This window comes from Phyllobates terribilis, unplaced genomic scaffold (assembly GCF_046119375.1).
Source record: "Phyllobates terribilis strain yellow unplaced genomic scaffold, ASM4611937v1 Scaffold_5__5_contigs__length_657084704, whole genome shotgun sequence".
Taxonomy (NCBI): domain Eukaryota; kingdom Metazoa; phylum Chordata; class Amphibia; order Anura; family Dendrobatidae; genus Phyllobates; species Phyllobates terribilis.
Window position 1 is genome coordinate 50,708,363 of NW_027362765.1, and position 112,075 is coordinate 50,820,437.

The 112,075-nt window shown below is 45.6% G+C and overlaps 1 protein-coding gene across 3 annotated transcripts; it reads left to right on the forward strand.

The window, feature by feature from the left end:
- Positions 1–4,431: 4,431 nt before the first annotated feature.
- LOC141271918 (uncharacterized) lies at positions 4,432–63,223 on the forward strand. Of its 3 annotated transcripts, none has more exons than XM_073682158.1 (7): positions 4,432–4,537; positions 35,092–35,261; positions 35,391–35,570; positions 35,653–35,776; positions 35,860–35,957; positions 36,156–36,246; positions 61,602–63,223. In XM_073682158.1, the coding sequence occupies exons 2-7, from the start codon at positions 35,184–35,186 to the stop codon at positions 62,771–62,773; spliced, it is 1,743 nt and encodes a 580-aa protein (XP_073538259.1). In that variant the 5' UTR covers positions 4,432–4,537; positions 35,092–35,183; the 3' UTR covers positions 62,774–63,223. The 3 variants fall into 3 exon arrangements, with proteins under 3 accessions (XP_073538259.1, XP_073538258.1, XP_073538260.1); XM_073682157.1 differs by having other exon boundaries at positions 4,440–4,537; positions 35,108–35,261; XM_073682159.1 differs by lacking the exon at positions 4,432–4,537 and adding an exon at positions 34,827–35,022 and having other exon boundaries at positions 35,108–35,261.
- The last annotated feature ends 48,852 nt before the right edge of the window (positions 63,224–112,075 follow it).

Here is a 112,075-nt window from a genome sequence, read left to right on the forward strand (position 1 = left end):
GTGCACATGTGGGGGGGGGGATAAGAGATGCACATGGGGGGAGATAAGAGATGCACATGGGGGGGATAAGAGATGCACATGGGGGGAGATAAGAGATGCACATGGGGGAGGGGGATAAGAGATGCACATGGGGGGATGAGAGAGGTGCACATGTGGGGGAGGGGGATGAGAGATGTGCACATGTGGGGGGATGAGAGATGCACATGGGGGGGATGAGAGATGCACATGGGGGGATGAGAGATGCACATGGGGGGGATGAGAGATGCACATGGGGGGATGAGAGATGCACATGGGGGGATGAGAGATGCACATGGGGGGGATGAGAGAGGGGCACATGGGGGGGAGGGGGATGAGAGAGGGGCACATGTGGGGGAGGGGGATGAGAGAGGGGCACATGGGGGGGTGGTGAGAGCTGCACATGGGGGGGATGAGAGAGGGGCACATGTGGGGGAGGGGGATGAGAGAGGGGCACATGTGGGGGAGGGGGATGAGAGAGGGGCACATGTGGGGGAGGGGGATGAGAGAGGGGCACATGGGGGGTGGTGAGAGCTGCTCATGGGGGGATGAGAGCTGCACATGGGGGAATTGGGAGAAAATGAGCTGCACATGGGGGAATTGGGAGTAGGGGGATAATGAGCTGCACATAATGAATGTGGGGTGGGGGAGAGTAAATGATAAATGACGATGGGGTGGGGAGAGCACGGACATGATATAATGAATTGGGGCAGGGGGTGCATGTAAATAATGAATGCAGGGAGCAGGAAGTATAGAGTAGAGGTTCTAATTAAATTATATATTAAGTGCCTATTTACAGTTAATGGGGGCACCGTGGTGGATTACAATTTATATTTGGAATGGTAGGTTGCATAATAACTAACCATATATTGATGGTGGATACACGTCTGTATTCAGCTGCGTAATGTAGAAGTTGAGGAATGTGCTCTAGATAACTGTGTTATTTTATGCAGAGACGAGTCCTGGCTGGAAGACGTGATGGCGGTCTGTGCTGGATGAAGGAGAAAAGCGTAACTGAAGGACTTCACCTAGAGACGTCACCAGTGAGTCAGTGCATTACATGTACACTTACACTATATACTATGTACCGGGCTCCTGTGTATAATGTCACTGGTGATCACTGTATTACCTGTACACTATATACAGAGCTCCTGTGTATAATGTCACTGGTGATCACTGTATTACCTGTACACTGACACTATATACAGAGCTCCTGTGTATAATGTCACTGATGATCACTGTATTACCTGTACACTGACAATATATACAGAGCTCCTGTGTATAATGTCACTGGTGATCCCTGTATTACCTGTACACTATATACAGAGCTCCTGTGTATAATGTCACTGGTGATCCCTGTATTACCTGTACACTATATACAGAGCTCCTGTGTATAATGTCACTGGTGATCCCTGTATTACCTGTACACTATATACAGAGCTCCTGTGTATAATGTCACTGGTGATCCCTGTATTACCTGTACACTATATACAGAGCTCCTGTGTATAATGTCACTGGTGATCACTGTATTACCTGTACACTGACAATATATACGGAGCTCCTGTGTATAATGTCACTGGTGATCCCTGTATTACCTGTACACTATATACAGAGCTCCTGTGTATAATGTCACTGGTGATCACTGTATTACCTGTACACTGACACTATATACAGAGCTCCTGTGTATAATGTCACTGGTGATCACTAGATTACCTGGACACTTACATTATACATACCATGTATAGAGCTCCCGTGTATAATGACACTTATGGTAATATTAGTAATGTGGTGGTAATATTAGTAATGTGGTGGTAATATGTGGTCTGGTCATGGTGTGGCAGTTTTTCTCCCTTCTGTGTGGTATTATTCGGTCACTATGTTGTGGTAATATGTGGTCTGGTGATGGTGTGGCGGTATTCCCTGTATGTGGTATTATTGGTCATTTTAAAAAAAAATGTATATGACACATTCCCTTAAAGAAAACTAAATAAAAATATATCTAAAAAGAGTATTGGATATTTTAAGAAAATTTTAATAGGTTAGAGTAGGGCCCAGCCAGAAGAGTCTACCTTATCGTGGTGGCGGCTTTAAAAATCTTTTGGCCAAAACAAAAGCTGTTGGCTATGTATGTGGCACCGTCACATGGCCGAACGTCAGGAGAGCCTGGTGGCAGCGACGTGGACGAGCGCCAGGATTCTGCAGGGATCGCATGGGGGTAAGTATAACAAGTTTTATTTTTCTTAAATACAATTAATTAACTAGGAGTGGGGGGGATGAGAGATGCACATGGGGGGGGTGAGAGATGCACATGGGGGGGGTGAGAGATGCACATGGGGGGGTGAGAGATGCACATGGGGGGGGTGAGAGATGCACATGGGGGGGATGAGAGATGCACATGGGGGGATGAGAGATGCACATGGGGGGGGTGAGAGATGCACATGGGGGGGGTGAGAGATGCACATGGGGGGGATGAGAGATGCACATGGGGGGGATGAGAGATGCACATGGGGGGGTGAGAGATGCACATGGGGGGGTGAGAGATGCACATGGGGGGGTGAGAGATGCACGGGGGGGGGGATGAGAGATGCACGGGGGGGGGATGAGAGATGCATCCGGGGGGTGAGCTGCACATGGGGGGGTGAGAGCTGCATATGGGGGGGTTATGTTTACATAACTTTGTTGCCTTATGAAGCGCAGGGGGGGGCCCCCAAAAATTTCTTGCACAGGGGCCCACTACAGTCTGTGTCCGCCCCTGCAGGAGCCCATACATTCTGCTGCGTTCAATAATACACTGCTCAAAAAAATAAAGGGAACACTTAAACAACAGAATATAACTCCAAGTAAATCAAACTTCTGTGAAATCAAACTGTCCACTTAGGAAGCAACACTGATTGACAATCAATTTCACATGCTGTTGTGCAAATGGAATAGACAATAGATGGAAATTATTGGCAATTATCAAGACACCCTAAATAAAGGAGTGGTTCTGCAGGTGGGTACCACAGACCACATCTCAGTACCAATGCTTTCTGGCTGATGTCTTGGTCACTTTTGAATGTTGGTTATGCTTTCACACTCGTGGTAGCATGAGACGGACTGATCATCCAGGATGGCATATCAATGCGAGCTGTGGCAAGAAGGTTTGCTGTGTTTGTCAGCGTAGTGTCCAGAGGCTGGAGGTGATACCAGGAGACAGGCCAGTACCCCAGGAGACGTGGAGGGGGCCGTAGGAGGGCAATAACCCAGTAGCAGGACCGCTACCTCCGCCTTTGTGCAAGGAGGAACAGGAGGAGCACTGCCAGAGCCCTGCAAAATGACCTCCAGCAGGCCACAAATGTGCATGTGTATGCACAAACGGTTAGAAACCGACTCTATGAGGGTGGTATGAGTGCCCGACGTCTACAGATGGGGGTTTTGCTCATAGCCCAACACCGTGCAGGATGCTTGGCATTTGCCACAGAACACCAGGATTGGCAAAGTTGCCACTGGCGCCCTGTGCTCTTCACAGATGAAAGTAGGTTCACACTGAGCACATGTGACAGACGTGACAGAGTCTGGAGACGCTGTGGAGAGCGACCTGCTGCCTGCAACATCCTTCAGCATGACCGGTTTGGCAGTTGGTCAGTAATGGTGTGGGGTTGCATTTCTTTGGAGGGCCGCACAGCCCTCCATGTGCTCGCCAGAGGTAGCCTGACTGCCATTAGGTACCGAGATGAGATCCTCAGACCCCTTGTGAGACCATATGCTGGTGCGGTTGGCCCTGGGTTCCTCCTAATGCAGGACAATGCCAGACCTCATGTGGCTGGAGTGTGTCAGCAGTTCCTGCAAGATGAAGGCATTGAAGCTATGGACTGGCCTGCCCGTTCCCCAGACCTGAATCTGATTAAGCACATCTGGGACATCATGTCTTGCTCCATCCACCAACATCACTTTGCACCACACACTGTCCAGGAGTTGGCGGATGCTTTAGTCCAGGTCTGGGAGGAGATCCCACAGGAGACCATCCGCAACCTCATCAGGAGCATGCCCAGGCATTGTAGGGAGGTCATACAGGCACGTGGAGGCCACACAAATACTGAGCCTCATTTTGACTTGTTTTAAGGACATTACATCAATGTTGGATCAGCCTGTAGTGTGTTTTTCCACTTTAATTTTTGGGTGACTCCAAATCCAGGCCTCCATTGGTTAATAAATTTGATTTCCATTGATGATTTTTGTGTGATTTTGTTGTCAGCACATTCAACTTTGTACAGAACAAAGTATTCAATGAGAATATTTCATTCATTCAGATCTAGGATGTGTTATTTCAGTGTTCCCTATATTTTTTGAGCAGTGTATATACCTGACATAAGCCCATACATTCTAAGCTCAACCTATCAGGTTTGCTAAGGAGAATGAGACACCGCCCCTTTCTGTGACATCATAAATTGCATGGTCACATGGGCATGACATCAGCATAGGTCCTTTAGTCGATTTGGATTTAGTCTCTACCTTCTATGTGGTGGCGGCTCTGCAGGTGGAGGTATGTGGAGATTCCCCATTACTGGGCGCAGGGGGCATTATCCCCTCCATTCCCGGAGATAGTGCCCCCTCCCCCAGTTCTGCCATGTGTATATGTACAGTAATATAACGCTGGATGTGATCATGTATACAGGGGGCATTAACCCCTCCATTCCCGGAGATAGTGGCCCCCTTCCCCCAGTTCTGCCATGTGTATATGTACAGTAATATAACGCTGGATGTGATCATGTATACAGGGGGCATTAACCCCTCCATTCCCGGAGATAGTGCCCCCTCCCCCCAGTTCTGCCATGTGTATATGTACAGTAATATAACACTGGATGTGCTCATGTATACAGGGGGCATTAACCCCTCCATTCCTGGAGATAGTGCCCCCTTCCCCCAGTTCTGCCATGTGTATATGTACAGTAATATAACGCTGGATGTGCTCATGTATACAGGGAACATTAACCCCTCCATTCCCGGAGATAGTGCCCCCTTCCCCCAGTTCTGCCATGTGTATATGTACAGTAATATAACGCTGGATGTGCTCATGTATACAGAGGACATTAACCCCTCCATTCCTGGAGATAGTGCCCCCCTCCCCCCAGTTCTGCCATGTGTATATGTACAGTAATATAACGCTGGATGTGCTCATGTATACAGGGGGCATTAACCCCTCCATTCCCGGAGATAGTGCCCCCTTCCCCCAGTTCTGCCATGTGTATATGTACAGTAATATAACGCTGGATGTGCTCATGTATACAGGGGGCATTAACCCCTCCATTCCCGGAGATAGTGCCCCCTTCCCCCAGTTCTGCCATGTGTATATGTACAGTAATATAACGCTGGATGTGCTCATGTATACAGGGGACATTAACCCCTCCATTCCCGGAGATAGTGCCCCCTTCCCCCAGTTCTGCCATGTGTATATGTACAGTAATATAACGCTGGATGTGCTCATGTATACAGGGGACATTAACCCCTCCATTCCCAGAGATAGTGCCCCCTTCCCCCAGTTCTGCCATGTGTATATGTACAGTAATATAACGCTGGATGTGCTCATGTATACAGGGGGCATTAACCCCTCCATTCCCTGAGATAGTGCCCCCTCCCCCAGTTCTGCCATGTGTATATGTACAGTAATATAACACTGGATGTGATCATGTATACAGGGGGCTGTAACCCCTCCATTCCCAGAGATAGTGCCCCCTTCCCCCAGTTCTGCCATGTGTATATGTACAGTAATGTAACGCTGGATGTGCTCATGTATACAGGGGACATTAACCCCTCCATTCCCGGAGATAGTGCCCCCTTCCCCTGTTCTGCCATGTGTATATGTACAGTAATATAACGCTGGATGTGCTCATGTATACACGGGGCATTAACCCCTCCATTCCCAGAGATAGTGCCCCCTCCCCCCAGTTCTGCCATGTGTATATGTACAGTAATATAACGCTGGATATGCTCATGTATACAGGGGGCATTAACCCCTCCATTCCAGGAGATAGTGCCCCCTTCCCCCAGTTCTGCCATGTGTATATGTACAGTAATATAACGCTGGATGTGCTCATGTATGCAGGGGACATTAACCCCTCCATTCCCGGAGATAGTGCCCCCTCCCCCAGTTCTGCCATGTGTATATGTACAGTAATATAACGCTGGATGTGCTCATGTATACAGGGGGCATTAACCCCTCCATTCCCGGAGATAGTGCCCCCTTCCCCCAGTTCTACCATGTGTATATGTACAGTAATATAACGCTGGATGTGCTCATGTATACAGGGGGCATTAACCCCTCCATTCCTGGAGATAGTGCCCCCTTCCCCCAGTTCTGCCATGTGTATATGTACAGTAATATAACACTGGATGTGCTCATGTATACAGGGGACATTAACCCCTCCATTCCCGGAGATAGTACCCCCTTCCCCCAGTTCTGCCATGTGTATATGTACAGTAATATAACGCTGGATGTGCTCATGTATACAGGGGGCATTAACCCCTCCATTCCCGGGGATAGTGCCCCCTTCCCCCAGTTCTGCCATGAGTATATGTACAGTAATATAACGCTGGATGTGCTCATGTATACAGGGGGCATTAACCCCTCCATTCCCGGAGATAGTGCCCCCTCCCCCAGTTCTGCCATGTGTATATGTACAGTAATATAACGCTGGATGTGCTCATGTATACAGGGGGCATTAACCCCTCCATTCCCAGAGATAGTGCCCCCTTCCCCCAGTTCTGCCATGTGTATATGTACAGTAATATAACGCTGCATGTGCTCATGTATACAGGGGGCATTAACCCCTCCATTCCTGGAGATAGTGCCCCCATCCCCCAGTTCTGTCATGTGTATATGTACAGTAATATAACGCTGGATGTGCTCATGTATACAGGGGACATTAACCCCTCCATTCCTGGAGATAGTGCCCCCCTCCCCCAGTTCTGTCATGTGTATATGTACAGTAATATAACGCTGGATGTGCTCATGTATACAGGGGACATTAACCCCTCCATTCCCGGAGATAGTGCCCCCTTCCCCCAGTTCTGCCATGTGTATATGTACAGTAATATAACGCTGGATGTGCTCATGTATACAGGGGGCATTAACCCCTCCATTCCTGGAGATAGTGCCCCCTCCCCCAGTTCTGCCATGTGTATATGTACAGTAATATAACGCTGGATGTGCTCATGTATACAGGGGACATTAACCCCTCCATTCCCGGAGATAGTGCCCCTCCCCCAGTTCTGCCATGTGTATATGTACAGTAATATAACGCTGGATGTGCTCATGTATACAGGGGGCATTAACCCCTCCATTCCCGGAGATAGTGCCCCCTTCCCCCAGTTCTACCATGTGTATATGTACAGTAATATAACGCTGGATGTGCTCATGTATACAGGGGGCATTAACCCCTCCATTCCTGGAGATAGTGCCCCCTTCCCCCAGTTCTGCCATGTGTATATGTACAGTAATATAACACTGGATGTGCTCATGTATACAGGGGACATTAACCCCTCCATTCCCGGAGATAGTACCCCCTTCCCCCAGTTCTGCCATGTGTATATGTACAGTAATATAACGCTGGATGTGCTCATGTATACAGGGGGCATTAACCCCTCCATTCCCGGGGATAGTGCCCCCTTCCCCCAGTTCTGCCATGAGTATATGTACAGTAATATAACGCTGGATGTGCTCATGTATACAGGGGGCATTAACCCCTCCATTCCCGGAGATAGTGCCCCCTCCCCCAGTTCTGCCATGTGTATATGTACAGTAATATAACGCTGGATGTGCTCATGTATACAGGGGGCATTAACCCCTCCATTCCCAGAGATAGTGCCCCCTTCCCCCAGTTCTGCCATGTGTATATGTACAGTAATATAACGCTGCATGTGCTCATGTATACAGGGGGCATTAACCCCTCCATTCCTGGAGATAGTGCCCCCATCCCCCAGTTCTGTCATGTGTATATGTACAGTAATATAACGCTGGATGTGCTCATGTATACAGGGGACATTAACCCCTCCATTCCTGGAGATAGTGCCCCCCTCCCCCAGTTCTGTCATGTGTATATGTACAGTAATATAACGCTGGATGTGCTCATGTATACAGGGGACATTAACCCCTCCATTCCCGGAGATAGTGCCCCCTTCCCCCAGTTCTGCCATGTGTATATGTACAGTAATATAACGCTGGATGTGCTCATGTATACAGGGGGCATTAACCCCTCCATTCCTGGAGATAGTGCCCCCTCCCCCAGTTCTGCCATGTGTATATGTACAGTAATATAACGCTGGATGTGCTCATGTATACAGGGGGCATTAACCCCTCCATTCCTGGAGATAGTGCCCCCATCCCCCAGTTCTGTCATGTGTATATGTACAGTAATATAACGCTGGATGTGCTCATGTATACAGGGGACATTAACCCCTCCATTCCTGGAGATAGTGCCCCCCTCCCCCAGTTCTGTCATGTGTATATGTACAGTAATATAACGCTGGATGTGCTCATGTATACAGGGGACATTAACCCCTCCATTCCCGGAGATAGTGCCCCCTTCCCCCAGTTCTGCCATGTGTATATGTACAGTAATATAACGCTGGATGTGCTCATGTATACAGAGGGCATTAACCCCTCCATTCCTGGAGATAGTGGCCCCTTCACCCAGTTCTGCCATGTGTATATGTACAGTAATATAACGCTGGATGTGCTCATGTATACAGGGGTCATTAACCCCTCCATTCCCGGAGATAGTGCCCCCTCCCCCAGTTCTGCCATGTGTATATGTACAGTAATATAACGCTGGATGTGCTCATGTATACAGGGGACATTAACCCCTCCATTCCCGGAGATAGTGCCCCCTTCCCCTGTTCTGCCATGTGTATATGTACAGTAATATAACGCTGGATGTGCTCATGTATGCAGGGGACATTAACCCCTCCATTCCCGGAGATAGTGCCCCCTCCCCCAGTTCTGCCATGTGTATATGTACAGTAATATAACGCTGGATGTGCTCATGTATACAGGGGGCATTAACCCCTCCATTCCAGGAGATAGTGCCCCCTTCCCCCAGTTCTGCCATGTGTATATGTACAGTAATATAACGCTGGATGTGCTCATGTATGCAGGGGACATTAACCCCTCCATTCCCGGAGATAGTGCCCCCTCCCCCAGTTCTGCCATGTGTATATGTACAGTAATATAACGCTGGATGTGCTCATGTATACAGGGGGCATTAACCCCTCCATTCCAGGAGATAGTGCCCCCTTCCCCCAGTTCTGCCATGTGTATATGTACAGTAATATAACGCTGGATGTGCTCATGTATGCAGGGGACATTAACCCCTCCATTCCCGGAGATAGTCCCCCTCCCCCAGTTCTGCCATGTGTATATGTACAGTAATATAACGCTGGATGTGCTCATGTATACAGGGGGCATTAACCCCTCCATTCCCGGAGATAGTGCCCTCTTCCCCCAGTTCTGCCATGTGTATATGTACAGTAATATAACGCTGGATGTGCTCATGTATACAGGGGGCATTAACCCCTCCATTCCCGGAGATAGTGCCCCCTCTCCCCAGTTCTACCATGTGTATATGTACAGTAATATAACGCTGGATGTGCTCATGTATACAGGGGGCATTAACCCCTCCATTCCCGGAGATAGTGCCCCCTCCCCCAGTTCTGCCATGTGTATATGTACAGTAATATAACGCTGGATGTGCTCATGTATACAGGGGGCATTAACCCCTCCATTCCCGGAGATAGTGCCCCTTCCCCCAGTTCTACCATGTGTATATGTACAGTAATATAACGCTGGATGTGCTCATGTATACAGGGGACATTAACCCCTCCATTCCCGGAGATAGTGCCCCCTTCCCCTGTTCTGCCATGTGTATATGTACAGTAATATAACGCTGGATGTGCTCATGTATGCAGGGGACATTAACCCCTCCATTCCCGGAGATAGTGCCCCCTCCCCCAGTTCTGCCATGTGTATATGTACAGTAATATAACGCTGGATGTGCTCATGTATACAGGGGACATTAACCCCTCCATTCCCGGAGATAGTGCCCCCTTCCCCTGTTCTGCCATGTGTATATGTACAGTAATATAACGCTGGATGTGCTCATGTATGCAGGGGACATTAACCCCTCCATTCCCGGAGATAGTGCCCCCTCCCCCAGTTCTGCCATGTGTATATGTACAGTAATATAACGCTGGATGTGCTCATGTATACAGGGGGCATTAACCCCTCCATTCCAGGAGATAGTGCCCCCTTCCCCCAGTTCTGCCATGTGTATATGTACAGTAATATAACGCTGGATGTGCTCATGTATGCAGGGGACATTAACCCCTCCATTCCCGGAGATAGTGCCCCCTCCCCCAGTTCTGCCATGTGTATATGTACAGTAATATAACGCTGGATGTGCTCATGTATACAGGGGGCATTAACCCCTCCATTCCAGGAGATAGTGCCCCCTTCCCCCAGTTCTGCCATGTGTATATGTACAGTAATATAACGCTGGATGTGCTCATGTATGCAGGGGACATTAACCCCTCCATTCCCGGAGATAGTCCCCCTCCCCCAGTTCTGCCATGTGTATATGTACAGTAATATAACGCTGGATGTGCTCATGTATACAGGGGGCATTAACCCCTCCATTCCCGGAGATAGTGCCCTCTTCCCCCAGTTCTGCCATGTGTATATGTACAGTAATATAACGCTGGATGTGCTCATGTATGCAGGGGACATTAACCCCTCCATTCCCGGAGATAGTGCCCCCTCCCCCAGTTCTGCCATGTGTATATGTACAGTAATATAACGCTGGATGTGCTCATGTATACAGGGGGCATTAACCCCTCCATTCCCGGAGATAGTGCCCCCTCTCCCCAGTTCTACCATGTGTATATGTACAGTAATATAACGCTGGATGTGCTCATGTATACAGGGGGCATTAACCCCTCCATTCCCGGAGATAGTGCCCCCTCCCCCAGTTCTGCCATGTGTATATGTACAGTAATATAACGCTGGATGTGCTCATGTATACAGGGGGCATTAACCCCTCCATTCCCGGAGATAGTGCCCCTTCCCCCAGTTCTACCATGTGTATATGTACAGTAATATAACACTGGATGTGCTCATGTATACAGGGGACATTAACCCCTCCATTCCCGGAGATAGTACCCCCTTCCCCCAGTTCTGCCATGTGTATATGTACAGTAATATAACGCTGGATGTGCTCATGTATACAGGGGGCATTAACCCCTCCATTCCCGGGGATAGTGCCCCCTTCCCCCAGTTCTGCCATGAGTATATGTACAGTAATATAACGCTGGATGTGCTCATGTATACAGGGGGCATTAACCCCTCCATTCCCGGAGATAGTGCCCCCTCCCCCAGTTCTGCCATGTGTATATGTACAGTAATATAACGCTGGATGTGCTCATGTATACAGGGGGCATTAACCCCTCCATTCCCGGAGATAGTGCCCCCCTCCCCCAGTTCTGTCATGTGTATATGTACAGTAATATAACGCTGGATGTGCTCATGTATACAGGGGACATTAACCCCTCCATTCCTGGAGATAGTGCCCCCCTCCCCCAGTTCTGTCATGTGTATATGTACAGTAATATAACGCTGAATGTGCTCATGTATACAGGGGACATTAACCCCTCCATTCCCGGAGATAGTGCCCCCTTCCCCCAGTTCTGCCATGTGTATATGTACAGTAATATAACGCTGGATGTGCTCATATATACAGGGGGCATTAACCCCTCCATTCCTGGAGATAGTGGCCCCTTCACCCAGTTCTGCCATGTGTATATGTACAGTAATATAACGCTGGATGTGCTCATGTATACAGGGGACATTAACCCCTCCATTCCTGGAGAAAGTGCCCCCTTCCCCCAGTTCTGCCATGTGTATATGTGCAGTAATATAACCCTGGATGTGCTCATGTATACAGGGGGCATTAACCCCTCCATTCCTGGAGATAGTGCCCCCTTCCTCCAGTTCTGCCATGTGTATATGTACAGTAATATAACACTGGATATGCTCATGTATACAGGGGACATTAACCCCTCCATTCCTGGAGATAGTGCCCCCTCCCCCTAGTTCTGCCATGTGTATATGTACAGTAATATAACGCTGGATGTGCTCATGTATACAGGGGACATTAACCCCTCCATTCCTGGAGATAGTGCCCCCCTCCCCCAGTTCTGTCATGTGTATATGTACAGTAATATAACGCTGGATGTGCTCATGTATACAGGGGTCATTAACCCCTCCATTCCCGGAGATAGTGGCCCCCTCCCCCTAGTTCTGCCATGTGTATATGTACAGTAATATAACGCTGGATGTGCTCATGTATACAGGGGTCATTAACCCCTCCATTCCCGGAGATAGTGCCCCCCTTCCCCCAGTTCTGCCATGTGTATATGTACAGTAATATAACGCTGGATGTGCTCATGTATACAGGGGGCATTAACCCCTCCATTCCCGGAGATAGTGCCCCCTTCCCCCAGTTCTGTCATGTGTATATGTACAGTAATATAACGCTGGATGTGCTCATGTATACAGGGGGCATTAACCCCTCCATTCCCGGAGATAGTGCCCCCTTCCCCCAGTTCTGACATGTGTATATGTACAGTAATATAACGCTGGATGTGCTCATGTATACAGGGGACATTAACCCCTCCATTCCCAGAGATAGTGCCCCCCTCCCCCCAGTTCTGCCATGTGTATATGTACAGTAATATAACGCTGGATGTGCTCATGTATACAGGGGACATTAACCCCTCCATTCCCGGAGATAGTGCCCCCTTCCCCCAGTTCTGCCTTGTGTATATGTACAGTAATATAATGCTGGATGTGCTCATGTATACAGGGGGCATTAACCCCTCCATTCCCGGAGATAGTGCCCCCTTCCCCCAGTTCTGCCATGTGTATATGTACAGTAATATAACGCTGGATGTGCTCATGTATACAGGGGATATTAACTCCTCCATTCCCGGAGATAGTGCCCCCTTCCCCCAGTTCTGCCATGTGTATATGTACAGTAATATAACGCTGGATGTGTTCATGTATACAGGGGACATTAACCCCTCCATTCCTGGAGATAGTGCCCCCTTCCTCCAGTTCTGCCATGTGTATATGTACAGTAATATAACGCTGGATGTGCTCATGTATGCAGGGGGCATTAACCCCTCCATTCCCGGAGATAGTGCCCCCCTTCCCCCAGTTCTGCCATGTGTATATGTACAGTAATATAACGCTGGATGTGCTCATGTATACAGGGGATATTAACCCCTCCATTCCTGGAGATAGTGCCCCCCTTCCCCCAGTTCTGCCATGTGTATATGTACAGTAATATAACGCTGGATGTGCTCATGTATGCAGGGGACATTAACCCCTCCATTCCCAGAGATAGTGCCCCCCTCCCCCAGTTCTGCCATGTGTATATGTACAGTAATATCAGGCTGGATGTGCTCATGTATGCAGGGGACATTAACCCCTCCATTCCCGGAGATAGTGCCCCCTTCCCCCAGTTCTGCCATGTGTATATGTACAGTAATATAACGCTGGATGTGCTCATGTATACAGGGGACATTAACCCCTCCATTCCTGGAGATAGTGCCCCCTCCCCCTAGTTCTGCCATGTGTATATGTACAGTAATATAACGCTGGATGTGCTCATGTATACAGGGGGCATTAACCCCTCCATTCCCGGAGCTAGTGCCCCCTTCCCCCAGTTCTGCCATGTGTATATGTACAGTAATATAACGCTGGATGTGCTCATGTATACAGGGGTCATTAAGCCCTCCATTCCCGGAGATAGTGCCCCCCTCCCCCCAGTTCTGCCATGTGTATATGTACAGTAATATAACGCTGGATGTGCTCATGTATACAGGGGGCATTAACCCCTCCATTCCCGGAGATAGTGCCCCCTTCCCCCAGTTCTGTCATGTGTATATGTACAGTAATATAACGCTGAATGTGCTCATGTATACAGGGGGCATTAACCCCTCCATTCCCGGAGATAGTGCCCCCTTCCCCCAGTTCTGCCATGTGTATATGTACAGTAATATAACGCTGGATGTGCTCATGTATACAGGGGACATTAACCCCTCCATTCCTGGAGATAGTGCCCCTCCCCCCAGTTCTGCCATGTGTATATGTACAGTAATATAACGCTGGATGTGCTCATGTATACAGGGTACATTAACCCCTCCATTCCCGGAGATAGTGCCCCCTTCCCCCAGTTCTGCCATGTGTATATGTACAGTAATATAATGCTGGATGTACTCATGTATACAGGGGGCATTAACCCCTCCATTCCCGGAGATAGTGCCCCCTTCCCCCAGTTCTGCCATGTGTATATGTACAGTAATATAACGCTGGATGTGCTCATGTATACAGGGGACATTAACCCCTCCATTCCCGGAGATAGTGCCCCCCTTCCCCCAGTTCTGCCATGTGTATATGTACAGTAATATAACGCTGGATGTGCTCATGTATACAGGGGGCATTAACCCCTCCATTCCCGGAGATAGTGCCCCCTTCCCCCAGTTCTGTCATGTGTATATGTACAGTAATATAACGCTGGATGTGCTCATGTATACAGGGGGCATTAACCCCTCCATTCCCGGAGATAGTGCCCCCTTCCCCCAGTTCTGCCATGTGTATATGTACAGTAATATAACGCTGGATGTGCTCATGTATACAGGGGACATTAACCCCTCCATTCCCAGAGATAGTGCCCCCCTCCCCCCAGTTCTGCCATGTGTATATGTACAGTAATATAACGCTGGATGTGCTCATGTATACAGGGGACATTAACCCCTCCATTCCCGGAGATAGTGCCCCCTTCCCCCAGTTCTGCCATGTGTATATGTACAGTAATATAATGCTGGATGTGCCCATGTATACAGGGGGCATTAACCCCTCCATTCCCGGAGATAGTCCCCCCTTCCCCCAGTTCTGCCATGTGTATATGTACAGTAATATAACGCTGGATGTGCTCATGTATACAGGGGGCATTAACCCCTCCATTCCCGGAGATAGTGCCCCCCTCCCCCCAGTTCTGCCATGTGTATATGTACAGTAATATAACGCTGGATGTGCTCATGTATACAGGGGATATTAACCCCTCCATTCCTGGAGATAGTGCCCCCCTTCCTGCAGTTCTGCCATGTGTATATGTACAGTAATATAACGCTGGATGTGCTCATGTATGCAGGGGACATTAACCCCTCCATTCCCGGAGATAGTGCCCCCCTCCCCCAGTTCTGCCATGGGTATATGTACAGTATTATAACGCTGGATGTGCTCATGTATACAGGGGGCATTAACCCCTCCATTCCCGGCGATAGCGCCCCCTTCCCCCAGTTCTGTCATGTGTATATGTACAGTAATATAACGCTGGATGTGATCATGTATACAGGGGTCATTAACCCCTCCATTCCCGGAGATAGTGGCCCCCTCCCCCTAGTTCTGCCATGTGTATATGTACAGTAATATAACGCTGGATGTGCTCATGTATACAGGGGGCATTAACCCCTTCATTCCCGGAGATAGTGCCCCCTTCTCCTAGTTCTGCCATGTGTATATGTACAGTAATATAACGCTGGATGTGCTCATGTATACAGGGGACATTAACCCCTCCATTCCCGGAGATAGTGCCCCCCTCCCCCCAGTTCTGCCATGTGTATATGTACAGTAATATAACGCTGGATGTGCTCATGTATACAGGGGACATTAACCCCTCCATTCCCGGAGATAGTGCCCCCTTCCCCCAGTTCTGCCATGTGTATATGTACAGTAATATAATGCTGGATGTGCTCATGTATACAGGGGGCATTAACCCCTCCATTCCCGGAGATAGTGCCCCCTTCCCCCAGTTCTGCCATGTGTATATGTACAGTAATATAACGCTGGATGTGTTCATGTATACAGGGGACATTAACCCCTCCATTCCTGGAGATAGTGCCCCCTTCCTCCAGTTCTGCCATGTGTATATGTACAGTAATATAACGCTGGATGTGCTCATGTATACAGGGGGCATTAACCCCTCCATTCCCGGAGATAGTGCCCCCCTTCCCCCAGTTCTGCCATGTGTATATGTACAGTAATATAACGCTGGATGTGCTCATGTATACAGGGGACATTAACCCCTCCATTCCCGGAGATAGTGCCCCCCTCCACCAGTTCTGCCATGTGTATATGTACAGTAATATAACGCTGGATGTGCTCATGTATGCAGGGGACATTAACCCCTCCATTCCCAGAGATAGTGCCCCCCTCCCCCAGTTCTGCCATGTGTATATGTACAGTAATATCAGGCTGGATGTGCTCATGTATGCAGGGGACATTAACCCCTCCATTCCCGGAGATAGTGCCCCCTTCCCCCAGTTCTGCCATGTGTATATGTACATTAATATAACGCTGGATGTGCTCATGTATACAGGGGACATTAACACCTCCATTCCTGGAGATAGTGCCCCCTCCCCCTAGTTCTGCCATGTGTATATGTACAGTAATATAACGGTGGATGTGCTCATGTATACAGGGGGCATTAACCCCTCCATTCCCGGCGATAGTGCCCCCTCCCCCTAGTTCTGCCATGTGTATATGTACAGTAATATAACGCTGGATGTGCTCATGTATACAGGGGTCATTAACCCCTCCATTCCCGGAGATAGTGCCCCCTTCCCCCAGTTCTGCCATGTGTATATGTACAGTAATATAACTCTGGATGTGCTCATGTATACAGGGGTCATTAAGCCCTCCATTCCCGGAGATAGTGCCCCCTCCCCCCAGTTCTGCCATGTGTATATGTACAGTAATATAACGCTGGATGTGCTCATGTATACAGGGGGCATTAACCCCTCCATTCCCGGAGATAGTGCCCCCTTCCCCCAGTTCTGCCATGTGTATATGTACAGTAATATAACGCTGGATGTGCTCATGTATACAGGGGACATTAACCCCTCCATTCCTGGAGATAGTGCCCCTCCCCCCAGTTCTGCCATGTGTATATGTACAGTAATATAACGCTGGATGTGCTCATGTATACAGGGGACATTAACCCCTCCATTCCCGGAGATAGTGCCCCCTTCCCCCAGTTCTGCCATGTGTATATGTACAGTAATATAATGCTGGATGTGCTCATGTATACAGGGGGCATTAACCCCTCCATTCCCGGAGATAGTGCCCCCTTCCCCCAGTTCTGCCATGTGTATATGTACAGTAATATAACGCTGGATGTGCTCATGTATACAGGGGACATTAACCCCTCCATTTCCGGAGATAGTGCCCCCCTTCCCCCAGTTCTGCCATGTGTATATGTACAGTAATATAACGCTGGATGTGCTCATGTATACAGGGGGCATTAACCCCTCCATTCCCGGAGATAGTGCCCCCTTCCCCCAGTTCTGTCATGTGTACATGTACAGTAATATAACGCTGGATGTGCTCATGTATACAGGGGGCATTAACCCCTCCATTCCCGGAGATAGTGCCCCCTTCCCCCAGTTCTGCCATGTGTATATGTACAGTAATATAACGCTGGATGTGCTCATGTATACAGGGGACATTAACCCCTCCATTCCCGGAGATAGTGCCCCCCTCCCCCCAGTTCTGCCATGTGTATATGTACAGTAATATAACGCTGGATGTGCTCATGTATACAGGGGACATTAACCCCTCCATTCCCGGAGATAGTGCCCCCTTCCCCTAGTTCTGCCATGTGTATATGTACAGTAATATAATGCTGGATGTGCTCATGTATACAGGGGGCATTAACCCCTCCATTCCCGGAGATAGTGCCCCCTTCCCCCAGTTCTGCCATGTGTATATGTACAGTAATATAACGCTGGATGTGCTCATGTATACAGGGGACATTAACCCCTCCATTCCTGGAGATAGTGCCCCTCCCCCCAGTTCTGCCATGTGTATATGTACAGTAATATAACGCTGGATGTGCTCACGTATACAAGGGACATTAACTCCTCCATTCCCGGAGATAGTGCCCCCTTCCCCCAGTTCTGCCATGTGTATATGTACAGTAATATAATGCTGGATGTGCTCATGTATACAGGGGGCATTAACCCCTCCATTCCCGGAGATAGTGCCCCCTTCCCCCAGTTCTGCCATGTGTATATGTACAGTAATATAACGCTGGATGTGCTCATGTATACAGGGGACATTAACCCCTCCATTCCCGGAGATAGTGCCCCCTTCCCCCAGTTCTGCCATGTGTATATGTACAGTAATATAACGCTGGATGTGATCATGTATACAGGGGACATTAACCCCTCCATTCCCGGAGATAGTGCCCCCTTCCCCCAGTTCTGCCATGTGTATATGTACAGTAATATAACGCTGGATGTGATCATGTATACAGGGGACATTAACCCCTCCATTCCCGGAGATAGTGCCCCCTTCCCCCAGTTCTGCCATGTGTATATGTACAGTAATATAACGCTGGATGTGCTCATGTATACAGGGGACATTAACCCTTCCATTCCCAGAGATAGTGCCCCCTTCCCCCAGTTCTGCCATGTGTATATGTACAGTAATATAACGCTGGATGTGCTCATGGTAACAGGGGATATTAACCCCTCCATTCCCGGAGATAGTGCCCCCCTTCCCCCAGTTCTGCCATGTGTATATGTACAGTAATATAACGCTGGATGTGCTCATGGTAACAGGGGATATTAACCCCTCCATTCCCGGAGATAGTGGCACCTTCCCCCAGTTCTGCCATGTGTATATGTACAGTAATATATCGCTGGATGTGCTCATGTATACAGGGGGCATTATCCCCTCCATTCCCGGAGATTTTGCCCCCTTCCCCAGTACTGCCATGTGTATATGTACAGTAATATAACGCTGGATGTGCTCATGTATACAGGGGACATTATCCCCTCCATTCCCGGAGATAGTGCCCCCTCCCTCCAGTTCTGCCATGTGTATATGTACAGTAATATAACGCTGGATGTGCTCATGTATACAGGGGACATTAACCCCTCCATTCCCGGAGATAGTGCCCCCTTCCCCCAGTTCTGCCATGTGTATATGTACAGTAATATAACGCTGGATGTGCTCATGTATACAGGGGACATTAACCCCTCCATTCCTGGAGATAGTGCCCCTCCCCCCAGTTCTGCCATGTGTATATGTACAGTAATATAACGCTGGATGTGCTCATGTATACAGGGGACATTAACCCCTCCATTCCCGGAGATAGTGCCCCCTTCCCCCAGTTCTGCCATGTGTATATGTACAGTAATATAACGCTGGATGTGCTCATGTATACAGGGGGCATTAACCCCTCCATTCCCGGAGATAGTGCCCCCTTCCCCCAGTTCTGCCATGTGTATATGTACAGTAATATAACGCTGGATGTGCTCATGTATACAGGGGACATTAACCCCTCCATTCCCGGAGATAGTGCCCCCCTTCCCCCAGTTCTGCCATGTGTATATGTACAGTAATATAATGCTGGATGTGCTCATGTATACAGGGGGCATTAACCCCTCCATTCCCGGAGATAGTGCCCCCTTCCCCCAGTTCTGTCATGTGTATATGTACAGTAATATAACGCTGGATGTGCTCATGTATACAGGGGGCATTAACCCCTCCATTCCCGGAGATAGTGCCCCCTTCCCCCAGTTCTGCCATGTGTATATGTACAGTAATATAACGCTGGATGTGCTCATGTATACACGGGACATTAACCCCTCCATTCCCGGAGATAGTGCCCCCCTCCCCCCAGTTCTGCCATGTGTATATGTACAGTAATATAACGCTGGATGTGCTCATGTATACAGGGGACATTAACCCCTCCATTCCCGGAGATAGTGCCCCCTTCCCCCAGTTCTGCCATGTGTATATGTACAGTAATATAATGCTGGATGTGCCCATGTATACAGGGGGCATTAACCCCTCCATTCCCGGAGATAGTCCCCCCTTCCCCCAGTTCTGCCATGTGTATATGTACAGTAATATAACGCTGGATGTGCTCATGTATACAGGGGGCATTAACCCCTCCATTCCCGGAGATAGTGCCCCCCTCCCCCCAGTTCTGCCATGTGTATATGTACAGTAATATAACGCTGGATGTGCTCATGTATACAGGGAATATTAACCCCTCCATTCCTGGAGATAGTGCCCCCCTTCCTGCAGTTCTGCCATGTGTATATGTACAGTAATATAACGCTGGATGTGCTCATGTATGCAGGGGACATTAACCCCTCCATTCCCGGAGATAGTGCCCCCCTCCCCCAGTTCTGCCATGGGTATATGTACAGTATTATAACGCTGGATGTGCTCATGTATACAGGGGGCATTAACCCCTCCATTCCCGGCGATAGTGCCCCCTTCCCCCAGTTCTGTCATGTGTATATGTACAGTAATATAACGCTGGATGTGATCATGTATACAGGGGTCATTAACCCCTCCATTCCCGGAGATAGTGGCCCCCTCCCCCTAGTTCTGCCATGTGTATATGTACAGTAATATAACGCTGGATGTGCTCATGTATACAGGGGGCATTAACCCCTCCATTCCCGGAGATAGTGCCCCCCTCCCCCCAGTTCTGCCATGTGTATATGTACAGTAATATAACGCTGGATGTGCTCATGTATACAGGGGACATTAACCCCTCCATTCCCGGAGATAGTGCCCCCTTTCTCCAGTTCTGCCATGTGTATATGTACCGTAATATAACGCTGGATGTGCTCATGTATACAGGGGGCATTAACCCCTCCATTCCCGGAGATAGTGCCCCCCTTCCCCCAGTTCTGCCATGTGTATATGTACAGTAATATAACGCTGGATGTGCTCATGTATGCAGGGGACATTAACCCCTCCATTCCCAGAGATAGTGCCCCCCTCCCCCAGTTCTGCCATGTGTATATGTACAGTAATATCAGGCTGGATGTGCTCATGTATGCAGGGGACATTAACCCCTCCATTCCCGGAGATAGTGCCCCCTTCCCCCAGTTCTGCCATGTGTATATGTACATTAATATAACGCTGGATGTGCTCATGTATACAGGGGACATTAACACCTCCATTCCTGGAGATAGTGCCCCCTCCCCCTAGTTCTGCCATGTGTATATGTACAGTAATATAACGCTGGATGTGCTCATGTATACAGGGGTCATTAACCCCTCCATTCCCGGAGATAGTGCCCCCTTCCCCCAGTTCTGCCATGTGTATATGTACAGTAATATAACGCTGGATGTGCTCATGTATACAGGGGTCATTAAGCCCTCCATTCCCGGAGATAGTGCCCCCTCCCCCCAGTTCTGCCATGTGTATATGTACAGTAATATAACGCTGGATGTGCTCATGTATACAGGGGGCATTAACCCCTCCATTCCCGGAGATAGTGCCCCCTTCCCCCAGTTCTGCCATGTGTATATGTACAGTAATATAACGCTGGATGTGCTCATGTATACAGGGGACATTAACCCCTCCATTCCTGGAGATAGTGCCCCTCCCCCCAGTTCTGCCATGTGTATATGTACAGTAATATAACGCTGGATGTGCTCATGTATACAGGGGACATTAACCCCTCCATTCCCGGAGATAGTGCCCCCTTCCCCCAGTTCTGCCATGTGTATATGTACAGTAATATAATGCTGGATGTGCTCATGTATACAGGGGGCATTAACCCCTCCATTCCCGGAGATAGTGCCCCCTTCCCCCAGTTCTGCCATGTGTATATGTACAGTAATATAACGCTGGATGTGCTCATGTATACAGGGGACATTAACCCCTCCATTTCCGGAGATAGTGCCCCCCTTCCCCCAGTTCTGCCATGTGTATATGTACAGTAATATAACGCTGGATGTGCTCATGTATACAGGGGACATTAACCCCTCCATTCCCGGAGATAGTGCCCCCTTCCCCCAGTTCTGCCATGTGTATATGTACAGTAATATAACGCTGGATGTGCTCATGTATACAGGGGATATTAACTCCTCCATTCCCGGAGATAGTGCCCCCTTCCCCCAGTTCTGCCATGTGTATATGTACAGTAATATAACGCTGGATGTGCTCATGTATACAGGGGACATTAACCGTTCCATTCCCGGAGATAGTGCCCCCTTCCCCCAGTTCTGCCATGTGTATATGTACAGTAATATAACGCTGGATGTGCTCATGGTAACAGGGGATATTAACCCCTCCATTCCCGGAGATAGTGCCCCCCTTCCCCCAGTTCTGCCATGTGTATATGTACAGTAATATAACGCTGGATGTGCTCATGGTAACAGGGGATATTAACCCCTCCATTCCCGGAGATAGTGGCACCTTCCCCCAGTTCTGCCATGTGTATATGTACAGTAATATATCGCTGGATGTGCTCATGTATACAGGGGGCATTATCCCCTCCATTCCCGGAGATTTTGCCCCCTTCCCCAGTTCTGCCATGTGTATATGTACAGTAATATAACGCTGGATGTGCTCATGTATACAGGGGACATTATCCCCTCCATTCCCGGAGATAGTGCCCCCTCCCTCCAGTTCTGCCATGTGTATATGTACAGTAATATAACGCTGGATGTGCTCATGTATACAGGGGACATTAACCCCTCCATTCCCGGAGATAGTGCCCCCTCCCCCCAGTTCTGCCATGTGTATATGTACAGTAATATAACGCTGGATGTGCTCATGTATACAGGGGACATTAACCCCTCCATTCCTGGAGATAGTGCCCCCTTCCCCCAGTTCTGCCATGTGTATATGTACAGTAATATAATGCTGGATGTGCTCATGTATACAGGGGGCATTAACCCCTCCATTCCCGGAGATAGTGCCCCCTTCCCCCAGTTCTGCTATGTGTATATGTACAGTAATATAACGCTGGATGTGCTCATGTATACAGGGGACATTAACCCCTCCATTCCCGGAGATAGTGCCCCCCTTCCCCCAGTTCTGCCATGTGTATATGTACAGTAATATAACGCTGGATGTGCTCATGTATACAGGGGGCATTAACCCCTCCATTCCCGGAGATAGTGCCCCCTTCCCCCAGTTCTGTCATGTGTATATGTACAGTAATATAACGCTGGATGTGCTCATGTATACAGGGGGCATTAACCCCTCCATTCCCGGAGATAGTGCCCCCTTCCCCCAGTTCTGCCATGTGTATATGTACAGTAATATAACGCTGGATGTGCTCATGTATACACGGGACATTAACCCCTCCATTCCCGGAGATAGTGCCCCCCTCCCCCCAGTTCTGCCATGTGTATATGTACAGTAATATAACGCTGGATGTGCTCATGTATACAGGGGACATTAACCCCTCCATTCCCGGAGATAGTGCCCCCTTCCCCCAGTTCTGCCATGTGTATATGTACAGTAATATAATGCTGGATGTGCCCATGTATACAGGGGGCATTAACCCCTCCATTCCCGGAGATAGTCCCCCCTTCCCCCAGTTCTGCCATGTGTATATGTACAGTAATATAACGCTGGATGTGCTCATGTATACAGGGGGCATTAACCCCTCCATTCCCGGAGATAGTGCCCCCCTCCCCCCAGTTCTGCCATGTGTATATGTACAGTAATATAACGCTGGATGTGCTCATGTATACAGGGAATATTAACCCCTCCATTCCTGGAGATAGTGCCCCCCTTCCTGCAGTTCTGCCATGTGTATATGTACAGTAATATAACGCTGGATGTGCTCATGTATGCAGGGGACATTAACCCCTCCATTCCCGGAGATAGTGCCCCCCTCCCCCAGTTCTGCCATGGGTATATGTACAGTATTATAACGCTGGATGTGCTCATGTATACAGGGGGCATTAACCCCTCCATTCCCGGCGATAGTGCCCCCTTCCCCCAGTTCTGTCATGTGTATATGTACAGTAATATAACGCTGGATGTGATCATGTATACAGGGGTCATTAACCCCTCCATTCCCGGAGATAGTGGCCCCCTCCCCCTAGTTCTGCCATGTGTATATGTACAGTAATATAACGCTGGATGTGCTCATGTATACAGGGGGCATTAACCCCTCCATTCCCGGAGATAGTGCCCCCTTCCCCTAGTTCTGCCATGTGTATATGTACAGTAATATAACGCTGGATGTGCTCATGTATACAGGGGACATTAACCCCTCCATTCCCGGAGATAGTGCCCCCCTCCCCCCAGTTCTGCCATGTGTATATGTACAGTAATATAACGCTGGATGTGCTCATGTATACAGGGGACATTAACCCCTCCATTCCCGGAGATAGTGCCCCCTTCCTCCAGTTCTGCCATGTGTATATGTACCGTAATATAACGCTGGATGTGCTCATGTATACAGGGGGCATTAACCCCTCCATTCCCGGAGATAGTGCCCCCCTTCCCCCAGTTCTGCCATGTGTATATGTACAGTAATATAACGCTGGATGTGCTCATGTATGCAGGGGACATTAACCCCTCCATTCCCAGAGATAGTGCCCCCCTCCCCCAGTTCTGCCATGTGTATATGTACAGTAATATCAGGCTGGATGTGCTCATGTATGCAGGGGACATTAACCCCTCCATTCCCGGAGATAGTGCCCCCTTCCCCCAGTTCTGCCATGTGTATATGTACATTAATATAACGCTGGATGTGCTCATGTATACAGGGGACATTAACACCTCCATTCCTGGAGATAGTGCCCCCTCCCCCTAGTTCTGCCATGTGTATATGTACAGTAATATAACGCTGGATGTGCTCATGTATACAGGGGGCATTAACCCCTCCATTCCCGGCGATAGTGCCCCCTCCCCCTAGTTCTGCCATGTGTATATGTACAGTAATATAACGCTGGATGTGCTCATGTATACAGGGGTCATTAACCCCTCCATTCCCGGAGATAGTGCCCCCTTCCCCCAGTTCTGCCATGTGTATATGTACAGTAATATAACGCTGGATGTGCTCATGTATACAGGGGTCATTAAGCCCTCCATTCCCGGAGATAGTGCCCCCTCCCCCCAGTTCTGCCATGTGTATATGTACAGTAATATAACGCTGGATGTGCTCATGTATACAGGGGGCATTAACCCCTCCATTCCCAGAGATAGTGCCCCCCTCCCCCAGTTCTGCCATGTGTATATGTACAGTAATATCAGGCTGGATGTGCTCATGTATGCAGGGGACATTAACCCCTCCATTCCCGGAGATAGTGCCCCCTTCCCCCAGTTCTGCCATGTGTATATGTACATTAATATAACGCTGGATGTGCTCATGTATACAGGGGACATTAACACCTCCATTCCTGGAGATAGTGCCCCCTCCCCCTAGTTCTGCCATGTGTATATGTACAGTAATATAACGCTGGATGTGCTCATGTATACAGGGGGCATTAACCCCTCCATTCCCGGCGATAGTGCCCCCTCCCCCTAGTTCTGCCATGTGTATATGTACAGTAATATAACGCTGGATGTGCTCATGTATACAGGGGTCATTAACCCCTCCATTCCCGGAGATAGTGCCCCCTTCCCCCAGTTCTGCCATGTGTATATGTACAGTAATATAACGCTGGATGTGCTCATGTATACAGGGGTCATTAAGCCCTCCATTCCCGGAGATAGTGCCCCCTCCCCCCAGTTCTGCCATGTGTATATGTACAGTAATATAACGCTGGATGTGCTCATGTATACAGGGGGCATTAACCCCTCCATTCCCGGAGATAGTGCCCCCTTCCCCCAGTTCTGCCATGTGTATATGTACAGTAATATAACGCTGGATGTGCTCATGTATACAGGGGACATTAACCCCTCCATTCCTGGATATAGTGCCCCTCCCCCCAGTTCTGCCATGTGTATATGTACAGTAATATAACGCTGGATGTGCTCATGTATACAGGGGACATTAACCCCTCCATTCCCGGAGATAGTGCCCCCTTCCCCCAGTTCTGCCATGTGTATATGTACAGTAATATAATGCTGGATGTGCTCATGTATACAGGGGGCATTAACCCCTCCATTCCCGGAGATAGTGCCCCCTTCCCCCAGTTCTGCCATGTGTATATGTACAGTAATATAACGCTGGATGTGCTCATGTATACAGGGGACATTAACCCCTCCATTTCCGGAGATAGTGCCCCCCTTCCCCCAGTTCTGCCATGTGTATATGTACAGTAATATAACGCTGGATGTGCTCATGTATACAGGGGACATTAACCCCTCCATTTCCGGAGATAGTGCCCCCTTCCCCCAGTTCTGCCATGTGTATATGTACAGTAATATAACGCTGGATGTGCTCATGTATACAGGGGATATTAACTCCTCCATTCCCGGAGATAGTGCCCCCTTCCCCCAGTTCTGCCATGTGTATATGTACAGTAATATAACGCTGGATGTGCTCATGTATACAGGGGACATTAACCGTTCCATTCCCGGAGATAGTGCCCCCTTCCCCCAGTTCTGCCATGTGTATATGTACAGTAATATAACGCTGGATGTGCTCATGGTAACAGGGGATATTAACCCCTCCATTCCCGGAGATAGTGGCACCTTCCCCCAGTTCTGCCATGTGTATATGTACAGTAATATATCGCTGGATGTGCTCATGTATACAGGGGGCATTATCCCCTCCATTCCCGGAGATATTGCCCCCTTCCCCAGTTCTGCCATGTGTATATGTACAGTAATATAACGCTGGATGTGCTCATGTATACAGGGGACATTATCCCCTCCATTCCCGGAGATAGTGCCCCCTCCCCCCAGTTCTGCCATGTGTATATGTACAGTAATATAACGCTGGATGTGCTCATGTATACAGGGGATATTAACCCCTCCATTCCCGGAGATAGTGCCCCCTTCCCCCAGTTGTGCCATGTGTATATGTACAGTAATATAACGCTGGGTGTGCTCATGTATACAGGGGACATTAACCCCTCCATTCCCGGAGATAGTGCCCCCTCCCCCAGTTCTGCCTTGTGTATACGTACAGTAATATAACGCTGGATGTGCTCATGTTTACAGGGGGCATTAACCCCTCCATTCCTGAAGATAGTGCCCCCCTCCCCCCAGTTCTGCCATGTGTATATGTACAGTAATATAACGCTGGATGTGCTCATGTATACAGGGGTCATTAAGCCCTCCATTCCCGGAGATAGTGCCCCCTCCCCCCAGTTCTGCCATGTGTATATGTACAGTAATATAACGCTGGATGTGCTCATGTATACAGGGGGCATTAACCCCTCCATTCCCAGAGATAGTGCCCCCTTCCCCCAGTTCTGTCATGTGTATATGTACAGTAATATAACGCTGGATGTGCTCATGTATACAGGGGGCATTAACCCCTCCATTCCCGGAGATAGTGCCCCCTTCCCCCAGTTCTGCCATGTGTATATGTACAGTAATATAACGCTGGATGTGCTCATGTATACAGGGGACATTAACCCCTCCATTCCTGGAGATAGTGCCCCTCCCCCTAGTTCTGCCATGTGTATATGTACAGTAATATAACGCTGGATGTGCTCATGTATACAGGGGACATTAACCCCTCCATTCCCGGAGATAGTGCCCCCTTCCCCCAGTTCTGCCATGTGTATATGTACAGTAATATAACGCTGGATGTGCTCATGTATACAGGGGACATTAACCCCTCCATTCCCGGAGATAGTGCCCCCTTCCCCCAGTTCTGCCATGTGTATATGTACAGTAATATAACGCTGGATGTGATCATGTATACAGGGGACATTAACCCCTCCATTCCCGGAGATATTGCCCCCTTCCCCAGTTCTGCCATGTGTATATGTACAGTAATATAACGCTGGATGTGCTCATTTTTACAGGGGGCATTAACCCCTCCATTCCTGGAGATAGTGCCCCCCTCCCCCCAGTTCTGCCATGTGTATATGTACAGTAATAGAACGCTGGATGTGTTCATGTATACAGGGGACATTAACCCCTCCATTCCCGGAGATAGTTCCCCCTCCCCCCAGTTCTGCCATGTGTATATGTACAGTAATATAGCGCTGGATGTGCTCATGTATACAGGGGTCATTAACCCCTCCATTCCCAGAGATAGTGCCCCTTCCCCCAGTTCTGCCATGTGTATATGTACAGTAATATAACGCTGGATGTGCTCATGTATACAGGGGGCATTAACCCCTCCATTCCCAGAGATAGTGCCCCCTTCCCCCAGTTCTGCCATGTGTTTATGTACAGTAATATAACGCTGGATGTGCTCATGTATACAGGGAGCATTAACCCCTCCATTCCCGGAGATAGTGCACCCTTCCCCCAGTTCTGCCATGTGTATATTTACAGTAATATAACTCTGGATGTGCTCATGTATACAGGGGACATTAACCCCTCCATTCCCGGAGATAGTGCCCCCTCCCCCCAGTTCTGCCATGTGTATATGTACAGTAATATAACGCTGGATGTGCTCATGTATACAGGGAACATTAACCCCTCCATTCCCAGAGATAGTGCCCCCTCCCCCCAGTTCTGCCATGTGTATCTGTACAGTAATATAACGCTGGATGTGCTCATGTTTACAGGGGGCATTAACCCCTTCATTCCCAGAGATAGTGCCCCCCTTCCCTAGTTCTGCTATGTGTATCTGTACAGTAATATAACGCTGGATGTGCTCATGTATACAGGGGACATTAACCCCTTCATTCCCGGAGATAGTGTCCCCCTCCCCCAGTTCTGCCATGTGTATCTGTACAGTAATATAACGCTGGATGTGCTCATGTTTACAGGGGGCATTAACCCCTTCATTCCCAGAGATAGTGCCCCCCTTCCCCCAGTTCTGCCATGTGTATATGTACAGTAATATAACGCTGGATGTGCTCATGTATACAGGGGGCATTAACCCCTCCATTCCCAGAGATAGTGCCCCAGTTCTGCCATGTGTATATGTACAGTAATATAACGCTGGATGTGCTCATGTATACAGGGGACATTAACCCCTCCATTCCCGGAGATAGTGCCCCCTTCCCCCAGTTCTGCTATGTGTATATGTACAGTAATATAACGCTGGATGTGATCATGTATACAGGGGGCATTAACCCCTCCATTCCCGGAGATAGTGCCCCCCTCCCCCAGTTCTGCCATGTGTATATGTGCAGTAATATAACCCTGGATGTGCTCATGTATACAGGGGACATTAACCCCTCCATTCCCTGAGATAGTGCCCCCCTCCCCCAGTTCTGCCATGTGTATATGTACAGTAATATAACGCTGGATGTGCTCATGTATACAGGAGGCATTAACCCCTCCATTCCTGGAGATAGTGCCCCCTCCCCCCAGTGCTGCCATGTGTATATGTACAGTAATATAACGCTGGATGTGCTCATGTATACAGGGGGCATTAACCCCTCCATTCCCGGAGATAGTGCCCCTCTTCCCCCAGTTCTGCCATGTGTGTATGTACAGTAATATAACACTGGATGTGCTCATGTATACAGGAGAGGTCACTCTGGTTTGGGGACAGATGACGCTTTCTCTCTGGGGTGGAGATTTTGAGGAAATGGAAATGTCGGGTTTTTATATTCATAGAAATCTGGAGAAATGTAAAACCTGTAATTCCCCTAATTTTGGCTGTAATAGTTTAGAATAAAGGGATTTCCCATGAGATGTCTGTTGTGTCGGTCCTGGAATGAGGACACTTATCTTGTAGAAGGAGATTGTGGAGCAGAATATGGGAGAAAACAAGAACTCGTTACATTGTAGGATCTGATTGTGGATTTTATACCGTGATGGAAATTTATGAAGAAAAAGTTGGGGCCTCATTTATCAGAATTTCTAACATAAAAACTCTTCCTACAGCAACCAATCAGAGCTCAGCTTTCATTTCTTGAACTTGAAACCTGCTTCACCTTCATGACCAGGCCGATTTTTTTAAATCTGACGATTGTCAGTTTATGAGGTAATAACTCTGGAATGATTCAACCGATCCCCCTGATTCCGAGATTGTTTTTTTTTTTTTTCATAACATACTGTACTTCATGATAGTTGTTAATTTGTTTGATATGACTTGTGTTTCTTTGTGAAAATATTGGAAATTTGGCAAAAATGTTGAAAATTTCGCAATTTTCAAACTTTTAATTTTTATGCCCTTAAACCACAAAATAGGTAATAAATAACATTTCCCACATGTCAACTTTACATCAGCATAATTTTTTATGTTAGGAAGTTAGAATGGTTAAAAGTTGATCAGCAGTTTCCAACAAAATTTACAAAACAATGTTTTTAGAGACTTCATTACATTTGGGAAGAGAAGGACCACCATATGACTTTTTGAATGCAAAATTGGCTGAAAACGAGAGCCTACGCCATGTCGCGCTTGGAGAGCCCCTGATGTGCCTAAACAATGGAAACCTAGGGACACCATTTTGAAAACTAGACCCCTCAAGGATTTTATCTAGATTTCTGGTGAACACCTTGACTCCCAAGTGCTTCACACTATTTTATAATGTTAAGCCGTGAAAATAAAAAAATAAAAAACTAATTTTTCCCACAAAAAATTTGTTTTAGCGCCTAATTTTTTATTTTTACAAGGGTAACAGGAGAAAATAGACCCCAAAATTTGTTTTGCAAGTTCTCTTGAGTACACCGATACCCCATATGTGATGGAAAACTACTGTTTGGGTACACGGCAGGGTTCGGAAGGGAAGGAGCAACGTTTGATGTTTTGAATGCAAATTTTTTCTGGAATCGAGAGCGGATGCCATGTTGCGATTGTAGAGATGCTGATGTGCCTAAACAGTGGAAACTCCCACAAGTGACTTCATTTTTTAAACTAGACCCCCTCAAGGAATGTATCTAGTTGTGTGGTGACCACCTTGAACTCACATGTGCTTCACAGAATTTTAAATCTTTGAATCGTGAAAAAGAATAAATTTTATTTTTACCTAAAAAATATTTGCTTTAGCCTCAAATTTTTTCAGTTTTCACAAAGGTACCAAGAGAAAATGGACCCCAACATCTTTTTGTGCATTTTTTTCTGAGTACACCCATTCCCCATATGTCAAACTACAGTTTGAACACACTGCCGAGCTTCAAAAGGAAGGAGTGACGTTTTGGAACGAAGACTTTGATGGAATGGTTTGCAGGCACCATGCTGTGCTTGGAGAGCCCTTGATGTGTCTGAATAGTGGAAACCCCCCATAAGTGACCCCGTTTTTGGAAACTACACCCATTAAAGAATTATGTAGATGCATAGTTATAGTAATGATTATAATGCTTTTGGTTTTACTGGTGTTTGAATTTATAATGTGGTGGTATGTGTAAGTTGGTTGGAGTACATTATATTATAAAAGAGTGTTGTGTTAAGAGGGTAAAGCAAAATGTTATTAATTTATGAACATGTGATACGCTTTGAAGCAATCCTTAATGTAAAGGCCAGGTTTCACAATGGTAAATTGTGTCCTTTCTAATTCCACTCTTGGAGCATACTCTGCACTTTTTCTGTGTTTCTCCCTTCTTCGTAGTTTGGGGAACCTCAGTGGGAAAATTCGTCATGGTACAATATGGCCAGTATCAGTTTCAGAAGTTCTGGGACCTTCACCTTCCTGAGGGCCAAACATTAGGGCCTGGATGTACACCTCCTGAAACTGAAGGAAGGTCTCCGTATTGCCTGATCATCAAAACAGCACAAAAGCATTGTACAGTGCCAGCTGTACAATGTGCACAGCCAATTTTTTTACCATACTTTATCTTTTCGCATGTATTGTTTGAGGACCTGATCTGAGAGATTTATACCCCCCCCTCATGAACTTATTATAATCTAGGATACTATCTGGCATTGGGACTTCTGTTGTTGTACCTCGGACAGTGACAAGAGAGGTGTTGTCACAGTGTATAGTGGTCAAGATTAGGACATCCCTCTTGTCCTTATACTTGACCACCACCATGTTGTCGCTACATTAGGTTCTGTTGTCGCCCTTTCTCAGCAGTTGTCCAATAAGAGGCTTAGAAAGGCTTCTCTGATTTCTTTGCACGGTGCCGCATGCAACTATACCTCTGACAGAGAGGATCATGAGGAGTGGGATGCTGTTATTGAAGTTATCTTCGTAGAGGTGATAACCCTTATTCAGCAGTGGGTGCGGTAATTCCCACACCCAATTTTCCCACTCTCCCCAAGGACAGGGGAGCATTCAGGGGGGTCAAGCTGGGTGTCCCTCCATTTTTAGACCCTAAATCTGTGGGTGTATCCTGATGTACTCTCGTACAACTTGTACAGTTTAATTCCGTACTTTGCCCTCTTTCTGGGCAAGTATTGTCGGAATTTTAGCCTCCCTTTGAAAGGAACCAGAGATTCATCTATACAGAGGTTTCTTTAAGGGTCGTACGCCTCAGCAGATTTTCTGCTGAAGTGTTCAACTACTGGCTGAATTTTGTATAGACTATCAAAGCCAGGATCATCTCAGGGAGGACACTGCACATTATCACTATAACGCAAAAATTTTTGAACTGCTTCAAATTGTTTTCTTGTCATAGCCATACAAAATACCGGTTTGCTGTGTAGCACATCAGTACTCCAGCATTGCTGAAGCTCTGTTTTTTTTACAATGACCATAGGCAGCACAATACCCCAAAATATCATAATTTCTGCTGCATTTTACAGGGGTCCATCTGGTGTGGGATTCTGGGTGAAAAATTGATGGGCATACAAATTTGTCTGGGCCAACATAAGATGTATTATATCCTTACTGAATAAGAAGCGCATAATTTTCGGGGCGTGGAGTCCATATGGGATCGATTGCTGAAGGGGTTGCGTCGGTCCTAGGGCACTTAGCTGGGGGTCCTATCTCACTAGATGAGGAGGAGGAAGAGAAATAGATGAATGTGGGATCTTCCTCGCTGCCTGAATCCGTGTCGGAGGCAAGGAAAGCGTATGCATCCTATGGTGTATAGCGTCTTGACGAATGGGCCATTTTTATTTTGTTCTGCAAAACACTAGGGATGTGTGTGTAAGTTGTGCTTTTACACATGTATTCTATGGGACGTGTGTAAAGGGTACTATTCATTATTACATTTACTATAAAAAGTAGAGAAAAAAGGTAAAAATGAAAAATATAGAAGAAACACTTAAAAGAAAAAATAATGAAAAGAAAAATCAATAGAAGTAAAAAAAAAGTTTGTATAAAAAAATTTCCTTGACATTCTCTACACTATTACCATACCTATAAAGCTACTCGGCGATAACTATTCTTTTATTTTGTGCAAAAACCCCGGATGTCACAAACACTGCGACGTGCGCTTCATTAATGCGTTAGCCAAGTTACCTGGCGCGAACCATTATTATTGTTCTGCAATACGACATCACTAACGCTCAGGTCTGTGGAGTCGGTAAGCCAAACCTCCGACTCCAACTCCCGACTCCTCAATTTCTATTGGCTCATGTTTAAGTGATAAATTTACTGTAGCACAGATTCATCTCAGCTAAAAGTCTAGACCCTTAGATCAGGAATAGGGCAGACATTTATAGGACATTTCATAACTTTCCCAAATTCTTATGAAAAAATATTCCCCACAAACTGCATTGAACTACTGTACCCAATTTATTATATATTTTCGGAGTCGGTCCATTTTATACCGACTCCGATTCAGACTCCACCAAAATGGACACCGACTCCACGACTCCGACTCCACAGCCCTGCTAACACTGTGACGTCTGCTACTATACTTATGGCTTAAAAAAGAAAAAGTCCCTTGGTGCAGACTCTGATCAGCAGTGATACTGATCAAACCGCTGCGGCCATGAGAAGCGCACAAAAATAGAGCATGAATTCTCAGCACAGTATGCCCAGCAAAAAAAAGTGCGCCAAAAGTATAATTGGGGAGTGGGGGACGGAGAAGAGCTGGAACAGGGATTTGGGAACTGCTGCTGCTGTGATCACAGATCGGTTACACAGACAGCACAGGATCGCAGGAGACAGGTCGCAGGAGGATCGCACTGGCCACCAATGCCAATTCTTTTTCTCAGGTAACAGAGGAACTACACAACCACTCTGCACGTCAGAACTGAGGAAAAGATGGCATGCAGAATGGTGTTTGCTATTTTATATTCACCATTTTGGCTCCAATTAGCTGAACAATAGTTACTGACCAATCAGCTCCAAAAGAATTAATCAGCTCAGGTGACATCGCGATCACCCTATCAAATGATTTTTTATTTAAATTTATTGTCACATCACTGTGATTGGCTGGTGAGAATTGATCGGCCAATCACAGCGATCGCTGGCAGGGCCGTACAGCTCCCCCGGGGTGACATGCAGGGATGGTTTGATGTCAGAGACAGCAGCCATCTTAACTCGGTCACCACACAATGCAATGCAGTGACAAGAAATACAAACGCTGTACATGTACAGGGGTTTGCGTAACGCATTTCTCGAAGCGCCATATATCTATGTCGGATGTTGTGAAGATTTTAATAGGAAGGTGAAGCTACAAATCTGTTTTTTCTTCATATCAAAAAAAAAGATTTCACAACGATTATAAAAATCTGACATAGACCAAAAATGGGTCCAGCACCCTGAAAAAAACCTGTATTTCTTGTAAAGGAAATAAAATGTGTGAATCCAGCCTAAAAATGACAGAACTTGCCGTGGAGCCTTCTCCTAGCTTAAGACTCTGTTCACATCTTTGCAGAAAGGAGCAGAACAAGGGAATTTGAAGCCCTGTTGTGTACAGAGCATTAACATTACTTTAGTATTACTTACTTATCATACATATATGGGAGATATGTTTTGGGCTCTGTTCATATTATTTTTATATTTCTGTTCTGTTGTAGGGACAGACATAAGAAAATAGCCAGATCCAGAACCCTTTGCATACCAGAAACCTGTGGCACCAGACAGACTCTAATCACTGTTTTATCTACTGCAGATCAACCAATTCTCTGAACGCTTAGCTCTGTATAACCCCGCCTTCACCATTGATTGACAGCTTTCTGTGTGCACTGTGCATAGGCTGAAAGCTACCAATCAGTAATGGGGTTATACAGAGTCATATGAATATGGAGGACCACACAGCAGCAGGTTAACTAGTTCTCTAATTGTAATCTCCTGCTGATAGAACTTCATCAAAACTTTATGATTTCACATTAGGTCATGTCCTTCTCAGTTAGATCACAACAATATCGCATCCTCTCAGTGGAGATCTTCTATATAAGAGAATTTTCCTGATTGACTCGTCAAGGATGGATAGGGACAAGGACAAGATGGCGGAGAAGATATTACACCTCACCCTAGAGATCCTCTTCCGGCTTACTGGAGAGGTGAGAGATTCTGATGACGTCACATTACATCATTCTTATCTATGGGAATAACAGATGGACAGAACTGGAGAGGTGAGGACTCTGGAAATGTCTGTAGTGAGATTTATTAATGTGTCTCTCCATAACCAGGATTACACAGTAGTGAAGAAGACCTCTAGGGAGCGCTGTCAGGTCCCTGTGTCTGAGGGATGGGGAAGACCCCTGAGCCCAATCACGGGGCCTCTACCTCACCCCCTGATACACGAGGACATCAATGACCAGAAGATCCTAGAACTCACCTACATGATGATTGAGCTGCTGACCGGAGAGGTGACACTGCTGGGAATGCTGGGACATTATAAAGTAACACTATGTAGGGATCGGGGGATGACTTTATCATTGTATCTGTCAGGTTTCTATAAGGTGTCAGGATGTCACCGTCTATTTCACCATGGAGGAGTGGGAGTATTTAGAAGGGCACAAAGATCTGTACAAGGACGTCATGATGGAGGTTCCCCAGCCCCTCACACCACCAGGTAATAGACAGGACTAAATACACATGGTCTATAATTATCTGTATGTAAGGAATGAATTCAGTTCCTGTATGTGTTTCTTCCAGTTCTGTCCTGTAAGATGACAACACCAGAGAGATGTCCCCGTCCTCTTCTCCCACAGGACTGTAAACAAGAAGATCCCAATGTTCCTCAGGATCATCAGGTAGATGGAGAGAAGGTGTCATGAGATCTCCCCTATGATGTGTAGATGGCTGTGAAGGTCTTGTGCTCAGTCTTGTTTTATCCACCAGTATTATATGGTTTATACTTGTGTAATGAGAACGGTGGAGATGGTAGGATTAGAGCTGATCATAGATGGGACTTCTCCATCTGTCTGTGACTTTTACAATATTTGTTTCAGGGTAAAGATCTGACCCATATTAATACTACAGAGACATATGTGAGGGGTGATGATTGGTGTAAAGAGGAGATTCCTACAGATAACCGCACAGGTGAGTAATAACCAATAAATGCAGTGAATAGTCACATTTTTTTAAACACTGGTATTCTATAACCGATGTGACTTACACAAATGATAGATGTCAGCTGAATACTTGTTTGGTCAACTTCTGACCTCCTATTACACATTAATGTTTGGCGAGGCCGAAACCTCGGGCAGTGTCTTTTCTCTTGGAGAAAAAAAGGATCAGTTAATGAAAGGGAATGAATCATCAAATAGTTTTTTTCAACAATTGAAAAAATGTAAAGTACTAATTTTTTTTTTTTAAATATAATCTAAAAGGATTTGATATTTGGTCACTGACTGGCTGCATCTTTCCCGGCGCCATCATCTGCCTGTAACAGCTGTGTGTGGAGCGGAGAGGAGCAGGACGTCAATAGGTTACCATGACAGCTGGGGGTCTGCTGAAGACCTCCATGCTCATCATGACGGTTCTGCTGTGAAAGGCAGCGTTTAGCTGGCGTTCATAGGAGACCATGATTTTTACTAATATCTCTCTCTCTCTCTATATATGTATATATATATTGTACTGCTGTAGTTCTGCTGTACATACAGTAAAAAGTGAAAAAAATGTTTTTAAAATATTAAAAAAAATAAGTTGTCCCATTAAAAAAATAAACCAATTAAAAAAAAATACACATATTTGTAAATGTCAAAATTGAAAAATTAATCCGATCAGTAAACGGCGTAATGAGAAAAAAAATCAACAGCCAGAATTAAATTTTTTGGCCACCACAATATTACAATAAAATGCAATAAGAGGCGATCAAAATATCATACCTACCCCAAAATAGTACCAATCAAATCATCATCTCAGGGTGCAAAAAATAAGTCCTCACACAGCTCCAGATCCCAAAAATTTAAAATGTTACAGGTCTCGGAAATGGCAGCGCAAGAAATGTATTATTATTTTTTTTTTTTTACAAATGTCAGTTTTACTTCATAGTTGGTATACATGGTGAATACAAATACAATTGTGGAATTGCACTTATTTTTGCAATTTCAACGCATGTTGAATTTTTTCCCGGTGTCATTCAAAACTATAATTCACTTCATTTTTGTAAACTGTGGGGATATAATTCTGTGTAAGAAGACTGTGTGTTGACATACTACTGAGCAAGGGAACTGCGTGGGGACATAATACTGTGCCACCAGGGGGCGTGTGAAGGACATCACACTGTGAAGGGAGTCTTTGTGGTGACTTCATACAGTTTATGGGGGCTGTGTGGGGACATTAAACTATGTAGGTGGGCTGTTTGGAGACATCATACTGTGTAAAAGGGCTGCGTGGTGACATTATGCCGAGTGACGGCATCATACTGCATGGGGGGCTGTTTGGAGACATCACACTGTGCAGAGAGGCTTTGTGGGGACATTATAATGTGTAGGTGGGCTGTGTGGGCACATTATACTGTGTAGGTGGGCTGTTTAGGGACATTATACTGTGTAGGTGGGGTGTGTGGGGACATTATACTATGGACATAGGCTGTGTGGGGACATTATACTGTGTAGTCGACTGTGTAGGGACATTATACTGTGTAGGTGCACTGTGTGGGGACATTATACTATGAACATGGGCTGTATTGAGACATACTTTGTTCGGGGACTGTGTGGAGACATTATACTATATAGGTGGGCTGTATGGGGACATCGTACTGTGTTAGGGGGCTATTTCGTGACATCATACAACAGGGGGGCTCTGTAGTGACATACTGTGCGAGGGAACATCATAATGTGTGAGGGGTATCATATTGTGTTGAAAGTTATTGACAAATGCACAAAGGCTAAATAACAGAATCAGTATAAATTTATTGTTTTATATAAACTTTATAAAAAGCTAAAATTATATGGTTTTGTTTAGCTACTACAGTTAAGAATACAAGTTACAATACGCCCTATCGTCACATGTATTAACAGTAGCAGCGAGTCAGTAGACTTAATTCTGCTTAATACTAAGTGAAAAAAATTAACATAAAACAATAATAATGAACAGAATTAAGTGTGACTGAGTGGTTCAGCCCTTCACAACAGTCAGTCTGTCATGTGAAAATTAATTGCCCACACCCTCTGTCAGAAACATCCCACCGTTGCCATCTAATTGTCATGAACCTCACTCGCTCGTGACACAAGTTCTTTGGAAGCTATTGTAAAGGGGAACTCCGCTTCCCACTCACTCATACATCGCCTATCGCAGTAGGCTGACAATGAGCTAAGCACAGCTCACAGACTGTGCCAGTCACTGTGCCTACAGTGAGCTTGTGAACTCAAGGGCCAAAATTTTCCGCCACTGGGTGAGGCCGAAAAACCTCTTTGACCCTCCGACCACACCCACCCAACAAAGCCAAAGCATTTTCAATTCCTTTCTGTAAACCAATTAACAAAATATCATTGCCAATCGTGTTCAAATGGACGCCGTCAACCAGCAAAAGATCTTTATTGTCGCCTTCTAGCATGCAATGACGAATCGCCACACCTCCTGTTAAACGCACAAAATGGGACACTCATATTAAGCAGTCTCCGAGCCCTCTCTAGGGCCGCTAAATCCCCAGCTCCTCTCCACACCTGCCGAGGAACCACCTCCAACCACATTAAAACGCACTTCTGTGTAACAACTTTCTAAACCTAGTGCAATCTGCTTTTATTAAACCAATGAGTTCTGCTAATTTAATGTTGCCCAAATCGTTGCCACCCGCATGTAGAACCAAGACGTCCGGATTCATGTATACCTTACTTATTGCTTCAGTCCGACTCAACATTTGAAATCACCGCAAACCTCTATGACCTTCCCAATGAAAGATGACGTCTGTTTTGACCTAAATTCTGTACTGCAGGACGCACCCTCGCCCGCCTCTCTGTCCTACATATATATATATATATATAATATATAATGTGTGTGTTCGATGATCCAGATATGGAGAGTTGTTTGGTTTTATCGTTTCAGACACAACAACACATAACGTATTTTGAAACATAACCAACCACTTTACAACAAATCTGGTCTTACATATGTGTGAAAACATGAAGATTTCCACCTACCCAGCTTCTTTATATCCTCGTCACCCATACCTAAAACACTAGCTTCCGTAGCCGCCCCTATCCAGAAAGTACGTCCTAAACTGCATCGCGTCCACACCCACATACCACAAGCATGCCTTGAAAATAGCTTTAAACTAATATAATGTCAATGAAGAACCAGATTCATTAACCAAGAACTGCTTGCACTCAGTGCGCCTGGATATGTATGCGCCAACGGCTTGTACCGGGCAAAATACTCCATCTAAAACCTTAATTGTGAGCCAAGACCCCTTCCCTTCTTCATCTGTCCTTGACCTTCGGACACAGACTTTTAGACTCCCTTGCTGTATAATAACATAACCCGACGCCAATCCACCGAAACTCCTTGCATTCGGGGCTACCAATTCACCCACTCGTAATGCCATGAAAATAGCCAAAGAAAAGGCTGCTGAAAAAAGACACACGACTCGAACGAACTATGGCTAACAGCCAATACGCTATTGATGATCCATTTTAACAAACAAAACGACACCGGACGCCTCATATCCCGCGACTTCTTCTCCTTCCAAAATCTCAATAAACTCCTTCGTCACCTCTCTTAAACCCCCAAATTTTAACATAAAAGCTACTCCCGTCAATCTTTTTTGCATGCTAGCGCCGGACAAACCGCTTATTCTCCAAACATTCAACATTGATGACGTAACTTCTAGATGAACCTGGTCGCTTGCAGGAAAGCTGACCCCAGCCGAGGTCAACCAATCGTCCCATGCTGCTATATGACTCTGCCACGTCAATCTAGTTACTGAAGACTCAACTAAGTGCGGTGGCTCGACTCTACGACGGTCCACAAGTGGCCGGGGCAGCTCAGACCTGTTTTTGTCTGCCCTTGGATGTAGCTCCCTAAAACGATCCATCTGCGAACAAGACAAAGCATCTGCCACTTTATTGTCTACACCCAAAACGTGATGAGCTCTAAACCATATACAGGTGCTTCTCACAAAATTAGAATATCATCAGAAAGTTAATTTATTTCAGTACTTCAATTCAAAAAGTGAAACTCATATTATAAAGAGTCATTACAAGCAGACAAACAGAGTGATCTATTTCAAGTGTTTATTTCTGTTAATGTTGATGATTATGGCTTACAGCCAATGAAAACACACAAGTCATTATCTCAGTAAATTAGAACACTTTATAACCATAGCTTGAAAAATGATTTTAAAATCCGAAATGTTGGCCTACTGAAATGTATGTTCAGTAAATGCACTCAATACTTGGTCAGGGCTCCGTTTGCATCAATGTGCCGTGGCATGGAGGCGATCAGTCTGCGGCACTGCTGAGGTGTTATGGAAGCCCAGGTTGCTTTGATAGCAGCCTTCAGCTCGTCTGCATTGTTGGGTCTGGTGTCTCATCTTCCTCTTGACAATAACCCATAGATTCTCTATGGGTTAAGGTCAGGCGAGTTTGCTGGCCAATCAAGCACATTGAAACTGTTGTTTTTACACCCGCTATTAGTACTTTTGCCAGTGCGCACAGATGCCAAGTCCTGTTGGAAAATGAAATTTCCATCTCCAAAAAGCTTTTCGGCATAGGGAAGCATAAAGTGCTCTAAAATTTCCTGGTATATGGCTTCGCTGACAAGGGTTTTGATAAAACACAGTGGACCTACACCAGCAGATGACATGGCTCCCGAAGCCATCATTGATTGTGAAAACTTCACACTAGACCTCAAGCAGCTTAGATTGTGTGCCTCTCTACTCTTCCTCCAGACTCTGGGACCTTGATTTCCAAATGAAATGCAAAATTTACTTTAATTTGAAAACAACACATTGTACTCCTGAGCAACAGTCCAGGTCTTTTTTTCCTTGGCCCAGGTATGACACTTCTGGCGTTGTCTGTTTGTCATGAGTGGCTTGACACAATACGACACTTGTAGCCCATGTCCTGGATAGGTCTATGTGTGGAGGCTCATGAAACAATTACTCCAGCAGCAGTCCACTCCTTGTGAATCTCCCCTAAATTTTTGAATGGCCTTTTCTTAACAATCCTTTCAAGGCTGCGGTTATCACAGTTGTTTGTGTACCTTTTTTTACCACACTTTTTCCTTCCACTCAACTCTCCATTAATATGCTTTGATACAGCACTCTGAACAGCCAGCTTCTTTAGCAATGACCTTTTGTGGTTTACCCTCCTTGTGGAGTGTGTCAATTACTGCCTTCTGGACATCTGTCAAGTCAGCAGTCTTCCCCATGATTGTGGAGCCTACTGAAACAGACTAAGGGACCTTTTTAAATGCTTAGGAAGCCTTTGCAAATGTTTTTTGTTAATTATTCTAATTTACTGACATAATGACTTTTGTGTTTTCATTAGCTGTAAGCAATAATCATCAACATTAACAGAAATAAACACTTGAAATAAATCACTCTGTTTGTAATGACTCTATATAATGTATGAGTTTCATTTTTTGCATTGAAGAACTGAAATGAATTAACTTTTTGATGATATTCTAATTTTGTGAGAAGCACCTGTATTCAGATGGAGGCACCGAAGCACTAAATGTCTAAGTAAAGCCGACACTGGTAGCGAAGAGGATGATAAAGAATTAACTGTGTTGACATCAATAAATTATTCGACCAAAAGCGAATTCGTCTGTTCACCAAGATGTTACCCCAAATCTCAATTGCCACAATAATGGGAAACAACTCTAACAAAGTCAAGTTATTAGTAAAAGATAAGTCATGCCACGCAAGTGGCCAGTCCGACCTACACCACTGCAAACCAAAAACAGCACCAAAAGTGCAACAAACAGGCGCATCTATAACTAATTGCAACTCGACATTCGAAACTTCTGCTTCTTGACATATCCACTTTCCGTCAAATGATGTCAAAAAATGTTGCCATACTAACAGATCCTCCCTGATTGCGCTGGAAATTCTCACAAAATGATCGGGCCTCTCAACACCTCGTGTTGCCAGTGACAGACGTCTGGAAAAAACACCCTCTACAAGAATCATACTACTAGCACAAACCAGCAGTCACAAAATGGACTGCACTTGTTTCAACTTGACTTTTCTTGCCCTACAAACTGATCAATGAGAGATGATATCTTCGTAAATTTTTCCTCTGGCAAACGAAAAACCATTGATTCTGTATCTAATTCGATTCCTAAAAAGGAAAGCTTTGTAACTGGACCCTCTGTCTTATCTTCAGCAATCGGTACCATCAAACAACGGAAAACGAGCAACATATAAGCACATGTATTGTCGCCTTCCGGCCCTATGAAGAGGAAAACGTCCAGATAATGTATGACCGATGGGATACCCGACTTGAGACATACCATCCATTCCAGAAAGGACGAAAAAACTTCAAAATCGTAGCAAGAAATCGAGCATCCCATGGACAGACTCATAAAAAAAATAACGATCATCCAAAGTACAAATCAAAAGATGGTAACATGGGTTGGCAACAAGCGAAAGGCCGATTCTATGTCTGACTTGGCTAACAAAGCCCTTTTTCCGTAACGCCGTACCCACTGTACTGCAACATCGAAAGAAGTATACGATACCGCTGCATCCTCCTTTGATATCACATCATTAACTGATTCTCCCGGCGGATACGACAAATGCTGTATGAGGCGGAACTTTCCTGCTTCTTTTTTGGGCACCATACCTAAGGAGACAGTCTCAGGTTAGGATAGAGAGGCAAAGAAATGGGGCCTGCCATGCCCCATTTCTTTGCCTCTCTATCCTAACCTGAGACTGTCTCCTCCAACTTCTTTCAATAACTTTTCTCTTGTTATGTCTGGGTTTTCCAAAACTGATTTCAAGTTTTTAGAAAACATCCCGCTATCTGAAAGTTGAAAAGGGATCCAGAAACCGACTGAAAAACCTTCACAGAGAAGGTTTGCCTCCTCTTTCCAGGGCTACTGTTCTAGCCAATGCCGCATCACGGTGATGCGCACTGGCGTTTTGTACTGATAACTGCAGCTTTTTCAGGCTGTCTGACTCTCCTAAGGCAGCGTAGTGCCCAATGGGCTCCTCCTTATATGGTGCACTCGTGTCTGAATTTGCATGTAGCAAAGAGCCTACAGTGCCCCTTGTTGAAAAGCCAGCAGACTCCTGTAGGGCGCTGAGCCACTGACTATGCTCCCACAGCAACTCCTCCATGAAAGGACGGGCGTGACTGCGGACGCTGCGCCAACATCAGCTGTATCCACAAGTTGACTGCCTTTGATTCCCAACCTATAGCAGGGGACAAAACCAGCCGACGCCTAAACTCTTGATCATAGCGTCATCAAGCCTCGCCACAGCTTATAGGTGTTGAATCGTATTTAAATGCATGAAAAGCTCAGCTCCTTTCTCAGGAAAGTGCTGAGCAAGAATATATACCATGGTGGAAAAACCTTGCATCCAGTTCACTGAATAACTGAATTTGGGTGTTCTATATAGAATTCATGGTCTCGACTTCAGAAGTGAAATCAGAATATTTATATCACGTAAGGTTTTTGAGAAATGACGTGAAACGTCCTATTTATTGCTAATATGTTAAAGCAAATACTTGAAAATTTTTCTCTCACAGCAAATTTTTAATTTTTCCACCTAACTCGTTTGAAAAATGTTATTGCAGTGTAAATATATAATATACAGTGGGTACAGAAAGTATTCAGACCCATTTAAATTTGTCATTGCAGCCATTTGATAAATTCTAAAAAGTTCATCTTTTTTCTCATTAAAGTAAACTCTGCACCCCATCTTGACTGAAAAAAACAGAAATGTAAAAATGTTTGCAAATTTATTAAAAAAGAAAAATGGAAATATCACATGGTCATAAGTATTCAGACCCTTTACTCAAACACTCATATTTAAGTCACATGCTGTCCATATCCTTGTGATCCTCCTTGAAGATGGTTCTACTCCTTCATTGGAGTCCAGCTTTGTTTAATTAAACTGATAGGACTTGATTTGGAAAGGCACACACCTGTCTATATAAGACATCACAGCTTGCAGTGCATGTCAGACTAAATGAGAATCATGAGCTCAAAGGAACTGCCTAAGGAGCTCAGAGACAGAATTGAGGCAAGGCACAGATCTGGCCAAGGTTACAAAAGTATTACTCAAGGTTCCTAAGAGCACAGTGGCCTCCATAATCCTTAAATGGAAGAAGTTTGGGACCACCAGAAGTCTTCCTAGACCTGTCCATCCTGCCAAACTTGAGCAATCGTGGAAGAAGAGCCTTGGTGAGAGCGGTAAAGAAGAATCCTAAGATCACTGTGGCTGAGCTCCAGAGATGCAGTAGAGAGATGGGAGAAAGTTCCACAAAGTCAACTATCACTGCAGCCCTCCACCAGTCAGGCCTTTATGGCAGAGTGGCCCGACGGTAGCCTCTCCTCAGTGCAAGACATATGAAAGCCCGCATAGAGATTGCTCAAAAACACATGAAGGACTCCCAGGCTATGAGAAATAAGATTCTCTGGTCTGATGAGACAAAGATAGAGCTTGAAGGAAACATGAATGCAGCCAAGTGCAGAGATATCCTGGCTGAAAACCTCTTCCAGAGTGCTCTGGACCTCAGACTTGGCCGAAGGTTCACCTTCCAGCAAGACAATTACCCTAAGCACACAGCTAAAATAACAGAGGAGTGGCTTCAGAACAACTCTGTGACCATTCTTGACTGGCCCAGCCAGAGCCCTGACCTAAACCCAATTGAGCATCTCTGGCGAGACCTGAAAATGGCTGTCCACCAACGTTCACCATCCACCCTGACGGAACTGGAGAGGATCTGCAAGGAAGAATGGCAGAGGATCCCCAAATCCAGGTGTGAAAAACTTGTTGCATCATTCACAAGAAGACTCATGGCTGTAATAGCTCAAAAGGGTGCTTCTACTCAATACTGAGCAAAGGGTCTAAATACTTATGACCATGTGATATTTCAGTTGTTTTTTTTAATAAATTTGCAAACATTTCTACATTTCTGTTTTTTTCAGTCAAGATCGGGTGCAGAGTGTACTTTAATGAGAATTTACCAAATAGCTGCAATGAAACAAAGAGTGAAAAATTTAAAGGGGTCTGAATACTTTCCGTACCCACTGTACATATATATAGTACAAATTCAATAAAGAAATCTTGTCCGGACATGTAACAGACATTCCCAGACCTGTCTATAATCGTGGCATGTTGCCATAGATACAACATCAGCTGTAGCCAGTCAAATTTCAAGTTTGTGAACATTACCGTTTCCGCGATCAATCCTCATTGCAATTGCTTGATATGTATCTCTAGTATTTTGTAATAAATCGACTCTGAAATGTCTCGTCTGTGTCGTAATAGACGTGACACTTTCCATTACATTTGCGGTGAGTGCACTCTGAAAATTCAGAGAAGAAACATAAGTCCATTCATCAAGAAAGCATAGGAACTACAGTACAGACCAAAAGTTTGGACACACCTTCTCATTTAAAGATTTTTCTGTATTTTCATGACTATGAAAATTGTACATTCACACTGAAGGCATCAAAACTATGAATTAACACATGTGGAATTATATACTTTACAAAAAAGTGTGAAACAACTGAAAATATGTCTTATATTCTAGGTTCTTCAAAGTAGCCACCTTTTTCTTTGATGACTGCTTTGCACACTCTTGGCATTCTCTTGATGAGCTTCAAGAGGTAGTCACCGGAAATGGTCTTCCAACAATCTTGAAGGAGTTCCCAGAGATGCTTAGCACTTGTTGGTCCTTTTGCCTTCACTCTGCGGTCCAGCTCACCCCAAACCATCTCGATTGGGTTCAGGTCTGGTGACTGTGGAGGCCAGGTCATCTGCCATAGCACCCCATCACTCTTCATCTTGGTCAAATAGCCCTTACACAGCCTGGAGGTGTGTTTGGGGTCATTGTCCTGTTGAAAAATAAATGATGGTCCAACTAAACGCAAACCGGATGGAATAGCATGCCGCTGCAAGATGCTGTGGTAGCCATGCTTGTTCAGTATGCCTTCAATTTTGAATAAATCCCCAACAGTGTCACCAGCAAAGCACCCCCACACCATCACACCTCCTCCTCCATGCTTCACGGTCGGAACCAGGCATGTAGAGTCCATCCGTTCTCCTTTTCTGCGTCACACAAAGACACGGTGGTTGGAACCAAAGATCTCAAATTTGGACTCATCAGACCAAAGCACAGATTTCCACTGGTCTAATGTCCTTTCCTTGTGTTCTTTAGCCCAAACAAGTCTCTTCTGCTTGTTGCCTGTCCTTAGCAGTGGTTTCCTAGCAGCTATTTTACCATGAAGGCCTGCTGCACAAAGTTTCCTCTTAACAGTTGTTGAAGAGATGTGTCTGCTGCTAGAACTCTGTGTGGCTTTGACCTGGTCTCTAATCGGAGCTGCTATTAACCGGCGATTTCTGAGGCTGGTGACTCGGATAAACTTATCCTCAGAAGCAGAGGTGATTCTTGGTCTTCCTTTCCTGGGGCGGTCCTCATGCGAGCCAGTTTCTTTGTAGCGCTTGCTGGTTTTTGCAACTGCACTTGGGGACACTTTCAAAGTTTGCCCAATTTTTCGGACTGACTGACCTTCATTTCTTAAAGTAATGATGGCCACTCGTTTTTCTTTACTTAGAATTTGTATTATGGCAAGAAAAAAAGCAGCTAACAGTCTATTCAGTAGGACTATCAGCTTTGTATCCACCTGACTTCTGCACAACACAACTGATGGTCCCAATCCCATTTATTGTTAGAACCCTCCTGTTTGTTTTTGTTTCTATCTTGTGTTTTGCGGTCACGTGACCATCTTCCTATATATTCCAGCTCCGCCCTTCTGGCCTTGGTGGACTTCAGTGTTGTTTAGACTGTCTTTCTAGCCAGGTGCTTTTGTGCCTAGCTATCTCTATTTTGCTTGGTCCTCTGGACCTCTAGTCCTTTTGTCAGTTTATCTTTTGCTCTGCAACAACTTCTGTTAGGAGGTGTCCCATTTTTTGTCCCAGTCCTTAGTTCTTTTAGAGACCTCTTCCTTTCTCTATAGGTCTCCGTTCAGACTAGCCGAGGACGAAGGCGGGTCTGTTCTCAAGGAACAGGTCGCCCGCTACAACGTAGGGACTCAGCTTAGTCTTACTGTAGGGACAGCTCTCCCCTTCTTTCCCTAGTTTATGTTGCAGATCATAACATTTATAAGGCAAGAAATCCCACTTATTAAACCTGACAGGGCACACCTGTGAAGTGAAAACCATTTCCGGTGACTACCTCTTGAAGCTCATCAAGAGAATGCCAAGAGTGTGCTAAGCAGTTAAAGAATAAGGTGGCTACTTTGAAGAACCTAGAATATAAGACATATTTTCAATTGTTTCACACTTTTTTGTTAAGTATATAATTTCACATGTGTTAATTCATAGTTTTGATGCCTTCAGTGTGAATGTACAATTTTCATAGTCCTGAAAATACAGAAAAATCTTTAAATGAGAAGGTGTGTCCAAACTTTTTGTCTGTACTGTATATTTTGGTTGTGCAATTGGGGACCAAGTCCTGGGCACCTCATATATGTTGAACTTCTTGCTCTGCCAATCTAAGACTCTAGATAACAGGATCGCGATCTTCAATGCTGTTTGCTGGCCCAATGATATGGGGGGAGCAAAGGGATCACGTTAGTGATTGTTACTTCTGTATTCCAAATGTGTCTGGGTTTTCAGCAAAGACTAAGAAATTCATAGACTATCGTAACATTCCATCAGCCATGTGACCAGTACCTCATGATGATAGTCTCTCAGTTCCAAAGCCACCCGAAGTATGGACGCTCGAAGAAGATGACAACGAAGCAACAATAAAGGTGTCGGCAGAAAAGGAGACATCTGCTGATCCCGACTTCGAACCATCAACATCCAGTGAGCCACATCTTCTATGTCAAGCTGATCTGAATGACCTGGTGAAGGATTTGAACTTATCAATGAGCCAGGCAGAATTACTGGGATCAAGGATGCAAGGATGGAATTTGTTGTCACCAGGGATGAAAATTTCTGTATTTCGTAGTTGTGAAGAAGATCTTACAAAATTCTTCAGTCAGGTTGATGATTTAGCTTTTTGCCATGACATCACAGGTTTGTTTAGTGTGCTCGGATTTGAACATGAACCAACAGAATGATGACTGTTTATTGACTCTTCCATCGGACGTCTATACCAGGGCAAGTGGAGTTCTTCGATGCTGTCTGACTAATGTTGGCATCTGATTCGTGATTCGCCAATGGCTGATTATTTTATCTTTATATTTACTGCTGATAAGGTTTACAGCTCAATATGCTGTCTTTATCATTATGACTTTAATTAAAGGGGTATTCTCATCTCCAAGATCCTATCACAATATGTAGTTGGTGTAATAATAATAATATTAGCAAATACCTCCAATTAGAAATGTAGTATGGTATTTTTGATTCGCTGTCTCTTTCCTCATGTCAACGCATTGCAGGACCTTAGGTATCCATGGTTACATCCAATGATAAAATGACAGTTAGTTAGCTAGCTGCTAGTGGTTTTAACCATGGATACCTAAAGTACTGTATTGCCTGCACATGAGGTAATAGCGAATCAAAAATACTATACTACATTTCTAATTGGAGGTATTTGCTAATATTATTATTATTACACCTACTACTTAATGGGATAGGATCTTGGAGATGAGACTACCCCTTTAAGTCATACTGTTATATATATAATATGTATGTCGATTGAGGGGTAGTGATGTGCACAATTTTTAATTTGCTTTACTTTAAAAACCCTATGTGATAGATATTGTTGGCTTACATATTCTTGTTCAACATTGTGAAAGCTATATGAATCACCCAAAACTATCAGAGACAAAAAAATTATAAACATTTATGGTTCAGTGATTACCAAAAGTCTTTGCCACCCTGGCCTTCCTGTCTGAATCCCGCTCAAAAAATCTCTCCTTATCCACTGTAACGTGGTCCACGGGAACGAGGGACCAAACCTCCACGAATTTATGTTTTAATATTTTGTCCCTTACCTCGACGGATACGTACGTCCTTAAGGGGGCTACCCCGCAAAACATCATATTCTTGAATGCAAAATTCGCGCTAACATCTGGCTGCCCAGGTGGAGCCAATTGCTCTCCTGTTGGAACCGTACTGGACTGCCAGCCATCCCTTTGCTCCAATTGTGTTAAAAACTTTTTAACATATCAACAAAATTGTCATGCCCCATTGCAGGTAGACTCGCCCTCAGCGAGCATGTCTGACAGTCCAGCTACTGTTAGAACCTTGCTGTTAGGTTTTTTTTCCTTTGCTGGTCACATGACCTTGTTGGCCTATTTAGTCCTGCTCCGCCCTTCTGGCTTTGCTGGACTTCATTGTATATCTACTTTCTAGCTAGCCTGTGCTCTGTATCTAACTCTGTTAGTTTGCTTGGTCTACGGACCTCTATGTTCTATCTATTTTGTTTGTTCGTCTGTCTGCTACTATTTCTGTTAGGAGGTGTCCCATATTCCTCCCAGTCCTTAGTACTTGTAGGGATTCCCTCCCCACATCTATAGGTCTTCGTACAGACTAGATTAGGACTTTAGCAGGTCTGATCGCAGGATCAGGTTCCCTGTTACATCGTAGGGATTCAGCTGAGTCTCATAGTAGGGACAGATCTCCTCTCTTTCCTTAGCTTTGGTAGCAGAACATAACAGTAAGTCCAGCCAGCAAATTCTCTAAGGAAAGATTTTTCTGTTCCATCATGGTGTCGGTTCAGGATTTGGCTCATCGCCTGCAGGGACTCTCTCTGGAGGTGGCCGAGCTCCGTCAGCACGTGAGTAACTGTCCTGGAGCACATTTCTTGGAGCCTAAGGTATGTTTGCCGGATTTGTTTTTTGGTGAACACCGAGAATTTTTTTCATTTAAAAATGCTTGCTTATTGTATTTTCGTTTGAGACCTAAGTCCTCTGGGGATGAATCCCAGCGCGTAGGGTTCATAATGTCACTTTTGCGCAAAGAGCCTCAGGAGTGGGCCTTTTCTTTGCAACCTAGTGATTCATGCTTCAGATCGGTGGATAGTTTTTTTTCTGCTTTGGGACTATTATATGATGATCCTGACCGTGTCGCATCAGCTGAGACTGAGTTGAGACGTCTAAAACAAGGATCGGGTAATGTGGAAAAATATTGTACACATTTTCGTCGTTGGTCCACTCAAACAGGGTGGAACGATTCTGCTCTGAAAAGTCTATTTCTTGCTGGGCTCAGTGAAAGGGTTAAAGACCTGCTAATTGCTTATCCTACACCTGAAGATTTGCAACAGGCTATGCAATTAGCTATACGGGTGGATAGAAGACTGCGTGCTAGGGTTAATGAGAGCAAATCCTCTGCTATGTCAGTTTCTGGTTATGATAATGTGTGTACTAACAGTGGTGAACCGATGGAGATTGGATCGGTGGCACCTCGCTCTCAAGAAAAAGACCGTCGTTTTTCGCAAGGCTTGTGTTTCTACTGCGGAAAATCTGGTCATTTGATTAAAGGCTGTGAGCTTCGTATGAAGAAAGAAAAAAAAAATGGTCAGTCACGCCCGTATTGCCTGTTTAAATTCCAAGGGTATATTTTTAGCTGCTTCCACGATTGCTCAGGAAAAATTAATGGAATTTCGGGTGTTTGTTGATTGCGGGTCTACACTGAATGTAATTGATGGGGGATTCGTGGAAAAACTCAATTTAAAACCTGAACCTTTGTCATCCCCCATTGCTGTGGTTTCTGTGGATGGCTCCCCTTTGAAGAATATTACTCTCAAGGTCAGTGAATTTCCTCTCACTATTAATGGTGTTCACCATGAGAAATTGGATTTGGTAGTGTTGAATAACTTGCCTTCTCCAGTAATATTGGGTTTGCCCTGGTTAAAATTTCACAATCCTGTACTGGATTGGTCTACCAGTGAAATTAAATCCTGGAGCCATAAATGTTATGACAAGTGTTGTAACGGGCGTATTGCAGCTTTGGATAGGGGAGAATTGCCTGTTCCTATTCAGGATTTTTGGAGAGTTTTTTCTGAGAAGGAATCGCAGGTTTTGCCTCCCCATAGAGACTATGATTGTTCTATTGAATTTGTCCCTGGAGCGACTCTTCCTAAGAGTCGTTTATTTAACCTTACTATTCCTGAGAGGAAGGCTTTGGAGGAATACATACAGACAAGCTTGGCCGCCGGTCACATTAGGCCCTCTAAGTCTCCTGTGGCGTTTTTTGTAAAAAAAAAGGACGGCGGTTTACGTCCTTGTCTGGATTTTCGTGAGATTAACAAAATTACGGTACGCAATCCTTACCCACTGCCATTGATTCCTGATCTGTTTAACCAGTTATTGGGGGCCAAGTGGTTCTCTAAAATTGACCTTAAGGGGGCATACAATCTGTTGCGCATGAAGGAGGGTGATGAATGGAAGACTGCTTTTAACACTCCTGTGGGTCATTTTGAGAATCTGGTTATGCCTTTTGGTCTCACTAATGCTCCTGCATTTTTTCAGAATCTGATTAATGACATCCTTAGACCTTTGATCGGTAAAAATGTGGTTGTGTATTTGGACGACATTTTGATTTATTCGCCAGATCTGGAGTCTCATTGGCGGAGTGTGCGTGAGGTATTACAGTTATTAATGGACAATTCGCTTTTTGCTAAGCTGGAGAAATGTGAGTTCGCTGTACAGAGAATTAGTTTTTTGGGCTACATTATCTCCAGCAAAGGTTTTGAGATGGATCCGGTTAAGGTTCAGGCTGTGCAGGAATGGCCTAGGCCTATTGGTTTGAAATCGATACAGAGGTTTTTGGGTTTCGCCAATTACTATAGAAAGTTCATAAAAAATTTTTCTAGTATTGTCAAACCTCTGACTGATCTCACCAGGAAAGGTGCTGATGCGGTTCAGTGGTCTTCTGAGGCCATTGAAGCTTTTGTGTATCTCAAGGAGAGGTTCACCTCTGCTCCCATCCTTATGCAGCCTGATGTTACTAGGCCGTTTTTGGTTGAGGTTGATGCTTCCTCTGTGGGGGTTGGCGCAGTATTGTCTCAGGATAACGGGGATGGATTACATCCCTGTGCCTTTTTTTCAAAAAAATTTTCGGAGACTGAATTGAATTACGATATTGGTAATCGGGAATTATTGGCTATTAAACTCGCATTTGAACACTGGCGCCACTTCTTGGAAAATGCGGAATTTCCCGTTCAGGTTCTTACGGATCATAAAAATCTGATATATCTTGATGCTGCCAAGCGCCTGAATGCCCGTCAGGCTAGGTGGGCACTGTTTTTCTCGCGGTTTAATTTCTCCGTTACTTACATCCCTGGTACTAAGAATGTAAAGGCGGATGCCTTGTCTCGCAGTTTTTCTCCCATAGTCGGTGCTGAGAAAGAGGAAAACATTTTACAAGAAGGTGTTGTGATAGCTGCTTTAGACTCCGTTTTGGAAGATGAGATTCTTAAAGCTCAGGAGAATGCCCCATCTAACACTCCTCATGGGAGGTTGTTTGTGCCTGAGACCTTTAGGAGAGATTTGTTTGTTGAGTGTCACGAATCTCGGTTGGCAGGTCATCCCGGAATCTCTGAGACCAAGAGACTGGTGGGTTGCAGTTTTTGGTGGCCTGGATGGCAGAAGGAAGTCATTAAGTGGGTGCGCCAATGTACTATATGTGCTAGATCTAAGTCCTCACATACTCCTGCTGCGGGGTTGCTTTGTCCTTTGGAGGTCCACAGTGCTCCTTGGACACATTTGGCTATGGACTTTATAACTGACCTTCCCCCCTCTGAGGGTTTTACTGTCATCTGGGTGGTCGTGGACCGCTTTAGCAAGATGTGTCACTTGGTTCCCTTCGTCAAACTGCCCTGCGCTAAAACTCTCGCTAAGGCCTTTGTCAAGGAAATTGTCAGACTTCATGGCGTTCCTACTGACATTGTTTCTGATAGGGGTCCTCAGTTCGTGGCTCGTTTTTGGCGTGCCTTTTGTGACAGGTTGGGAATTCATTTGTCGTTTTCGTCCGGATATCATCCTGAATCTAATGGCAAGACTGAAAGGAAAAACCAGGATGTTGAGCAGTTCTTGCGTTGTTTTGTGGCAGACAATCAGGAGGGGTGGTCTGAGTTTCTGCCACTTGCCGAATTTGCTCTGAACAATCATACATCTTCTTCTGCTGGTTGTTCGCCTTTTTTTTGTTGTTCTGGGAGACATCCGTCGTTTGGGTCGTTCTCCAAGTTGGGATCTGCCGTGCCTGAGGAGGAGAATTTTTCCGGTGATTTGGAAAGAGTTTGGACGGATGTGCGTGGTAATCTTCAGGAGGCCAACAGAAAATCTAAAGACTACTTTGATAGGAAACGACAGGAGGTTTTGTTCGCTGTTGGTGACATGGTTTGGTTGTCCTCTAGGAATCTGCGGTTGAGGATTCCTTCTAAGAAATTGGGTCCCAAGTTTGTAGGGCCCTTTAAGGTGCTTCAGGTTGTCAACCAATCTGCTGTTAGGTTGGAGGTTCCTACCTCCTGGAGAATTAATCCGGTCTTTCATGTCTCTCTGTTAAAAAAAGCTGTTGTGTCGGATGGTGACGCCTCTGCCTCTGTTCCTCCGGTGGTGGAGGACGGGGAATATGAAATTTCTCGCATCCTTGACTCTAGACGGTATAGAGGTAGTTTGCAGTATCTTGTGGCCTGGAAAGGTTTCGGACCCGAGGATAACTCTTGGGTGAGGTCAGATGATGTTTCCGCGTCCAGACTTATCAGAGCGTTTCACAGGAGATTTCCTGATAAGCCTGGTCCTAGGGGATCCGGAGGATCCTCTTAGAAGGGGGGGTACTGTTAGAACCTTGCTGTTAGGTTTTTTTTCCTTTGCTGGTCACATGACCTTGTTGGCCTATTTAGTCCTGCTCCGCCCTTCTGGCTTTGCTGGACTTCATTGTATATCTACTTTCTAGCTAGCCTGTGCTCTGTATCTAACTCTGTTAGTTTGCTTGGTCTACGGACCTCTATGTTCTATCTATTTTGTTTGTTCGTCTGTCTGCTACTATTTCTGTTAGGAGGTGTCCCATATTCCTCCCAGTCCTTAGTACTTGTAGGGATTCCCTCTCCACATCTATAGGTCTTCGTACAGACTAGATTAGGACTTTAGCAGGTCTGATCGCAGGATCAGGTTCCCTGTTACATCGTAGGGATTCAGCTGAGTCTCATAGTAGGGACAGATCTCCTCTCTTTCCTTAGCTTTGGTAGCAGAACATAACAGCTACTGCCCCGGGCTGAAGTGGTACCGTGGGTCAATCCTTCGTTAGCCCAGTGGGTCCCGGAACTGTTCTTGATCGAGTGTTGTTCTGCGTATTGCGTGGCTCATGTCGGGCGTCTCTACTGTATTTTCTTGCTTGACACCTCCGCCTGCGACCCCTTTGTGGAGACGATTCTCTGTGGACTCAGCAGATGACGCTTCGGAAGATGATGGAGAATAATTCTGTTCTTTTCCTTTGTGCAAGTCTGCAATGCTCTCTTCTATGTTTTCTGTGGCGATGGCGACAGCTCCTTCCACCACTGCTCCTTTCGCTGCCCATGATCAATAACGGAGAGTGAGAGGCCGGCCTTGTACTGGATGGTCTATCCTGTCTCATGGAGCTGCTTCTGCTCCCCGCTCCCTTTGATCCATGTTCTATGGGTAGGGAGGTCTCAAGGGTATTGGGTGGCTTATCGCCGAAGATACCAGGCACAGTTATTCCTAACTGCCCTGTACAATTGTCCCTCCTGCCCGTTTGTGGCTGAGGGGTATAACCACTCCACTGTCTGGGATCTCCTACTATGGTCCTTCCTCCTCTTCTCCTTTTTCTCCTGCCGCCTACCCCATTGCCTTGCCTGTTGCCTGGTGGTGACCTAGTTCTCAGATTGTGCTGCCTACCTGAGATCTGTCCTGGGGCGGAAGGGATTGCAGCTCCTCTCCCAGGAGGCCCAGATCTGCTGGCGCGCGCAACCGTGCCCCCGATTTCAGGCACAACAGGCCCCAATTCTCTAGCGACAGAAGGCCTGTCCCAGCCAGTAGGCCCCGGCTCTGCAATCACTGTGTGAGCCGTGCATGGCGTAACTGCCATGCGCCCTCACACAGGGAGATGCCCTGCTGGAATAGTCACTGCTCCCCAAGTTGGGACTGTGTGTGTGGTGAGCAGTGACCATTCATTCTCCCTAATAGTGCGCACACTGTAGCCGCAGCGCAGCTTCTGCTGCGCTCGGTGGCCAGTATGCCCGCTATTAAAGGCAATGAATATTCACCACTCCCATGGGTGTGGTGAATATTCATGGACTTTAATAATGGGCACACTGACCGCCGAAAGCAGCAGGAGCCGCGCTGCGGCTACAGTGTGCGCTTTATTAGGGAGAATGAATGGTCACTGCTCCCCACACACACAGTCCCAACTTGGGGAGCAGTGACTATTCCAGCAGAGCATCTCCCTGTGTGAGGACGCATGGCAGTTACGCCATGCATGGCTCACACAGTGAGATCCCTGTCGGCAACAGAGCGGGACGCAGCACTGGAGGAGGGAGGAAGTGAGTATAATTGTTTATTTTTTTCTGTGCAGCATTACGGAAGTCAGGGGGGTGCCAAACATACCAGGATGAGGAGGGCCATACATACAAGGATGAAGGGTGTCATACATACCAGGAAGAGGGATGATGTTGGCCATACATACCAGGAAGAGGGATGAGGTTGGCCATACATACCGGGATGGGGGGCCATACATACCGGGATGAGTGGGGGCCATACATACCAGGAAAAGGGGCCATACATACAGGGATGAGGGGGCCATACATACAAGGATGAAGGATGAGGGGGGCCATACATACCGGTATGAAGGGGGCCATACATACAGGGATGAAGAGTGCCATACATACCAGGGAGAGGAATGAAGGAGCCATACATACCAGGATGAGGGATGAGGGGGGCCATGCATACCAGGATGGGGGATTGGGGTGCCATGCATATCAGAATAACAGTAAGGACAGGGCCATATATACCAGGGTGGGGCCTATTAACTGAATTGGAGGACATTGCCCCTATAACAGTGTCAGCAGCAGACCCCCTCCCCCTTAACCCCTTCACACCAGAGCCTGTTTTCACCTTGGTGGTCAGGCCAAATTTTACAATTCTGACTACTGTCACTTTATGAGGTAATAACTCTGGCACACTTCAATGGATCCCACTGATTCTGAGATTGTTTTTTCGTGACATCTTGTACTTCATGATAGTGGTAAAATTTCTTCGATATTACTTGCGTTTATTTGTGAAAAAATCAGAAATTTGGCGAAAATTTTGCAATTTTCAAACTTTGAATTTTCATGCCCTTAAATCAGAGAGATATGTTACACAAAATAGTTAGTAAATAACATTTCCCACATGTCTACTTTACATCAGCACAATTTTGGAACCAACTTTTTTTTTGCTAGTAAGTTATAAGGGTTAAAAATTGACCAGCGATTTTCTCATTTTTGCAACAAAATTTACAAAACCATTTTTTTTTAGGGACCACATCACATTTGAAGTGACTTGGATATTTTCTGTCATATAGACCCCGCAAAAAGTGACACCATTCTAAAAACTGCACCCCTCAAGGTGCTCAAAACCACATTCAAGAAGGCTATTAACCCTTTACGTGCTTCACAGGAACTGAAGCAACGTGGAAGGAAAAAATGAACATTTAACTTTTTTTCACAAAAATTTACCTTAGACCCAATATTTTTTTATTTTCGCATGAGTAACAGGAAAAATGGACCCCAAAATGTGTTGTGCAATTTCTGCTGAGCACGCTGATACCCCATATGTGGTGCAAAGCCACTGTTTGGGCGCACGGCATGGCTTGGAAGGTAAGGAGCGCCATTTGACTTTTTGAATGCCAAATTGGCTGGAATCGATAGAGGATGCCATGTTGCATTTGGAGAGCCCCTGAAGTGCCTAAACAGTGGAAACCCCCAACAAGTGACCCCATTTTGAAAACTACACCCCTCAAGGAACTTATCTAGATGTGTGGTGAGCACCTTGAACCCCCAGGGGCTTCACAGAATTTTAGAATGTTGAGGTGTGACAATAAACACATTTTTACCACGAAACTGCTATTTTAGCCTTAAATTTTTAATTTTCACAAGGGCAACAAGAAAAAATGGACCCCAAAATGTGTTGTGCAATTTCTCCTGAGTACACCGTTACCCGATATGTGGTTGGAAACTGCATTTTAGCCACAGTGCAAATCTCATTTCTGAGCTCTCATTGACTCCGCTACTAAAGCAATCAAAATCCACATCTCCATCTGACATTTTACTGTCGTCACTGTCAGAACATAACAGGGCATACGCCTCCTCTGTGGTATAAGTCTGACTGTCCATTTTATTTGGTTTTATATTTTTTGACGAGACTTGACTGACGGCTAACCCTAACCCTAGGCTAACCCTTACCCTAACTTTAGCCTAACTCTAATTAGCCTAACTCTAACTTTCTTTTTCTGTTTTTTTTTTTTTACTATTTCACATTGGCAAGATCGCTGACTGACACAGCTCTTGTCAGCAGCGCTTGTCACACTGTTTCTCCTCTGATCTCTCAGTGACAGGAGATCTGTGGAGAAACAGTGTATTTATCAGGCAGATAGCCCGGGAAAGTTTGTTGCTACAACAAACTTCCCCAGTGATCACTCTTGATTGGCTGGCATGAGGCTGAAATCATTGAGACCTGAACCAATCAGGTCTCGATGAGGTCAGGGGTCACAGCCAGCGTTCTTCACCGGGATTCTCGCATTGTTCAGGTACGTGGGGGTCACGATCACTGCAGCACCTGCTGTCACTTTCTTTGAAATGCCATGATCGCTATGGATTTCAGCATCTATAGGAACGGGTTAACTTCATGGGGACCTGATCCAGTCAGGTCCCCATGATGTCACATTTCAGAGCTGTCACTCTGCACCGGAACCGTAGCGCTTGCAGGACCCTGGGAGTCCTAAGCGCTGTGGACCTCCAACCGTTTATAAACGTCGGCGCTGCACAGAGTCCAGGCAGCGCCATCGTTTATATATAGTGGGCGGTCGTGAACCAGTTAACAAGGCATAATGACCACATTTTTTGCTTACATTTTTTTTTCTATTTTCCTCCTCTAAAACCTAGGTGCGTCTTATGGTCCGGTGCGTCGTATGGTCCGAAAAATACGGGTATTTACAGCAGGGTGTGCGGGCAGTGATCCAGTGCCCCCATCTTTGATTCTGTATAACTCATAACTCCACTTATGACACATTCTCTAGACCCAAAAATCTCATGGCAGCTCTATTCAGTGGTCCCCTTCTTGAGACTTTAGGGTGCAAATTGGAGGAAATGGTCATAGTTTCACATGACTGCATATAAAATGGTTCTATGTACACAGTTGTTATCGATGATCAGTTCTATATTTGCTATACACCAAATATTATTGTCCTGGATGCCGATACAATTGAAAACAATGATGGGAGATGGTGCAGTCAGCTGTCACACCCTCCCCCTGTCACTTCCCCTCTGCGCCTGAGTTCTGTGGTGTTTTTTTTGCGCAGAGATTGTGATGACGTCAGTACAACGCGCCCTGTGTGCTGAGCAGTGCAGAGGGTCAGAAGACACACTGCAGAGACCAGATTAATGTGGAACAGTGTGTTAAGGGGACGGTTGCTAACAACTTTATTAAATAATGGAAAGCAACCGAACCCGGGGTCCGCAATGCAGCCTGGTGGACTGCGGCCGAACACCTTCCGGGTGAGAAGGTAAAACAACCAACTTAAATAACAACCCCCTCCGTGTTACTGCACACCGGAACAGGAATAGGGATTCGCACTATCTCCGTTAACTGCACGAGAGATGTGCGATAAATAATGTATCTGTAGCCCTGTTACAGCACAGGGACTACACAGCAGGCGCTAGGATGTGTGTGTGATACATGCCGGCGTATAAGTGCTCCCAGCCGGCGTGCTACCGGATTGAGGAGTATCTCTCCACGTGGCTTACAGGCGGTGCTGGAAATACGGCGTCTGCAGACTGCTCGGGGTGTATGGCGACCTCTTTGTCGGAACCAGACTGTCAGACGAAGCTACCTGTCTCCCTCCATCTAAGGCTGCCTATCCCCCGCTAAACCTGCCTGAAAGAAGCTAAAGCACACGTGGAGCCCAATCGACCAAGCGTCCACACAACAACACCATCACTGCTCAATGATCAGAGCGCGCGGCCATGTTTGTGGGCGGGCTATTTAAAGATTAAGCCCTGCCCACCGTCGCACTATTGGTGATGTCACCCGCGACCAATCAGGCGGTGCAGGTCACCGGATCAGCTGACTCCCAAACCACCAATCACGGTCCGCCATGTCACGGGCATGCTCAGTGCCGTGAATCCTGGACTTAGGCTGTAGCAGCCCTGTTTCCCTCCACAACCTACGCTTCATGTTGCTAGGAACAAAGACCCAAGAGACAACTTGTACATCTCGTGCACCAGCTAGGCATTGGGACTGATGACGATGCTGAGCAGCATCAGCCCTGGCTGGACCAGAATGGGAGACAACAGAATCCACTGATGGTTCTGAACCCATTTTGAATCCAGCAAACGCCCGACGCCTAACACAGTGAGAGGTGAGTATTTATCTTTTTATGTTTGGAGGACTATGTGGTGCCCATAATACTGTATGGAGGACTATGTAGTGCTCATAATACTGCATGGAGGACTATGTGGTGCTCATAATACTATATGGAGGAATATGTGGTGCCCATAATATTGTATGCAGGACTATGTGGTGGCCATTTGGAGGGTACTGTTTGTAGGGCTATGTGGTGACCGGTATACTGTTTGGAAAGCTATCTGGGGGCCATTTTATTGTTTGGAGGGTTATGTGGGGGTCATTATACTGTATGTAAGCAATTATACAGTGTGGAGGCTTGGATGGGTGCCATTATACTATTTGGAAGGCTAAAAAAAAAAACTAAAGAGGTGAACTGGAATGTAAGTTGGTGTGCATGTTCACACTGGCCACTAAGCAGACAAAGCCTACGATAACAAAATGAGCAAATATCTTGCAGTAAATAAATAAATAGCAATAGTGCATGAAAATAATATAGGATACTTAGTTAAAATCATTTTGATAAAAAAAAAACATAAAAGCCATCCTACCACGTCAAGGTGACCCTATTTGGGATGGCCCTAACCTCTAATATAAAAAAACTTACCGTATGTCAAGTGACGTAATGTGAGTAAGGGCTGAGAAGGACTGAGACCCAGCTAATGGACACCCAGCCATGGAGGGCAAGTGAAGGCCAATTTACAGTGTGGATAGTTATGTGGGAGCCATCATACTTAGTGAAGGGGTGTGGACGTTATACTGTATGTAGGCCCATTATACCGTATGGAGGGCTGTGTGGTGATCACAGTTGGGGCATCGTACTGGGGTCACCATAATTTGCTGGGAGAGGGGGAGGAGGTACAGTAGGGTCACTGCAGGGGTATCATCCTGTATTTCGGGGGCCACTATAGTTGTCATCTTACTTCATGGCGGCAGTAAAAAGGCTTCAGTACGAGCAAAAAGACTTTTTAAGGGCTGCAATGTTGTCAGACATGCTCTTCTGTGACCCCGCCTAATATTAAGTTGTGTTTTTTTTTTGGGGGGGGGGGGACAATTGGAACTTCTACTATGAGGCTTCATGATTTCTATGTATGCCTTTGCTTCATACATGAAATTACTGTTCGCCCATCCATCTTTCTCTATTCCAAAGTGCATGTAGGGAAAGAATAAGACAGATAGCAGTTGAATCAAAAGTCCCTTTAGGTTTCTTTGCTGGGAACACTGAGTGATCACCGCTACACTGAGATGTGAAACAATGAAGATTCTGGCTTCAGCAAAGAGTTTGAAATCAGATCTAAAACGCATGGTGGTCTAACATCATGTCATACCTAAGTCCTTGTGCTGACATCTACTGTTGGATAGTGATTTGTTTTGTGATTAGCGCTCACACTTCCTAGCTGTTATACAAATGCTTGTTTGGCCAACAGCTACCTCCCTCAACTTCATCACACACATAATTTTGGTTTTGAATCAAGTCTCTACCAGACATCTTTGGTGGTTTATGTTCCAGGAGACCAAAATAATAGGAAATTCAATATATTCTATTCATATATGTTAGATGGAAAGTTCATCCTGCCCAAATTGCAGAATTCGGGGGATTTTCCTTAAATGTAGTTGGGGGCCATAGGTCAGGTATTAATAGGAAATGTGCAACATGTTTTGCAATTTATATTTAAATTTTAATTTATAAATGTTATTTAACAAATTATCATTTTTTGATCCTAGAATTTAAATAAAGTAATACCAGATTTTTTTCTTGGCAGAAGACTATGCTAGAAGCTCAGAAGGACATCTGATATCTTCAGATTTTATAACAGATGATCGTGGTATGATAGAAGATGTGCATGAAATGAATTTATTTATTCCAGCTATACCTTCAACCCTTCAAAGCAAAGATTTTTCATCTGATCATTTTCAACAAGTCCTATCTACTAATTCATTACATACTGTTAAACAAGATAATCATCACCAAAGGAGTGTTGAACATCAAAAAGTTTACAAAGAAGAAAGACCATTTTCATGTTCAGAATGTGGCAGACGTTTTACACTTAAATCAAGTCTTGTGAAACATGAGACCATTCACACCGGGGAGAGGCCATTTCCATGTTCAGAATGTAATAAGTGTTTTACACACTATTCAGTTCTTGTCAGGCATCAAAGAATTCACACCGGGGAGAAGCCATTTTCATGTTCAGAATGTAGTAAATGTTTTAACCAGCATGCAGATCTTGTTAGGCATCAAAGAAGTCACACAGGGGAGAAGCCATTTTCATGTTCGGAATGTGAAAAATGTTTTACAGATCAATCGGGTCTCAGTAAACATATGAGAAATCACATAGAGGCAAAGCCATTTTCATGTTCAGAATGTGGAAAATGTTTTGGAAACAAATCAGATCTTATTGCGCATCAGAAAATTCATTCAGTGGAGAAGCAATTTTCATGTTCAGAATGTGACAGATGTTTTACAATCAAATCAAATCTTGCAAAACATGAGAGAATTCACACCGGGGAGAGGCCATTTCCATGTTCAGAATGTAGTAAATGTTTTATCCAGCATTCAGATCTTGTTAGGCATCAGAGAACTCACACAGGGGAGAGGCCATATTCATGTTCAGAATGTGGAAAATGTTTTCACCAGAATGGAGATCTCTTTAGGCATCGGAGAATTCACACAGGGGAGAAGCCATTTTCATGTTCGGAATGTGGAAAATGTTTTACTGATAAATCAAATCTTGTTAAACATCAGAGAAGTCACACAGGGGAGATGCCATTTTCATGTTCAGAATGTGGGAAATCTTTCAATTGGAAATCATATCTTGTCAGTCATCAAAAAACGCACACAAAGGAGAAGCAATTTTCATGTTCAGATTGTGGGAAATGTTTTAAATGGAAATCTTCCTTTGTTTCTCATCAGAGACTTCACATAAGGGCATAGTCATTTTAATCTTCTGAACGTGGGAAACTCATTTCCCTTAAATATACTACAAGAAAAAATACAGCATTACATTAAAGTCATAGGTCATCGAAAGATGTATTAATTGGAGAGGACACCTATTTCGGCAAAGCTTGGTTTATCTGACATCTAGCCAGTGGCTGTCCATTTCTAACTTAAAATTCCGCTTCTTGTGGAAAACGGCCACTAAACTTTGGCCATACCAAGGTCAAAATTGGGCTGGCATCAGTGGCACAAAAACTTAACCTCTTTGCAAAGAAGCAGCCTCAAAATGACCAAGCAGGTTCTGTATTCCTGGTGAAGCCTCGGAAACGTAGGAAGATGATTAACGGAAACCACTGTGCAGCAACTTACTAAACAGTGTCTCCTAGCAATCAATGCCTGCCAGACTGCACTGTTTTCACGCTGAGCTGATACAGCTTCTTTTTTTTTTTAAGGAAAGGTATAACATTTCTTCCATTGTGACAAGATGAATATTTATGAAAAATGACTGTCAGAAACATATTGTATAGCAATGGAATGATGAGGTATCCACAATGTATCTGTACTCTGCACACCCTGCATTAACTCTTGATTGCAATGTAAGTCTTATTGCTAAGTGGGGAAAAGTGATTTGATTATTTGTGAAATGTTTTCTTTAGGCAGCTGTCTTCATATGTTTTATTAGAATGGCACCAGATAGAAGTTCCAGAATCATGTCCTTTAGCTACTGTAGCCTCCTTTCATTTTTTTTTTCCAAGGACCATGCCATGTGGGCGCGATAACATAATTTGCGCACACGCTCCACTCATTCCGGCGGTGTCACTGCATCTCTGAAGTCAGGTGTACGCTTCTCGGCTTCAGAGGCACCCACTTCCGGAAGCCATCTTTTGAACTTCTGGACATGCGCAGTTCACGCCTCTGAAGCCCGGAAGCGTGTAAGGGTGTGTTGGTGCCTACGCATGCTCTTCATCTCTTCCTGGTAAAACAGTAGATGTGTTTATGGGAGTTATAACCAATTTTAGTAATAACCAGTTTAATAATGGTTTTATGTATAGTATGTGACTAATATAGTGTGTACTGTTTTGGTTGAAGATGACTAACGTTGAAATAATGAAAATGCGTTTTAGTGTTCCATAATAAAATATCATAGGGACAGTATAGGAAATTAGGATTGAGATAAGGTTAGTTAGGAACAGGGAGTGCAGTAGTGGGCACTGTAGTGCAAGATATACAGTTATATGAAAAAGTTTGGGCACCCCTATTAATCTTAAGCTTAATGTTTTATAAAAATTGGTGTTTTTGCAACAGCTATTTCAGTTTGATATATGTAATAACTGTTGGACACAGTAATGTTTCTGCCTTGAAATGAGGTTTATTGTACTAACAGAAAATGTGCAATCTGCATTCAAACAAAATTTGACAGGTGCATAAGTATGGACACCCTTATCATTTTCTTGTTTTAAATACTCCTACCTACTTTTTACTGACTTACTAAAGCACTTTTTTTGGTTTTGTAACCTCATTGAGCTTTGAACTTCATAGCCAGGTGTATGCAATCATGAGAAAAGCTACTTAAAGTGGCCACTTGCAAGTTGTTCTCCTGTTTGAATCTCCTCTGAAGAGTGGCATCATGGGCTCCTCAAAACAACTATCAAATGATCTGAAAACAAAGATTATTCAACATAGTTGTTCAGGGGAAGGATACAAAAAGCTGTCTCAGAGATTTAACCTGTCAGTTTCCACTGTGAGGAACATAGTAAGGAAATGGAAGAACACAGGGACAGTTCTTGTTAAGGCCAGAAGTGGCAGGCCAAGAAAAACATCAGAAAGGCAGAGAAGAAGAATGGTGAGATCTGTCAAGGACAATCCTCAGACCACCTCCAGAGAGCTGCAGCATCAACTTGCTGCAGATGGTGTCACTGTGCATCGGTCAACTATACAACGCACTTTGCACAAGGAGAAGCTGTATGGGAGAGTGATGCGAAAGAAACCGTTTCTGCAAGCACGCCACAAACAGAGTCGGCTGAGGTATGCAAAAGCACATTTGGAGAAGCCAATTTCTTTTTGGAAGAAGGTCCTGTGGACTGATGAAACCAAGATTGAGTTGTTTGGTCATACAAAAAGGCGTTATGCATGGCGGCAAAAAAACACAGCATTCCAAGAAAAACACTTGCTACCCACAGTAAAATTTGGTGGAGGTTCCATCATGCTTTGGGGTTGTGCGGCCAATGCCGGCACCGGGAATCTTGTTAAAGTTGAGGGCCGCATGGATTCCACTCAGTATCAGCAGATTCTTGACAATAATGTTCAAGAATCAGTGATAAAGTTGAAGTTACGCAGGGGATGGATCTTTCAGCAAGACAATGATCCAAAACACCGCTCCAAATCTACTCAGGCATTCATGCAGAGGAACAATTACAATGTTCTGGAATGGCCATCCCACTCCCCAGACCTGAATATCATTGAACATCTGTGGGATCATTTAAAGAGGGCTGTCCATGCTCGGCGACCATCAAACTTAACTGAACTGGAATTGTTTTGTAAAGAGGAATGGTCAAAAATACCTTCATCCAGGATCCAGGAAATCATTAAAAGCTACAGGACGCGACTAGAGGCTGTTATTTTTGCAAAAGGAGGATCTACTAAATATTAATGTCACTTTTCTGGTGAGGTGCCCATACTTATGCACCTGTCAAATTTTGTTTGAATGCAGATTGCACATTTTCTGTTAGTACAATAAACCTCATTTCAAGGCAGAAACATTACTGTGTCCAACAGTTATTACATATATCAAACTGAAATAGCTGTTGCAAAAACACCAATTTTTATAAAACATTAAGCTTAAGATTAATAGGGGTGCCCAAACTTTTTCATATAACTGTAGGTAAAGTTATAGTTATGAGCGGGGCTGTATTTATAGTTTATGCTGCCCTATGTACTTTTAGTGCCACCTCCCCTTATTGGTGAATATGGCTGAAGCCAGACACTTTCAGCAGTGACTTATCAACCCCCTCTCCATTAGCAGTCATTGGAGAAGCTGGTGACTCTCATACACAGTAGACAGTCAGTTGATCCTGCCATGAATGCAAAGTTTGGCTGACAGATATTTAAAGGGAACCAGTCAGTCGATTCATGCCACCAAAACCATGGGCAGCACCAATCAGACTGCAGACAGGTATGTTTATGTCTGAAACGCTCTGACGTTTCAGAAAGATCAGTTTGAAGAGCTGGATGAGTACTATAGGGAAAGAACTGACTAATCTGGTGCCCCCTCTGTGGGCTTCTCCCTGCATGTCTCCAGGTGCTTGACCGGTATCTCCCATGTATGTTTATAGAAAGAGACCTGTCAATCAAATAAAGCAGTGTGGGGAGAAGCTGTCGGGAGCAGCGCCGGAATAGTTACATCTCTACCTATGGTCCCTGGCCGGCGTTTCAAACTATGTTTCAATCGTCGTGCACCCAGGTCCTGTGATTCAAGCTGCCAATGGTTTGGAAAGCATCAATCGAGTGACAGATTTCCTTTAATGTGTATGGGCATCTCAAGTTTGAACATTGTTTAGAAAAAAGTCACAATATACCCTATATGAACAATAGAGGAAAAATGTTAATACATGCAGTTTTGTTTGTTTTAAATTTGTGGTCAAGTTTCATATAAAATAAAAACAATTCTTTAAAAAAAACTGCTCCAAGAAATGCTTCTACGGATTACTGTCTTTTTGTAGAATTGAATTTTTAAGTCAATTTAATATAGGGATCACCAGTTATATTATACACAGGAGCTCTGTACATAGTGTCAGTGTACAGGTAATACACTGACTCACCAGTGACGTCTCTAGGTGAAGTCCTTCATCTTCGCTTTTTCATCCAGCACAGACGGCCATCACTTATTCCAGCCAGTACTCATCTCTGCATAAAATAACAGTTACCTAGAGCACCGCTTCCAGAGCAAATACCCCACTTTTTCCCGTTCTACACAGCTTAATACAGTTAGTTATTATGCAATCCACCATTCCAAATATAAATTGTAATCCACTACTGCGCCCCCACTAACTGTAAATAGCCACTTTCCCCATCCAATAAATATCTAAATTTATTAGCAGCTGTACGCTTTCCCCCAATTCATTACCAGTCACACTCCGTCATCCTCAACACCCTCCAATCCTTGTATGTATGGCACCCCTCATCCCTTTCACGCTGTACACACATACAAAAAAACACTTATACTCACCTTTCTTCCCTGTGCTCCAGCGCTGCTGTGTCCTGTTCTGCCGGAGGAGTGCGGCGCCGGAGTACGCGCGTGCCCATACCGCGCTGTCCGGCGCCATTTTGCTGAAGACACACTGCAAATGTGTCTTCAGTAAAAAGGCGCCGGATAGCGCTATGCGCATGCGCAGATCCGACGCCTCACTCCTGCCCCGGTCTCCAGCGAAGAGAGGTGCTGCGGCAACGCTCCTCCCCGTCAGGTAAGTATGTAAGTATGGCGCCGGAGATCGCGGTATGCGTTCAGTGTCTATGCATACCGTGATCTCCAGCGCCATACACTCCTCTTACCTGTAACGGCTGGATGCGGTCTTCTGTCTGGAGCCAGATTGCTCGTTGCGCATACGCAGTCTATAACGGCTTCAGACATAGACACACATCTCCCATTTTATAATAGATATAAAGTGCTAAAGTGCTTATTAGTTCTTAAGGATTAGCAGCATATGATGTCTTAATATAAAAAATTAAGCAACTAAGCACATATATATAGAGGCATAGGTAAGGGAGGAAGAAAAACACCTTACAGTCGGTTTGTGACTTATATACAGTACAGACCAAAAGTTTGGACACACCTCATTTAAAGATTTTTCTGTATTTTCATGACTTTGAAAATTGTACATTCACACTAAAGGCATCAAAACTATGAATTAACACATGTGGAATTATATACTTAACAAAAAAGTGTGAAACAACTGAAAATATGTCTTATATTCTAGGTTGTATATATAGTCAAGTGACTTGAAAAAAGGGAGTGTGTTAGCGCTTTTGATCTTCTTACCAAGGAGGAGGGATAAGAAGGTACCAAGGGGAAGAGCCAGGTCCCCAATAAGCCCCAACATGTGTTTTGCGTTTCAATCTCTTGCTTTATCAAGGGGAAATACAGTCAGGAGGCAGAGCTAGGGGGGGGAGGTGCCTGCACTGTGAAGAGGCAGAGCTGGAGGGGAACAGGTGCCTGCACTGTGAGGAGGGGGAGCTGGGGGGACAGGTGCCTGCACTGTGAGAAGGGAGAGTTGGGGGGACAGGTGCCTGCACAGTGAGGAGAGACAGTTGTGGGGGGGGGGGTAGATGTCTGTACAGTGAGGAGGGAAACTTGGGGGGGACAGGTGCATGTACAGTGAGGAGGCAGAGCTGGAGGGGAACAGGTGCCTTCACTGTGAGGAGGAACAACTGGAGGGGCAGATGCCTGTACAGTGAGGAGGGACAGTTGGGGGGACAGATGCCTGCACAGTGAGGAGGAAGTTGAGGGGATAGGTGCCTGCACAATGAGGAGGGACAACTGGGGGGTAATATGTGCCTTCACAGTGAGGAGTGAGAGCTGGGGGGGAATAGTGGCCTGCACAGTGAGGAGGGACGGCTGGGGGTGGGTGACTGCATAGTGATGAGGGAGAGCTGGGGGGAAGGGGGGGGGTAATAGGTGCCAGCACAGTGAGGAGCAGGTCTGTGGAGTTGGAGTCAGTCAATTTTGGTGGAGGTGGAATCAGAGTCGGTATAAAATGGACAGACTCCTAAAATATATAACAAATTGGGTACAGTAGTTCAATGCAGTTTGTGGAGAATATTTTTTCATAAGAATTTGGGAAAGTTATGAAATGTCCTATAAATGTCTGTCCTATTCCTGATCTAAGGGTCTAGACTTTTAGCTGAGATTAATCTGTGCTGCAGTTTATGTACATGATAATTAGTGAAGCTCCTCTACAGATAAGAGAAAAACAAACAAACATACAGTGAAGGAATGCCTGCACTCATCTCAGAACTGCTGGAGTGAACAGGAAAGCAGGATTAAGAATAAAAACTGATAATGCTTCAAACATGATAAGTACAATTAAACTGATGAATGAGAATAATGAAGGTGAACAGCAGCTAGAAGAACATTTCAGAGTCAGTATGTTGGAGATGGAAGGCCAGTCCTGTTCCCATAACAGATGAACAAACAGATATTACTTCAGAAGAACAGCAAAATGATTCTTTGCTCTGAATTGTGAAGCAGCAGCACACTGTTTGCATGTCCACCAATCAGAGCAAAGCTCCTCTCCTGCTCATCTCTTAGCTACAGTGGCAGCCAGACTGTGCAATGTGCAGTATCCTCTGCCCTATGACTCCGCCCACCTTCCGCTCCACCCCGCATTTACATGCCATCAAGAGGTGAGTTTTTTGAAAAAAACAAAAAAAACTTTTTTCAAAACTTCCTTGCCAAGGTGCTGCCCTTGCAACCTGCTGCCCTAGGTACCGCACCCCCGGTGCCTAGTGGCAAATACGCGCCTGATTATGAGGTTCAGGAAATTTCCCAGATGGGAGGAGGAGTGAAGTGATAAATAGGAGTATTTCCTGGTTCTAGTCAGATAGTGTTAAGTAGTGATAGTTGCAACGTTTAAGAGAGTGTTGTAGAGGAATGATCTGAGGAGAAGCAGATTAGGCCAGGAGGCCTGGAGAAATTCGAGAAGCACAGGACTCGAAAGGAGAGACAGCATGCGGACTGCCACGACTTTGTTCAGTGGTAACTCCCAGGAGATCCGGGGCCTATGGTCCGGCATGGATGCAGATGCCTTTTTCACCTCCCTAAGGGAGCTGGATGGAATGCTGAACTAGCGGTAGAGTGGGTATGGATGCATGAGAGCTGTGACGACATGTCGAGTAACTCAGGGGCCTATGGCACCAGAAGACAAATGGGAAAGCGCAAGATGAGCAATTGAATATGTGCTGTACTGAAACTGCCATGGAAACTGTGAACTTGTTGAGTAAAGTTGAACTGTTGCAAATGAATACAGAGTCTGTCATTGACTGTGTGGTGATGACCGGATCCGGGAGAAGGAGCTAGCAGAAGCTACAAAAGTTAGTGTGATGCACTACACCCAGACCACACGACAGACAGGACATTATGTTTTATTTGTGGGGAGTCAGGGTGTGGGAGAACAACAGCAGCCCCTCGCCACTACAACCACCCTGCGCCCCTCACAAAATTGGCATAGTCGGCAAGATTTAGATTCCTCACATTCAGAAAGCGGAGGAATCCCTAGAATGGCAAAAGTGGCAGCCATTAGAGACACTAAAATAGTGTATGATGGCGCAAAGGCTGGCGACAGCTCCACCCATCATGGGCGTACTGATAGTAAAACGGCGCGAAAGTCTGGTTGCTGTGGGCAGAGGCAAGTGCCCAGAAGATGCCCCATTGTGAGTAGTGCCCACCCCAAATGGGCGCAGTGAAGAAAGAAGAAACCCCACCCCTTGCTACAAGTCCCTGAAGGGCGGGCAGGGACGCGCACAAAATGGGCTGCCGGAAGTCACCCCATCCAGGGACAGGTGGGGTCAGGAAGGACCCCTGAGGTGACAAAGCCAGCACCAAGTGTGCAGCGAAAGTGAGAGAGAGAAACCAGACATCCGGATGGAAAGGTACCTGGTTCCAGTGTAGCGGGACTGTTGGCGCTATGGCATCACCCTCCGTGGTGGCTCGGTTGGGCCGAGCGGAAACAACGGCTGGTGAAGGCGGAGGAAGAGATGCGGCCAGGGAGCCTCTGAACAGCCCCAGCTGTAGATGAAGTTCCGGTCAAAGGCCCCGAGTTTGAGGTCCCGCCCAATCTTCCGGGAGTGCAGCTGGAGAATCATACGGAGTCAGACGGATATCAATGGTCGTGACTTAATAATCGCGGTGTGCGGCTGAGGCAAGACGCCGCGATTCGGTTGATGAGTCTACCACAGCTCCCTTTCCCCAAGAACCTGCCCAGCATGTATAAGGAAGAGGAGGGGGGGACCCACGGGTAGTGGAGAAAGCAGCTCCAGTACTTCCTCTGACAACCGGTGGCAAGTGGTCCAGCCAGATGGAGGCGACGGGCACCACCGTGTATGTGTGCCAGAGCCCGAGGTCAGCCACCTATGTGGGCAAAAGAAAAGTCTGTGAAATGTAGGTGTAAAGCGACTGAGCTAGAAGGTTAAAATATGGCGGCCGGAAGTTGAATGACTGGCCGTGTGCAAGAGTACGAGTTGCATACCAGTTGCTAATGTTGAGACTGTTCCGCATCCCTGAGGGCAAAACGCCATAAGAGTTCCAGGAGCTACCGACGCTGGCCAGCGCGGCCAAAGATTTAATTTGTTTTGTGTGAAGTGTGACTTTCCCCCCCCTCCAAGGTCATTTTGCGCACCCCACTGCTGGATTGCGGGACTGTGAACTGTGTGCAACTACCTCATAGACTGCCTCATTGTTCTCATGAACTGTCCTTAATGTTTTCCATGAACTTTTTCCCAGGGACTGATGGGAAGCACACTTCACTTCTAAAGGGACCGTGGTTCACAAAAAGGAGGGAGGGGTAAAACTGTCTGAATGAACCGAGGAACGAGCCTGGTCACTGCTCCTGGACTGTAGGAACTGCTGTGGGCCATAGGGTTGAAAAAAAAAAAGAGACTTCCTATATTTGGTAACCCAGAGCAGGATAGTTGGCCAGCGGGCCTGTTGTGTTTTAAAATGGACACTATTGTGGGTCCCAGGAGCAAATGGACCAGGGTCAGTCGGATATGTGTTTAAAAGCAACTTGGACCGTAGCAGAGGGACTGGGGTCAGATGGACCCGTTCTGTCAAATGGACAGTCTGCTGGAATAAGCGGCGCTCGTGCGCAGATTTGCACTGGGAGGCGCGCCCAGTAGCTGGGCGGGCGTTTGGCAGTGACGTGCACCGGCGGATGTGTCGGCTCTATGCCCCCCCTTCTGCTCAAGGGCCCCATAGCGGCCCCCGGGCAGTGCAGGGACAGAGCCTCCCTGCTATGTGCCGGAATGCTGCGCATGGCAATACAGTTGCAGTAGCGTAGCTCCGGGTGGGCCCCCCCAGAGCACAGGACCCGGGGCCATCTTCCCCTCTGCCCCCCGGTAGCTATGCTACTTCTCCAGAGACATACTGATAGGGAATGTTAATTGTGAGCCCCAACAGGGACAGTGCCGATAATATCTGGAAATTGTCTGAATTGTACAGCGCAGCGGAATATATTGGCGCTATATAAATAAAAAGATTTTTATTTATTATATTACTTGGTAATGTGATTTCCTCTTCTTTCTTGTAATTTATTGCCAGGGAAAGAAGTGTGTGACTTAAATCAAGGACAAGGAATGTGTACTTTGTAAAACCTTATTACCCGATTCCCATCAGAAGAGGCTGTGTCAATCCTCCATAGAGCAGACAGTGGTGGAGGAAACCCCTAACTTCACCACTAACTTAAGATCCATCATAAGGGCAGAGGTTAAGGAATCCCTTTGTCACGCAGGGTGTGGGAAAGACTTAGTGCAACACAGAGGGAGAGGAAGCCCATACATTAGGGAAAGGGCGGAGTGGAGACCTTCTAGTCTGGTATAGTGTCACCCTGTCTCAACTACTGTCCTTATATTGGCTCTTCACCAATCGCCGCACGCGTGCCTTGTCCTGACTTTCCCTGGCGTATGACTAGGCAAGGGAGGAGATGAGCACTAGTCGATCTCCACTAAACTCTAAGGAAAGACAACAAGGGTAGACAAACAGGGGGGGATTGCTTACCTTTAGACGACTCCAGACAAATGGGCACACGGCCTCAAGCTCCAGACGGGACGAATTACTGCTCTTGCTAAAGCCTCACAAATAGTAATGAATAGCGCCGGCACCTCCCTCTCAAACACACCAGGCATTTATACACTCAGGCCAGGGAGCTAATTATCCAGAGGGAAGAAGATGTCTGTAATGCCAAACATAGAGATCTCCTGCAACCACCTGCAGGGCGACCGTCTGTCCCCTCTGACACACCCGTGACAGTACCCCCCTCTAAGAGTGGCCTCTGGACACTCAGGACCGGGTTTCTCAGGAAAAGACGTGTGAAATGAGCGAACTAATCTGGGGCGTTCACCTCTGACGCTGAAACGCACATCCTCTCCTCTGGACCATATCTATCCTTTAAAGTGCACCAAGTATTGTAGAGAACGACGTTGGAGACGAGAATTCTCAAAATCTGGAACTCCTGGTTACCATCACCCATTACTGGGGACGGTGGTAGAGGTGGTAGAGGCGAGGGCCCGAGGAAGTTTAAGACGAAACGCTGCTGGGTTAATGACGGCGGTTATTATATAGGGACCAATAAACCTGGGTCCCAGCTTCCATGAAGGAACTTTTAATCTTATATTCCTGGTAGACAACCACACAAAGTCATTCACATTCAGGTCCGGACCTGGTAAGCGTTTTCTGTCAGCCATAAGTTTATACCTGTCTCCCATGATCTTTCAATTACTCAGCACACCCTGCTATACCCAGGAGAGCGACACAGCAAACGGTTCCTCCTCAGGAACTTCTGAAGCTCCTCCCTAACTAAAGGTACCAAACTGTGGGTGATCACCATATGCACCGAAGAACGGTGACTGTTATGGATCTGGGTGGTGGAACCTCTGTGCTGCGGTGCAAGGAGGGACCCAGAGGGGCGTAACTAGGTATCAACTCGGACCGACAAGGGTTTTACGGCGGCTCAATCGACTCCGTGACCAGGGAGGGACCAGGTGCTACTCTGGGGACGACCTTGTAAGAGAACAGGTGACTCCCACGGGTCAGATGGCAAGGACTGACCGGTTCAGCAGATGAGCACGGCAAGCAGGCTGACGGGTGGTCTGGACAGACGGACTCGCAGACACGGCAGGAACAAGCAGGAGCCTCCAGGTAGGCTGACAGGTAGGCAGGGCAGATAACAGGCGGGATCCTCTAGGTAGGCTGTCAGGCAGGCAAGGCAAGTAACGAGCAGGAGCCTCTAGGTAGGCAGTCAGGTGGTCACGGCAAGTGACAGGCTGGAGTCTCTAGGTAGGCTGTCAGCTGGTCACGGCAAGTGACAGGCAGGAGCCTCTAGGTAGGCTGTCAGGTGGTCACTGCAAGTGACAGGCGGGAGCCTCCAGGTAAGCAGGCGGACAGAGCCCATAGACAGACTGGCGGACTGGACTGTAGACAGACTGTCGGGCTGGAGAGTAGACAAGCAGACGGACTGGACTTGTAGTCAGTCTGGCGGGCTGGACTAGTAGTCAGGCTAGCAGCGGGACCTGAGGGCTGAAGCAGAATATGAAACACAAAGCTACAACCTTGCATATTGGAGGAGGTGCCTTTTATAGGGGGAAGTCCTCCGGCCATTGGCCTGGGAAATTTTAGGATGGCGCGCGCGGCCCCTTTAAGAGGGAGAGAGCGCACGCGCCCTAAGCACAGAGCCGGGGAAGCTGCGTGCACCAGCAGCAGCTGCAGGGAGGCCAGAAGACGCCGGAGCAGGACCGCGGCAGTAAGGGGGACGGCGTCTCTGCCGGGCAGGAGGCAGAGACGCCGATGCTACAGTGGATTCTTGAGGATGATTATTAATGGCAAATTCTGCCAGCAGTAGGTAGGATGCCCAATCCTCCTGATTTTCGGAAACGAAAACCTGACGTCAAGCATGTCAATCAGAATTTGGAGACCTACCTGTCCATTCGACTGAGGGTGGAAGGCAGAGGAAAAGGACAGCTGCACCCCCTGTCGAGAACAGAATGCCTTCCAGAACTTGGAAACAAACTGGGTCCCCTGATCTGACACCACATCGGAGGGAACCCTGTGAAGCTTCACGATCTCATTTATGAACACCTGAGCAAGTGTCTTGGCATTTAGAAGTGCAGGCAATGCGATAAAATTAACCATTTTACTGAACCTATCTACTACTACCAAAACCACCGTTTTGCCTGCAGAAACCGGTAGGTCAGTAGTAAATTCCATGGACAAGTGTGTCCATGGCCTACTAGGGATAGGTAGCGGAAGAAGAGTACCAGACGGATGGGTATGCGAATCCTTAGAACGAGCGCAAAAACTACAAACAGCTACGTGTTCAATTACTTCCCAATGCAACCCTGGACACCAAAAATGTCGAGCGAGGAGGTCCGCGGTTGCCTTACCACCTGGATGCCCAGCAAGCACACAGTTATGATGTTCCTTATTAACTTTGCAGCGCAAATTAGATGGTACAAATAACTTTCCTGAAGGGTATTAGGCAGGGGCGTCCCCCCTGTGCCTCCAGCACCTCACCCTCCAGTTCAGGATAAAGTGCCAAAAGGACTACCCCTTTCTGTAATATCGGGGCAGGGTTCTCATGATCACCACCACCAGAGAAGCTGACAAAGCATCAGCCTTGGTATTTTTGAATCCTGGACGAAAAGTGACTACAAAATTGAACCTAGTAAAAAACAGTGACCATCTGTCTTGCCTAGGGTTGAGACGTTTAGCTGACTGGAGATATGACAGGTTCTTATGGTCAGTAATAACAGTAATAGGATGGACAGCCCCCTCCAACTAATGTCGCCATTCCTCAAACGCCAATTTGATCACCAAAAGTTCCATATTACCTATGTCATAATTTCTCTCAGCCGAAGACAATTTTTTAGAAAAAAAGGAGCATGGACACCATTTACCAGGGGACGAACCCTGAGATAACGCTGCACCAACCCCGACATCCGACGCATCAACCTCCGCAATAAAGGGTTGAGAAACATCGGGTTGACTGAGTATAGGTGCTGTGGAAAAATTATTCTTTAAGGAAGAAAAAGCCTGGAGGGAAGCATCCGATCATTTTGAAAAAGCAGACCCCTTCTTAGTCATGTCAGTAAGGGGTTTCACTATAACAGAGTAATTTTGGATGAATTTCTGGTAAAAATTAGTAAAGCCCAGAAAACGTTGTAGAGCCTTCAGGTTCTCGGGACGTTCTCAGTCAAGAACTGCACGGATCTTCTCCGGATCCATCCGAAAACCCGAAGATGACAAGTACCCCAAAAACTGCACCTCCTGAACAGTGAAAACACATTTTTCTAGTTTGGCATAAAGTTTGTTATCCTTTAATATCTAAAGCACCAGCTTAACATGCCCCCGATGAGTCTCAAAATCAGGTGAGTAAACCAAAATATCGTCCAGATAGACCACCAAAAACCTCCCCACCAAATGATGGAAAATATAATTTATGAAATGCTGGAATACTGCAGGTGCATTGGTCAAACCAAAAGGCATAACCAGACTTTCCCTTCCGGGGTATTGAATGCTGTCTTCCATTAGTCCCCTTCTCTGATTCTAACCAGGTCGTAGGCTCGTCTTAAATCCAACCTGGAGAATACCTTAGCTCCTACAACCTGACTGAACAAATCAGGAATCAGAGGAAGAGGATATGGATCACAGATGGTAATTTGATCTAATTCCCGGAAATCTAAAAGGGACGTAGACAGCCATATTTTTTCTTCACAAAGAAGAATCCTGCCGCCACGGGCGAAGATGAGGGTCTGATATGTCCCTTCTCCAGACTTTCCACAATGAAATCCTTCATGGCTTGTCTCTCAGGGCCAGAAAGATTATACAGTCTAGACTTCGGTAGTTTAGCTCTGGTGGTCAGGTTAATAGAACAGTCATAAGCACGATGAGGAGGCAAATCCTGACACCCTCTCTCAGAAAAAGGAAGGGAGGAGATGAGCACTAGTCGATCTCCACTAAACTCTATAGACAACAAGGGTAGACAAACAGGGGGGGATTGCTTAGCTTTAGACTACTCCAGTCAAATGGGCACACGGCCTCAAGCTCCAGAGAGGACGAAGTACTGCTCTTGCTAAAGCCTCAAAAATAGTATCGCCGGCACCTCCCTGTTATGATCTGCTACAAGAACTAAGGAAAGATAGGAAAACTGTCCCTACAATAGGACTAAGCTGATTCCCTACGATGCAGCGGGCAACCTGTTCCTTGTGAACAGACCCGCCTTCGTCCTCAGCTAGTCTGAACGCAGACCTATATATATAAGGGAGGGGTCCCTAAAAGTACTAAGGACTGGGACAAAATTGGACACCTCCTAGCAGAAGTTGTAGCGGAGCAAAAAGACAAACAGACAAAAATACTTAGAGGTCCAAGGACCAAGCAAACTATAGAGATAGGTACAAAGCACCTGGCTAGATTAAGAGTCAAAGTAACACTGAAGTCCAGCAAAGCCAGAAGGGCGGAGCTGGAATAAATAGGCAGCAGGTCACGTGACCACAAAATAGAAAAAAACTAACAGGAGGGTTCTAACAGTACCCCCTCTTCTATGAGGATCCTCCGGATCCTCCAGGCCCAGGCCTATCAGGAAACCTCCTGTGAAATGCTCTGATAAGTCTAGGAGCAGAGACATTATCTGCCCTTACCCAGGAGTTATCCTCAGGACCGAAACCTTTCCAAGCGACGAGATACTGCAATCTCCCTCTATGCCTTCTGGAATTCAGGATACGAGAAATTTCATATTCACCGTCTTCCACCACCGGAGGAACTGTGACAGTGGCATCCCTATCCGATACATCAGCTTTTTTCAACAAGGAAACATGAAACACCGGATTAATGTTCCAGGAGAAGGGAACCTCCAACCTAACAGCAGACTGGTTAACCACCTGAAGCACCTTAAATGGTCCCACAAACTTTGGACCCAATTTCTTAGAAGGAATCCTCAACCGCAGATTCTTTGAGGACAACCAAACCATGTCACCAACCGTAAACAAAACCTCTTGACGTTTCCTGTTAAAATATTTCTTAGACTTTGTTAGCCTCTTGAAGGTTACAACGTACATCAGTCCAAAACTCTCTCCAAATCACCAGAAAAATTCTCCAATTTGGAGAACGAACCAAACGACGGATGTCTCCCAGTACAACAAAAAAACGGAGAACACCCAGCAGAAGAGGATGTATGGTTGTTAAGAGCAAATTCAGCAAGTGGCAGAAACTCAGACCACGCCTCTTGATTGTCTGCCACAAAACGACGCAAAAACTGCTCAACATCCTGGTTCTTTCTTTCTGTCTGTCTATTAGACTCAGGATGGTACCCAGATGAAAATGACAAATGGACTCCCAACCTGTCACAAAAGGCACACCAAAAACGAGCCACAAACTGAGGTCCACTATCAGAAACAATGTCGTTGGGAACGCCATGGAGTCTGACAATTTCCTTGACAAAAGCCTTAGCGAGTGTCTTAGCGCAGGGTAGTTTAATGAAAGGAACAATCTTGCTAAAACGATCCACGACCACCCAGATGACAGTGAAACCCTCGGACACAGGAAGGTCAGTAATAAAATCCATTGCCAGATGCGTCCAAGGTGCACTAGGAACCTCCAGAGGGCAAAGCAACCCCGCAGCAGGGGTATGGGAAGCCTTTGACCTAGCACACACCGTACATTGACGCACCCATTTAATGATTTCCTTCTGCCACCCAGGCCACCAAAAACTGTGACCTACCAGTCTCTTAGTCTCAGAAATTCCTGGATGACCTGCCAACCGAGACTCATGATACTCCACAAACAACTCTCTCCTAAAGGTTCTAGGTACAAACAACCTCCCATGGGGAGTGTTAGATGGGGCATCCTCCTGGGCTTTCAGAATCCCATCTTCCAAAACGGAGTCCAATGCTGCTATCACAACTCCTTCCTGTAAAATGCTCTCCTCCTCCTCGGTACCAACCATGGGAGAAAAGCTGCGAGATAAAGCATCAGCTTTAACATTCTTAGTACGTAAGTAACAGTAAAATTAAACCGCGAAAAAAAAGTGCCCACCTAGCCTGACGGGCATTCAAGCGCTTGGCAGCATCTAGATAGATCAGATTCTTATGATCAGTGAAAACCTGAATGGGAAATTTAGCACCTTCCAAGAAATGACTCCAATGTTCAAATGCGAGTTTGAGAGCCAGCAATTCCTGATTACCAACATCGTAACTAAGTTCGGTTTCAGAAATTTTTTTCGAAAAAAAGCACAGGGATGAACCCCATCCTTGTTCTCCTGAGTCAAAACCGCACCGACCCCCAACAAAGAAGCATCAACCTCGACCAAAAAAGGCTTGGTCTCATCAGGCTGCATAAGGATGGGGGCAGAACTGAACCTCTACTTGAGATACACAAAAGCTTCAATGGCCTCAGTAGTCCACTGGACTGTATTCGCACCTTTCCTGGTGAGATCGGTCAGCGGCTTAACAATTATAGAAAAATTCTTAATGAATTTTCTGTAATAATTGGCGAAGCCCAAAAATCTCTGTATAGATTTTAAACCAATAGGCCTAGGCCATTCCTGCACAGCCAGAACCTTCACCGGGTCCATCTCAAAGCCCTCGCTGGAGATAATGTAGCCCAAAAAACTAATTCTCTGCACAGCGAACTCGCATTTCTCCAGCTTAGCAAAAAGTGAATTGTCGCTTAATAACTGCAATACCTCACGTACGCTCTGCCAATGAGACTCCAGATCTGGCGAATAAATCAAAATGTCATCCAAATACACCACCACATTCTTACCAATCAAAGGTCTCAGGATGTCATTAATAAGGTTCTGAAAAAACGCTGGTGCATTGGTAAGACCAAAAGGCATAACCAGATTCTCAAAATGACCCACCGGAGTGTTAAAAGCAGTCTTCCATTCATCACCTTCCTTCATTCGCAACAAATTGTATGCCCCCTGGAGATCAATTTTAGAGAACCACTTGGCCCCCACTAGCTGGTTAAACAAGTCAGGAATTAACGGCAGAGGGTAGGAATTGCGTACGGTAATTTTATTAATTTTGTGAAAGTCCAGACATGGACGTAAACCGCCATATTTTTTTTTTACAAAAAAAAAATCCAACAGCCACAGGTGACTTAGAAGGTCTAATGTGACCAGCTGCCAAGCTCGTCTGTATGTATTCCTCCAAGGCTTTTCTTTCAGGGATAGTAAGATTAAATAAACGACTCTTGGGAAGAGTAGCTCCAGGAACAAACTCAATGGTGCAATCATAGTCCCTATGAGGAGGTAGAATTTGCGACTCCTCCTCTGAAAAAAACTTCCAAAAATCTTGAATAGGTACAGGTAATTCCCCTCTTTCCACAGCAGCAATGCGACCGTTACAACATTTATCATAACACTTAGGACTCCAAGATTTAATCTCATTAGTAGACCAGTCCAGTAAAGGATTGTGCAGTTTTAACCATGGCAAACCTAACACTACTGGAGAAGGTAAATTATTTAATACCACTAAATCCAAATTCTCGTGGTGAATACCATTAATAGTGAGGGGAAATTCAACAACCTTGTGAGTAACACATTTCAAAGGAGTGTTATCAACAGCAACCACAGAAATAGGAGATGACAAAGGTTTAGGTTCCATTTTAAGTTTTTCCAAAAATCCCTTATCAATCACATTCAGTGTAGAACCACAATCCACAAATACCTGAAATCCAATCAACTCCTCCTGCAATGAGGTACTCCCTGAAAGAAATACTCCCTTAGTGTTTAAACAAGCAATACGGGCGTAACTGACCTTTTTTTTTTCCTTTGTTTAACAGAAGCTCACAGTTCTTAACAAAATGGTCAGATTTACCACAATAAAAACAATCCCTTGGAAAACCTGCGGTCTTTTTCCTGAGAGCGGAGTGACATCGCCCCAATCTCCATCGGTTCTCCGTCGTCCGAGCAGACCCTCTGATGACTAGGAGCTGCCATAGCAGGAGTTTTCTCCTCATTAACCCTGGCACGCAGTCTCCTGTCCACCCGTATAGCTAATTGCATGGCTTCTTGCAAGTTTCCAGGTGCAGGGAAAGCAATCAGCAGATCCTTAACCCTTTCACTTAGACCAGCAAGAAACAAACATTTTAACACCGAATCATTCCATCTCACCTCAGAAGGCCACCTTCTGAAGTGTGTACAATAATTTTCAACATCACCTGACCCCTGCTTTAAATGTCTCAGTTGTGTCTCAGCAGAAGAGACTCGATCAGGATCGTCATACAACAACCCAATAGCAGAAAAAAATCTTCCACTGATCTAAAACACGGATCATTAGGTTGGAGAGAAAAGGCCCATCCCTGTGGTTCCTTGCGCAAAAGTGACATGATAAACCCAATGCACTGTGATTTATTCCCAGAGGACCTGGGTCTCAAACGAAAATATAATAAACAAGCATTTTTAAAGGAAAAAAAAATCTTGTTGTTTACCATAAAAAAAATCAGGCAGTCCTACCTTCGGTTTAACAAAATGCGCTCCAGGACAGCTACTCACATGTTGCTGGAGCTCGGCCACCTCAAGAGACAATCCCTGTAGGCGTTGAGCCAATTCCTGAACAGACACCATGCTGATCTCCGGACCTCGTTCCCAGGATTTTTCCTTTTTCCTTTGAATTTGGGCTGGACTTACTGTTGTGATCTGCTACAAGAACTAAGGAAAGATAGGAAAACTGTCCCTACAATAGGACTAAGCTGATTCCCTACGATGCAGCGGGCAACCTGTTCCTTGTGAACAGACCCGCCTTCGTCCTCAGCTAGTCTGAACGCTAACCTATAGATATAAGGGAGGGGTCCCTAAAAGTACTAAGGACTGGGACAAAATTGGACACCTCCTAGCAGAAGTTGTAGCGGAGCAAAAAGACAAACAGACAAAAATACTTAGAGGTCCAAGGACCAAGCAAACTATAGAGATAGGTACAAAGCACCTGGCTAGATTAAGAGTCAAAGTAACACTGAAGTCCAGCAAAGCCAGAAGGGCGGAGCTGGAATAAATAGGCAGCAGGTCACGTGACCACAAAATAGAAAAAAACTAACAGGAGGGTTCTAACACTCCCTCTCAGACAGACCAGGCATTTATACTCTCAGGCCAGGGAGCTAATTAGCCAGAGGGAGGTAGCCACTGGGTCCTAGAGACAGCCTCTAAGAAGATGTCTGTAATGCCAAACAGAGATCTCCTGCAACCAACTGCAGGGCGACCGTCTGTCACCTCTGACACATCCGTGACACCCTTAGATCTTTTTCTCAGAAAGAAAAACAGAAATGGTAGAAAAATAAAAGGGGTTAAGTAAGCCTCCCTGGTTCCTCTTTGTCGGCATCTTCTTCAGGTAATGGATCAGGGCGTCATTGTTTTCTGCTTAAGGAAGTGGATAGGCTAGTGAAAGCAGTCAGGTCCACAATGGGCATTGTGGACACTAGGCCAGAAGGATCAGTGCAGGATATAATATTCCTGGGCCTAGATCAGAGAAAACGGAAATCCTTTCCATTGAATGAAAAAATCCAGGCGCCAGTACAGAAGAAATGGAGAAGTGAGGCTCTCTTTCCCCATTGTAATGGTCCAGGGTGTGTTTTGGCTGACCATGTACCTCCCCCAGGTGACTGGTCACATGACTGTGTAACATCGCACAGGTCCTGAGCACACAGAAGGTCTGATCACATGACTGACATCAGCACAGGTCCTGTGTGTGCACTAGAGGATATATAAACCCTGGTAGATTTGAGACAGGTGAAAGGTGTGAGGCCTGTTCCCTGTGTGGGACACCGTGAAAGTGTGAGGCCTGGTGAGGCCTGGTGAAGCCTGGTGAAGCCTGAAAGCCAGAGGCTGGATCCTTATGTGTAAGCGATCCCAGTAGCCTTGGAGGGCAGGAGGCTTGGAAGACAAGAGTCCTGAAAGACAGAGGCTGGATCCTGTGTGTGTAAGAGATGCCAGTAGCCTTTGAAGGTATGAGGGCTGGAGACCCCCATCTGGGAAGCTGTAAAGCCACAGCGGTGGCAGAACAAATCTGACTGAAGCAGCTAAAACCCGGCAAAGGTAAAACACTGCGTTATATGGACATTGATATAAGTGACTTTGCTGAAGGCTGTAACTGGAGCCAAGTGGGCCTGTCTGTCACTTGAAAGGCTCCTGGACACTATATGTGTAATATGTCGGCGAGCCACTGAGTTGGACTTGGTTATAAGCAGTAATGAAGAGTAATAAACTGCTGGATTGTGAAATACTGGAAAATGTGGCTGGTGTGCTTTAATTGAGCCGGTGCAGCGAGTGTCCCCCAGCATGATGACTAGCGCTGCCTTACATGTGGTTGGAGAATGTGGGCAACTGCAGCCCGGTTGCTAGGGGCAACTGTAGCCCGGTTGCTAGGGGCAACTGCAGCCCGGTTGCTAGGGGCAACTGCAGCCGGTTGCTAAGGGCAATGGCACAGGACGACTAGTGTGGATACAAGCATCTTGCTGTGGCTCGGCGGGGTCATGAAGATTAAAGCATCTTGCTGTAACTCGGCGGGGTTACGAAAATTGTCTTCGCACTCAAACCTGGTTTGCTGTCGCTCGGTGGGGTCACGAAAATTAAAGTATCTGGCTGTAACTCAGCGGGGTTACGAAAATTGTTCTCGCACTCAAACCTGGTTTGCTGTAAGTCGGCGGGGTTACAAAAATTGTCCTCGCACTCAAACCTGGTTTGCTGTAGCTTTGTGGGGTCACGAAAATTAAAGTATCTGGCTGTAACTCGGCGGGGTTACGAAAATTGTCCTCGCACTCAAACATGGTTTGCTGTAAGTCGGCGGGGTTACAAAAATTGTCCTCGCACTCAAACCTGGTTTGCTGTGGCTCGGCGGGGCCACAAAAATTTTCCGGGGAGTACGGTGTGAAGGGTCTAGTGTGAATAGTGTACTGTGATGGCTGTGAATGGAGCAGCAAAAGAAAATGAAGCTATTGAGCGATTAAAGTGCCGGTTAAAACCGCAGCAGGTATTTGAGAAACGTCTACAGGACATGGTGCAAAACGGCAGGAGCTGTGGGCACCGTATAGAATGGCGGCAGTGGACCATTCTGTGAACTCTCCGGGGGCGTCAGTATTGTCCCAGAGTGCCCGGGGAGGTAGTAAGAAATGTTGTGAACTGGGTCCTAAGACTATTGTTGATTTTTTTTGTAAAATTCCCCCTACAGGTGTGGGTGTCCAAAAGGGGGCGGAGTCTCAAAAGGGAGCGGATTTTCAAAAGAGCATGGAGTATAGAAAACCAAAATTTGTTACTGGTTGTGGGTTGGTACCGCCTAAAAACGACAATTTGACCATTGATAACAGGGTAGCTCCAGTAGAAGGGGTTGACATCAAAGTGGGAGGTGACCCGTTAGTCCACAAAACCATGGGAAGTGACAGACGCCGTAGCTGATGGTGACACTACAAAAGTAGAAGGAGAGTTCAGTCAGGAGGAGCTAGACGAGGAGAGAAAGCCCCCCTCTCGTCGTCGACGGCGCAAGGGCCACAAAAAGGTTGCTCCTGTAGTCTTTGCTGAAAGTGAAAATAAAATGTAGTACTGTGTGCCTTTGTTTCAAGTGTGGATCCTCCTTTAGAGGCAAAAGAGGAGGTGACGTTGCCAGTAGCAACCTCCGGTACAGTACTGAGACAGAAGGATCAGGATCTGACAGCCCTGAAAGAGGAGGTGGCCAGTCATGACCAAGAGCTGGAGCCTATCAGGCAGCAGTGTCAGAGTGATGTGCAGCAACTATGGGAAAACCTGGAGAACGTGTCCTCAGACCAGCAGAACCTGGAGTCTGAACGGCAGAAAATATACCAAGTTGTGAGGAACTTACAGCGAGACCTGGAGGGAAGCAACGAGGAAATTAACCAATGGAAGGAAATATTCCAGGAAATTAAGGAGGAGCGCCGCAAAACCAAGGAGGAGGTTTTTCAGTTGAAGCTTGAGAAGGAGGCGCTGCAGGATGAAGTTTCTGGACGTGATCAAAACCTAAAACGACTGCGCGAACAGTTCAACCGGGAGCTGTGTGAATCCAAGAAGGAATATGGTGAACGCAGTGGGGAACTGCAGCAAATTAAGAAAGACTATGAGGATCTCCTCAGGGTTAAAGAAAAACTGAGGATGATAAGGCGGATGCAGAGCACATGCGCCAAGTGGTTGAGACCACTCTGCAGGACACCCGTGATGAAAATGATGATCTCTGCAGAAAGACCCTAGGTCTGGAAGCTCAGGTGAAGGAGCTGCAGATGTTCTGTGATGATCTCCACAGGGCAGAGACGTGCCTTCAGGAAAGTTTCTGCAGGATGAAGGAGTCTATCGGAGAAGGGAGGTATGAAGCAAATGCCTCTTTGAATAATGCGAGCTTGTGTGACTTGGTGGATGTAAAAGCCGAGATCAAGGAGCTCAAGGAGTTGCTACAAGCCCATTTGAAGCAAGAGAAGCTTGAGAGACTGGCTGTTGAGAGCAGAGTGGGCGCATTGGAGACAGAGAGGTCTGAGAGAACTCTACTGTTAAAGGAGCAGTTGAAGCAGGAAGAGCTTCAGAGATGGGCTGCTGAGAGGCGAATAGCTGAGCTAGAGGACGAAGTTTTCGAGCTCAAAGGTCGCCTAGCAAAGTATCACTCAGTGAACGAGGCCTCCTTGGAGAAGGAAAATGGCAAACAAGTTGCACTCACTCCCTTATACCATGAGAAGGTGGACGTGAGGAGAGCTAAGAGAGTGTTAACAGAAGATAAATATGAAATGGAAGTGGTCAAGAAGAAAATTCGTGAATTTGTAGCTGTGAGTCAGCTCAGGGGAAGCATACAGGGTGAAGAAGCTGAAAGTCAGTTGTCCCTGAAACCTGAGCCAGATAATCATTTGGAGACCACTGGTGAGACAGAAACCTCTCAGTACAAGTGCCTCATAGATGTACCCGAGGATTTGAGAGAAGAATGCACCAGTGAGTCCGTGCATGAAGAGTTTAAGAAGGCCGTGGGAGCCTGTAAGGTGTACTCGACCTCAGAAGCTAAACAGCTGCTGGTCCTTTCCACAACTGAAGTCACAGTGAAGAGGATGGCTATCCTAAGTGACATGCACTGGCGATGTATTCACACAAAGTGGTTTCTCCGGTTGAAGACGGAACAAGCCGTGAGACAACTGGAGCTTATGAGAAAAGCTCAAAGTCTGCATGAAGAGGTCATCCGGGTGCCTCAGGCTCTGGTAAGAAAGCTTACTGGGAGAAATGGCCGAGCCATGCAGAGGATGGTAAAGAAGTCTGGTGTGATGAAAGTAAGCAGTCCACGTGCTCGTCAGGACTGGATACCAGATGAAGACGGCATGGTGTCATTCTCCGCTATAGGAATGGAAGAAAGTCTTGCATATATACGCATGCTGATGGAGTACCGAGTGAATCTCGCCAGACTACAAATGGAAAGGCAGCATCGCCTGAGCAGCAGAAGGTGGCAGCCGTCTAGAAATTGTGAGACCAGACAGAATAAGGGCCCCCTAAATAACAGAACAGCTACATCTGAAGTTAGGGACCTTTCAAGATGTCCTGAGAGTAGTGGGCGTGGGTTTAGAGGTAGTGAGACCTCCAGAAACTCAGGTTTGAGAGGCCCATACAAACGACCCAATAGAGTACGGGACAGGACGGAGTCTAACCGGACCTTAGATACCAGGGCGTGTGAGTCACACTGCTGTATTGACCGCTGGGAGCGGAGGAGGTCTGACAAGGTTACGACTGACTGCTGGGAGCGGGGGAGGTCTGACAAGGTTACGACTAACCGCTGGGAGCGGGGAAGGTCTGACAAGGTTACGACCCGGAAATGTGACTTGACGAAGTCAGTGACAATGACAGATGATAGGTCCCTAAGGAATGGGCTAATTTGCATATTCCCACTGCATTTTGGGGTAAGTGAAGAGTCTCCATGAGCTCAAAGAACACTGGATTTTGGCTGTTGGAGCTGAAAAGAGGACATCGGTAAACCAGGGGAGGAGTCCTGAGGAGATAATTTGCATATTCCCACTGCATTTTGGGGTAAGTGAAGAGTCTCCGTGAGCTCAAAGAACACTGGATTTTGGCTGTTGGAGCTGAAAAGAGGACATCGGTAAACCAGGGGAGGAGTCCTGAGGAGATAATTTGCATATTCCCACTGCATTTTGGGGTAAGTGAAGAGTCTCCGTGAGCTCAAAGAACACTGGATTTTGGCTGTTGGAGCTGAAAAGAGGACATCGGTAAACCAGGGGAGGAGTCCTGAGGAGATAATTTGCATATTCCCACTGCATTTTGGGGTAAGTGAAGAGTCTCCGTGAGCTCAAAGAACACTGGATTTTGGCTGTTGGAGCTGAAAAGAGGACATCGGTAAACCAGGGGAGGAGTCCTGAGGAGATAATTTGCATATTCCCACTGCATTTTGGGGTAAGTGAAGAGTCTCCGTGAGCTCAAAGAACACTGGATTTTGGCTGTTGGAGCTGAAAAGAGGACATCGGTAAACCGCGCACGCGCATTTTGAAGCTTTTTTTTTAAGCTTTTTTCACTGTTTTCAGAACATTAACAGTAAGAACATGGAAGAGTCCAGGAGCCATTTGGTGAGCTGCATATCCTGCTACATGTTCACAGACTTGCCAGTGGAAAAGCCAAACTTCACATGCCAGAAATGCAAGCTTGTGTCCCTGTTGGAGGAAAAGTTGCGAAATCTAGAAGAGAGGTTAACTACCTTGAATATCATTAAGGAAGGTGAAGAGTTCTTAGACAGAGCAGAATTATCTCTTCATGATTCAGAAAGAGAAGAAATTCGAACTGCACCTGAGGAAACAGAGGAATGGAAGCATGTGACCCAGAGAAGCAGGAGGATAGAGAGGCAGTCAGCACCTATACTGCTCAGGAACCAGTACCAGTCTCTCTCGCAGGAGAACCATGAAGAAATACAGCAAGATAAGACTTTGCCAGCAATGAATAACCTTGTAAGCCCTCAGAATCCTCCTGGATGGAGAAAGAAGAATGTTGTGAAGAAAAAACGGAGAGTGGTGGTCATGGGGGATTCCCTGTTAAGAGGAACAGAGGCTGCTATCTGCAGACCAGACATAACCTCAAGAGAAATGTGCTGTCTTCCAGGAGCAAAAATTAAAGATGTGTCTGACAGGATATCAAGACTCTTCAGACCTACAGATCACTACCCATTCCTGCTAATATATGTGGGGACAAATGACACCGCAAGAAAGGACCTGGAAACCATCTGCAGTGACTTTGAAGACTTGGGCAAGAAAGTGAAAGAATTGGGAGTGCAGGTGGTCTTCTCATCCATCCTCCCAGTGGATGGCCATGGAACAATGAGGTGGAATAAGATTCTACAGGTGAACAACTGGCTACGTCGATGGTGCCGTCAACAAGGATTTGGATTTCTGGATCGCGGAATGAATTACCTATACGATGGACTACTTGCTAGAGATGGGGTGCACCTTACGAAGACTGGAAAACATGTATTTGGAAATTGCCTTGCTGCACTCATCAGGAGAGCTTTAAACTAGAACAATGTGGGAAGGGAAGCAAAAGGCCAGAAAAAGCCATACAGCTGACAAATACTATTGAGATCTCTGCTACTGGAAGTGGAAAGGAAGAACAAAGACAAAACAATTTAAATAATAAAAATATGGGAGGAAGAGAAACCAATCACAAACTAAAATGTTTTTATACAAATGCACAAAGCATGGGCAACAAACAAGGAGAATTAGAAATACTAACGCAGGAAAAGAAATATGATGTCATTGGAATCACTGAAACTTGGTGGGACGATACACATGATTGGAATAAAAGGCTAAAAGGATACAACTTATTTTCAAGAAACAGACTTGATAAACGAGGAGGAGGTGTCGCATTGTATGTTAGAAAAGCGTATATCTGCACAGAGATTGAAGCTTCAGAGACTGGGAGTTCTGTGGAAACTGTTTGGGTAAGAATACAAGGAGAGAACAACGGAAAGGACACCATTGTAGGCATTTACTACAGGCCACCTGGGCAAGCTGAAGATATGGATGAACTCTTTATGTATCAAATGACCAAGTTCTCAAAAAAATATGACATAGTGGTCATGGGAGATTTCAACTATCCAGACATTTGTTGGGAATCTCTTTCAAGTAAAACTAACAGGTCAAGCAAATTCTTATCCTCTCTTGCTGACAACTTTATCTTCCAAAAGGTAGGGGAGAAAACAAGGGGATCTGCTACTTTGGATCTAATCCTTATAAACAAGGAGGAAATGGTTGAGGAGGTAAAAGTGGCTGGGACCCTAGGAGGCAGCGATCATGCTATTATCGAATTTTGGCTGGATGTCCTTAAGGACAAAAATGTCCAGGAAGGATGGGAAATTTTTAAAAATGAGATTCTCAAAGCACAATCGTTAACAATCCCGAAAAGTAGGAAGAATGGGAAGCATTTAAGGAAACCAGGATGGATGAACACAGAACTTAAACACATGCTAAAAAGAAAGAAAGAAATGTTTATTAAATGGAAAGAGGGAGGCATATCTAAAGAAGATTATAATGCAGTCTGCAGATCCTGCAGGGCATGTATCAGGTTAGCTAAAGCTGACAATGAATTAAGGCTTGCAAGAGATGTCAAAAGCAATAAAAAAGGATTTTGGGGGTATGTCAAAAGTAAAAGAAAAGTCAAAGATGCTATAGGATTTTTACAGGATGAAAATGGAGAAATGGTAAGAGAGGATGTTGAGAAGGCCAAACTTTTTAATTCCTATTTTGCATCTGTTTTCTCTCAGAAAGAAAATGTAACATCAACTGATCTTCACTGTCCTTTTAAAGGAATAGAAGAATCCAAGTTATCTGTAAACAGAAAGATTGTGAGGGAATATTTAGCTAACATAAATGAGTTCAAGTCTCCAGGTCCAGATGAATTACACCCCAGAGTACTGAAGGAGATCGTAGAAGAAATTTTAGAACCACTCTCCATAATCTTTGAAAATTCTTGGAGAACAGGAGAAGTCCCAGAAGACTGGAGAAGAGCAAATGTTGTTCCTATCTTCAAAAAGGGGAAGAAGGTGGACCCAGGGAACTATAGGCCGGTGAGTCTGACTTCTATACCAGGAAAGATCTTTGAACAAATTATTAAACAACATGTATGTAAGTACCTGGATAAGAATGAAGTGATTAACCAGAGTCAGCATGGGTTTATAACTAACAAGTCATGTCAGACTAACTTAATTTCCTTCTATGACAGAATCACTGACTGGGTGGATCAGGGAAATGCTGTAGATATAGTATATCTTGACTTCAGCAAAGCATTTGACAAAGTATCTCACACCATCCTTATTGAAAAAATGACCAAGTATGCAATGGACCAGGCAACTGTTAGGTGGATTCATAACTGGCTTAGTGATTGGACTCAAAGGGTGATTGTAAATGGCTTCACATCCAGCTGGATGAATGTCTCAAGTGGGGTACCACAGGGCTCCGTCCTGGGACCTGTATTGTTCAACATCTTTATCAATGATTTAGATGAAGGAATTGAGGGTAAACTGATTAAATTTGCTGATGACACAAAGCTAGGAGGGATAGCTAATACTAGAGAAGAGAGAGAGAGGATTCAAAAAGACCTAAATAAACTGGAGCAGTGGGCAGCAACCAACAGAATGGTTTTTAACAGGGAAAAATGCAAAGTACTACATCTGGGCAATAAAAATGAAAAAAGCATATACAGAATGGGAGGAATAGAGCTAAGCAACAGTACATGTGAAAAAGACTTAGGTATACTAATAGATCATAGACTGAACATGAGTCAACAGTGTGATGCAGCAGCAAAAAAGGCAAATACAATTCTGGGATGTATTAACAGAAGCATACAGTCTAGATCACGTGAAGTCATTATTGGTCTTTACTCCTCTTTGGTCAGACCTCATCTGGAATACTGTATACAGTTTTGGGCACCACATTTTAAAAAAGACATAGACAAACCGGAGCAAGTTCAGAGAAGAGCGACCAGAATGGTGACTGGTCTGCAAACCATGTCCTATGAGGAACGGTTGCAGGATTTGGGAATGTTTAGCTTGCAAAAAAGAAGACTGAGAGGAGACTTAATAGCTGTCTACAAATATGTCAAGGGCTGTCACATTGTAGAAGGATCATCTTTATTCTCATTTGCACAAGGAAAGACTAGAAGCAATGGGATGAAACTAAATGGGAGGAGACACAGATTAGATATTAGAAAAAACTTTTTGACAGTTAGGGTGATTAATGAGTGGAACAGGCTGCCACGAGAGGTGGTGAGTTCCCCTTCAATGGACGTCTTCAAACAGAGGCTGGACAGACATCTGTCTGAGATGATTTAGTGAATCCTGCTTTGAGCAGGGGGTTGGACCAGATGACCCAGGAGGTCCCTTCCAACTCTACCATTCTATGATTCTATGTCGTTGACTAATGTTACAGGGGCTTAGCAGCGCAATTGTCAAGTACATGGTCTCTGTGTGAACTGTGCGTTATAAGGTGATTGTGTATAGTATGTGTTCAACCCCACAAGTTTGAACAGAGGGGGGGGTGTAATGCAGCGGCTTGCGGCATTACTGTTATGGTCCAGGGTGTGTTTTGGCCGACCATGTACCTCCCCCAGGTGACTGATCACGTGACTGTGACATCGCACAGGTCCTGTGCACACAGAAGGTCTGATCACATGACTGACATCAGCACTGGTCCTGTGTGTGCACTAGAGGATATATAAACCCTGGTAGATTTGAGACAGGTGAAAGGCATGAGGCCTGTTCCCTGTGTGGGACACCGTGAAAGTGTGAGGCTTGGTGAAGCCTGGTGAAGCCTGAAAGGCAGAGGCTGGATCCTTATGTGTAAGCGATCCCAGTAGCCTTGGAGGGCAGGAGGCTTGGAAGACAAGAGTCCTGAAAGGAAGAGGCTGGATCCTGTGTGCGTAAGAGATGCCAGTAGCCTTTGAAGGTACGAGGGCTGGAGACCCCCATCTGGGAAGCCGTAAAGCCACAGCGGTGGCAGAACAAATCTGACTGAAGCAGCTAAAACCCGGCAAAGGTAAAACACTACGTTATATGGACATTGATATAAGTGACTTTGCTGAAGGCTGTAACTGGAGCCAAGTGGGCCTGTCTGCCACTTGAAAGGCTCCTGGACACTATATGTGTAATATGTCGGCGAGCCACTGAGTTGGACTCGGTTATAAGCAGTTATGAAGAGTAATAAACTGCTGGATTGTGAAATACTGGAAAATGTGGCTGGTGTGCTTTAATTGACCCGGTGCAGCGAGTGTCCCCCAGCATGATGACTAGCGCTGCCTTACACCATCCTTTAAAAGGAAATATCCCTGTGACGAACCTTCTTCATTGTTATGGAAAAAAATCCCCTAAACTGCACGTAGTAATAACTAAGGTCTCCATAAAAGCTTTTCTGCCCTTTGATATGGGGGTATTGAGAGATCCCCTCGATAGGAAATATGACACATTTCTTAAGGCTCCTGAGAGACATCAGCGGGGGCCCTTACACCGGCAGTAGTAGCAACATGTACTGCCAAGTCCTGAATAGACTGACTGTATCATCAGAAATCCCAGTTAAGGGACAGGGTGGCAAGGGATAACATCTTGACCACCATTTCAGGGGAGTAGCGGCTTTCCCATCAGATGCTTCTGCGAACTCTGTAAGGCTGGCGGCAAGGTCGCCCTCCCTTTTCAACACAGCCCGTAGAGCCTTGTGGATGAAATGCTGGCCGGGGGACATTCAGATCAGATTGAGATTGTGTGCCATCCCTTGTGAGGGGGAGTAACCGTTTGGCCCAACCCTGGACGAAATCCTAGAGAAAGCGAGGGATCCCGAAAAGGGATTCCCTAGTCTGTCTATGCCTGCCTACAGACATTCCTTCCGAAAACTGAAGTGTGTCCAAAGAAGGCCTCCCAGGGAGCAAGATAAATAGGAAGCAGTAGAAAAGGTAGAGGCCTTATGTTTGGAACCTCTTCCCAGAAGCCCAGGAAATCGAGTCAATGACTCCCAGCCCAGGTAGAGGGAAGGCTTTCTTCCTTCTTCCCTGCCTGGGTGGGCATATCGTCCAGTAGCTAGATTCTCAACCTGATTAGATTTGGGTTGAAATTAGAATTCAGTCCTGCAAGGAAGATTTGTTCTGACTCCCCCTTGATCTTCACTAAGAGAGCAATTGGCCCTAGATACTGAATTCCTGGATTTAGTTCAAAAAGCTGTCCTCCTGGAAGCCCTGGAGTCTGAAATGGAGGAGGGATTCTACTTCCCTCTCTTTCTAATAAGCAAGCTGGACAGTTGCTTCAGGACTATTATAAATCTGAAAGCTCTGAACAAATTCCTGACGGTTCAGCCTTTTAAGATGGAATTCATTAAATCAGCAATAAAGATTTTCTTTCCCAGTTGTTTCATGTCAGCCATGGATTTGATAGATGCATACTATCATGTGCCCATTCTTGTGGAACATCAGAAGTACCTTAGGGTTGCAATAGCAATTGACGGGGTAGTCAAGCACTTTCAATCCAGGGCCCTCCCATTCGGGCTGGCTGTAGCTCCTCAAGTCTTCACAAAGGTGATTGAAGAGGTCATGGCTCATCTCCGGGAAAAAGACATGTTGATCATCCCATATATGGATGATTTACTGGTGGTAGGCAAATCACTCCATCAGTTTAAGATTCAGCAGAGTCAGCTTGAGGAGTTTATGGCCACCCTGAAGGGCTTGGGCTGGCTACTAAATTTAAAGAAGTCCACATTATAACCTCAAAAGATTCAAGAGTTTCTGGGACTCTCATTGAACTCAGAGGTACAGGAATGTCACCTCCCAGTGCTTAAAATAGAAAAGATCCATGGTCAAGTGAGGAGGGCCATAGAAGTCCACCTCCCATGTCCCTAAGGAGTGTAATGTCCCTCCTGGGTACTTTTACCTCAAGCTTTCCGGCAGTTCTGTGGGCTCAGCTCCATTCCAGGGTTCTGCAATGGGACGTTTTACAAAATGAAATCTCCCTTAAAGGGCACCTGGAAGGCAGGATGATGCTATCCCTACAGACAATACAATCCCTCCGATGGTGGCTAGATAGATCAAACCTGTCCAGTGGGTGCCGTGGATAATAATTACACGGGTTGTCACCATGGATGCAAGTCCCACGGGGTGGTAGGCTCCTCTGGAGGGGGACTTGGTCCAAAGGGTCTGGACTAGGAGTGATAGAACGCTTTCATTAAATGCAAAGGAGTTACTGGCTGTTGAACAGGCTGTAAGTAAATTCCTTGTTTCCCTACAGGGTCAACATTTCAGGATCCTCTTGGACAATCGAGTGTTAATGGCTTACATAAATCATCAGGGGGGAACTCTGTCCAAACCCTTGATGGAGGTGGCAGATCGAGTGTTCCAGCTATCAGAGGATCATCTCCTGTCTCTAACAGCTCAACATATAAAAGGGGAAGGAAAACACCAAAGCAGACTTATTAAAAACTGCAATCCTCTAAAACAAGGGGAGTGGGAGCTGAGTCAGGACATCTTCAATCAGATAGTTCAGATGTGGGGGTCTCCAGGTCATAGACCTTTTTGCCAGCAAACTAAACCAAAAGGTGAAGTTTTGTTCCCTGGACCTCAGGGAGGATACACTAGTAGTAGATGTTTTCCTGGCCCCTTGGGATTTCAGCCTGGCATACGACTTCCCTCCAGTGGCCCTGATCCCACTAGTCATAAGAAAAATCAGGGAGGACAGGGCAAGAATCGTGCCGATTGCCCCCTTCTGGCCCAGAAGAACATTGCTAAGGATAATGTCAGTGTCTAATCCATGGTTTCTTCTGAAGATTCCAGATCTCCTTTCTCAAGGGCCAGTGTACCATCCACAAGCAGCCAGCCTCCAGTTGACAGCGTGGAATTTGAAAGGGCGCTGTTAAAAGAGGTTTTCCCCCTTATCTCATCTCCATCCTGCTCGAGTAGGAAGGCAGTCACGACCAGAATATGGTCGACGCTAGATCTTGGAGAAAGGTTTTTAACCTTTTCGGGGTGTTGGGTCAAGGATGGGGCACCTGTGCGGAAGATTTTAGAGTTTTTATAGAAAAATATTAAGATTTGAGAGTCCTCAGTGGTTGATACCTTTTAATGGCTAACTGAAAAGATGGTAACAAATTGCAAGCTTTCGAGACTAATCAGGTCTCTTCATCAGGCATAGTATAACATGAAATCTGAAGAGTCACATATTTATACACAATAGGACACAGAAATAATGCAATAGATGAGACAAACGATGTGAAGCAGAACTTTGAGTATTGGAGAGGGATAAACAAATGTGGCCGTAAATATTGGAGCAGTTCATAGATAAAGAGTGTGAAAGTTTTATTGTTATGTGATTGAGGTCTGGTCGAGTTTTGTGATGACCCCACAGGTCCTGAGGAGCACATTCCTTAGTTGATGTAGAATGACATAGGGAAAATATATATTCTTGTATCGTGTTAGCCAGTAGATAGAAAAATATTTAGATTTGAGAGTCCTCAGTGGTTGATACCTTTTAATGGCTAACTGAAAAGATGGTAACAAATTGCAAGCTTTCGAGACTACTCAGGTCTCTTCATCAGGCTAGTATAGCACAAAATCTGAAGAGTCACATATTTATACACAATAAGACACACACCTATTGCTGCTAGTTTATTCAGTAGGTCTGTCGTGTCCTGAATGTAGCTGGGTGTACTCTTTACCAGGGGTTTAAGAACACACTCTACCCATCCAGAAACTTGCTCAGTAAGGGTGCCCACACATGAAATAATTGGTCTTCCTGGATTTCCAGATTTGTGGATTTTGGGGAGCATATAGAATGTCCCTATTCTTGGACTCTCTGGTATCAGGTCATCGGCTCTTATGGATTAATCAGGCAGACACGATACCAACTTGTTTAGTTCCTTGTAATAGTCCTGTGTAGGGTCAGACTCCAGTTTTTGTAGGCACCCTTGTGTGTGGGCACCCTTACTGAGCAAGTTTCTGGATGGGTAGAGTGTGTTCTTAAACCCCTGGTAAAGAGTACACCCAGCTACATTCAGGACACGACAGACCTACTGAATAAACTAGCAGCAATAGGTCCTCTACCAGAAGGAACCATCCTGGCCACCATGGATGTGGAATCTTTGTATTCTAATATCCCACACAAGGATGGATTAAATGCCTGCAAAATCTTCATAGAAAATACAGGAATTGTTGCTGATTCTGTGGTCAAACGTACAGAATTCATCCTCACCAACAATTACTTTGAATTTGATAACAACATATATCTACAGGAAACTGGTACAGCGATGGGAAGTAAAATGGCTCCACAGTACGCAAATCTTTTCATGGCCAAGCTTGAAAGTGACTTTTTGTCCTCATGTCCCATCAGGCCTCTGGCCTACTATCGTTTCATTGACAATATTTTAATCATCTGGACGGGGTCTGAGCAACAGCTGAAGACGTTCCATGAACACTTTAATCAATTTCATCCCACCATCAACCTAACACTCAACTACTCCTGGACTGAAATTAACTTTTTGGACACCATCATCAAGTTACAGAACAATGAAATAGAGACATCCTTGTACCGGAAACCAATCGACCGTCCTACATACCTTAAATGGGACAGTTTCCATCCAAAACACATAAAAAACTATATTGTTTACAGCCAAGCCATCAGATACAATCGAATATGTTCCAACCAGATGGATAGAGACAAACACCTTGATGACCTCAGAAAGACCTTTTTGAAACAGGGCTACCATCCCAGAACAATTGAGAACCAGATTACAAGAGCCACCAGAATATCGAGGAATCATCTCCTACATTACAAAACTAAACAAGAAAGCAACCGGGTGCCTCTAGTAGTCACCTACAATCCAAATCTGGAGGCGCTAAGAAGAGCTGCACGGAAACTACAACCCTTACTAGAAAAAGATGCCCGATTACAATCCATATTTCCAGACCCCCCACCTCTGTGTTTCAGGCAGCCCCCAAATCTAAGAAGCATCATTGTCAGAAGCTCCCTGTCATCTCCACCAGCTACAGGAACCTTTCCTTGCAACCAGAAAAAATGTAAAACCTGTCCATGTATAACGACCACAGACAAGATAAAGATCCCCAATTCACATCAGGACTATAAGATCCCAGGTACGTTCAGCTGTATCACATCTAATGTAGTGTACTTAATTATATGCACCAAATGTCCAGCTGGGGGTCTTTATGTAGGGGAGACAGGGCAAAAACTTAACACAAGGATGAATCATCATCTCCACACAATAAAAGAAAAAAGAATAGATCTGCCTGTAGCCAAGCATTTTTGTTCCCCTGATCACAGCATGGAAGATATGAAATTACTAGTATTGAAAGGTAACTTCAAATCTCAGAGAGAAAGGAGAATCTCAGAATATAAACTGATGGTGACCTTTAACACTTTCAGAGCAGGAATGAATGTGTCGCATGGATTTATGTCATTCTACATCAACTAAGGAATGTGTTCCTCAGACTCTCAGACCTGTGAGGTCATCACAACACTGGACACAGGACAATAAAACCTTCACACTCCTTATCTATTAACTGCTAAAATATTTATAGCCAGAACTGTTTATTTCTTACATAATAACTCTGCTTTTCATGACCTGTCTTACCTATTGCACTTTTTTTTTTCTCTCGCTTGTGTGTCTTATTGTGTATAAATATGTGACTCTTCAGATTTTGTGTTATACTAGCCTGATGAAGAGACCTGAGTAGTCTCGAAAGCTTGCAATTTGTAGAATGACATAAATCCATGCGACACATTCATTCCTGCATTGAGTGTGTCAAAGGTTGTAATAAGTTTATATTTCCAGACTCTTCTGTCTCTCTGAGATTTGAAATGACCTTTTAATACTAGTAATTTCATGATTTTTTATAGAAGGGTCTCGAGTTAGGTTTGTCTACCAGTACCTTAAAAGTCCATGTGGTGGCTCTCGGGGCTCTGTACAGCTGTGATTTGGCTGGTAAATATTGGGTATCACGGTTTGTTACAGCAGCTTCAAGATCTAGGCTCATCTCTAAAGTGAATTTAGTAGCATGGGATTTAAATTTGGTCCTGACAGCCTTAACGGAAGTACCGTTTGAACCCATAGAATCAGCATCCCTTAAGGTAGATTGGATATAGAGATATTTTACGATCTCACCTTTTGGAGAAGTATGCTGTAGGCTGTGGTCCCTCCCTGAATTCTTATTATCTCTGTAATTCTCTTGTCATGCTGTCATGGGTGATAGATAAAGTCTTAGTTACTTACCGGTAACAGGATTTTTCAGAACCCATGACAGCACCCTTATATTCCCTCCCATCACATGTCGGTGAACACTTCTTTCACTAAGGGTGATTCCACACCTTAAGTTTGTTATGTGGTGTTGGTTTTATTGTAATAACCATTGAAGGTCCTCTCATGCTCTGTAATCCAACTGATGCGTGGGAGAGGTAACATAAATGTATAAATTACTCTGGGTCAGTACATCACTGCATTCCGAAAGTCGTAATGTTAAATAGTTATTGAACAAAGTTGTATGAGGGCTTATTTTGGGTGGTGAGGTGACAAGTTCAGATTTAGATAAACCTGTTGTGGATTCCTTTATGGTGAGGATCAGGAAAAAAGCCAATATTAGGCACGATTCCTTAGGACTGGTGTTTTGTACAATTAAGAAAGAAATTCCAGCACTCACGCGTTGAATGAATGGTATTTAATGGAAAACCAATCAGAGATATTTCAGCCCATCCCAGGCTTTTATCAATATTTTGATGTATAATACAATTTTGACTGTGTGTATATATACACATACATATGTATATGTATTATACATTATACTGTGGGGGGAGGAGCGGGGCACAGGGGGCAGCAGCTGCCTGCTGCAGACTACACTGTACTCGCTTGTAAAGAAAATGGATATTCCCTGCTCCCCACACCCATGTAGGCACAGCGCAGCCAATGGGAGTGGAGAGGGGTGAATATTCATGCCGTTTAATAGCGGGCACACGCGATCACCCCGAACAGCAGCAGGAGCCGCGCTGCGACTACACTGTGTGCTGGCTATTAAGGAGAATGAAGTCACTGCTCCCCACGCACACAGTCCCAGCGTGGGGAGCAGTGACTATTCCGGCACATAATATCACCTTGTGAGGGCGCATGGCAGTGACATCATGCACGGCTAACATTGTGAGATCACTGCTGGCAGCAGAGCTGGACACAGCACTAAAGCACAGTGAAGAAAGGTGAGTAGAAGTGTTTATTTTTTTTGTGTGCAACCTGATGGGATGGGCTGCCATACATACCAGGATAAGGATGAGGGGTGCCATACATACCAGGAAGTGGGATGAAGGGTGCCATACATAACAGGAAGAGGAATGAGGGGTGCCATGCATACCAGGATGAGGGGTGCCATGCATACCAGGATGAGGGGTGCCATGCATACCAGGATGAGGGGTGCCATGCATACCAGGATGAGGGGTGCCATGCATACCAGGATGGAGATCAGGGGTGCCATGCATACCAGGATGGAGATGGGGGCAACGTATAATAGGACGGGGTCCATATATACCAGGATGGGGTATACTAACAGAATTGGGGTATATTACCCCTATAACAGTGTCAGCAGCAGACCCCCCCCCCCCCTTAACAGTGCGTCATGACCACATTTTTTGCTTACATTTATTTTTTTTCCTCCTCTAAAACCTAGGTGCATCTTATGGTCCGAAAAATACGGTACTTCTGATTTGGCAAGGGGATCCGTCTGCCTATTTGGATTTCATATTGTAATTCCAGTGATTACAACTTACGGTTCACCTGTAGCTGCCTTTCCTCCAGCATGTCCTTTTTGGATATATTTTTGCTTGGCAATATACACACTAGCCGTATTGAAATGGCGCAAAGAAACTGCAGGCAATACAATCCTATTGTCAACAAGCTCCCATTCTAAACATACAATAAAAGCTGTCCCCAAGGGGGAATTAATTAGAGCGAGAAGGATCTGTTCCAATGATGACAGTTTCCATAAAGAAGGCTCTAAAATTATGAGGAGATTGGGTGAGAGGGGATATAATATGTAATGCACACGCCCGGGCTGAGCGGCGTGTGCGTGTGATTCCACTGGACCGTGCCGGAGAGTGAATGCCTGGAGGGGCGTAACTAGGTATTCACCCAATCCGACCAGGGTCGCACGACGGCATACGACGCCAAGGAGGAACCGAGCAGAGGGACCAGGTGCTACTCCAGGACAGACCCCGACACGGCTGTTGACCCACACAGGGGAATACAGGGACAGACAGGTTAGGCTGGCACACAGACTGGTGGGTATAGGCAGGCACGACTGGTATGCAGGCAGGCGGGTATGCAGGCAGGGGGTACAGGCAAGCACGGCTAGAGTACAGACAGGGAGGCACTAGCAGGTAGGAACACAGGCGAGATAGGACCCAGTACACACTGGGACTCAGGAACAGAACCACAGATGTGGCGGACAAACACAGCAGAGTAAGGCCGCCCAGAGTGGTGAGCGAGAGCAGGGCAAGACGAGACCGCCTAGAGCGGTGAGCGAGAGTAGAGCAGGACGAGGCCGCCTGGAGCGGTGAGGAAGAGTAGAGCAAGGCGAGGCCGCCTGGAGCGGTGAGCAAGAGTAGAGCAGGACGAGGCCGCCTGGAGCGGAGCGGTCAGAGCGGAGCGAGACTGACAGAGCAGTGAGCAAAGGGTCAGAGCGGAGCAAGACTGCCGGAGCAGTGAGCAAAGGGTCAGAGCGGAGCGAGACTGCCGGAGCAGTGAGCAAAGGGTCAGAGCGGAGCAAGACTGCCGGAGCAGTGAACAAAGGGTCAGAGCAGGCCAGAACCACCGGAGCGGTGAGCAAGGCAGAGCAGGCTAGAACCGCCGGAGCGGTGAGCAAGGCAGAGCAGGCTAGAACCGCCGGAGCGGTGAGCAAGGCAGAGCAGGCTAGAACCGCCGGAGCGGTGAGCAAGGCAGAGCAGGCTAGAACCGCCGGAGCGGTGAGCAAGGCAGAGCAGGGGGGACAGGGCTCTGTACACACGGAACAGGCAGGAAGGGAAAGGCAGAACCAGATACCCACAGGGTACTTACAGTGAAGTAGCGAGTGGACCACAAACTCACAAACGGAAGTACAGTGACAACGAGCAGGAGTAAGGTACGAGTTCAGACTCTGCAGAAAAAGGAAAGGTACAGACACAGGAAACAGGCTAGAAGAGTATACAGACAAGAACAGACACAGTAGCAAGATACAGGAGCGGGTCTAGGTATGCAGCCCCTAGAAGGCGGGAGGAACAGGCTAGGAGCGTGTTCAGACAGGACAGACAAGATACACGAGCGGGTCTAGGTATGCGGCCCCTAGAAGGCGGAACGAACAGGCAAGGAGCGTGTTCAGACAGGTCTGGAAATACAGCCTCCAGGAAGGGCAGGCAAGCAAATTCAGAAGGGGACCTGGCACATTCAGAGTGAGAGAGCACACTGAATGAAACACAATGCTCAGGCAGGGATTCATTGGAGCAGCTGGTTTAAATACCAGGTGACAGACAGCAATAGGCTGAGGACGCACAAGGGGTGTGCCTGCAGCAGGTACAAAAAGCAGGGAGTGATCGGGCGCCGCCCTTAAGCAGCAGAAACAGAAGCAAACAGACAGCATGGAGGGAAACCAGAGAGACATTCTGGATTGGAGATCAAGTGCGCGCTCTTGCACAGTGTGAGATGGACCACTATGCAAGGACGCCGCCAGGTATGTTACATAATAAATCTGCAGTTGGTAAAACTCTACAAGTTAAAAATATTCCTCGTAAGAATTTATTATATGAATCAAAAAAAGGAGGACTTGGATAAGTCTTGGTCGTCCATCGTTACCTTTTCAACGGCTTATAGCCCGCAATTCAATATGATAAGGGATATTGTGCAGAGATATCTACCTGTTGTCAACCAAGACAACACATTTCGGGATATTGTTAACCCCTGTCTGACGTGGTCAGTAATCGTACGCACCACTTCGGAAAGGCCGGTTCAGCGGGGGCTCCGGCGCTGAGCCCACGCTGAACCGGGCACATGTCAGCTGATTTATAGTACTGACATGTGCCCGCAACAGCCGCGGGTGGAATAGTGATCCACCCGCGGCTGTTAACCAGTTAAATGCTGCTGTCAATCTTTGACAGCGGCATTTAACAGTGCCGCGCCGGAAGAGCGTCACTTACCCCGCCCATCGGTGACCCCGTCATGTGATTGCGGGTCACGTGTGTGGGCATGGCAACCCGGGGTCGGCAGCAGACCCCTGTGGTTGTCATGTCTCGATTGCTATGAGCGCCACCCAGTGGTCGGCGTTCATAGCAAGTGAGCATTTCTACTGTACACAGGCGATCTACTCATCGCCTGTATGCAGTAGAAGCGATCAGAAAACTGCTGCTTCTAGTCTCCTATGGAGACTATAGAAGCATGCAAAAAGTGTAAAAAAAAATGTTTTTAAAAATATATATAAATTTAAATCACCCCCACTTTTTCCCCATTCAAAATAAAATAAAAAAAAACACCCTACATACACATATCTGATACCGCTGCGTTCAGAATCGCCTGATCTATCAATATAAAAAATTAATTAATCCGATCGGTAAACGGCGTAACAAGAAAAAAATTCCAAATGCCAGAATTAATTTTTTTTGCTCGCCGCAACATTGCAGTAAGATGCAATAACGGGCGAACAAAACATTGGATGTATCCCAAAATGGTATCAATAAAAACGTCAGCTCGGTGCACAAAAAATAAGCCCACACCCGGCCCCAGATCCCAAAAAATAAAGACGCTACGGGTCTCGTAAAATGGCACCTTTTTTATTTGTTAGCAAATCTTGGATTTTTTTTCACCACATAAATAAAAAAGGACCTATACATGTTTGGTGTCTACAAACTCATAATGACCTGGAGAATAATAATGATAGGTCAGTTTTAGCATTCAGTGAAGGTGGTAAAAAAAAAAAAAAAATCAGTGGAATTACATTTTTTTGCAATTTCACCGCACTTGGAATTTTTCCCATTTTCCAGTACACAATATGGTAAAACTAGTGATGGCAATTAAAAGTACAACTCGTCCCACAAAAAATAAGCCCTCACATGGCCATATTGAACGAAAAATAAAAAAGTTCTGGCCCTGGGACGAATGGGAGCAAAAAACGAAAATGCAAAAACGGAAAATGCTACGGTCATTAAGGGATTAAAGGAGGTTGCAGGTGCGTTGCTAAAAGAGGTCGATGTTTTGGTGACCTGTTGTCACCAAGTTTGTTACCAAGTTAAAAAACGCAGGGATCATGGCTATTACCGGCTTTTTCAAATGTTTTAAAAACCGCTGCGGTGTGTGCTGCTTAGCACAACGAAGAAAACACACGTTTGGTCTGCTACATAACGCTCAGTTTCCCATTAATTAATTTATTAATTGTGAGTCTACTCCTTGTAGTATATTGCATTCTCATGTATTATATTGCATTCATTGGAACATGTGCAAGTTATATTACATCGGTTATACTACCAGGAAACTGAAAAAGAGAATAAGTGAGCAGATTTCCAATACACAAAAAAATAATGCAGGTTATTCAGGAGCAGCAAAACACTTTTCTACCATACACAAATATGATATTAGTAAATTTTCATTTTTTGCTATTGAAAAGGTGGAGTGTCCAGCATGAGCTGGCTAACTGGCAGAAACAGTTAGCCCTTCGTGAAGCATACTGGATATTAAAATTAAATACAAAATTCCCTGGAGGTATGAACTTCAGGAATGATCTTTTTTTATATCTTGTTCCCAGTACATTAAAAATAATTGAGAATTTATTTTATGCTATAACAATAATCATGTAATTATTATACTGTTAAAAATCATGTGGATCGTTCATGTGATTTTTGCAGTCATGAGATATGTCTTGTGCGGATTTTCTCCTGTTGGTCTTTTGTGGACTTGCAGCTGTCCTCCCTCAACATGTTAATTTGACAAATGGGCTAAATGTGGCCTTTCCTATATATGTGTTACAGTACATACAGTACAGACCAAAAGTTTGGACACACCTTCTCATTTAAAGATTTTTCTGTATTTTCATGACTGAAAATTGTACATTCACACTGAAGGCATCAAAACTATGAATTAACACATGTGGAATTATATACTTAACAAAAAAGTGTGAAACACCTGAAAATATGTCTTATTGTTATGTTCTGCTACCAGAGCTAAGGAAAGAGAGGAGATCTGTCCCTACGATAGAACTCAGCTTAATCCCTAAGATGTAACAGGGAACCTGATCCTGCGATCAGACCTGCTAAAGTCCTAAGCTAGTCTGTACGGAGACCTATAGATGTGGGGAAGGAATCCCTACAAGTACTAAGGACTGGGAGGAAAATGGGACACCTCCTAACAGAAATAGTAGCAGACAGACGAACAAACAAAATATATAGAACATAGAGGTCCGTAGACCAAGCAAACTAACAGAGTTAGATACAGAGCACAGGCTAGCTAGAAAGTAGTTAAACAATGAAGTCCAGCAAAGCCAGAAGGGCGGAGCAGGATTAAATAGGCCAACAAGGTCATGTGACCAGCAAAGGAAAAAACCTAAGAGCAAGGTTCTAACAGTACCCCCCCTTCTAAGAGGATCCTCCGGATCCCCTAGGACCAGGCTTATCAGGAAATCTCCTGTGAAACGCTCTGATAAGTCTGGATGCGGAAACATCATCCGACCTCACCCAAGAGTTATCCTCGGGTCCGAAACCTTTCCAGGCCACAAGATACTGCAACTGCGAGAAATTTCATATTCCCCGTCCTCCACCACCGGAGGAACAGAGGCAGAGGCGTCACAATCCGATACAACAGCTTTTTTCAACAGAGAGACATGAAATACCGGATTAATTCTCCAGGAGGTAGGAACCTCCAACCTAACAGCAGATTGGTTGACAATCTGAAGCACCTTAAAGGGCCCTACAAACTTGGGACCCAATTTCTTAGAAGGAATCCTCAACCGCAGATTCCTAGAGGACAACCAAACCATGTCACCAACAGCGAACAAAACCTCCTGTCGTTTCCTATCAAAGTAGTCTTTAGATTTTCTGTTGGCCTCCTGAAGATTACTACGCACATCCGTCCAAACTCTCTCCAAATCACCGGAAAATTCTCCTCCTCAGGCACGGCAGATCCCAACTTGGAGAACGACCCAAACGACGGATGTCTCCCAGAACAACAAAAAAAAGGCGAACAACCAGCAGAAGAAGATGTATGATTGTTCAGAGCAAATTCAGCAAGTGGCAGAAACTCAGACCACCCTTCTTGATTGTCTGCCACAAAACAACGCAAGAACTGCTCAACATCCTGGTTTTTCCTTTCTGTCTGGCCATTAGATTCAGGATGATATCCGGACGAGAACGACAAATGAACTCCCAACCTGTCACAAAAGGCACGCCAAAAACGAGCCACGAACTGAGGACCCCTATCAGAAACAATGTCAGTAGGAACGCCATGAAGTCTGACAATTTCCTTGACAAAGGCCTTAGCGAGAGTTTTAGCGCAGGGCAGTTTGACGAAGGGAACCAAGTGACACATCTTGCTAAAACGGTCCACGACCACCCAGATGACAGTAAAACCCTCAGAGGGGGGAAGGTCAGTTATAAAGTCCATAGCCAAATGTGTCCAAGGAGCACTGGGAACCTCCAAAGGACAAAGCAACCCCGCAGCAGGAGTATGTGAGGACTTAGATCTAGCACATATAGTACATTGGCGCACCCACTTAATGACTTCCTTCTGCCATCCAGGCCACCAAAAACTGCGACCCACCAGTCTCTTGGTCTCAGAGATTCCGGGATGACCTGCCAACCGAGATTCGTGACACTCAACAAACAAATCTCTCCTAAAGGTCCCAGGCACAAACAACCTCCCATGAGGAGTGTTAGATGGGGCATTCTCCTGTGCTTTAAGAATCTCATCTTCCAAAACGGAGTCCAAAGCAGCTATCACAACACCTTCTTGTAAAATGTTCTCCTCTTTCTCAGCACCGACTATGGGAGAAAAACTGCGAGACAAGGCATCCGCCTTAACATTCTTAGTACCAGGGATGTAAGTAACGGAGAAATTAAACCGCGAGAAAAACAGTGCCCACCTAGCCTGACGGGCATTCAGGCGCTTGGCAGCATCAAGATATATCAGATTTTTATGATCCGTAAGAACCTGAACGGGAAATTCCGCACCTTCCAAGAAGTGGCGCCAGTGTTCAAATGCGAGTTTAATAGCCAATAATTCCCGATTACCAATATCGTAATTCAGTTCAGTCTCCGAAAATTTTTTTGAAAAAAGGCACAGGGATGTAATCCATCCCCGTTATCCTGAGACAATACTGCGCCAACCCCCACAGAGGAAGCATCAACCTCAACCAAAAACGGCTTAGTCACATCAGGCTGCATAAGGATGGGAGCAGAGGTGAACCTCTCCTTGAGATACACAAAAGCTTCAATGGCCTCAGAAGACCACTGAACCGCATCAGCACCTTTCCTGGTGAGATCGGTCAGAGGTTTGACAATACTAGAAAAATTTTTTATGAATTTTCTGTAATAATTGGCGAAACCCAAAAACCTCTGTATCGATTTCAAACCAATAGGCCTAGGCCATTCCTGTACAGCTTGAACTTTAACCGGGTCCATCTCAAAACCTTCGCTGGAGATAATGTAGCCCAAAAAACTAATTCTCTGTACAGCGAACTCACATTTCTCCAGCTTAGCAAAAAGCGAATTGTCCATCAATAACTGTAATACCTCACGTACGCTCCGCCAATGAGACTCCAGATCCGGCGAATAAATCAAAATGTCATCCAAATACACAACCACATTTTTGCCGATCAAAGGTCTAAGGATGTCATTAATAAGATTCTGAAAAAATGCAGGAGCATTAGTAAGACCAAAAGGCATAACCAGATTCTCAAAATGACCCACAGGAGTGTTAAAAGCAGTCTTCCATTCGTCACCCTCCTTCATGCGCAACAGATTGTATGCCCCCTTAAGGTCAATTTTAGAGAACCACTTGGCCCCCATTAACTGGTTAAACAGATCAGGAATCAATGGCAGTGGGTAAGGATTGCGTACAGTAATTTTGTTAATCTCACGAAAATCCAGACAAGGACGTAAACCGCCGTCCTTTTTTTTACAAAAAAAAATCCAACCGCCACAGGAGACTTAGAGGGCCTAATGTGACCGGCGGCCAAACTTGTCTGTATGTATTCCTCCAAAGCCTTTCTCTCAGGAATAGTAAGGTTAAATAAACGACTTTTAGGAAGAGTCGCTCCAGGGACAAATTCAATAGAACAATCATAGTCTCTATGGGGAGGCAAAACCTGCGATTCCTTCTCAGAAAAAACTCTCCAAAAATCCTGAATAGGAACAGGCAATTCTACCCTATCCAAAGCTGCAATACGCCCGTTACAACACTTGTCATAACATTTATGGCTCCAGGATTTAATTTCACTGGTAGACCAATCCAGTACAGGATTGTGAAATTTTAACCAGGGCAATCCCAATATTACTGGAGAAGGCAAGTTATTCAACACTACCAAATCCAATTTCTCATGGTGAACACCATTAATAGTGAGAGGAAATTCACAGACCTTGAGAGTAATATTCTTCAAAGGGGAACCATCCACAGAAACCACAGCAATGGGGGATGATAAAGGTTCGGGTTTTAAATTGAGTCTTTCCAAGAATCCCCCATCAATAACATTCAGAGTAGACCCACAATCAACAAACACCCGAAATTCCATTAATTTTTCCTGAGCAATCGTGGAAGCAGCTAAAAATACACCCTTGGAATTTAAACAGGCAATACGGGCATGACTGACCATTTTTTTTTCTTTCTTGATACGAAGCTCACAGTCTTTAATTAAATGACCAGATTTTCCGCAATAGAAACACAAGCCTTCAGAAAATCTGCGATCTTTTTCTTGAGAGCGAGGTGCCATCGCTCCAATCTCCATCGATTCACCACCGTTAGTACACACATTCTCATAACCAGAAACTGACATAGCAGAGGATTTGCTCTCATTAACCCTTGCACGCAGTCTCCTATCCACCCGTATAGCTAATTGCATAGCCTGTTGCAAATCTTCAGGTGTAGGATAAGCAATTAGCAGGTCTTTAACCCTTTCACTGAGCCCAGCAAGAAATAGACTTTTCAGAGCAGAATCGTTCCACCCTGTTTGAGTAGACCATCGACGGAAATGAGTACAATATTTTTCCACATTACCTGATCCCTGTCTCAAACGTCTTAACTCAGTCTCAGCTGATGAGACACGGTCAGGATCATCATATAATAGCCCCAAAGCAGAAAAAAAACTATCCACTGAACTGAAGCATGTATCACTAGGTTGCAAAGAAAAGGCCCACTCCTGAGGCTCTTTGCGCAAAAGTGACATTATAAACCCTATGCGCTGGGAATCATCCCCAGAGGACTTGGGTCTCAAACGAAAATACAATAAGCAAGCATTTTTAAATGAAAAAAATTCTCGGTGTTCACCAAAAAATAAATCCGGCAAACGTACCTTAGGCTCCAAGAAATGTGCTCCAGGACAGTTACTCACGTGCTGACGGAGCTCAGTCACCTCCAAAGAGAGTCCCTGCAGGTGTTTAGCCAAATCCAGAACCGACACCATGATGAAACAGAAAAAAAAAATCTTTCCTTAGAGCATTTGCTGGGCTGGACTTACTGTTATGTTCTGCTACCAGAGCTAAGGAAAGAGAGGAGATCTGTACCTACGATAGAACTCAGCTTAATCCCTACGATGTAACAGGGAACCTGATCCTGCGATCAGACCTGCTAAAGTCCTAAGCTAGTCTGTACGGAGACCTATAGATGTGGGGAAGGAATCCCTACAAGTACTAAGGACTGGGAGGAAAATGGGACACCTCCTAACAGAAATAGTAGCAGACAGACGAACAAACAAAATATATAGAACATAGAGGTCCGTAGACCAAGCAAACTAACAGAGTTAGATACAGAGCACAGGCTAGCTAGAAAGTAGTTAAACAATGAAGTCCAGCAAAGCCAGAAGGGCGGAGCAGGATTAAATAGGCCAACAAGGTCATGTGACCAGCAAAGGAAAAAACCTAAGAGCAAGGTTCTAACACTTATATTCTAGGTTCTTCAAAGTAGCCACCTTTTGCTTTGATGACTGCTTTGCACACTCTTGGCATTCTCTTGATGAGCTTCAAGAGGTAGTCACCGGAAATGGTTTTCACTTCACAGGTGTGCCCTTTCAGGTTTAATAAGTGGGATTTCATGCCTTATAAATGGGTTTGGGACCATCAGTTGTGTTGTGCAGAAGTCTGGTGGATACACAGCTGATAGTCCTACTGAATAGACTGTTAGAATTTGTATTATGGCAAGAAAAAAGCAGCTAAGTAAAGAAAAACGAGTGGCCATCATTACTTTAAGAAATGAAGGTCAGTCAGTGTGAAATATTGGGAAAACTTTGAAAGTGTCCCCATGTGCAGTTGCAAAAACCATCAAGCGCTACAAAGAAACTGGCTCACATGAGGACCGCCCCAGGAAAGGAAGACCAAGAGTCACCCCTGCTTCTGAGGATAAGTTTATCCGAGTCACCAGCCTCAGAAATCGCAGGTTAAAAGCAGCTCAGATTAGAGACCAGGTCAATGCCACACAGAGTTCTAGCAGCAGACACATCTCTTCAACAACTGTTAAGAGGAGACTTTGTGCAGCAGGCCTTCATGGTAAAATAGCTGCTAGGAAACCACTGCTAAGGACAGGCAACAAGCAGAAGAGACTTGTTTGGGCTAAAGAACGGACATTAGACCAGTGGAAATCTGTGCTTTGGTCTGATGAGTCCAAATTTGAGATCTTTGGTTCCAACCACCGTGTCTTTGTGCGACGCAGAAAAGGTGAACAGGTGGACTCTACATGCCTGGTTCCCACCGTGAAGCATGGAGGAGGAGGTGTGATGGTGTGGGGGTGTTTTGCTGGTGACACTGTTAGGGATTTATTCAAAATTGAAGGCATACTGAACCAGCATGGCTACCACAGCATCTTGCAGCGGCATGCTATTCCATCCGGTTTGCGTTTAGTTGGACCATCATTTATTTTTCAACAGGACAATGACCCCAAACACACCTCCAGGCTGTGTAAGGGCTATTTGACCAAGAAGGAGAGTGATGGGGTGCTATGCCAGATAACCTGGCCTCCACAGTCACCAGACCTGAACCCAATCGAGATGGTTTGGGGTGAGCTGCACCGCAGAGTGATGGCAAAAGGGCCAATAAGTGCTAAGCATCTCTGGGAACTCCTTCAAGATTGTTGGAAGACCATTTCCGGTGACTACCTCTTGAAGCTCATCAAGAGAATGCCAAGAGTGTGCAAAGCAGTCATCAAAGCAAAAGGTGGCTACTTTGAAGAACCTAGAATATAAGACATATTTTCAGTTGTTTCACACTTTTTTGTTAAATATATAATTCCAAATGTGTTAATTCATAGTTTTGATGCCTTCAATGTGAATGTACAATTTTCATAGTCATGAAAATACAGAAAAATCTTTAAATGAGAAAGTGTGTCCAAACTTTTGGTCTGTACTGTATATAGGAAAGGAAATATACATTTCCTACAATGTGTTTTCGTTTTATCAGTATCCTACGAGTAAGTGTGCTGGCATGCACCAGAAATGGGTCAGGTTTCAACGCTTTTAAAATGTGATTTTTAAACTTTTCCAATAAAAAGATTGAATTTTATTTCTCCTGGTTGGATGTGCCTTGAAATCTCTCCTCCTTTTCTACATTACGGCTGCAATCACCAGCGGATACGGCACCGACCGGAGCAAATCCATGTGGCAATCTGGAATCGTATCAGGCGACGTGGTGAGCTACCAACCACCCCTACCTTTTCTCCTTTAGTGTACTGATGTGCTCTATACTGTATATATACTGAGTATGATGTGCTGTATGCTGTTTATATACTGAAAAAAAAAACCAAAGACAAAAGCTAAATACACTATATAAATCGCACAGTGCATAGAAATAATGATAAATAATAAAGGGTATTTAGTTAACAGAAATTTTGATCAAAATAATGTAAAAGCCAAGCCATCTCGCCTCGTCACAGCGACCCTTATGGGACAGTCCTAACTCTAATATTAAAACTTTACCATTTGTCAAGTGACATACATATGGATAAGGGCAGAGAGACTGAACCCTTAGTAGAAGCATGGACCTGAGAGGCAGAATGAACCTTTCAGCTCAGACAAAGGGTGGCCACACCCTTATATGCACTACTGCACATTAGACTACAAAGAAAAAACCTGGGAGTCTGAACTGTGCGATTTATCCATTTACTTTTAGGTATTAGTGTATTTAGCTTTTGTCTTTGTTTTTTTTTTCTGTCTAATGGCCTTATGTGAACATGCATTTACATTTTGCATGCACATCAATTTACGTTTCAGTTCAGGCTCCTTTGTTTATATACTGAGTGTAACATCCCTGGCGGCGTGCTTGCATAGTGCCCCACCTCCCACTATGCATGACAGCAATCTTACCTGTCAGTCCAGCCTGCAAATCTTGCTCCAGTTCATGCTGTGTGCATGTCTCTTGACTGACTGCTTAGGGCGACGGCGGCCCGGTTACTTCCTGATTCTTATAGCTGCTGTGGGCGCACCCCTAATGCGTCTCCAGCCTATTGCTGTGAGTCACTGGATATTTAAACCCCCTCCACCCAGTAGGAGGGGCCTGAGCAACACTAACATTCAGTGTGCTCCTAGACTCTGAAATTGCCAGGTCCAGTTCTGCTTCTTGTCTGTTTCTGCCATCTCTGGGGGCAGCACACCCAGACCTGTTATCTGTGACTTCTTGTCCGTTTCTGCCATCTCTGGGGGCTGTATACCCAGGCCTGTTATCTCTGACTTCTAGTCTGTTCCGCCACTCTGGGGGCTGTATACCCTGGCTCGTTCTTGTATCTCATTGCAGTAGCAGTTCCTGTCTGAACTGTATCCTAGCCTGTTACCTGTTTGTCTTTATGTCCGTACCTTCCCTTTTCCTGCAGTATCTGAACCTGCACCTACTCCAACTCGTTGTCTGTGTACTTCTGTTTGTGAGTTTTGTGTCCACTCGCTACTTCATAGTAAGTACCTTGTGTGTATCTCGTTCTGCTTGTCCCTTTTCCCTTCCTCCGTATCTTCCTCCTGTGTTCTAGCCATCTTCCTGTATTTTCCAGTCTGTTCCATGTGAACAGAGCCCTATCCTCTCTGCCTTGTCCACCGCACCTGCGGCTTCTCTCTGCTCTGCCTTGCCCACCGCTCCAGCGGCTTCTCTCTGCTCTGCCTTGCCCACTGCTCCAGCGGCTTCTCTCTGCTCTGCCTTGCCCACCGCTCCGGCAGCTTCTCTCTGCTCTGCCTTGCCCACTGCTCCGGCAGCTTCTCTCTGCTCTGCCTTGCCCACCGCTCCGGCGGCTTCTCTCTGCTCTGCCTTGCCCACCGCTCCGGCGGTTCTGCTCTGCCTTGTCTACCGCACCTGCGGTTTCTCTCTGCTCTGCCTTGTCCACCACTCCGGCGGTTCCGCTCTGCCTTGCCCACCGCACCTGCGGTTTTC

What these genes read in the sequence shown, in the direction of transcription:
- LOC141271918 (XM_073682158.1), top strand. Translation starts at nt 35,184, where the DNA reads ATGGATAGGGACAAGGACAAGATGGCGGAGAAGATATTACACCTCACC. An exon ending in TTGAGCTGCTGACCGGAGAG is followed by an intron (nt 35,571 to 35,652) that starts GTGACACTGCTG and finishes TGTATCTGTCAG; the next exon opens with GTTTCTATAAGGTGTCAGGA. An exon ending in TCCTACAGATAACCGCACAG is followed by an intron (nt 36,247 to 61,601) that starts GTGAGTAATAAC and finishes TTTTCTTGGCAG; the next exon opens with AAGACTATGCTAGAAGCTCA.